General features: G+C 36.9%; 3 protein-coding genes across 64 annotated transcripts; 2 read left to right on the forward strand and 1 right to left on the reverse strand.

The window, feature by feature from the left end:
• Positions 1-544: 544 nt before the first annotated feature.
• LOC18445618 (peptidyl-tRNA hydrolase, mitochondrial) lies at positions 545-36,433 on the reverse strand. 25 transcript variants are annotated; one of them, XR_016045584.1, is made up of 9 exons: positions 36,090-36,427; positions 29,648-29,732; positions 24,617-24,684; positions 24,455-24,505; positions 24,226-24,299; positions 20,260-20,318; positions 20,096-20,172; positions 19,486-19,561; positions 545-1,208 (listed from the first exon to the last, which is right to left on the reverse strand). XR_016045584.1 is itself a non-coding variant. In XM_020674357.2 (9 exons), the coding sequence occupies exons 1-9, from the start codon at positions 36,246-36,248 to the stop codon at positions 1,156-1,158; spliced, it is 684 nt and encodes a 227-aa protein (XP_020530016.1). In that variant the 5' UTR covers positions 36,249-36,427; the 3' UTR covers positions 545-1,155. The 25 variants fall into 25 exon arrangements, 14 of the variants coding, with proteins under 14 accessions (XP_020530016.1, XP_088709492.1, XP_088709490.1 ...); XR_016045589.1 differs by having other exon boundaries at positions 19,486-19,543; positions 20,260-20,325; XR_016045596.1 differs by having other exon boundaries at positions 19,486-19,543; positions 20,260-20,325; positions 29,648-29,728; positions 36,090-36,345.
• Positions 36,434-60,540: 24,107 nt separating this feature from the next.
• LOC18445616 (phosphatidate cytidylyltransferase 4, chloroplastic) lies at positions 60,541-116,913 on the forward strand. 38 transcript variants are annotated; one of them, XR_016045602.1, is made up of 9 exons: positions 60,541-60,894; positions 72,290-72,609; positions 78,819-79,006; positions 85,429-85,553; positions 86,156-86,313; positions 90,555-90,688; positions 100,587-100,723; positions 108,801-108,916; positions 116,666-116,913. XR_016045602.1 is itself a non-coding variant. In XM_006855752.4 (7 exons), exons 1-7 carry the CDS (start codon positions 60,715-60,717, stop codon positions 116,755-116,757), a joined length of 1,155 nt encoding a protein of 384 aa, XP_006855814.2. In that variant the 5' UTR covers positions 60,541-60,714; the 3' UTR covers positions 116,758-116,913. The 38 variants fall into 38 exon arrangements, 7 of the variants coding, with proteins under 7 accessions (XP_006855814.2, XP_020530064.1, XP_011627567.1 ...); XR_016045604.1 differs by having other exon boundaries at positions 108,806-108,916; XR_016045603.1 differs by having other exon boundaries at positions 100,596-100,723.
• A 15,515-nt stretch (positions 116,914-132,428) lies between these two features.
• Positions 132,429-135,957, forward strand: LOC18445615 (uncharacterized). Its single transcript, XM_006855751.4, has one exon. The coding sequence runs from the start codon at positions 133,314-133,316 to the stop codon at positions 135,612-135,614; it is 2,301 nt and encodes a 766-aa protein (XP_006855813.2). The 5' UTR covers positions 132,429-133,313; the 3' UTR covers positions 135,615-135,957.
• The last annotated feature ends 8,222 nt before the right edge of the window (positions 135,958-144,179 follow it).

The raw sequence follows: 144,179 nt of genomic DNA on the forward strand, positions 1-144,179 counted from the left end.
AACGAGATTTCAATTATGAAATTTGATGCATTTTTAAGATTAGAGTGCTTAGGAGCAATGGACATTTTTGTAAATAGACATGTTATATAGTTGCTTCCCTCAAAATCGGGCTAGGAATGAAACAGGCAGCCCAGCCCGGCCCTAAAAAACTAGGGACAAAATGTGCCCAAGAGCCGGACCACCACAGCCCGAGGGTTTGGGCTGGGCCAGGGACACCCCGCTAGCTCCTCTTTTTCCCCCATTATTTTTTTTCTTTTTCTTCTAAAGGCCTATGAGGCCTCACCGGGCCCTGACAGAGCCAGGGCCATGCTTGGGACACGACTTCCTTGGCACAGTCCTGGCCAGGCTAGGATGGGCTTAGGCACGCTCTAAAACGACTAGGTCCGGGCTTAGGGCCAAGACTGGCAACAGACCACGAGTTATACAAACATACTGTACACAATAAAAGGGTGTCATATGACTATAGAATGCAGTATGAATTGTATAACAATTTGAAAAATCGATCAATATCTCATATTCAGTTTGGGGATCAATTGCGAGGATAGAGCCAAAGAGAGGGTTTCCAAGATTTATTGATCAAATATAACAGGACTGTTCCACAATTTATTGATCAAATATAACACGACCTGTAAATATCTAGAATTGTAAAACAAAAACTCCAAAGCTTGTAAAAACATGAAACAACTTAACAATTTGTTCAGCCAAAAGAAGACAGACAAGCCAAAAAGCGAACTGAAATGCTTCTCTTGCAAAAAATGTAAACCAATAGCCCATTTTGAGGTCTAAAGAAGTTCCACAAATAAATTGAAGTGAAAAAACAAAGAGGTTAAACATAAAAACAAAAAAAAACCAAACAATGTATTGACCTATCAAAGACATATTCGTATTTTAAGCATAGGGCTTCATGCTGTTCCCATGTCCAAGGTAGTCTTAGGTTTTTGACTATCTTCAGTGCACCAGACTCAAAGATGCACCTCCCAAGGCAGGACTGCTTCGCTTCAAGGAACGATTACCTCAATAATCTGCCTCAACAATAGCTATGATAACCTCATCACAAATAATACGATCACATCACAATGATGATCTCAACAGGTATGTGAGATTTAACTTCGTAATTTGGATTGATTGACAAATGTTGCACTTTTATCAAATCCTTCAAGCAAAAGTATCCTCACAGCTTCTAATCCATTCGCCAAAGTGAAGTCCAACTGTATCATGCAACAAGGTTCACAATCAAATTGCTTTATTGACGAGCATCTACCGTGGGATATATTGCATAGAATATAAAGCCGAGAGACATAAGCGCAAAGAAACTTGATGCACACATGCGTGCACACACACACACAAATACATACAGATATCGTGTTATTCTATCTCTTTCTTTCAGTATGTGTATATGCACGCATGTCTGTGTGCTTCTATTTCTTTCTTTCAATATGTGCATATGCATGCATGTCTGTCTTGATAGTTTAGATATGATCAATATAATATAATATATACTGGACACATTTTCGTTATGTTATGCATAATGTATTAAGGAAAAAGTTTATATAAATGAGGCTCTAAACAATCAAATTAGGACGCACCACAAAAATTTCACTAGAAGAGGTTCTTTTGATGCCCAAATATCCTTAAATTGATCATCTTGACCTCAAGATGCATGGACATTTGAAAAAAATGGATTTCAAGTTTTGGAAATAGCGCATCATGTAATGCATTTTTGGACCGTCAATTTTCAAGATTTTCAAGTTTTCATATATCTGCTCCATCTACACTATTTTTGAAGCTTTAAATTTTATAATTAGAAATGAAAATATATTTTAAGGCTATCACAAAGATTTCTGGTATTGAAACCACATTTCTCAACACTATTTGAAGGTGCGCTTTACTTTGATTGTTTAGAGCCTCGGCTCTATACAAACCGCACCCATGCATAAACAAGCTCAAGTCCAGAAGAGGCTGACATGTCTCAGTTTGAGTTTGATTTGTTTAAAATATGAGCTAGTGACCTCAGCTTGTCTTGGCTTGCAGAAATCTAAAAACATTGCTCAAGCTTGGCTCTTTATGAGTTAAGCCAAGCTGTCTCGCGAGCTGGCTTTTGGCTTATGACATCCACTGAACCACATGTGCACGTTTACGTGGTCTTTGACACCATGCACATCTGAAACTTAAAAACCCAACACACTTCCACTTACCCTCCTTTTAAATGTCACTACTCTAAGTCCTTAGTGTCTCATCCACCCCACTACATGATATAGAAACATCTCGCGTTTGAAACACCAATGTCAGGGTTGACCTCTCTCCCCCCCCTTGAAGCCACTGGCCCTCATTCTCTATTCCCTTCCCCTCCATGCCCTTCTTATCTTTATGCCACCAGTCCTATTTTCTTTTTCCTGCCTGTCCTAGCATCTCTTGCTTGGATTGCATATCTCTCTCCTATTCCATTGCCTCAAATGGTCCAATATATCCAAGTCCTTTTCCGGACTACTTTTCTCTTGCGCCTATCTTTTCCTCAGTCTTTTTCTCCCCTTTCTTCTTAGCTTACTATCCTTCCCGGTCTCTCAGCCACTCCCACCTTGTTGTGCACTCCTGCGTCTCTCTTTTTCCATTTCTTCCTCAAGTAGGGGAAAGCTTCGCCCTCTTCACCTAGTTCTCTCTCAATCCATAAAAAGGCACGAAGAAGAACAAAGAGGGGAAAAATCAAAAAAGAGATCTATAAAAAAAGAAGGAAAACACAAAAAAAAAAAAAAAGGTAAAAAACAAGGGACAAAAAAGAGAAAATTATAGTTACCCCCTCCCCCCCAAAACAAAAATCAACTTTGTAGAAATCCTACCCCCCCAGTACTTTTAGTATCACACCCTTAGACCCCCAATACTGTTTTATTTATGTATTTACCCCCTGAGTCAAAAAGCCAACAAAATTGAGACTAAAATGCCCTTTTTCTCTCTCTTCCACTATGTTTTGTAGTCACGTGCTATTAGGGCATCTCCTCTCTCCCTCCATGCCCGAACTTTCTCTCTCTCTACCGAAAAAACCCATTTCGCTCTCTCTCTCTCTCTGTGTGCCCAAACTTTGTCTATGTACTGAAACCCACTTTCCTTCTCTCTCTCTACCCGCCCTCTCTCGCACTCTCTCTCTACACACCCAACCAATTCGAGCCCATCTAAAGTGATCGAAGTCACGTAACCATCTGCGCATTCGATTCCATGCCAATTATCAATCCAACCTTCAGAGCGAAGAAAGTCAGTGGTCCATGTGTTGATATGGCCCCAATGGTCACCATGAATCCCTTTCTTGAATTCCAGTAAGGACTGGACAGAGTCATGGGATGAGGGTTGGGTAAACAGTGGAGAAATTAGAGAGAGAAAAAGCAAGGGAGCCGCATTCCCAATAGGGCAGAGAGAGAAACAAGAGAGACCTGAAACCTCAAATGGAAGAAGTGCTGCCCTGAGGAAGAGATAGAGGGCGAAAGGGGGAGCAATGGAGCTGCATTTGCATTGGGGTTGATGGGGAGAAAGGATGTAGTGAGAAAGAAACCCTAGACAGAGAGAGGAAAGTTGAAGAGAGAGAAACCCAAAAGAGAAAATGTATAGAAAAAGAAACCCTAGTTGTTGGAATGGGGAGTTAAAAAAGGGGAGGCATACCCAGAAAGGAAGTGGCATTTGGGCGCCGCAGGAGGCTAATGGAATGAGAGAGAGAAAGAGTTTGGGTTTTCTTATGGAGGAAAATAATAAGTGTAGAGCAGGACATAACGTAGGAGACCCATATGGATTAGAGAAAGTAAGAGGGGACGTGCTTTAGAGAGAGAGGAGAGAGATGGCGGGTAGTGAGAGAGGGAGGGCCGATAGAGAAAGAGGAGAGAGAATTAAAAAAGCTGACATATGTCAAATTTCCAGCCATGTAAAGAAAGAGAGAGGGCAGGTAGAGAGAACGAGGGTAAGGGCATTTTAATGCCAATTTTGTCGATTTTTTGACTGGGGGTAAATACAAAAAAAAAAATATTTGGGTCTAGGGTGTGATACAAAAAGTATTGGGGATAGGATGTCTACAAAGTTGATTTTGTTAGCTTTTTACTAAAATTAGTGTTTCAAAACAACCTATTTTACTGCTGGTCCATTTTGCTTCTTGTGGCCATTCTGAACCACCATGTGTTCGGAACACTTTTTCATGCACACATCACGTTTCACACTTAAGCACGAGGTGTCTATCATGTATTTTGTCACTCAAGTGGCATCTTTTGGACCACCTTTTCTTTGTATTCTTGACACCTCACACATAACCTTTTGGTATTTATGGCATCCTTGCCTCTCGCTCTAGTTTCTTCCTTTCTCCATCCTTTGGAGGTACGTTGGTCTTTTGAAGAGAACAGTCTCTCTCTCTCTTAATCGAACATACCATCTCTCTCTCTCTAGATTAACTTATTGTTATGCCCATTCCTCCAAAAGGTCCATGTCTAGGTACTTTATAAGGAACATATTTGTGGCTTGTTATGCTCTCCCTCTCTCTCTCTCTCTCTCTCTACTTATTGTTATGCCCATTCTTCCAAAAGGTCCCGTGTCCAGGTACTTTATGAGTATGGTATGAACGTATTTGTGGCTTGTTTGAGCATAACAGGTACAAGCTGCCCCTTTTAATGGTAGTGAATTTCTAGCATTTTGGGATACTATGTTTTCATATATCCAGAGAAATTATGTTTAGAGTTGTTATTTGTCATATCCAATAGAAGCTTATTCTACCGATTGGAAGACATTTTTTAGTGAGATAGATGATGTTCATAATCGATGTTTTATTGTAGTATACCGATTGGATGATTTATATTGTAGTAAGAGAGAGGATTTCCAATAGATGTTTGTGATCTTATACCAATTGGAAAGACATATCAAATTTGCAGACTATGGTTTTGTACGAGTCTCATAAGTGTGCAACTCAAGGATTCGGGATTAGTATTCCAATCCGACTGTATCCTGGGAGTGTACTTGCCGGGACCCATTTGCACCTCGGAATTTTATCGAGACAATGGTGTTTAATACTTCGAAAGAAGCGAGCTCCTTTCATGCCTCCAGATCCCCAGTTTTTTATCCCAGCAATTTGGGAGTTTGTATCCATCATGATGCTTCGTAAACCGCAGTGAAACCCCAATTAACTAACAATTTTGAAGTGTTAAACGAAAGTTCTTTTCTGGAGATGTCTATTGATAACTCACTAACAATAAGGACCAAGATTGCATAAGGCCAGATTCCAGATTTGCACTGTCACTTTATTTAACCTCCGAATACATGCTCTGATTCCTACGGGAAGCCGATTGGTTATAGGAATGTTTCGGTTTCCAGATTTAACCTCCAAAACATGCTTTGATTCCTACAGGAGTCCGACTTGTATTAAGAAGGTTCTAGTACTTTTCTGGTACTATCTTGGACTAGGGGAGGTGCTGCAGAATTTTTTCGAGTATTGAGATATTAAAGATTTATCAACTGTAAGTCAAGCAATCTATCAAGCGTAAGAAAGACTTATGGAGCGTCAGTCAGACTCATCAAGCGTAAGTAAGGCTTATGGAGCATCTGTCAAGCTCATCAAGCGTAAGTAAGGCTTATGGAGCGTCAATCAGACTTATCGAGCATCAATTAGACTTATCGAGTGTCAGTCAGACATATCGGGCATTAGTTAGACTTATCGGACTTCAGTCGAACTTATTAGGCATCAATCAAACTTATCGGGCGTCAATTACGATTATAGACTGCACATCAAGGATTACGAATTAAGCGTCAAGCGTGTCGATCGTGGGTCAAGCTATCGATTGTGCGTCAAGGATCATCAACTGTGAGTCAAGCTTATTGATTTTGCGTTAAGTTATCAACCGAAAGTCACATTATAAGTCACGTTATCGATTGTCAGTCAAACTATCAACTAGAAGTCAGATTATGGAGTAGAAGACAGACTCTATCAACTGTTAGTCAGGCTATCTATTGACTGGAAGTCAAATTATGGACTATAAGTCAGAATCTATCGATTGCAAGGCAAACTTTATCGACTATAAGTCAAATTATGGACTGGAAGACAAACTCTATCGGACATCAGTAAAGCTATCGACCGTTTGTGAAGCTATCGACCATCAATTAAGCTATTGACTGTCAATTAAGCTGACTTATGCTTGAGATGGAGTCATAGCAGAACTCCAAACCAACTTTACCGAGCACTTGGTAGAATATTAATAAAAAGCTTGAAAGGCACCAAGTCTGGAAGAAAGCTAGAGGGATGGGATTGAGCCCAAATGAATTTTTGCCACAGGGCGATGGGAACCCTACCTAGGATAAGGAGATCCTAAGTCCAAGGAAAAACAATTGCTTGTGTGATGTTTGATGGCTGTGGGTACTACAAAATATTATACTATGAAAATTTATAAAATTTATGCGCCATCTCTAGTTGTGTGATACTATTTACTGTAATGAATGGAGAGGTTGAGCTTCGCTCTTAATGATTCCATTTGCCTAGATGATGTAAGGCCTAGATGGGGGTGTCGCACTGCAGGACATCTTCCATGGATTAGCCTATATGAGTGTGAAAGTGGAGATCGCTTCCTATGGGAATTGGGCATTCCCTAGAGCACTCATGAAAACAAGATCGGCACAAGGCCATTAAATGCACAAGCCTTTTAGAAAACCACACGTTTTTTAAAGAGAATGTGCAGTATGTGGGAGGCTTATCAACAAAGGACATAGTTCAATGTATGTCCACTCGCTATGATAAGCGATCTACATGACACTATGTGAAGATTCAAGTCCAAAAGGCACCTTCACTTATGCATTCGCCTTTCCTGATTGTTTGGCGAGAGGTCATGTTGTTTTCAAACAGGTGGGCGCTTGTTAGCTTTGTACTAAAATTGGTGTTTCAAAACAACCTATTTTACTGCCAATCCATTTTGCTTCTTGTGATCTTCTTGTGGTCATGCTAGACCACCATGTTTTTGAAACACGTTTTCATGCACTCACCACGTTTCACGCTCAAGCATGAGCTATCCTTCATGTGTTTTGTCACTCAACATATGGCATCTTTTGGACCACCTTTTCCTTGTTTTCTTGATACCTCACACATGTAACCTTTTGGTATTTATAGCATCCTTGTCTCTCTCTAGTTTCTTCCTCTCTCCAGCCTTTGGAGGTACGTTGGTCTTTTGAAGAGAATTGTCTCTCTCTCATAATCGAACAAACCGTCTCTCGCTCTCTCGAGCTTTACGTATTGTTATACCTATTCCTCGAAAAGGTCCTATGTCCAGGTACTTTATGAGCATAGTACGAACACATTTGTGGCTTGTTTGAGCACACATGTACAAGCTCCCCCTTTTAATTGTAGTGAATTTCTAGTATTTTGTGATACTATGTTTTCATATATCCAGAGAAATTTTATTTAGAGCTGTTATTTGTCATATCCAATTGAAGTTTATTTTACCGATTGGAAGACATTTTAGTGAGAGAGAAGATGTTCCTAATCGATGTTTTATTGTAGTATACCGATTGGATGATTTATTTTGTAGTAAGAGAGAATTTCCAATGGATGTTTGTTATCTTATACCAATTGGAAAGACATCAAATTTGTATACTGTAGCTTTGTACGGGTCTCATGAGTGTGCAACTCAGAGACTCAAAATTTGTATTGCGATCTGGCTATATCTTGGGTGTGTGCTCACTGTGACTCGTTTGCACCTCAAAATTTTATCGCGACGGGGGAGTTTATACTTGGAAGAAAGCGAGCTCCTCTTGTACCTCCAGATCTCCTGTTTTTTATCCCGACAATTGGGAGTACATGTCCACCAAATTAACTAAAATATTTTGGGGGGGTATTTATAATTTTTCCAAAAAAAGACAATAACCTAAAGTTTAAAAAATAAAAGTAAAGAAAGAAGGAAAAATAGACGCTGGAAAAAAAAGGACTTCTCTAAATAATTGATAACATTTGGAACTCGTACTCTGCAGTTCTAACCCTATCTTTTGTCATCCCATGCATAGGAAATTTTGCATGGCCAAAGGTGTTAAGCTTTTCTCTACCCTTGACATTTCCTCCCAGCGTAGAATGGTGCTTTGAGGTCATGCAACAGAGGCGTGTCTCGACTCCCCAAAGTTCTAGTGTTACCCATGACATGCGCACTTCTTTGGACAACACTGTTAGTGGCTAATTCCTCTATAATTCTCCTCTTTTTATGTTCTTCTTCCCTCTTTGTTCTCCAAGGACATGCTCTCCACCCCCCCGAACCAAAACAGAGAAAAAAAAGTGTCATAATCCTTCACTCTCTGGCTTCTTTCTCAACCTTGATCTTACCAGTTCTGGAAGTCATCTCCCACCCATCTCCATCTCTTTTCACCAACCTACTCTCCTATTTTCCCTTCTCCATTTCATACTCCTTGGCCGCCCCATTTGCTACCTGTTTCTCATAAAGCCAGCACCTTGCACCTCAACCCCCTAAATACTTTCCCTTTCACTCTGATGGTTGTTGCTTTCTCTCCCCTTTCTCAAAGGGAGGTTCTGACGTTTTCAAGTATGTGAGCATCCAGCATATGGGCTGCCTTGGACCACGAATCATGGTATTTTAAAAGAATATAATACATAAATATAATGTCAACTCTCAAAAAACATAGTAATGATAATAAAACACCAAAAGAGCATTTGAGACCTTAAATGATCAAATTAAAAAACCAAAAATAAAAAATAAAAAATAAAAATAGCAAGCTATGGATCATCTATGACATTCATGGGAGGAATTAGACATTCGATATCAAGTACCCATGTGAATCTTGTAAGACTCATCCTTCCCAAGTCAAAAAGAAAAAATAAAACATAAAAACCCTAAAATTCTTATGCTTCCTCTCGCAAAAGGCCTCTCTACAAAAGATTAATCATAAAGGAGGCAGTTTGCTCGTTGTGACAAAAAGATCTCTGCAACCCATGATATTTCTTGTGTGCCATGTCTCTTATGTGATTTCAAGATAGCCAAAAAAACTTTAAATAAAGAATTTAAAGAAAGCATAGAATAAGAACAATAAAAGAGAAAACAAAATTATAATCTATTTTGTCTACAATTGTTCACAGTGTTACTTTCTGTGATTTCTCACGTCAAATATTTGCAACAAAAATATTCTATTCAATGCTACTCATATAAAAAATCCACTAAATAAAAGAAAAGAAAAACAATATTATTGAACATCATTTTATCAACATTAAATTAATGAGGAGTTGAGACAAAAAGAAAAAATGCATCCCGAGAATCCGAGAGCGACTAGATATTTTTTTCTTTTTTGATAATGTAAGCTGCTAGATTATTTTGAATCTTCCAAGGAGCAATTTTTCCATTTTCTTGTGTTTTTTTAGATGTTCTTGGTGTATCTCGTGAAACTCACAAACATTCAAGTTTTTGAAGTTTTAATAAATGGAAAACCCTAATTGTTGCAAGGGCATCACAAAGTTGCTTCACCTCATTTGAGAATTTGAAGAATTAAAAGATTAATTTCCTAAGCACTAATAATATTTCAATTTTTACTCCTTTAGACGTCCAAATTTTTAGTTCAATTTTCTGATCATATTTGTCATAATAATTATGTTGTCTATCCTTTCAATATTTCATTTTAAAATTTTTAGAAGAACCCCTCAGATTGATGTGCATGATCAAATGAGGCACAACACAAGGAAAAACGAAAGAGAAAATATGAGGAGCATGAAAATATTCGCAAGTCCTTGCTAGGGCTTGATGGTCTCTTTGAGTTTTAGCATAAACTCAACAGAAATCTCGAAATCTCTAACCCCAAAAACACAACCCCCAAATACCTATTTACATTCCCTTATCTAGAAATCTGAAGAATAATATATCCCCTGTCACAAATACAAAATTCCAAAACAGTCCTAATCAAAACAAAACTTCCAATCCTATTTGAAAAATTCTAAAATTCCAATAAAAAGTTCTTCAGTGAACTTTGGATTGCAAATTTGAGGCCCGAAACAATAAAATCAGGAACTCTGCATAGATTATGACTTGTAGATCTCAACGATAGCTACAAAAAAAGTATTAGAGAATGCCAAATGAACAGCTAAGGGTCAGTGTGAAAAATAATGACATTCTCCCACAATTGGTTAAAATCATTTTCAAGTTCTGAAATGGGGTTCAATGGGTCCAATTTGAGTTCATGGCCATCTACAATCATTTTCTTTATTGTTTCTAAAATTTTCAATGCTATCACAATTGTTAAACATGCCATCTCTTATTGAAAACATCTCAAGAAAAGGATCAAGGTATATTGACAGTATTGATATATATATCACACCCCCTTTCTTCAATGAATTTGTCCTTATTTGAATCTAACAGCTCATCAAAAACAACTACATCCAGGCACTCATCAAAGATTGGTCATGAACCCTGACATACCATTACTTGAACTTCCAAAGAATGTGATCAAAATGAAAGCTCTCCAAATAGGGCAGCTTACCTCCATACCAAAGTCCTCTAAAACTTCCATCTTTCTCTAGCTAGTAATGTTAGCTTCCTCGTTCGCATCATTGGCTGCTGATCCCACCATACAGAAGTGTATTCCTTTACCTTTATGGGCCATTTGGGACCTTGTATACAGAAATCCTGGGTTTTTCTCAATACCTGGTTTTGTTGATTCTTGCATATATAAAAGTTAGTTTTGAGCACAATGTTGTTTGGCTGGCTGCTAGAAGAACCCAGTATACATAAAAGTAGGTATTTTACCCTGTTTGGCACCGTGAAGATGAAAATCAAGTTTTGGTTGTTTGTTGTCAATGCAGTTTAGTCGTTGATTCTAAAAGATGATGATTTCATACTAATACATGGCCAATAAAAAATATTTGTTGGGAAGAAGTTATCAATAATGTAATAAATAAATTACATTCAAAAAAACAATAACGTAATAAATAAATTAAACGGTTCAGATCATATTTTCGGTATTTTTATAAGTCCAATTATTACTCTTTCTCTCGCTCTGTACATACACGACTTGTATTACATTATATTCGTAACATTGCATCTCATTAGATAACAAAAAAGGCTACGAAATTAGATAACGAAAAGTTAAATACAAATTCCCTCATAAGTCCAAATGTACACTTTGCATAGGTTCTCAACACTAGAACACAAATGATATTTAATGAAACTAAATTATTCCATAGGTTGTGCTATGCCATGCCCCCTGCGAAAACTTAATCCATGAGCTGCATGGGAGGCAAAACAATCTCGAACGACTTCCCTTCAACTTCATTAGCCTGTGCAAATGCAATTTGTAAAGGTTCAATAGTTGTCCCTTGCACCTGTATTTGAAATTTACCCAAAAATACTCATCTCAACGAGGCCCAGTTATTCTCCTAGTACCTTCGTCAAAATGGAAACCAGTTTTTGAAGGAGCTCTTTAACATTTCTATACTTATACTTCAAACATTTTACTTTGTTCTTTAGCATATCTATGCGAAATATGGGTCCATACTCCTCACACATGAAGCTCTATATTTCTTTCCAATTCTTCTTCCTCAAGTTTGTAGCACCCATTTCTACCATGCCATCGAACAAAGTTTTGTCATGTTCAGGATTCCGTTTGACATAGTTTATTGCTTTGCCATTTGGAAGAGTAACAAGAACAACATGACACTTGCTGAGACTACGAACATTTATTAGCATTCGACATGATGAAAGCATTAATATAGGCAACACAAAACTGTCTAAAATAGAAGTTTTGCTTAGAAAAACATCACAATAGATCAAAGTGCATACACATAGATACAAAAGTTCATGTAACAACACAATTTACATTATCCCCACATTGCCTAAACTAGAAAGAAGAAGATTGTTATAACAACGATGGCCTTCATGGCCCTCTTCCAAACAGAACCCCAATCGTCCATGTCCATGTTAGTATTTTGTGCCCCGAGATTAATATTAATATAGATATGTGTTGGGCGATCATCCTTGTGATATTTATGGAAGCGTTCATCTGCTTCCTGAAATGTTCATGTCAAACAATGGACAGCTCCAGGAGAAACCATCCACTTGACGGTTACACTCCTCCCAAGTTCTATAAATCCTTGGAACGTGTCCCACAAACACTACATAACAGCGGTGTTGTTGCATTGTCTAGCAGTTACAACCAAAAAATGATTCACATATATGTAAATCATCATATCCTCTTCTTGATTTTGCTAGTTAGATAATCCAATCAAAACATTAATGATTCACAATTAAACATAAATGATTTATGATATTTATACATAAATTGATTACTATCCATTAGCTGGGAGCATTCCTCAAACACTCCATGAGCATTCCTCAAAACAATGAACTACACTCCAATAATAGAAACAATGAACTACACTCCATGAGCATTCCTCAAAACAATGAACTACACTCCAATAATAGAAACAATGAACTACACTCCATAAGCATTCCTCAAACCAACAAAAAAATGAACTACACTCCATAAGCATTCCTCAAACACTCCATAAGCACTCCTCAAAAAAATGAACTACACTCTAATAATAAAAACATTGAGACATTGCCTCTAACAAACAAAGAGGAAATAGTTCACAAAATAACATGAGCATGGTAAAGTTCTACAAAGAGAAACAAACCCAACCATAAAATATTTTAGTTTCCCACAACAAACAATCAATTGAAATTAGTGTTGTAATCTGCAAACTTCAATTCGACTCAATCGTCCCTCTTCTGGAAAACTAAGACATTCTATGGTTGGGTTTGTTTGTCTTTGTAGAACTTTACTATGATCATGTTATTTTGTAAACTATTTCCTCTTTGTTTGTTAGAGGCAATGACTAAATCTTTCTATTATTGGAGTGTAGTTCATTTTTTTGAGGAATGATTACAAAATGCAGTTCATTTTTTTGTTTGATTGAGGAATGCTTATGGAGTGTAGTTCATTGTTTCTATTATTCGAGTGCAGTTCATTTTTTTGAGGAATGCTTATAGAGTGTTTGAAGAATGCTCTCAGCTAATGGATAGTAATCAATTTATGCATAAATATCATAAATCGTTTATGTTTAACAGTGAATCATTTATGTTTTGATTGGATTATCTAACTAGTAAAAGCAAGAAGAGGATATGATGATTTACATATATATGAATCATTTTTTGGTTGTAACTGCCAGACAATGTAACAACACCGCTATTATGTAGTGTTTGTGGGACACGTTCCAAGGATTTATAGAACTTGGGCGGTGTGTAACCGTCAAGTGGATGGTTTAGAGCTATCCATTGTTTGACACGAACATTTCAAGAAGCAGAGGAACGCTTCCATAAATATCACAAAGATGATCGCCCAACACATACCTATATTAATATTAATCTCGGGGCACAAAATACTATCATGAACATGGATGGTTGTGGTTTTGTTTGGAAGAGGCCCTCAAAGGCCATGATTGTTATGACAATCTTCTTCTTTCTAGTTAAGACAATATGAGGATAATGTAAATTGCATAGTTACATGAACTTGTGTATCTATATGTATGCACTTTGATCTATTGTGATGCATTTCTTAAGAAAACTTCTTTCAGACAATTTTGTGTTGCCTATATTAATGCTTTCATTATGCCGAATGCTAATAAATGTTCGTAGTCTCAGCGAGTTTCATGTATATAATTTTAAAAACCAAGATGGTCGTCGTTCATGTTACTCTTCCAAATGGCGAAGAAATAAACTATGTCAAATGGAATCCCAAACATCACAAAACTTTGTTCAAGGGTATGATAGAAATGTGTGCGACAAACTTGCAGAAGAAGGATTGGAAAGAAATATACAGCTTCATGTGTGAGGAGTATCGACCAGTATTTCGCATATATATGCTACAAGTCAGAGTCAAATGTTTTAAGTACAAGTATAGAAATGTTAAAGAGCTCCTTCAAAAAATTGGTTTCCATTTGATGAAGGTACTAAGAGAATAATTGGGCCTCATTGAGATGAGTATTTTCAGGTAAATTTCAAATACAGGTCCAATTTTTACTTTAAAAAACCCACATGCTGAGACAACTATTGAACCTTTACAAATTGTATTTGCACAGGCTAATGAAGTTGAAGGGAAGTTGTTCGACGTTGTTTTTGCCTCCTATGCAGCTAATGGATCAAGTTTTCGCAGGGGGCATGGCATAGCGCAGCCTAAAGAATAATTTAGTTTCATTAATATCATTTGTGTTTAGTGATCAAAACCTATGTGAACTGTACTTTTGGACATCTAAGGGAATTTGTATTTAACTTTTTCTTATCTTACTTCGTAAACTTTTTCGTTATCTGATGAGATGCAATGTTACGGATATAATGTAATACATGTCGTGTACATAAAGAAAGAGAGAGAGAGAGAGAGAGAGAGAGAGAGAGAGCGAGAGCGAGAGAAAGAATAATAATTCAACCTATAAAAATACTGAAAATATGATCCGAACTGCCAAATTTATTTCTTACATTATTGATAACTTATTCCCAAAAAATATTTTTTATTGGCCATGTATTAGTACGAAATCATCAACTTAAAGAATTAATGGCTAAATTGCATAACAACAAACAGCCAAAACCTGATTTTCATCTTCATAGCACCAAACAGGGTAAAATACCAGCTTTTATATATATTGGGTTCTTCAAGCAGCCAGCCATCAAAACCAGCTTTATATACACAAGAATCAACAAAACCAAGTATTGAGAAAAAAACACAGGATTTCTGTATACAAGGTCCCAAACAACCCATTATGGCCACGATTTAAAATCTTCCCCTCTTTGGCATCAATCTAAATTAAAAGCAATCAACTACATTTGAGCATTCCAAAAGTTATGTTCAAGGTTTTAAAAAACAGATTGGTGACCCAGAACAGCCACCCCTAAAGCCGGTTTGGAACGGTGGATCAGCGATTGGCATCAGAGAATTGACCAGATCAGCCGGTTTTGGACTCAAAATTTTTTCAAAAAATAGTAAAATTTCTTAAAAATCTAGCGTTTTAGGTTTCCCTAAAAAAAATAGTGGTATTTGCATCATGGTTTTCAATTGTTTTATAAAAGTTACGTAAATGCTGAGAACCTGTCTCATATGTGAGTGTTTCTTGTCCATTACATTCATTTTATCATCAAAATGAAGTTTTATAATGCAACTCATGGTAATAAAATGGATCCCTCTCACTCAAAATTTTAATTTTTGTATTGTTATAACCTCCAATGCCACTTGCACTTTAACTTATTGAGTTAATTATTTAATGTTTTATCTCTCAAGAGATTTCGTATTAAATTTCTCTCTAATGATCCGTCTAAAGAAATTAATCAAACCATCCTAAATTCATCAAGCACTACCAATCTAGATCGGCATTTTTCAAAATCTTAGATATATAACTATTTTCAAGTATTGTCAACTCCGTGGCAAGAAAAGACCAGTACTAGAATAGAAGGGGAGGTGAATTCCATCAGCCAAAAACTAACACGAATGGAAAAGTTAAACTCGACATTGAAAATGTAGATAATAGAGAGAAAAAATGGGAAATTCAAATTGATGTTTTAGCTACTAATTGGAGTTTTAAATTATCCAAAAGCAGAGTTTTGGTTTTTGAAAGAAGCTATATCGAATAGTTAGTAGAATAGGTTGTTAGAAGAGAGAGAGAGAGATGAACCCCAAATTTCTTTGAGCTTGATGAAAAAGTAGCAATAAAGCAATAGGTTGTTTGTGAAGAGAGAGAGAAAGATGAACGCCAAATTTCTTTGACCATGAGTAAAAAGCAGTAATAAACCATTAGTTTGTTAACGAAAAGAGATAGAGAGAGAGAGAGAGATGGACGCCAATTTTCTTTGAGTTCGAGGAAAAAGTAGCAATAAAGCCCATGGAGAACGAAGTGGTTCATGATTTGGGTGTTATAAGTTGTAAAAGGAAGGGAGTTGTATTATTCCACATCGTGGAGGATAGGAAGAGAATGGAGGAGTGGGCAATATAAAATGCTTCACGGGATGGGCGGCTGTTAAGCACATGGACTCGGGAAAAGGCTTAGAAAGAGAAGCGTGATGGGCCCTTTGCAAAAGAGTAAAGTAAAAGGAAAAATAAATATTATAAAATGAAATAAAGGTGGGGCCGCCGGTTCTGTCCCAGCAGAATTGGCCAATTCTTGACAGAACCGGCCGGTTTTATCGGAGAACCAGTTGGTTCATAAAGGGAACCAGACAGTTGTCAATATATAAGCGGAACTGAATCGATCCCAAAGATTCCTAATCCGGATCAGGAGATTCCGATCCATATCAACGATCTTTAAAACCTTGGTTATGTTGTTCAAAAAATTCAAAGAGGTAAATTTCACTCCTGCTTCTTTTGTTGGTTATCTAGTGAATCTATATGTCAGCAATATTGACACTCGAAGGGTTTTCATTCAAAGCACATGGTAGAAAGGATTTTTCATGAGATTTTGGTTACTCAGCCACATCACTAGCTTCTAAGATCCCTGCCTGAGCCAATCCCCACATGAAGAGTCCAATTTGGCTTGAACATCTCACATTTAAGTATCTCTGCTCTTCTCATTTCTAACATGCTTCTCTCACACCAAATTGACCACCACAACCAGTCAATGTCCAAAAACCCGCAAAACTTACATATGTCCTACCCACCCACTGGATTGGAACTTGCACAATGATAACAAATATAGGAGCCAAAAAAGCACAATGAAAGGAAATCACAAAAGAAGACAATGACAAGCAAGGATTTTTTTTCCCAACCTTGCCAGGAGGGCTCATTTGGACTCTTTCATTTTCAACAGAAACTCAATACAAATCTGAAAAGAAACTGAACATGAATCTGTCAACTCTCTCTCACTTGTTCCTTATCTATTCTACATACAAATACGAAACTCACAGATTGTGTACCAGTCTCCTTATAAACCATATGCTTCATCTATTTATTTTTCTTGAACTTCAAAAAAGCCATTATATATTTTAATTTTGCTTTCATGACCTTATTAAGATGAAATTTTCCAAAGGATTGACTAGAGAACTAAGGCATTCCAAGAATCATGGTGGTTTCTTTCTATTTATTTCCTTATTGTTGTACTTTAAAATTTAAAAATATTTCTAATTTTCATTGGATGCTTAACGCACTTAAATACATAGGCAAAGCACGTGAGTTCAACTAGTTAATACATTATCTATGCCATATACCCTCAGCAAATGAAGAACAGGTGTGCACACAAACACAGACATGCACGCACACAAGTAATGAAAAGATCAAAGAAACAAAAGCATATTTCAGCTAATCCTATAAGAGACATAATAGTTTATCAAAAAGTTGGGTAGGGATGTACTCAAAATTGCACCAGAAAGTTGTGCTCAAAATTTCATAATATTTACTAGTATACAGTGAAATGTGCGTCTGAATAAATGCATGTACGAGGACATTCATATACCCATATGCACATATGCATGCATGTGTAAACTCACACGTAATATCAGAAATAAATACTAGTACAAGCCATACACAAATGATAATTGTTGAAAGTCCTTTTATCTATGTCCTAAGAGCAAAGTGTCCTTTCATATTTTGTATGGCCAGTTTTGCCCTTTCATAATTTTTAATAATATATAAGTAGTTCAAGAGGGTGTGTGAGGGATTATTACTTAACCTGACGTCACTCTCTTCTCTCTCACACATCTCTCACATATATATCTCTCATGTCTCATATCTCTTTCTTCTCTCTTCTTTTTCTCTTTTCTCTTCTCTCCAATATTCTCTGACATTGTATCAAAGCATATCTGATCTTCTCATCTTCCCCTTTCCTTTCTCTTCTCTCCAAGGTTAATTATGTTGAAAATACTCCTGCTTTTAGAAGAGAGTTGTGTGGTTGATACAAATATCTGTTATCCTACTTCTGAAGAAGTCTCAAAGTCCTTGCCTTCTATGATTCCTATTTCTATTCTTGCTGATACTTCGCCTTAATGCCAATTGCCTAACTCCACTGAATCTAGTACATTTACACATTATGATGTCTCTCAGGAGCAGCCCATAGAAGTTTACACCAAAAGAAAAATGCAAGACATCGCCCACCGAGTCCGCCAGCCACCCAATCATCATCTCCGTCTACTAATCCACTTCCTTCTTATGATGCACCTATTATGATATGTAAAGATATTAGGTCTTGTACTCAACATCCGAATGCACATTTTCGTACGTTTACAAATTTGTCTCCATCAAACCAAAGTTTTGCTATAGCCCTTTCATCAATTTATGTTCCTAAGACCTATCAAGAAGCACTTTCTCATACCTGGTGGAAGAAAGCACTGAAGAGGAGATGGATGCACTGCATTCAAATGGCACATAGAACTCACTAATTTATCAACTGGAAAAAGGTTACTGGGTGTCCATGGGTTTATGCATTCAAATATCAACCTGATGGCAATATAGAAAGATTAAAAGGCAGATTGGTAGCCAAGGGGTACATACAAAAATTTCGCATTGACTACTATAAAACATTTGTCCCCGTTGTTAAACTTAATTCAGTTCAAGTGGTTCTATCTGTGGCTGGCAAGAAGGGATGGCCATTGTGGCAACTTGATGTCAAGAATACTTTTATCCATGGTGATTTACAAGAAGAGGCGTACATGAAGTAAGGTTTGTCGCTCAAGGGGAGTCAGATAAAGCGTGTAAGTCATGTATGGTCTGACCCAACTCCCATATGCATGGATTGAAAAATTCATTAAAATTGTTACAGCATATGGATTTTGGTGCAGATCATTCAGTGTTTATTTAAAAAAAAATAACTCCAAAATAATTGTTTTAGTTGTCTATGTTGATGATGATGTTGTTACTAGCAATGACCAACACGGAATCAGTCATTTGAAGAGACATTTAACACAATATGTTCAGATGAAAGATTTAGGTCAGCTAAGGTATTTTCTTGGAATTGAAGTAGCTCGATCAAAGCATGTCATTAGATTGTCTCAAAGAAAATATGTGATTAATTTGTTGGCAGAAACTGAATTGTTGGGTGCTAGACTAGTGGATTCGCCTATGGATTCAAATGCAAAAGTATTGCCTAATCAGGGGGAGTTGTTTGAGGATTTAGGAAGGTATAGAAGAATCATAGGCAGTCTGATTTATCTGACCATCGCGAGGCCTGATATTGCCTTTGCAATAAGCATTGTGAGTCAATTTATGCATACTCCGAGGATTCCTCACTGGGATGTTGTTTGTAGAATTTTAAGGTATCTGAAATGGGCCCCAGGTCGAGGTTTGACTTTAGAAGCCAAATAATCATTTAAAAATTGAAAGTTATTCAGATGTTGGTTGGATAGTTCACCATCTAACAAGTGGTCTACCACAAGTTATTGCACATTTAATAGTGGAAACATGGTAAATTGGAGAAGCAAAAAAATAAAATGCTATAGCTAGATCTAATGTAGAGATTGAATATAGAACAATTGCACACACTATATATAAATTAATATGACTGAAAACACTAATGAAAGAGATGGAGCTTACTGTTGTTGAACCTACGAAGATGTATTGCAGTCAGCAATCCAGGGTTCCATGAAAGGACCTAGCATATTGAAGTAGACTGTCATTTTATCCGAGAGAAAGTTGCTAGTTAGTAGGTGTCTACTCCATATATCAAATCAAATGGCAGACATCTTCCCCAAAGGCCTTCCTTGGTCGTAATATGTTCAAACAATTTGTTCCACGTTGTGTAGGGGCCACATTTATGTTCTAGCTTGAGGGGGAGTGTTAGAAGTCCTTTCATCTAAATTCTATGAACTAAGGGTCATTTAATATTTTGTATGTGAAGTTTTGCCCTTTCATATTTTTTAATAGTGTATAAGTAGTTTAAGAGGTGCCTGAGGGGTTAGTTTTTAACACCACATCACTCTCTTCTCTCTCATACGTCTCTCATATCTCTCTTCTTTTTCCCTTTTTTCTTTTCTCTTTTCTCTCTTTAGATTCTCTGACAATAATATTTGTTTATCGCTATACTAAATGCATTAGTATCTAAATGAAGAATTGAAGAATAAAGACAGCAAAGAAAGAAGAAAGAATGATCAATGTGTTTGTAACAGCCAAATGAAAAGTAAACCATTTTGAAAGGGGCATTTACCTCCTCGCGCTCATGCCTCGTGAATGGTCGAAGAACGAAGTTCACGGGATCCATTTTCCCGGGTGGCCGTCCAATGCCTTAAAAATAGTATCAAGATCGCATAAGATTGTGCTTTTCCAAAAAGCATCACCATCATCTTAAAGAATGTCATGCACGTCACTTACCTATTCGTAAACGTGGAAATTCCCTGCTACCTTTGAAGTGGTCAATTACACTCCTCATCCTGCGAGCTAAGAAAATTAGACAATGTTGGAGAGTTCCTTAAAATGCTTCTCTCTGATTCACTCAATACTTGAGTAGAATGTGGAGAATATACTCAAGGGGAAGTATAACATAGCCCACTAGATTATAGAAAATCATAGTCCATTAAGGAAATCACTGGCAAAAGCCAGCGATCAGCCTCAATGACAGTTGAAGGAGATAGTGATTCATTAAGTCACCACTGACATCTGGATACTTAATTTATCATTATATTCCTAGACAGCATACATCATACATCAATTTAAAGGCCAGCTCAACAAGAAAATAAAATCAACACCTCTATGTTAATATTGGTTGTTCTCCACCAATGAAAAGCATGCAGATTATTGATGACTCTATCTTCAGAAAAAAAAATAAAAAAATAAAACACGAATCCCTAATACTGCCCATTGTTTGACATAATCCGCACAAGGCATCAAAATATCATCCAAATGTCACCCAATCGAATCTCCTTTCAAGTAGAAAAATATCAAACAGCTATGTTCTGAAATCATACAGAACTACCTAAATTAAAATATTGATTTAGTGCGAAATATCAATTTTTGGTAAGGGTTACTATTGGGTCCACAGCTTGTTGAACCAGCCTCATCAAAGGACTGCCTTTTAAGTAATGGTTCAAATTGAACCAGCCTCATCCAAGGGCTAAAAATCAACTTCGTTTTTTATCTTTGATTTTTATGTAAAAATGATATTAATCTGAAATTTTGGTTTTAGATTCATTTTTTTACATAGAATAAAATAAAAATATTGTCAATAAAGAACATTATTCAAAATAAATTTAGGGTTACTTTGGCCTTTTTTATCTAAAATATATTTTTTAATGCTTTATTTAGTTCTCTTTAGAGAAATAAACCTCCACCCCAAAATTCAGATGGTATCGTATTTAAATAAAAATAAAAAAATCAAATATGAAATTAATTTATGGCTATGGGAAATCTCAATGGTTGGAAGGGTGCACAAGCACCCTTCCACCAGTCCACATGATGTGGAGGGGATACTTCTTCTTTTTGTAATATATACTTAGGCCCATGGCATGCCATGCAGCTGAAACTGTAGCACTTGTTGCCATGTGCCAGAGAAGTAGCATGCGAAGACCTGACCGAAATCTCAAAATTAGTTAGTCTCATCTGTAGCTTTCTACTGCTTATTTAAATTGAGAAAATTCTTGTCCCACTGGAGAACTTATGGAATTTCCTACAATATCGTTGGATGTGGCTAAAATTTCTGAAGTTTTGTGCTGATAAGATACACGTGTTTTAAGGCTTCCTAAGGCATTTCGAGTGTTTTGGCCTGAAGATGAACTTGAAAACATTCTGTGTCTACGAAAGCATTATTGAACGATAAGAAAAATAACAAATTTGGTATTACCTACGGATGCAGAAATAAGTCTTTTGATATTATCTCGTTTAGAGTAGGCGCATAAAGGAACATTTTCATTTGCATATTGGTTGTAGTTTGGCTTAAATTGTTGTTTACAAACCAATATTTAAGTACATTTTTGTTCGCAAACCAATTTTTAAGTCTTGCACAATATATTGTTTGACAGTGGCAAGTCAGCAGCGAAATCTGCCGTTCCTAACCTTTTTAGTAGTCCTAGTCATGAGGTCATTGTGGCCCTCCATTGATTGGCTGTGCACGGTAAAGGGAACAGATTAAATATAATTTTATTTACTCCCTTGGTGGAAACAGGACACTTATTTAATTTCAATTATTTGTTTACTAGACTTAAAAGGTAGCTGTGTCCTTTTATTATTTCTCATAGAAAGGGTATTTGAGTTTCATTTATGTTACATATGTATAAAACAAGGAAAGGGCGACATCCAGCATCTTTCATCCAGCATCTTTGGTAACTACTTCATTTGAGAAAAGTTTGACAAAACCCCCCCTTTGTCCCTTTTGATTGAAGGCTATTTTGAAGGCTTGGTAACTCCGAACCATAGTTGCTGGAACCTCGTAGGAAAGATCACGGACCCGCTTCAGAACCTCGATCCCACGATTCCAGCAATAGATCTTGGATGGAACGTGGATCCCTATATTGTCATCCTTGTCCCCGTAGGTTTGAACCGCAGTTCTCAAGTGTATGATGCAGTGCATATGATGTTTTCTCTATTAGGCACTGATTCATATGCACTGATTCAGGTTTGTGCCCAATGGTATTCTGAACCCACGAATCATTCTCGATCCCTTAAAACATAATATTGTGATTCCTTCCTCATGGAATCGCGCTTCCTTGTGAAAAGGATCGTGCTTCCTTGATATAGGATCGTACGGACGACGATCCCAACCATAAGGAGCTTCTAACAATCCATGTTTTTGCAAATCTGAGCCATCTCTCGCTCCTAGGAGGACCCCTCCCTTCCAAGGAACCTTTAACCCTTTTCTGTTTCTCCTTCCCGTCCTTTTCTTTTTCTCTGCAGTCTCCTTCTCCCTTCTCTTATTCTTTTTATTTTTCTCCCTTCTTCTCCCTTCTTCTTTTTCCCCTTGCTCTCTTCTTGTGCCTTGCCTTGACACCACGCCCCACCAACCCCCAACCCCCCCCTTTCTTCTTCCACCCCTAAATAAGATTACCACTTGTTCCCATTCATAATCCATAGAGACCCTAAAAGGAAACATCTGCCCACCATAAAACCAAAAGATAATTTGAATTCCCAAAAAGTAATTCCATCTATAAACTTGAACCCCAGTTTCTAATGGATTTCAACCAGTTCTAGATTCAAAGTCTAAGCTTCTAAACAGTAAGGCACGTTCCTAGATTGCATGATCAACTAACTAAAAGTTGTTTATTTGGTCATGTTAGAAGATTACCTTCTGAAACTCTAGATTCGTTTAGTGTTGTTCAAATTTAAGAAAGCAGATTCGGCCAAGTACCTAAAGAAATACAAAATCCATTAATTAATAATTACATATATACATGAGGTTTAAACTCAAAATTAAATTGCAAAAAGTCAAAAACTATGGAAGATTGAAATCAAAACTTGAAATTGGCTCGATTCCACGAGCTATGGTTGCCCGATACACCTCTTATAACACTACATCAAGTCTCAAAAACTATCAGCTTCTATAATTTTCAATTTTGCAAGAGACCAAAAGTACAAATATTTTCCAATCTTGAAAAATATCACAAAATTTTTTTTTTTTTTTATATGTTTTCCTCTCTCAAAAGCTATACACAAGCCACCCCCCCCTTCCTTTTTTCCCTCTCTTTCCCTTTCTTTTTAGGGGGGGAAATGACTATGTTGCCCTTGCCCAAGAGAATTTTTCCACCCTTGGGCAAGACGAACACTAGGTGGCAAGATGCCAAGAGGGCACCTAGACGGGTGCGTTTTTACATGACCGAATATGGTGCCCATGTAGGACGTTTCGGTTCACTGGCCAGCTGATCATATGTTACATCACTAAGCTACCCTAATTCTTAATTCTTAAACAAAGTATGGTTCACGGTAAGTGCTTGCATACTTCCCCTTTTCTCCTGGACCTTCCAAAGTCAACAACAGACAGTGGGGGTGCTGTTCCTTCATTTAAAGTGCATCAAATTTTTCAACAGGTGTTGAGCAGTGAAACATAACCCTCACATTGTCCCTTGTTAACATCTGATAGTTGAGGGATCGACGAGAAAATATACGAAACGATTGCATACACCTTGGGCAATCAAACATGTTCAACAACTGACCAACCCAGACTACTTATTGAAAGAAATCTAAAACTTGCCACATAAGCACAGTGTCGAAAAGCATATCATCCAAAATGAGCTAAAATAAAGGACAAAACACAATTTCTTTCATGGAAAGATGTGAAGAATGGCTAGGAAATACTTCAGAAATTTTAAAATGGTTCAGTTCTAAAGAAAGGACAAGTCAAGAAATACATACCCATTATGTCCACCATGTCCGCCTTTTGGGAGCATACGCAATTTTGCAAAAGGCAAATCTAAATCATCGAATATCTACAAAAAAACAAAAGGTATGCATTTGACAATAAGAAGAAAAATCTAGGGGTGCTGCTAAATGCAATCCAAAATGACAATGGAAATTAAGGTATGAAGATTAGAAAAAGAAGACAAAAGGAGAAGAAACCATTCTGAAAAGGCAAACACCTTACCACAAGCACTTGATTAAGAGGTATGTTGAAATACGAAACGATGGATCCAACCTTAAAATAAAACATCAGAAAAGTTAATTCAAACAACTAGTTTCCAGAATAAAGAGTAGGCATATGTGATCACATGACAACCAACAGCACCCAATGAAACAGGATACTTACAGATTCACCACTTGCATTCATAAACGTTTGTGGTTTAGCAAGCAATACAGGAACACCCCCAATGGAACCTATCAATATCCAACATGGAGAATTTCAAATATAGAGAACATGAGAAAACCATAGCATAAGATGCACTCTCTCATAAAAGTAAATTGTCGTGCAAAAGATCACCTTTAACCTTCCTTGTTAATTGGTGCTATTAAATATCACAGACACTAAGATCACAAAGAAAACAAATAATTAGCAAGTGATTCATCAGTTAACACTTTATAAAATTGGTGTGCACAGGGATAGAGGACGAATTCATACAACCAAGTCTCAATAGAGCACAAGAACATCCACCCTTTTTCTTTCACAACATTTTTCCCAAAAAAAAACAAAAAACAAAAAACAAAAAAAACATAAGAGAGTAAACAACAACAGAAAAAAGAAGAAAACGTGAGTCGTTATCTCAGATAAGACGGGACAAATCAAGAGTTACACAATACACATCCTCCTCATTTCCATCGCAAAGGATGTGAAAGGAGGAGATGAGCTTATCCTCACAAACCTCAACTATAGATCTGCTACATGTAGCCTCCCTGTATTCCCATTTAATCACATTAGGCACTCATCCTTAGTGTCTAGGGGAAACTAAGAATTAATTGAGGTAATTGATACCTGGCCAAGGTTGCATCAAACAGCCCCAGGAAATGACTGAAATACATCAAGATCTACCCATATGAGCCTCAAAGTATAATGGAGCTTAAATCTACCAAGTCACCTGGTTTTGGTCTCACCTACATCAAATGGGCAAATATTATTACAATCCACTCAAAGAGATCCACCTCCTCGAACCAAGGATCATTGCAAAAGAATCATCCTCCATATGCTCTTCTTAAACAGTCAAAGGGAAATTTCTCTCGTTTGAAAACCTGATCATCATTACTTTTGACTTAATTATCCTATTCCACAACAAATAAACTTAAAATAACCTTGCAAACTAATGCAAATGACTATTGGCCTTGTACCTGACAAGTGCAAACTATGCCTTACAAACTCATATAACTATTGAAACGAATCACTTCAAAATTTGCATGCACATTAATTATCAACTTGGGAGAAAAATGGGACCTGTTGCAGAGTAAATAATGGGTGACGTTAGTTCCAGAGCCATCGTTACTGGAAGCGCCCCTAGAGGGCATGGTTCTGACTCCAGGATCCAGATCCCAAGCTTTGAAACCGGGATCTTAACCGAAACTTGCTTATTTTTAGGGAGTACGTGCCTATTCCACAGAATCTCGATTCCTTATTCATAGGGACTTGGATCCCCCCCCCAATCATGGTGCTTGATCCCTCCATTTGTGGATCTTGATTCAGGGATCTCACTCCCAACATTTGTGGATCTCTATCCTTATTAGGATCTCAATCCCTATATTTGTAGATCTCCATCCTTATAATGTATTGATCCCAAACATCAAGAATTAAATTACTTAGATTGCTACAAGAGTTGTAAAATATATAAACAATATCAAGAATCAAAATAACTAAAGAGTTTAACACAAGGGAAAGATGGAATCCGTTAATTGCACAATTGGATCTCGTTTTCATGAGCGTTGGGACAGCGATCCTTTATATTTATGAATCGAGGACCCCAATTTATACGGATTGTGGTCCCTGGGTATCTGGGATCGAAATCCCATGAGAAGTGGGAAAGACGGCCCTTGAAAAATGGGATCCAGATCCCATGAGCGTTCGGAGAGAGATCGTTAATATATGGGATCCAGCTCCTGGCTAAATACTCTCTACGGAGCTCGATCTAAAAGTGTCGGAGCTTCAAACACCATTCTATCCAACGTGCCCACTCCCAACCCCGAAGCCGTTCTAGCTTCGGCTCCCTGTAACTATGTCCAAAACTAGATAAATTCAAGAATTGTTTTTAACGGGGTATGAGCCATATGATACACAATTCAATTATCCACCAACTTATGGAGAAAATTTGGCAAAACACCATGCCAAATTGGCATAATAAGCATGAAATCAATCACTTCACTAAGTAATATATAAAGTCCTCGAAACCATGGGAAAAATTTGGAAACTTTGGTTGTTTTTCATGGTAACTTGCCTATTCTATAATAAAACAAGAGCTAACCCAAATTTAACCCCTTGTGGCCTATAAATACCCCATACTTGGGGCTTTTTAGAGAGACTATTGAGGTGAGTGTACTAAGGGAGAGCTCTAGAGATAAAACTAAGTGAAGAGAGAGAAGCCCAAGCTTCAACCCTTGGCTCATAAGCTAAGGTGTCGAGTTTGAAGAAGTAAGCGAAAGTGAAGAAATTCTCGAGCAGACTAAAAGGTCCTTGAGATCAGAGCAAGAATCAAGTAAAAGCCCCACAATACACATAAGATGAGTGAAATCATATAATTTGCAAGGTCATGCTTTTTTGTGTCTTTCTACTTCGGTTTTCCTTAATTTTGTAATTTTCTGAGGTGCCCAACAGAGGTGAATCGCTGACCACAAAAAGACTGATTGTAAATCAACGGGCTGCTCATAAAAAGCCAAACGAGTCTCCAAGTCACAGTTAGGATTAAGTAGTGAAAAAAAATATGGTGGCTTTTGATCTTAGTGAGGGTATAGCCCTTGATAGAGAAGAACGGATAATAGAAGAACAGGATTCATATAGCCGACCCCAAATAATTTAGATAAGGCATGAATGATGATGATGATAATGTTTAAGTGCTTTCACTTTGCAATCAAATTTTTTTTATTTTGGAATTGGATTCTAGTAAACTCGTATGTTTGTTACTCAATGGAGGAGTGGTAACTTGCCTTGAGGTTTAATTGATCATTGCCTTAATGCTTAATGTTTGAATGGTTGCCCTCAAACCTCGTCACTTTTTTACATTTTTTATTTTGTCCCTGAAAATTACCTCAATTTTTTAGAATATTTTATTGTTTTTAAGATATTTTTCCATTTTCTACATTTTTAAAATTTGTATGCTTTCTACAGTTTTAGATTAAAAATTGACCAATCCGACTGGGCATCCAATTTTATTATTATAATACAAAATAAAGACTGGGACACTAAAAGTCATCAAATAAAAGGTTATTATGGAATGATTGAAATTCCTTTCATTTCATTCAAGCAAAAAACTGCATGCCATATCCAGAAACGATGCCTAGAGGATAGAAACTAAAAGGTTCTTGTTTTTTTTTTTTGATAGAAGTTAACATTAAATAAAACAAAATACATGAGTTTTGTCAATACTGTGAGGCCACCAAGCATGTCCTCAACAGCATCGTGGTCCCTGGGCGGAGGACCAGCAGAGACTTACACTACAAAGAGTTACACGACAGCAGAGGGGGGCTTATACATATGCCCAATTACAAAAGCGGACAAAAGGATAGTTTAGAGTTTTGGCCCTATTCGCGCACTATAACAAAAGTAGAGAAAAAGGACAACAGAATAAAGGTTAGGGCTTATAATGATACCCTTTTACACAGGTTATCTAAAGATAAACGGTCTGTTAGATATGTTGCCAGGCCGCTTCTTTAGCAAGTGCATCTGCGGTTGCGTTTGCGGTTCTTCGAGTGTGCCTCCAAGCGACTTTCAAGTCCCTATATAAGTGATCGATCTCATCAAATATATGGCCCAAATACCAAGGTGGGTCTCTTTTACCAAAACCCCACCATAGGATGTTTTTGGTGTCTCCTTCAATCTGTAAGATTCTACCCCCAAGAATGGTTAAAAAGCTTGATTCTAGTTAGCTTAGCCAAGGCTTCTGTTGTTTGCAAGTCTTTAGTTCATATGTATTCTGAGTAGGTGAGGACTCCTCCATGATTTTTAAACACTCCCCCGATGTCTGCCGAACCAGGGTTTCCAATGGAGAATCCATCAAAGTTAAGCTTTATATGGCTATCTGAGGGAGGAATCCATAGAGGGGTATTTATGCTCCTGTGATGACTAAGATAAAGAAGTTAATCCCAATCTCGAATAAAGAAGGAGGCAAAGATACCCACGAATTGTTTATGGTGGAAGGCCCAGAAAATAACAGAGGATGTTATTTTTTGGAACAGGGTCTGGATAGTGTTCTTATCATCAGAAAGAAACCTTCCAAAAGATGGGTTCCACGTCTTACTGCTGCCAAAAAAAAAATAACTTTCATGGAATACAACGACATGATCAAGAAAAGAGATATGAAACAAAATGAAGGTTTTTTTAATAATTTCACTTATATATTTCTCTTCAAAAAAGAAATTTGAGTACTTACATACCCAGTCCCCCAAAAAAATAAAATAAGCACAATAATTAGATTAAAAATACACTCATGGGGGTAAAACAACACAAAAGCTTCCTTCCTCAAAAACACCCAAGTCAAAAGTAAATTTCTTTCCTCAAAGAATAATAAACTCAACAACATTAGCCTCGGCTGCAAGAACCAAAGAGTCCACGAATGAACCTCCAATCTCAAGGAACAGGGTTATTTGACCAAGCATCATATTGTAGGATGAAGTGAATCACACAAACCGAGGTTTGTTTCTCAATTGTAATTAATAATCAACATTTTTAAGAAGCATTTATGAGTGTTTGACTAGTGGAAGAGGCGGCTACCAAAGCAGCCTCTTCCACCAACTCCAGATGTTGTGGGTTCTATGGGATAGCATGGAAGCCACGGCTTCCCCAAAACAGCATATTTTAATGTTGTTTTGGAAGAGGCTGGAAGTAGTAGCTTCCAAAATAGCACCGCACTTCCCTCGTTTTCAACAGCTTCCAAAACAACATCGCACTTCCCCCATAACAAACTAGGTAAGTGCTACAATTATGGACATTGTGGCTCTTGGAAGCGGCTTCCACAAAATAAACACATCATTAGAGACCAATAGATTTTCCACTACTAACGACTTTGTGGAACTATATGTTTGAATAACATGATAATTACAATCAAAGTCAGGGCTCTCAGTAGATGTGCTTAGTCAATTAATGTTTCGTTTTCATTTTTCCAACTATTTGCAATAAAGCATTTCAGCAATAATACAAAAGTACACAAACCTTTCCCAACAAGTGCCTTAAAGCGAATGCTGCTCACTAATATTCCTTCTTCTTGCGCTATAGTATCTATCATCTCGAAACCTACCTGCACAAAACAATGAAAATAGTCTAGCATATCATAAAAGATCATACCCCATTGAGCACATAAAAATTGTTTAAGTTGCTGGATTTAGTAAATAACAAATAATCTAACATCAGAATTTGGAACATCTAAGGCCAATAAATTGAATAACTCATTACGAACAGAAGAGTGTTGATAAAAGATAGAGACAATATTCAGTAGATCTCACTTTGATAGCCAACATATCATAAAATGGATAAGAAGATAGAAAAGGAAACACAATCTGAAAGTGAGTATGCAACAAACCATTAGTCAACCACTTAAACAAGCTGCTCTATCTACCTATTTGTGGCAGCCATGCCTAAACATAAGCAGCTTGTGCATGCATTTTCCTCTTTCTTCATCAGGGGGACTGGTTCACTCCATTAGTCCTCCTAGGGTTGTGATCCACCATCATTGACGAAACTCAGAGACCTCCCTTTGGTTGCACCCTACACACCAACAATTTTCACAACCTGCTGGCCCCTTTCTATCCACCTCCCGGTATGCAGTCACCACATCAATAGGCCCTCACTCCATATCGAACCATCAACACATGGCCAACCCTGCATAATTGGAATAATGTCTTAATTTTATATTTAATAATTTTAAAGTCCACTTGATAAAATTTAGGATAGAGGGTCATTCGCAAATGTACCGTGGTTTCCTTCGGAATTGTAGAATTTCCCATTGATAAATCACAAGTTTACACCCATTGAAAAAAGGGCTTTTATGCTCACATGACATGGACATTGCCTCCAAGCCAAGAGGCCAAATCCATTTCCTCCAAGTCTCATAATATGTCATCATCATCATCTAAGCTTTATCCCAATTATTTGGGGTCGGGTACATATATCCTATTCCCCCATTCTTCTCTATCAAGGGCCATACCCTCAATAAGACCAAAAGCATAGGTTCAGGATTCATTATAAGATGTGGCAAGTCTCATAATGCTTTGCGAACACGCCTTCGTCAGGAACTGCAACCATATCCTCTTTAGCCTAGTAGCAGCTGTTTAATTCTTTCCCCATACATCATATGTGTACATCTATGTGTTTGTCATTTGAGTTATTTGCTACACTCTTAAAAAATGATATCAAGGCCCAGTTGTCAAATGAAATGCAAAGAAGTCCACCAGCTATGTCCAACAATGTCAAATCATTGATAAGACATTATCTACACCGCATACATGGTGGCTATAGCTTACTTGCCACATCATCATACCTATGTCTAGTCTCCTACACCAGAAACATGATTCTGCGTTTTGGAAGCCTAGCCTTATCCAAGCTTTTCTCTAATTCAGAATCGGTACTCCTCCAAACACAAGCATATAGACTAACAGTCAAGGAACACATACCACAGAGGCATTCCCAAACCTAACGAACCTTCTAAGAATGGCTGCTCTTGCACCTGCTTCTACTTTCTGCAACTTAGAGCTGACTGCCACCAATACGTGTTACTTCCACCTAGGTCAGGTAACACAACCCAGTTTCGTACTATACAAAGTAACACTTCCTCCAAAGAGAACAAAATGACCAGAAAGGACTTCACAGATTTAGGTATCAAGAAGATTGTGCAATTAAGAACCCTCAACTCCCTCGGCTGTTAGTCTTATAAATAGCTTGCAGTTCTTAATTTTTAGGATACATCTACATACCCTCTTGACTGTTCGCCAAGAAGCGAATACCCACCTGATTTATTGCATCAATGGCTTGAGCATATTGAGTACGTTTCACAACTTTGACTCGTGTGTTTCACAACTTTGACCTTTTACTACTAAGAATTTCCATGGGTGCAGCAGCATTATCTTAATCCATTTTAGGAAAAACTTCTTTGAGCAAGCATAGTAGTATAAAAAAATTTCTCTAGAGATCTTTATACACAAAACAAAATTTCAAAGTGAGATTTCATGCAAGACTTAATGTTATGAATCATATCTCTATCATGGCTACAAATAGAATTTGAGATGCCACTTTTAAATTACTTGTGAAGTTTGAGAGAGAGAGAGACGGGCTTCAAGGGATGTGTAGAGAGAGAGACAAAAAGGGGTGTGTAGAGAAAAGTTAGAGAGATAAAGATAAGAGAGGCCAATGAGCCTAGAGAGAAATTGTAGAGAGAGCGAGTTGTACGAAAGAGAGAGTGTGTAACAGCCCACCGAGGCCAAAGATTTTCAGAATAAAAAGTTCTCTTTCCGCCCCAATTTCGTTGTGTGTGCGCATCACATCGTGTCATCAACAACCAACGCTTCCGCACATACTTTCAACTTGGTATCGGAGTCAGCGTCTTAAGATTCAGGACTCAATGATTAGAGGTCAGTTCTTCTTTCCAATCTTCAATTTATTTTTTTGTAGTTGATTTTTATTTTTTTGTAGTTGATTTTTATTGCTAAAAACAAAAGAAAAACGAAGAAGAGAATAAAAAAGAGAGAGAAAAAATATTTCCATGTCGATATCAAGTGCCATTGTTATCGAAGTTTTGACCACAAGGAATTATGAAGATTGGAAAGTGTGATTGAGAAGCTATTTGATAGAACAAGATATATGGCATCTAGTCAATGGGACTAAACGTAGACCAACTGTTCATGTTAGACTTGTGTCATGGAATAAACAGAATGGCAAGGCTCTACATGCAATTCAAATCTCATTTGGGTTATATATGTTCTCCCATATGAGGAATGTAGAAACATAAAAAGAAGGCTAGGATCGGTTAGTAACTATGCACGAACAAGCAAGCGGTGCTAGGAAGGCATTCTTGGAAATAGAATTACGGGCACATAAGCAAGATAATGGTACCATCACAGAATTTTCTCTTAAAGCAAAGTACCCTTGTCTTTTTTGGGTAAATAAAAGCGAAAGATCATTATGATCACTTGGAAGGAATTGGTGTTAAAATGGAGAATGATGACGAAGTTGCCATCATCTCTGAAAATCTAAGGACCAATTTGATTCCATGAGGGTGATAATTCAAAAATCCACACATGGCAGAAGATCTAAGTCTATTGCTTCAAGAGGAAGCACTACTTAAAAGGGAGAAATTGGAGTCAAGCAATTATCCAGTGTATCAAAAAGCACTAGACGGGTCCTAGGTGGCATGGGGGGTCTAGGCCTCCTAGGCAGGCGTCCAGAAACTGGGCGGCTGCCTAGTTGAAAAAAAATAAAAATCCCATTGTCCCAATATACGATTCCAACAATCCAACTTGAAAAAAAAACAAAACAAAATAGAAGTCGAGAAGAGAATTTTGATAATCCATATTGTTAAAACTAAAATCTGTAAAACCATATAAAAGTCAACACCCAACACAACTGAAATATACAGAAATTTAGAAAATATACAATCTAACAAAAGTCAACATAACAGTCAATGAACTTAAGTCACTCAACACTAGACTATACAGTCTAATAAAAGTCAACAGTCAAAAGACTCAACACAACAGTCAACAAACTCAACACTCAGCACCAAGAGGCAAGAGTCTTCAATCATCATCATCATCATCAGAAGGAATATCAATAGCGCAAGCCTCATCATATGCATCAGAGTCGAGGTCATCATCATCAGAGTCATCTCCCTCTTCAATACAACGATTATCGTCATCTGTTTTTTTTGAATCTACCTCTTCTTCCTCCTCTTCTTTTACCTTCCTCTTACTGGTATGTGTCGTCTGTACAGACGAGGCCCTAGGAGTCTTGGCTACTGTACCCTTCTTTTTGTGCTTCCCTGAACTCAAATATTGTATAATTTCCTCCTTGATAGCCTCAGGAACATTTTTATATAGGGCAACATCCCCCGTAATACCGGCAAGGTGTATTTTAAACCGGTAAAAACCCCCATTAATATCCTTTCCACAATAATTTCATTTAATACGATTTTTATCATTTTGATTTCGGATATAACCATACTTCCAACCCGGATCACCACTTCGATAACTAGAAGCTGGAGAAGACACTTCTATCGAACAAGGCTTATTTTCATCCTTTTTTGGTTCTTCAAAATGCAAAAGATGTCTAATCTCATCTCGAACTACTTCAAAAACCTTTGTAATAGAAGCAACATTACCTTTAACTGGTAACCAGCAAGGTGTTTTTTGAATCGGCTAATACCCCCATTGGTATCTTTTTCAGAAAAATTACACCTTATACAATTTTTATCATTTGGTTTTGGGTTATATCCATACTTCCAACGCGTATCGCTATTTTTAGTAGCAGCAGAATAGAACTATGACAAGGATTTTGTTCTTGTTTTTATTTTACATAACTTAAAAATTGTTTAATCTCCTCTTTAACAGCTTCAGGAACATTTTTACAAGAGGCAACATCCCCCTTAATACCGGTAAGATGTTTCTTAAACCGGTTTATGCCTCCTTTTGTCTCTTTTTCACAAAAATTACATCCAACGACTAACACAATTTTTATCATTTGGATTCCAGTTGTATCCATATTTCCAACCCAGATCTCCACTCCGACTAACTCCTGAAGAAGACATCTCAAAATAAAGCAAGCAATCTAAAAAATGTGCTTACTTTGGTTGCTTGAAGTCCAAAACTTGGAGAAACACTTCGATGATTTGATGATTGATCCAATGAAATGTAGTTTTTTGGAGTTTTTTTTAGTCTAAAGGGGCTTCTAGTGGGTTTAGGGTTCAAATGAACCTAAAAGCCATCATTCTTAACCTTTAAATATTTCAAAATAACAAAACAAAAAAAAAAAAAATCATTTTTTCCACCTCTGGGTGGGGCGCAGGCCCTAGGCGGACGCCCAAGGCTAGGCGCTAGGCGGCCGCCCAAGGACAGACAGCCCAGTTTTACCGCCTAGGCCTGGGCGAAGCGCCCAAGCCTTCTTAACAGCCTAGGGCGGTTCATTTTTTAAATCAATGCAATTATCCCAAGAAGCTACGACATCGAAATGAAAGGTTGTTTACAAATTCCGATGGGAGGTCTCGTGGTAAGATATCGTGGTTCGAGAAGGCCTCAGAATAGCACATGGAATATTATGTGCAACATACCATTGCTGTGAAATTCGTATCACATCATATATTGAGTGCTTCAGTTTATATCTTTTGTCCGATAGGCCTCTATATGCCCCTTTCATTGTTTGTATAAATATGTTCCTTTAGTTCTCCATTCAAGAAAAAAAAAATCCATGTAAAAAGAACATGGAAGTATTACCCCAAAATTATCCAAAAGGGGGTAATATTAGTTATGGAGGAAGTACATTTCTCCATTGTCAAATCCCTCCTTTAATGTGCCATTCTCTTAGCAACCAATGTACCCAAACCCAATTGAACTCAAGCAAGTCTAAAAGAGTTTCCGGTCGACACCCCACCTCTAACCCATGGAGTATCTTCACTATAATGTGATGAATATAATGGGTATATGATGAATATAATGGGTATATGCTGAAAAGGATGTAGGGAAAAATTTTCAAAACTAATGGTATCACAAACTCCAAAAACATTAATAGAAATAACAAACATTATAGCCAATGTCAAATCCCCATTACTTTGTGAACTTTGAAACTCGATATAATGGCAACTATGCCATTATATAATTGTTGCTATATTCAATAAATGGCTTTTGTTTATATACAACGGGTGTTTGGTTCATGTCACCCATTCCAAAACAATTCAATGGAGGAATATCATGCTTTTTCAAGCACTGCTCTAAACAATGAATACAGTAATAGCATGCATATTTGGCCACAGTGTTATCATCCCAATAGCTCAGAGAAAAAAAAAGCAATGAACATTTCGATTTTCAAAACCTAGGGCCTGATTCTCTTTTACATATGGCTGAAAGACTAGAAGTCGATTTAATCGAAAGAAGGCTCTTCCGCTCTAGCAAAACTAAGAGACCCAGCTAATGAAGACACAAAATAACCATAGGTATGAAGAGCCATGATCATTTCCGACAACAAGAATAACCAAAAAGAGAAAAGAAAAGAAAATCCAACAAAGAAAAACAAGATCGAAATCCAACAAAATCAGTGATCCAAGAAGCATAGAAGCATATTATAGTTGATTTAAGCAATAGAACCCCCTGTCATTCTATTAAATTCACATAAAGTCAATAACCCGAAAAGCATAAAGAAAACTGATGTTTTTCCAATCAATAGAGCTTTCTGAACTTCTCTCAATATCACATAAATATGGTGGGCGAGAAAAATCATACTCATTCACCTTCAATATCACATAAATATGGTGGGCAAGAAAAGTCATGCTCATTCACCATAGGAAGAAGTAAAACAAAGATACCCAACAAAGAAAAGCAGATGAAATAAAACAACGAAAAACCAATGCAATAAAACAACGAATCTAAGAAGAAGAAAAGAACAATGAATCAAAGCTTACACTGTGTCTGGTACCTTCATACTTCTTGCCAGGATTGCCTAGACCTACAAGGAGCCATGGCTTTGGTTTGGGCTCAACAGGTGGGCATGCCGAGACGAGGAGAGGGCGACAGGACGGACCAGGCATTTTTCTGGGGAGAAAAAGCCTTGCAGACAACATTTCTTCACCGAGATAACACGGAGAATAGCGAAGAAGTAAGAAATCCTCAATGAAGTTTTTGCTCAAATTTCGCCACTTTTATATTCTAGTCGCATTTCCATGTTTATTAAAATCCAGCATTAATAAAAGGGTGCGGTTTGTATTGAGCCGGCGCTCTAAATTATATTTTCATCTTTATTTCCAAAATCCAAAGCTTCAAAAATAGTGTAAAACGAGTAGATCAATGAAAATTTGAAAATTTTGAAAATTGATCGTTTAAAATGCCTTATAAAATGCACTATTTTCAAAACTTTAAATTTATTTTTATTTCATGTCAATGCATCTTGATGTCGAGATTATCAATTTGATGAAATTTGAGCAGCAAAACAACCTCTTCTAGTGAAAATTTTGAAATAGGCTCTAATTTGATTGTTTAGAGCCTAGGCTCCATATAAACTTTTCCCTTAAAAAAATTTCAAGTAGTTATCAAATGGGAAACAATTCTTTGACCAACAATTCTTTGATGTAGTCAAGTGTGAGAATATTTTTGCATAAAGTAGTTACCAAATGGTGTGAAAAGATGCATTAAGACCAATTATTATGAAAATATTCTCACAGTCAACTGCTAGGACAGAATTTTTTATAGTCCAGAAACTCAATACAAAAATACAAAAATATATCTCATAAACTTCAAAATATGATTATAATTCTATTTATAACTTGCATTTTGAGATAATTTCATTTATATAATTTGGACAGAATTAGTGATAAAAAATATGATAACTTATAGTCTCATTGATAGCATTGCCCATGACAGAGCATAATGGAGGAACAAGATTTGTGCAGTCGATTAAATAGTTGGGATAAGGCCGAATGATGATGATGAGAATGATGAATCTCAATTATATTATTCATCTTTAATATTTGCATTTATGGTTACTTATTATTTTCTTTTTCCTTTGTTGTATTTGTAATTATATTATTCACTGATATAAATGGAATTAGTTTTATTTACAATAATAAATATATTCTTACATATAAGTAAATAGTATTCCAAAAAATTGGAAAAACAAAAAATATAAAAAAGCAAAATAAAGAAGGAAATATCTTTTATCTTTTTTTATTTTCAATTTTATTATTTTCTAAAATAGCTTAAATTATTTTTAATTATATTCGCAAATATATTATTTACTTGTAAGTAAATATTACTATGAAAATTTATATAAAATAATTTGTATTATTGGTTACTTATATTTATTTTTCTTGTTTTGATTAGTAATTTGTATTTTTTGGCTAGTACATATATTATTTATTCATGTAACTATAGTCATAAAATTTAGAAAAAATAAACTCTAAAAAGGAAAATAAAGAGGAAAATATTAGGTTTTCTTTCAAGTAATTGTAATTTTCAAATCATGTCCCAAAAACTTCAAGTAATGATTATAATTATATTTATGACTTTTTAATGTAAGCATCATTCTCATTAAATATGAGAATTAACAAGAAAATTGTATGCTAATAAATTGCTTTGAGGTATTATGTCACTTATTAAACAAATCTTATTACTAAAATTTGAATAATTTGTTTTTAGGTATTATATCACTCATTAAACAAATCTTATTAATAAAATTTGTTTACATTATTAATATAAATTCTATATATATTATCAAGTATTCTTATATTTGTCTAATCCCTTAGGAAATTTATATAATAAAATATTAGAATAATTATTATTTTTATTATAACATGCAATTGTACAAAATTATTTTAATATGAGTATAACCTATTCATAATATTTGATCATTGTTCTAGTTATTTTTTGTTGTTATATTTTTATATGAGTATGACCTATTAATATCATTGTTCTAGGATTTTGAAAACCTAAAACTTATTTTTGAAAATTAATTTTTGGAATAAAAAATAAAAAAATAAATTTTAGCATTCCTATACATTTTTGGACTTCAAAAATACTAGCTTGAGCTTACCAGCCGAGGAGTTTAGCTTGAGCTCGAACACGAGCACACCTTTTTATGTGTAAGAGAGAGATGGAGTTTGGGTTTTAGAGAGAGATGGAGTTTTAGACAGAGAGAGAGATGGAGTTTGAGTTTTAGGGAGAGAGATGGAGTTTGAGTTTTAGGGAGAGAGATGGAGTTTGAGAGAAAGACGATGTTGTGAGAGAGAGATGGAGTTTGGGTTTTAGAAAGAGATGGAGTTTTAGAGAGAGATGATGTGAGAGAGAGATATAGTCATTTCATATGTTGTTGAAGTCAATAATACATAGTCAAAAAGGTTTAAGGGGTTGGAAGATAGAAAAGATGGAGTATTTCTTCTTACAAGTAATATTTTCAATTCTTGGGTTTGATGAGATACAGAAGTTAAAAATAAAGGATAATAAAATATTTTCCCTAGTTTTAATATGGAAACTTTTGTACAAGCCTCTTTAGTTATAAAATTCAAAGCGTTAAAAACTGTGTAGAACAATCGGATCTATGAAAACTTGAAAATCTTGAAAATTGATACTCTAAATATGCGTTACAAAATGCGTTATTTCCAAAAGTTGAAATCTATTTTTTTTCATGTCCATGCATCTTGATGTTGAGATGATCAATTTGATGAAATTTGGGCATCAAAAAACCTCTTCTAGTGAAAGTTTTGAGGTAGGCTCTAATTTGATTGTTTAGAGCCTAAGCTCTATATAAACTTTTTCCTTAATAAAACTTCAACATTAAAATACAATTTTGGGAAATTATATATATATATTAGATTATTAGAAATAAACTGTAATGATTCAAAACCTCATTCATACCCCTTTGCATCACTTTTTATATTTGTGACTAAAATACCCTTCAAAGAAGTATTATGAGGCATCATGGTCCTTAAGTATCGTGATGCTTCATGTGACCATCACGGTTCTTTAAGTGTCGTGATGCTTCAAGTAACCATGTGATAGTCCATAAACCCATCATGTTTATTTACATGCAATGATGCTTGAAGTGACCATCTCAGTTCTTTACGTGTTGTGATGCTTCAAGTGACCATCACGATTATCGTGACGCTTCAAGCGACTATTCTGGTTCTTTAAGATTTTTGGTTCTCGTGCAAAATGTTTTCTGGAAAACGTTTTCACATGAAAAAATTATTTCATGTGGTCAAGTGTGGAAATATTTTTACATCAAGTAGTTACCAAACGGTGTGAAAATATGCATTAAGACCAATTATTATGACAATATTCCCACACTTGACTGCATGAGATAATTTTTTCATGTTAAAAATGTTTTCTAGAAAATATTTTCATGTAAACCAAATGTGACTAGTGTGGTGATCCTTTCAGTTATCATCATGGTTCTTAAAGTGTCGTGATGCTTCAAGTGACCATGTGATTGTTCAGAAACTCATCGCTGGAATGATGCAATGAGTTAGAACCCGCTATGACCATCACTGTTTTGGGTGACTTTGATGCCTTCACAGATGTAAGACTACCCTGAAGGGTAGTTTCATAAAAAAGACGCAAATAATAGAGAAAAAGGGTATGAATAAGGTTAGAAAAAAATTTGATGTTTATTTCTAATAATCTAAAACAATGCATGTTTTTTATAATTTCCCTAAATTTTTTAAGAAGGCATATTCAATTATAGAAAGTTTGTAGATAGAGAGAGATTTTGATTATTAGATAATAATAATAATTTTTAGATTTTTGATATATTATTTTTCATATTCTCAATTATATTATTTTCTAACCTACTAAAAAAGTATTATCAATCATATAAGTATATATGCTTCTAAAAATAAAATAAAAAATACAAAAATAAATACCATAAACATCAAAATATGATTATAATTATATTTATAACTTGCATTTTGAGATAATTCTATTTATATAATTTGAACAGAATTAGTGATAATAAATATAGTAACTTATGGTCTCATTGATAGCATCGCCTATAACAGAGCAGAATGGAGGAACAAGATTTGTGCAGCCGATTAAATAGTTGGGATAAGGCCGAATAATGATGATGATAATGATGAATCTCAAGTATATTATTTATCTCTAATATTTGCATTTCCTTTTTATATATATAGTTATATTATTCACTGATATAAATGGAATTAGTTTTATTTACAATAATAAAATATATTCTTACATAAAAGTAAATAGTATTCCAGAAAATTGAAAAAACCAAAAATATAAAAAAGCAAAATAAAGAAGGAATTATCTTTCATCTTTTCTTATTTTCAATTTTCTTATTTTCTGAAATAGTTTAAATTATTTTTAATTATATTAGTAAATATATTATTTACTTATAAGTAAATATTACTATGAAAATTATATAAAATAATTTGTATTATTGGTTACTTATATTTATTTTCCTCCTTTTGATTAGAAATTTGTATTTTTTGGCTAGTACATATATTATTTACAAATGTAACTATATTCATAAAAATTTAGAAAAAATAAAATCTAAAAAGGAAAATAAAAAGTAAAATATTAGTTCTTCTTTCAAGTAATTGTAATTTTCAAATCATGTTCCAAAAACTTCAAGTAAGGACTATAATTATATTTATGACTTTTCAATGTAAGCATAATTCTCATTAAATGTGAAAATTAACAAGAAAATTGTTTGCTAATAAATTGTTTTGACGTATTATGTCACTTATTCAACAAATATTATTAATAAAATTTGAATAATTTGTTTTTAGGTATTATATCACTTATTAAAAAAAATATTATTGATAAAATTTGTTTATATATTATCAAGTATTAATGAATTGGTATAATCCCTTAGCAAATTTATATAATAAAATATTAGAATACTTATTATTTTTATTATAACATGTAATTGTATAAAATTATTTTTATATGAGTACAACCTAATCATAATATTTGATCATTGTTCTAGTTATTTTTTGTTGTTCTATTTTATATGAGTATGACCTATTCATATCATTGTTCTAGGATTTTGAAAATCTAAAACTTATTTTTAAAAATTAATTTTTGGAATAAAAAAATAAAAAATTAAATTTTAGCATCCCTAAAAATTTGTAGACTTCAAAAATATTAAATTTACTTTAAAATTAATTTTTTGATTTTTATAATCTAAAAATTATATTTCCTGGTTCGGATCTCGTATTTTGCTAAATTTGGATTTTGCAAATCTTAAAATTTTTATTAGGGAAAATTAACTATACACCTAAAGAGTATCGGAATTAAAAAATCCAAAATTTGCTCTGAAATTAAAATTTTAGCCTTTTAGAATTAAAAAATAGCATTTCCTTGCTACGGGTCCTGTATTTTTGTTAAATTCAGATATTCAAAATCTAAAAAATTTCATGAAGGAACAGATAATAAAAAAATACCTCGACTATCCTCTCTTCTGCAGAGTATCTTGTAATTTTATTATGTATAGATTTTCAAGACCTGAAATATGGGCAGTTTTGAGACCCAAAAAACATGAGTATAGATGTAATTAGGTACATTGTGGCTAAATTTTAAAGAACATTAATATGATGTATTTCTCTTTATAACATGTGCTCCATATCGTTTTATTAATTTTCTTATATTAAAAATATGTGTCATAAGACACTAAAATGGTTGAACCAATAATGGACACCGCTAAGGGTGGTAATGGGCCGAGCGGCCCAACTCTAACAAATTAGGCCCTGGGCCACAAAATGTGGCCGGGGGGCCGGGCCGGGCCAAGGCCACAAAATGTGGCCAGGGGACCGAGCCAGGGAAGGGCCACAAAATGTGGCCGAGGGATCGGGCCGGGCCAGGGCCACAAAATGTGATCGAGGGACTGGGTCGGGCTAGGGCCACGACATGGGTGGGATATCTCCGACCCCTTTCAGCTTGGACCAACCCTCATTTTTTCTTTATTTATCTTTAGTTCATTTCCTTTTAATCTAACCCGGACCGGACTAGCCTGACTCTGATAGAGCTAGGATTGGGCTTGGGCGAGAGCCTACTCGGCTCTATCAAAGCCAAGTTGGGCTTGGGCCAGCCTTCTGGGGGCTACGGCCATGTTATGGTGAATTTTGGCCTACGTAAGTGTAGTGATCTGATACCACTTGTTGTGCACAGAAGCTCTAAACCTGACGGGTTAATTTTTTATAAATAAAGTATGAGAAATAAAATAAGAAATACATACCACAAGAACACAAATATTTAGGTGGTTCACCCTAAAAGAAGTGCATCCATGGGCACCGCAAACAAAAATTCATTGTACCAATGAAAGTTACATCAAATATTTTGAAATAAACCTCGACAACACAGTCAAGCAAACCCTTTTAAACCACTATCCCTTCATTCTCTTTACTTCTGGCAACCATTACGGATAAACTTTTTCTCTAATTAAAAAGGGAACAACCCAAAATCTCCATGGGAATCGCTTCCCTATAAGAAACCAACATCTCACTAAGTAAGAGTTTTCAAGAGGCATCATCAATGTTTATCTTCAAAAGAAGCTCTTTTCTCTCTAAAAGGAGAAGAAACCAACATCTTACTCTGCAGGAGTCTTCAGGATGCATCATCAATGTTTCTCTTTATAGGAAGCTCTATTCTCTATAAAAGGACAAAGAAATTAACCTTGCACTCTACAGGAGTCTTTAGGAGGCATTATCAATGTTTCTCTTCATATGAAGCTCTCTTATCTCTAAGAGGAAATTGCATCCACCAACCTCTCACTTTGCAGGAGTCTTTAGGAGGCATCATCAATGTTTCTCTTCATAGGAAGCTCTGTTCTTTGTAAGAGGATAAAGAAACCAACCTCTCACTTTGCAGGAGTCCTCATGTCACACCCCAAGAATTTACAATACTATTATTCTTGAGATGTGACGGACAAAACATATATACATCTATTAATAAAACAAATTTACAGTGGCAAGGTCTTACATAGTAAATAAAGAAAGCTAGCACAACAACGGTATCTTCCAAGGTTGAACTTGACTAGCACTCAAAATGAATCCGTAGTTATCCTAAAAAAATGTTTACCATAGTTTGATGAGTTTGGCTACTCAGTAAGTGATCATCATAATCCTAAAAATAATCATGATTGAAAGATATCAATATTTTCCAAAATGAGATCTATTAACAGAAATGCATCAACAGTTTCACTTTCAATAAATGCATAATTTAGTATAATCCGAGTAATTGAAATGCTTATAACACTTTTAACGGCAGTACATAATTCAAAGGATTTCACAAAATACCCTACTGGCGTCCCTAGTAGGTCACCTATATACCCCATCAGCGTCCTGATGGGTCCACTTAATCCCTATCGGCGTCCCAGATAGGTCCACTTAATCCCTGCAGGTCCACTTATACCTCACCGGCGTACCGGATGAGTCCACTTAATCCCTACCGGCGTCCCAGATAGGTCCACTTATACCTCACCGGCGAACCGGATGAGTCCACTTGCATACTTAAATTATTTCTAAATCTCTTTAAACATTCGAAAGCAGCAATATCATGTACTCAACATATCACTGAAACCATTAATATGAATTTCACTTAAACCATTAATAACAGTCACTCTCTATAATATTTAAAAAATAACCAATCAAATATTTTGGGCTCAAATTTAGAAAGGTAGCAATTTGTAAAGGCATTCTAGCATAATTGCCAATCTAATATGTATAGAAAAACTCTTATAAAAATTCAAGAATACGGAATTATCACAATTTATGGAATATCAATTCACAAATAAACATTTCACAACAATACTATAATCAATTGCAAAAATGTCAATTTTTAAATAATAAGGCAGTCATTTGCACATGAATTTTACAATGTCTAAATATTCAAAACAGTAGAAAGAGATATCACAATTTTACTAAAAGCAGAAATATCACATTTATTTCTAACAATAGACAAGAAAAATAAATAAATTTATTTTTCTAATTTACAGCATTCAAAATTTCTAACATAGATAAAATATCACAATTTTTATTAAAAAGATTATTTTTCAAGATAATGAGGTCACGTGCGCATAAAATTTATCGCGCCTAAAATTCATGATAATAAGCAGAAATAATTATTTCATTTTATTTTTAAAAAGAATGGATTATTTTTCTAGACAATGAGATCGCTTACACACAAAACTGATAAAATAAAGATCCTGGACGAAAATATCACTATTTATTAAAAATAGACTATTTTTCAGAAAGACGATGTCACTTACCCACAATTATTTTAGAGGGAGCTTCCGATAAAAAAATTCGGTTCGAGAGAGAAGTTCACTGTGTTTCGACCAGAGAGAGAGATCTCAAAATTTTGTTTTAGGGTGGGAGTGCTCACATCCCCTATTTAAATTCTTATAACGTATTATTATATTATTTTATTACGCTCTACCTCATACCTGAGGTGTCGCGTTAAAAGTCTGCTTTTATCGTACGAAAACCACGTCCGCTAAAGGACGTTGCCAGCTGCAAGCAGCAGGAGGCAAAAGCAAGCAAAGCAAAAGTTAAACCAAAGTAAAAGTTTTGAAAATAGTGATGGTCCCCAAGGACCATCATACTCAATCAGACCATCACATATTAAAAGCATCATTTCCCCCTTTTTTTTTTTTTTTTTTTTTGAAATTTTAGGATTGTTACATTCTTCCCTCCTTAAAGAAATTTAGTCCTCTAAATTTGTGTACCTGATTACTGAAAAAGATAAGGGTATTTTTCTCTGATTTCGTCTTCTCGTTCCCAAGTCGACTATTCTCTTGAATGGTACTGCCATAATACACGGACCCTTCTATCCAGTAACAAAATTGGCTGCTCAATGAAGGATAGGTCCTTCCTGATCGGTAAAGGTTCATATTTTAAGATATGGGACGGGTCGGGCTGATATTTTCGTAGTGAAGATACATGAAAGACATTATGGACATTTGGCAATTCGGGTGGTAAGGCAAGTCTATAAGCGACACTTCCGATTCTTTCCAGGATTTCAAATGGTCCGATGTAACGTGGGCTCAACTTTTCTTTCTTGCCGAATCTCATAATGCCCTTTATTGATGAGATTTTTAGGAAAACTCGATCACTTTCGTCAAATTCAAGATCTCTCCTTCGGTTATCGGCATAACTCTTTTGCCGACACTGAGCTGTCCTGAGCTTTTCACGAATTAATGCTATCTTATCGGTGGTTATCTGGACAATTTCGGGCCCCAAAAGCTTTCTTTCATCAACCTCGTCCCAACTTATGGGTGACCTGCATTTTCTTCCATACAGGGCTTCATATGGTGCCATCTGAATACTGGCTTGGAAGCTATTATTATAAGCAAACTCAATCAGAGGTAAATGGTCATCCCAGCTTCCTGTAAGGTCAATAACACAGGCCCTCAGCATATCTTCCAAGGTTTGGATGGTCTTCTCCGATTGTCCATCAGTTTGGGGGTGAAAGGCAGTACTAAAGGCGAGTCTCGTCCCCATGGTTGACTGTAGCCTAGCCCAAAATTTAGAAGTAAACCGAGTATCCCTGTCCGATACAATACTGACAGGAACTCCATGCAACCGCACTATTTCCTTAATGTACAGCTGAGAGAGTCGATCCAAAGTGTACGTCGTGCGAATCGGTAGAAAGTGGGCAGCTTTGGTTAACCGGTCCACAATGACCCAAATGTTATCATGTCCTGAATTTGTTCTAGGCAAGCCAGAGACAAAATCCATAGAGATGTGCTCCCATTTCCATTATGGCACCGGTAAAGGCTGCAACAACCCAGCGGGCCTTTGATGTTCAGCTTTTACTTGCTGGCATGTTAGGCATTTAGACACAGATAGTCCTACCTATTTTTTCATATTATTCCACCAAAAGGTTTTCTTCAGGTCCTGATACATTTTAATACTTCCGGGATGTATCGTATAACGAGAATGATGTGCTTCTTCTAAGATAGCTTTCTTTACACTCTCATCATTCGGGACACAAACCAGACTTTTGAATCTTAGCAAATCCTCACTACATATAGAGAATTCATCTCTCTTTCCTTGCTTCACCTCTTCTATAATTGTTATAAGCTGAGGGTCTTTCTTTTGTGCCAATCGAATCTGTAGGATTAGTTGGGGTTCCGCCTTAATATTGGCAATCATACTTACCACACCATTAATGGACGGAGTTGGATGCCAATCCACTATTTCTTCTAACAATCGCATTTCTTGGATCATTAGATGAGCTAAGACTCCCGTAGATTTTCTACTTAGAGCGTCGGCCACAACGTTAGCTTTTCCTGAATGATAATGGATTGTACAATCATAATCTTTTAAAAAATCGATCCATCTTATCTGCCGCATATTTAAATCCTTCTGAGAGAAAAGGTATTTCAAACTCTTATGATCCGTGTATATTACAAATTGCTCACCATATAGATAATGCCTCCATATTTTCAAAGCGAATACTATTGCAGCTAGCTCCAAATCATGAGTTGGATATTTTTTCTCATATTCTTTCACATGTCTGGATGCATATGCCACTACTTTCCCATATTGCATTAATACACAACCCAAACCTTTATGTGAAGCATCACTATAAATCACAAATCCCCCACTCCCCTCAGGAATAGTTAAAATAGGTGCTGAAGTTAATCGAACTTTTAGTTCTTGAAAACTCTCCTCACATTCACTTGTCCACTCAAATTTGTCATTTTTCTGTGTCAATCGAGTCAATGGGATTGCGATTCTAGAAAATCCTTCTACAAATTTTCTGTAATATCCTGCCAATCCTAAAAAGCTTCGAACTTCAGTCACATTACTTGGTTGTTTCCAATTAACAATGGCTTCAACCTTTGAAGGATCAACTGATAGACCTTCCTTTGATATGACATGTCCTAAAAATGTCACTTGTTCAAGCAAAAATTCACATTTACTAAGTTTGACATACAATTTCTTCTCTCTTAATATTTGTAATACCATTCTTTGGCATACAATTTCTTCTCTCTTAATATTTGCAATACCATTCTTACATGCTGCTCATGCTCCTTCTGATTCTTGGAATAAATTAAAATATCATCGATGAATACCACAATAAATTTATCCAAAAAGGGCTTAAAGATCCGATTCATCAAATCCATAAATGCAGCTGGTGTATTGGTTAATCCAAAAGGCATGACTAAAAATTCATAATGGCCATTCCCTGTTCTGAAAGCTGTCTTGAGTACATCTTCACTTTTAATCTTAAGCTGATGGTATCCAGATCTAAGATCAATTTTTTAAAACACTTGTGATCCTTGTAATTGATCAAATAAATCATCAATTCTAGGTAATGGATACTTATTTTTCATTGTCACTTAGTTCAACTGTCTATAATCAATACACAATCTCATATTCCCATCTGTCTTTTTGACAAACAGTACTGGAGCACCCCAAGGTGACACACTGGGCCTGATAAAACCTTTATCTAATAATTATTCCAATTGTTGTTTCAGTTCTTTAAGTTCTGCAGGAGCCATTCTGTAAGGTGCCTTAGAAATTGGTGCTACCCCTAGCAATAATTCAATGGAGAATTCAATTTCCCTGTCAGGCGGTAATGCTGGCAATTCTTCAGGAAAAACGTCGGGAAATTCTCGGATAACCGGAGTAGTATCCAAATTTATTTCTTCCTTCCTATCTTCTTTGATATAGGCAAGAAAGCCTTGACACCCTTTTCGAAGGAGGCGATTAGCTCGAATACAAGAGATTAAATATGATGGGGAGTCTTCTTTGACACCATTGAAGTAAAATATTGGTTGATTCGGAATACTAAAGGTAACAATTTTCTTATAACAATCAATACTTGCATGGTATGCAGAGAGCCAATCCATGCCTAAGATTACATCAAAATCTTGAATTTTCAGGAGTATTAAATCAACCAACAGTTCCTTTTCTTCTATCTTTATTACACATGATTTGTACATTATATTGGTGTTATTTGAATCTCCCATCGGTGTGGCTACCTCTAGAATGTATTCTAATTGTTCTGGTTCTACCTTTAAGTGACATGCAAAGTGTTGTGACACAAATGAATGAGTAGATCCAAGATCAATCAAAACATGAGCTACTTTTTGGAAGATAGTAAGAGTACCTTGGATCACTGATTTTGAGGCCTGAGCGTCTTGCTCGGTAATCGCAAATACTCTTCCCTTCATCTGAGGCTTCGGAGCTATCTCTCCCTGCTTTGGAAGCTGTTGTGTCTGTAAGCTAGGACATTGTTTAATCTGGTGTCCCAATTTTTCACATTTAAAACAGGCTCAGGTATTCCAATAACAAGGGCTTGATCCATGATTTTTCCCACATCTTCTACATGGTTCTATTGGGTTTTGAAATGGCGAGGGCCTTGGCTTCTTGTTTGGCCTTTCAAACTGTTGTCGATTAGATGATGTAGGTCTAACATGACCGTTCTGATTTTTTGTCTTTTGGTAATCTTCAAAATCTTTTTCGACAATTTGGGCACGATCCACTATTTCAGCATAAGTTCTTAATTTCAAGACTGATATTCTACTTCTAATAGCTGGCCTGAGACCCCTTTCAAATTTCTTCACCTTTCTTGCCTCATTATTAATCATATGCGGTGCAAACCTGGCCAATTCAGTAAACTTGGCCTCGTACTGTGCTACTGTCTTATTTCCTTGAATTAATTCTAGAAATTCCATTTCTTTTTTGTCTCGAATAAAATCTGGGAAATACTTTTCATTAAATGCCTCTAGAAATACTTCCCAAGTCAAGTTTTTATTTTCTTTGACCAATACTCCTTTTGCCATTCGCCACCAGTGTTGTGCCTCACCTTCTAACATAAAAACTGCCAAGGCCACCTTCCTATCATCAGGACATTCCATAACCTCGAATATTTTTTCCAGTTGCATAATCCATCCCTCGGCTTCCAGTGGGTTTACAGCACCCTTAAAAGAAGGTGGGTTTAATTTCTTAAATTGTTTGATATTGCTCCCACCATTTCCTGTAACTGACTGCCTGGGTGGATTGTTGTTTTCCATCTGATGTTGCATTAGAGCAACCACATTTTCCAAGGCTTTGTGAATTCCTTCCATATTGGCTTCAGCTATTCTGGATCCTGACTTTATCTCGATCTGTACACACAATAAATGTGATTTTAAGTACATTCTTTTTAAATTTCCTAAGGATCTTAAACCTATTGCTCTGATACCATAATTGTCACACCCCAAGAATTTACAATACTATTATTTCTGAGATGTGACGGACAAAACATATATACATCTATTGATAGGACAAATTTACAGTGGCGAGGTCTTACATAGTAAATAAAGAAAGCTAGCACAACAACGGTATCTTCCAAGGTTGATCTTGACTAGCACTCAAAATGAATCCGTAGTTATCCTGAAAAAATGTTTACCATAGTTTGATGAGTTTGGCTACTCAGTAAGTGATCATCATAATCCTAAAAATAATCATGATTGAAAGATATCAATATTTTCCAAAATGAGATCTATTAACAGAAATGCATCAACAGTTTCACTTTCAATAAATGCATAATTAAGTATAATCCGAGTAATTGAAATGCTTATAACACTTTTAACGGCAGTACATAATTCAAAGGATTTCACAAAATACCCTACTGGCGTCCCTAGTAGGTCACCTATATACCCCATGAGCGTCCTGATGGGTCCACTTAATCCCTATCGGCGTCCCAGATAGGTCCACTTAATCCCTGCCGGTCCACTTATACCTCACCGACGTACCGGATGAGTCCACTTAATCCCTACCGGCGTCCCAGATAGGTCCACTTATACCTCACCGGCGAACCGGATGAGTCCACTTGCATACTTAAATTATTTCTAAATCTCTTTAAACATTCGAAAGCAGCAATATCATGTACTCAACATATCACTGAAACCATTCATATGAATTTCACTTAAACCATTAATAACAGTCACTCTCTATAATATTTCAAAAGTAACCAATCAAATATTTTGGGCTCAAATTTAGAAAGGTAGCAGTTTGTAAAGGCATTCTAGCATAATTGCCAATTTAATATGTACAGAAAAACTCTTATAAAAATTCAAGAATACGGAATTATCGCAATTTATGGAATATCAATTCACAAATAAACATTTCACAACAATACTATAATCAATTGCAAAAATGTCAATTTTTAAATAATAAGGCAGTCATTTGCACATGAATTTTACAATGTCTAAATATTCAAAACAGTAGAAAGAGATATCACAATTTTACTAAAAGCAGAAATATCACATTTATTTCTAACAATAGACAAGAAAAATAAATAAATTTATTTTTCTAATTTACAGCATTCAAAATTTCTAACATAGATAAAATATCACAATTTTTATTAAAAAGATTATTTTTCAAGATAATGAGGTCACGTGCGCATAAAATTTATCGCGCCTAAAATTCATGTTAATAAGCAGAAATAATTATTTCATTTTATTTTAAAAAGAATGGATTATTTTTCGAGACAATGAGGTCACTTACACACAAAACTGATAAAATAAAGATCCTAGACGGAAATATCACTATTTATTAAAAGTAGACTATTTTTCAGAAAGACGATGTCACTTACCCACAATTATTTTAGAGGGAGCTTCCGATAAAAAAATTCGGTTCGAGAGAGAAGTTCACTGTGTTTCGACCAGAGAGAGAGATCTCAAAATTTTGTTTTAGGGTGGGAGTGCTCACATCCCCTATTTAATTTCTTATAACGTATTATTATATTATTTTATTGCACTCTACCTCATACCTGAGGTGTCGCGTTAAAAGTCTGCTTTTATCATACGAAAACCACGTCCGCTAAAGGACGTTGCCAGCTGCAAGCAGCAGGAGGCAAAAACAGGCAAAGCAAAAGTTAAACCAAAGTAAAAGTTTTGAAAATAGTGATGGTCCCCAAGGACCATCATACTCAATCAGACCATCACCTATTAAAAGCATCATTTCCCCGTTTTTTTTTTTTTTTTTTTTTTTTGAAATTTTAGGATTGTTACATTTCAAGAGGCATCATCAATGTTTGTCTTCAACTGAAGCTCTCTTCTGTCTAAGAGGAAGAGGAAATTGTGATGAAGCTCTCTTCTCTCTAAGAGGAAGAGGAAATTGTGATGAAGCTCTCTTCTCTCTAAGAGGAAGAGGAAATTGTGATGAAGCTCTCTTCTTTCTAAGAGGAAATTATATCTTATGCATAGAAGGAACCACAATTCCCTTATAATGACTTAAATATGACACAAATTCTCTGCACTTTCATCCCATATATATAAAATTAGGAGTGCATAGTATATAGGAAACTTCCTATAGATTCTACACATATCTCAAATGACCATGAGATATATCCATCTAAGAGTCCTAATATTTTTGGATTTCTATTTCATTTAGGAAACTTATCAAATATATATGGTACAACCCTTCTTAAATAAATACACAATATGGTACAACCCTTCTCATATATATTGATTACATATACACCTTTTATATTAACCTGATAGATAATATATACTTTTCTTTCACACTCTTCCTCAAACTCAAGATGCTATGAGAGAGAGCAGCTAAAGTTTAAACACTAGTTGAGTAGTTGGATCTTTAGGTTCATAGCGTGACTAGTAGAAGCAGTGGTTGACATGCTCAGATTGATTTATCAACAAGCACAAAGGAACAACAGAAGAGGGTCGGCTTAAGCAATGGAGAAACAGGCTCAAGTAATGGCGAATCAACAAGCCTAAAAAACCGAAGGCTCAACTAGAATAGATACAATACGAATAACAATAGATCAACAAGTCTCAGGATCAGATGGCCTCAGGAACAGATAGCCATATTAGAGGAGGCTCGAGTAATAGCAGACTAGCAGGCTTTCGAAACATATGAGATCGAGTAACGGAAAACTCGATCATATAGAAAAGATCAGAACACTCCACTAGAGAACACAAATGGACCACAGATGGTGGATGCCGAAGATCTCAAGCATAGATGACAAAGATTTGCAGGCGGCAATTTTCTTTTTTTTTTACAAATTTCAGAGGGTCAATGCAATATCAAATCAGAGTGGCCGGGTGAAATTTCAGATGGATCTGGACCTTGATCAAGATCTAGAGGCAAAACCAGAATGAGGGGTGGTTTTCAGATGGAGCGGATTGTCTGTTTTTAGAGGCTACTTTTCAGAGGCGGATTTTAGAGACAGATGGTTTTAAGAGAGATACGGGTTGATTTCCTAGAATGCAAAGTTGGGTTTCTTTGATAATAGCTAAGATCTAATCAATAAGAAAAAGGGGTGTCTATGGATTTTAATTTCTACGGCTTTTACTTTCTCTCTACAAATGGTTTCCCCGTCAGAGGTTTCAGATGGTTGATTTCAGGGGCGGCAGATCTAGATGTGGTTGTTTTTTCAGGGCGGCAGCCGAACGACTATTTTTTAGAGGTGGCAGAGGAGCTTTTAGACTCACAAACTGGCAACATATCATGCTGGATGGGAAGCAACGGGATGACAAAAGTTTTGCGGATGATAGATGCCGTGATGGTGGTAAGAATGCTAGAAGTCAAGGGCGTAGACCAAGGGACTACTAGTGGTGGATCTAAGCTCGGTTCTGCCCACTACTATTGAAATCAATGCTGGAAATCAGGGGCGCAGACCAAGAGACTGCTGGTAGTGGATCCAAGCTCGGTCCTGCGTGTTGTCGAAATCAATGGCACGAAACAAAAGGGATTCAAGTGCAAACAAAGAGATATCGTTGATGCAAACTTCAACAAAGTGCAAACAACAAGAAGTGAAAATATAGTTATTTTGATGCAAGGTGAAAAAAAATAGAACCAGTTCAAAACATGGAGAGAGAAAAAAAACGTGACAAAACAGTAACATGCAAGAGTTATTTTTATGCAAGGTAAAAAAATAAAAAAAAAGTTGGAATCGGTTCAAAAGGTGGAGAGAGATAAAAAAGTGACCATACAACAACAGGTAGTAGGCAAAAGCGTCTTGGGTTTGGAACGTGACCAAACAGCAGCAGAAGCAAGTACCAACGTCTTGGATTTGGAATGTGACCAAACAACAACAGTAGCAGGCAGCAGCAATGAGCATCGCTTGCGGTTGCCTAGGCCCATGCTCTGGAATATGCAGGCAAGGCACTTATCGGGTAGCTCCGATCATATAGGAATGGACACCGAAGAGATGAATATGGCTCTAATATCATGTGAAGATGAAGAATCTCGGGTTTTTCATAAGTGACTCAATGTCCATTAATCGATATGAATATGCAAGTTGTCTACAAATACAGATGACAGCAATATAAATAAATCATAGATACCCATACTATATTTAGACTTACCATAAAATACAATAAATGGTACCCGCCCTTCTCATATATACCGATTACATATACACCATCTATATTATAGGAAAGTAGATTAAAAGAAATATATATATACATATATATATATATATATATATATATATATATATATATATATATATATATATATATATAAAGAGAGAGAGAGAGAGAGAGAGAAAGAGAAATACATCAGAAAGATAGTGAGAGAGCTAGGCAAAATTTTTAAAAAATTAAACGAGAGATATTTCATGAGAGAAATAGTAGAAACGTAAATTAAGAAGTGTGAGAAATGATATATGGGAATATATTATTAAGGAAATTTAAATTCCACATCAATTAGATTGCCAATTAAATAGGCTACTAGATAAGAAATAGATAGAGATATGATATAGGGAGAAGTACATACAAACAACGATAGAGATAGGAGATTTAAAGATAAATGTGAGAGATATTTTAACAAGAGAAAGTAAAAAAGTAAATTAAAAAGAAAGAGATGATATAAAGAAAAGGAGATAGAGAGGGAGAGAGAAAATTAAAGTAGAGAAAAATATGTGAGAGATTTTAGGAGAAATAGGAAAGTTAGTTAGAAAGAGAGATACTTAAGAGGAGTGAAAAGAGAGATTTTAAGGAGGTGGGAATACATGAGATAGAAATGCTCTAAAGAGCAATATTTGCGATAGAGAGATTTGAGGAAAGATACAGTTTAAAATATAAGATAAATTAGAAAGTCAAAACAAAAGTAAATTCAAAGGAGATAATTTTGAAAAACCACTTATTTGAAAATTTGTAAATTAGAAAGAAACAATTTTCAAAAAGTGCCTATTTTTAAAAGGGTGCCATTTGTATAGAGCCTAGGCTCTAAACAATCAAATTAGAGCCTACCTTCAAATAGTGTCGAGAAATGTGGTTTTAATATTGGAAATCTTTGTAAATAGCCTTAAAATATATTTTCATATTTATTTATAAAGTTTAAAGCTTCAAAACTTGTATAGATCGATAGATCTATGAAAACTTGAAATTCTTGAAAATTGACGGTCCAAAAACATGTTACAAAATACACTATTTTCAAAACTTGAAATCCATTTTTTCTCATGTCCATGCATCTTGATGTCTAGATGATCGATTTGAAGATATTTGGGCATCAAAACAACCTCTTCTAGTGAAATTTTTTAGATAACCTCAAATTTGATTGTTTAGAACCTAGGCTCTATATAAACTTCTCCCTTTTGAAAATGTGTGTATTCTAAAAATGTAGAATATTATCTCTCTTTTTGCATTCTCTATTCTTACTCATTCTATCTCCATCCTCTTTGTCTCTCTATCCCTCTGTGCAAAACCTATGGGGAACCATAATATTGTGAGGAAGAAAATGTTAGATTATAAATTACTAGACCTAATTTCAAAGAGCGCACGCTCCAATAATTTTTTTGATGATTTTCAATTTTAAATTTATAAAAAAATTTCTTTTTATAGCTTGGTTTAATCAATATTTTTCTTGGTGTATGGTTTATTTGATCCCGCTTTCTTATTTTTCAACCAGTAATCTTCATGGGACACATGATAAATATTTTATCTGATGTTGTATCATAACACATGCTGTATGATATTTATGAAAAAGAAAGCATGGTAACAACTTATGTTTCTTATTATTACATGTGTTATTAATGACATATATTTGTAATTACAAATGTATTTGTGATTACCTGTAAAATAGAAGATTAGATACATGCATAATTATGTGCAACTCAAACCTCAATTATATAAATAATACTACAAAAAATTTACCAACTAAAAATAAATAAACAAATAAAATATTTATTTTTTTATTTTTACTTTTCGGGTGAACTTTTGAGTGGCTTCTACAAATTGTAACCCAAATTGGAAAAGTAAAGAAAACATTTCTTTCTTTTTTTGTAAAGAAGTGTCAAAGAAACTTAAAATTACCCAAACCTAATCTTTTAATTTTTAATCAACTATATAATATATTTTTGTAAACAATCACACTTCTAACACAATATACAAAAAAAAAAAAAAAAATCAAATAAATATCTTTATTGTTCTTTGAATTTTAAAATTTATAGTTTCAGGTACTTACACATAATCACTGTAAAAGCACTTACATGTTTATAGATAAAATGCATAGAAATAAAATACACAAAAAAAAACATTATGAAAGGGCTTTTTAGATAGGGCTGGTTGAAAAAAAGGACAGAACTGAAGAAAATGAGGAGAACAAAACCCACCATTGTTTTGAACCCTTTACAACATATCCCTAAAGAAGTACTTCATCTCAAAAAAGTAAACCTACTCAATTTTATACCCGTGGTGCCCCTTAACGATCTTAATCCCTAAATTGCCCCGCAATGGCCCTAATCCTCCATGAAAGTTTCTTAAACCTAATCGTCAATAAAGATGTTGCTGATTGTTTGAAATGTGGTGGCCGTGAAAGAATAAAGAAGGAATATCGACAGACATCTGGCAATGGGCCCATAAGGTATCTAAGATGAGCAATGCAGGCCTAATGTTGGATTTGGTGCTATCCAAAATCACCCACATAAGTAAATGCCATATTTTGTGGAATTGAGATTGATATTTGATAAGTTTCCTAAATGAAATATGGGATTGATATTTGATAAGTTTATTAAATGAAATAGAAATAAAAAAAGATAAGGACTTTTGGATGAATATATCTCTGATTTTTTTATATATATGTAGAATCTATAGGAAGTTTTCTATTTAGTATGGACTCATAATCTTATATATATAGTACAAAAGTGCAGAGAATTTGTGTATCTTATTTGGGTCACTATATAGGAATGGTGGTTCCTCTGGAGAGAGAGAGAGCTAGAGCCTCCTGTGTATGTGTATGAGATGAATTTTCTCTTAGAGAGAAGAGAGCTTCTTATGAAGAGAAACACTGATGATGCTTCCTATGCGATGCAATTTCCTGAGAAAATAGCTTCCTATGAAGAGAAACATTGATGATGCCTCCTGAAGACTCTTGCAGAGTGAAAAATTGATTTCTTGTAGGGAAGCGGTACCATGGAGATTTTGGGTTGTTCCCTTTTTAGTTATAGAGAAAGTCAGTTTCTCATTGCTCTCGCATTTTTATCTGGTATTGTTGGTAATGGTTGCTAGAAGTAAAGAGAATGAATGGAGAGTGGTTTAAAAGCGTTTGCTCGACTGTAGTGTCCAAAATCTTTGATGTAACTTTCATTGGTATAGTAGATTTCTATTTGCAGTGCTCGTAGATATAGCCCTTCTGGGGTGAACCATGTAAATATTTGCGTTCTTGTGGTGTGTGTTTCTTGTTTTATTTCTCATACTTTATTTGTCAAAAATTAAGTCGTCGGGTTTAGAACTTCTGCGCACAACAAGTGGCATCAGAGCACTACACCTAGATAGGCCAAAATTCGCCTTAACATGGTCGTAGCCCTCAGAAGGCGGCCCAAGCCCAACCTGGCCTTGACCGGGCCAAGTAGTCTCTGGCCCAAGCCCAAGCCCAATCCTAGCTCTATCAGAGCCGGGCTAGTCCGGTCCGGGTTAGATTAAAAGGAAAGGAACTATAGAAAAATACAAAAAAATGAGGGTTGGTCTAGGTCGAAAGGGGCCGGAGATATCCCCCCATGTCGTGCCCCTGGCCCGGCCTAGTCCCCAGCCCACATTTTGTGGCCCTGGCCAGGCCTGGTCCCCCGCCCACATTTTGTGGCCCAGGCCCTAGTTTTTTTGAGCTGGGGTGACTGGACTGGGTTGGGCCATAGGGCCCATTGCCACCCCTAGCAGTGTCTATTATTGGTTCAACCATTTTAGCGTCTTATGACATATTTTTTTAATATAAGAAAATTAATATAAAGATATGGATCACATATTATAAAGAAAAATACGTCATATTAATGTTATTTAAAATTTAGCCACAATGTACCTAATTACTTCTATACTCAGTTTTTTTGGGTCCCAAAACTGTCCATATTTCAGATCTTGAAAATCTATAAATAATAAAGTTACAAGATCCTCTGCAGGAGACAGGATAATAAAGTTACAAGATCCTCTGTAGGAGAGAGGATAGTCGAGGTATTTTTTATTATATGTTCCTTTATAAAAAAATTTAGATTTTCAATATTTGAATTTAACAAAAATATAGGACCCTTAGCAGGGAAATGCTATTTTAGAATTCTAAAAACCTAAAAATTTAATTTCATAGTAAATTTTGGATTTTTTAATTCCGATACTCTTTAGGTGCATAATTATTTTCCCTAATAAAAATTTTAAGATTTTCAAGATCCAAATTTAGCAAAATACAAGATCCGCACCAAGGAATATAATTTTTTAGATTATAAAAATCCAAAAATTAATTTAAAGTAAATTTAATATTTTTGAAGTCTAAAAATGTTTAGGGATGCTAAAATTTAATTTTTTATTTTTATTCCAAAAATTAAATTTCAAAAATAAGTTTTAGATTTTCAAAATCCTATAACAATGATATGAACAGTTCATACTCATATAAAAATATAACAACAAAATATAACTAGAACAATGATCAAATATTATGAATAGGTTATACTCATATAAAAATAATTTTGTACAATTATATGTTATAAGAAAAATAATAATTATTCTAATATTTTATTATATAAATTTGCTAAGGAATTAGACACATATAAGAATACTTGATAATATATATAGATTTTATATTAATACTGTAAACAAATTTTATTAATAAGATTTGTTTAATGAGTGATATAATACCTAAAAACAAATTATTCAAATTTTAGTAATAATATTTGTTTAATAAGTGACATAATACCTCAAAACAATTTATTAGCAAACAATTTTCTTGTTAATTCTCATATTTAATGAGAATTATGCTTACATTAAAAAGTCATAAATATAATTATATTCATTACTTGAAGTTTTTGGGACATGATTTGAAAATTACAATTACTCAAAAGAAAACCTAATATTTTATTATTTATTTTCCTTTTTAGATTTTATTTTTTCTAAATTTTTATGATTATAGTTACATGAATAAATAATATATGTACTAGCCAAAAAATACAAATTACTAATCAAAACAAGGAAAATAAATATAAGTAACCAATAATACAAATTATTTTATATAAATTTTCATAGTAATATTTACTTATAAGTAAAAAATATATTTACTAATATAATTAAAAATAATTTAAACTATTTTAAAAAATAATAAAATTGAAAATAAAAAAAGATAAAAGATATTTCCTTCTTCATTTTGCTTTTTTATATTTTTTGTTTTTTCTATTTTCTGGAATACTATTTACTTATATGTAAGAATATATTTATTATTGTAAATAAAACTAATTCCATTTATATTAGTGAATAATATAATTACAAATACAACAAAGGAAAAAGAAAATAATAAGTAACCGTAAATGCAAATATTAGAGATGAATAATATAATTGAGATTCATCATTCTCATCATCATCATTCGGCCTTATCCCAACGATTTAATCGGCTGCACAAATCTTGTTCCTCCATTATGCTCTGTCATGGGCGATCCTATCAATGAGACCATAAATTATCATATTTCTTGTCACTAATTCTGTCCAAATTATATAAATGAAATTATCTCAAAATGCAAGTTATAAATAGAATTATAATCATATTTTGAAGTTTATGAGATATATTTTTGTATTTTATTTTTAGAAGCATATTTACTTATATGATTGATAATAATTTTTAGTAGGTTAGAAAATAATATCATTGAGAATATGAAAAATAGTATATCGTAAATATAAGAATAATTATTATTATTGAATAATCAAAATCTCTCTCTTCTTACAAACTTTCTATAATTGAATATGCCTTTTTAAAAAAATCAAAGAAATTATAAAAAATATGCATTGTTTTAGATTATTAGAAATAAACATCAATTTTATTTATAACCTTATTCATACCTCTTTTCTCTATTATTTGCGTCGTTTTGATGAAAATACCCTTCAGGGTAGTCTTACATCTGTGAAGGCATCACAGTCACCAAGAACACTGATAGTCATAACGGGTTCTAATGTCACTTTAAGAACCGTGATGGGTTTCTGGACTATCACATGGTCACTTGAAGCATCACGAAACTTAAAGAACCGTGATGATAACTGAAAGCATCACCACTCTAGTCACATTTGGTTCGCATGAAAATGTTGTTTGGAAAACATTTTTAACATGAAAAAATTCTGTCATGCGGTCAAGTGTGAGAATATTTTCATAATAATTGGTCTTAATGCATATTGTCACACTATTTGATAACTACTTGATGTAAAAATATTCCCACACTTGACTACATGAAAGAATTTTTTCCCACACGAGAACCAAAAATCTTAAAGAATCATAATGGCCACTTGAAGTGTCACGATGATCGTGGAAGCATTGCAACACGTAAAGAACTGTGATGGTCACTGGAAGCATCACTGCATGTAAATAACCATGATGGGTTTATGGACTATCACATGGTTACTTGAAGCATAACGACACTTAAAGAACCGTGATGGTCATGTGAAGCATCACGACACATGAAGAACCGTGATGCCTCCTAATACATCTTTGAAGGGTATTTTAGTCACAAAAATCTAAAAAGTGATGCAAAGGGGTATGGATGAGGTTTTGAATAATTGGAAATATATATATATATATATATAATTTCCCAAAATTATATTTTCATATTGAAATTTTATTAAGGGAAAAGTTTATATAGCGCCTAGGCTCTAAACAATCAAATTAGAGCCTACTTCAAAACTTTAACAAAAAGAGGTTGTTTTGATGTCCAAATTTCATCAAATTGATCATCTCGACATCAAGATGCATGACATAAAAAAAAAAAAAGATTTCTAAGTTTTTGAAATAGTATATTTTGTAACGCATTTATTATGTTAATTTTCAAGATTTTTAAGTTTTCATTGATCATCGTTCTACACTAGTTTTGAAGTTTGAATTTTGTAACTAAAGATAAAATATAATTTAAGGCTATCACAAACTTTCAAGTATATTTTTAATACTTTTTGACACTATTAGAAGGTAGTAGGCTCTAATTTGATTTGATTATTTAGTGCGCCGGCACTATACAAACCGCACCCTTTTATTAATACTGGATTTTAATACTCGTGGAAATGCGACAAGAATGTAAAAGTGGCGAAATTTGAGCAAAAACTTCATTCAGGATTTGAAGATGCTCTAACTTCTTAGCTCTTCTCCGTGTTATCTCGGTGAAGCAATGTTGTCTGCAAGGCTTTTTCGTTTTCCTTCTCAACACTTTCTCCCCCGAAAAATGCCTGGTCCGTCCTGTCGCCCTCTCCTCGTCTCTGCATGCTCACCTGTTGAGCCCAAACCAAAGCCATGGCTCCTTGTAGGTCTAGGCAATCCTGGCAAGAAGTATGAAGGTACCAGACACAGTGTAAGCTTTGATTCATTGTTCTTTTCTTCTTCTTAGATTCGTTGTTTTATTGCATTGGTTTTTCGTTATTTTATTTCATCTGCTTTTCTTTGTTGGGTATCTTTGTTTTACTTCTTCCTATGGTGAATGAGCATGACTTTTCTTGCCCACCATATTTATGTGATATTGAAGGTGAATGAGTATGATTTTTCTCGCCCACCATATTTATGTGATATTGAGAGAAGTTCATAAAGCTCTATTGATTGGAAAAACATCAGTTTTCTCTATGCTTTTCGGGTTATTGACTTTATGTGAATTTAATAGAATGACAGGGGGTTCTATTGCTTAAATCAACTATAATATGCTTCTATGCTTCTTGGATCACTGGTTTTGTTGGATTTCGATCTTGTTTTTTCTTTGTTGGATTTTCTTTTCTTTTCTCTTTTTGGTTATTCTTGTTGTTGGAAATGATCATGGCTCTTCATACCTATGGTTATTTTGTGTCTTCATTAGCTGGGTCTCTTAGTTTTGCTAGAGCGGAACAGCCTTCTTTCGATTAAATCAACTTCTAGTCTTTCAGCCATATGTAAAAGAGAATCAGGCCCTAGGTTTTGAAAATCGAAATGTTTATTGCTTTTTTTTTCTCTGAGCTATCGGGATGATAACATTGTGGCCAAATATGCATGCTGTTACTGTATTCATTGTTTAGAGCAGTGCTTGAAAAAGCATGATATTCCTCCATTGAATTGTTTTGGAAGGGGTGAGGTGAATCAAACACCCGTTGTATATAAACAAAAGCCATTTATTGAATATAGCAACAATTATATAATGGCATAGTTGCCATTATATCGAGTTTCAAAGTTCACAAAGTAATGTGGATGTGACATTGGCTATAATGTTCGTTATTTCTATTAATGTTTTTGGAGTTTGTGATACCATTAGTTTTGAAAATTTTCCCCTACATCCTTTTCAGCATATACCCATTATATTCATCACATTATAGTGAAGATACTCCATGGGCTAGAGGAGGGGTGTCGACCAGAAACTCTGTTAGACTTGCTTGAGTTCAATTGGGTTTGGGTACATTGGTTGCTAAGAGAATGGCACATTAAAGGAGGGATTTGACTATGGAGACATATACTTTCCCCATAACTAATATTACCCCCTTTTGGATAGGTTTGGGGTAATACTTGCATGTTCTTTTTGCATGGATTCTTATTTTTCTTGAATGGAGAACTAAAGGAACATATTTATTCAAACAATGAAAGGGGCATATAGAGGCCTATGAGACAAAAGATATAAACTGAAGTAGTCAATATATGATGTGATACGAATTTCACAACAATGGTATGTTGCACATAATATTCCATGTGCTATTCTGAGGCCTTCTTGAACCACGATATCTTACCACAAGACCTCCCATCGGAATTTGTAAACAAGATTTCATTCCGATGTCCTAGCTTCTTGGGATAATTGCATTGATTTAAAAAATGAACCGCCCTAGGCGGTCCAGAAGGCTTGGGTGCTTTGCCCAGGCCTAGGTGGTAAAACTGGGCGGTCCATCCTTGGGCGACCGCCTAGCGCCTGCCTTGGGCGTCCGCCCCTCCCAGAGGCGGAAAAAATGATTTTTTTTTTTATTTTGTTATTTTGAAATATCTAAAGGTTAAGAATGATGGATTTGGGTTCATTTGAACCCTAAACCCACAAGAAGCCCCTTTAGACTAAAAAAAACTCTATAAAACTACATTTCATTGAATCGATCATCGAAGTGTTTCTCAAAGTTTTGGAGTTCAAGCAACCAAAGTAAGCGCATTTTTTAGATTGCTTGCTTTATTTTGAGATGTCTTCTTCAGGAGTTAGTCGGAGTGGAGATTTGGGTTGGAAATATGGATACAACTCGAATCCAAATGACAAAAATTGCGTTAGTCGTTTGATGTAATTTTTGTGAAAAAGAGACAAAAAGAGGCCTAAACCGGTTTAAGAAACATCTTACCGGTATTAAGGGGGATGTTGCCTTTTGTAAAAATGTTCCTGAAGCTATCAAAGAGGAGATTAAACAATTTTTAAGTTATGTAAAATAAAAACAAGAACAAAATCCTTGTCATAGATCTATTCTGCTGCTACTAAAAATAGTGATACGCGTTGCTGCTACTAGAAATAGTGATACGCGTTGGAAGTATGGATATACCCAAAACCAAATGATAGAAATTGTATAAGGTGTAATTTTTCTTAAAAAGATACCAATGGGGGTATTAGCCGATTCAAAAAACACCTTGCTGGTTACCAGTTAAAGGTAATGTTGCTTCTATTACAAAGGTTTTTGAAGCAGTTCGAGATGAGATTAGACATCTTTTGAATTTCGAAGAACCAAAAAAGGATGAAAATAAGCCTTGTTCTATAGAAGTGCTTTCTCTAGCTTCTAGTTATCGGAGTGGTGATCCGCGTTGGAAGTATGGTTATATCCGGAATCAAAATGATAAAAATCGTATTAAATGAAATTATTGTGGAAAGGATATTAATGGTGGCATTTACCGGTTTAAAATACACCTTGCCGGTATTACGGGGGATGTTGCCCCGTATAAAAATGTTTCTGAGGCTACAAAGGAGGAAATTATACAATATTTGAGTTCAGGGAAGCACAAAAAGAACGGTACAGTAGCCAAGACTCCTAGGGCCTCATCTGTACAGACTACACATACCAGTAAGAGGAAGGTAAAAGAAGAGGAGGAAGAGGCAGATTCCGAAAAAATAGATGAGGATGAACGTTATATTGAAGAGGGAGATGTCTCTGATGATGATGACCTTGCCTTTGATGCATATGATGAGGCTTGCGCTATTGATATTCCTTCTGATGATGATGATGATGATGATGATTGAAGACTCTTGCCTCTTGGTGCTGAATGTTGAGTGTTGAGTTTGTTCGCTGTTGTGTTGAGTCTGTTGACTGTTGACTTTTGTTTCCACAGAAGATGATGGAGGGAAGTGAACTTCCACCACCATTTGCCAAGCAAAGCAAGGTTCATGATTTTGCGATTTTTGATAACCAAACCACCAAAGTTTTTGGGGGTGCTGACTTTGTCCAAGGCAACTAGGTGGAATTTATTACTTTCTTTTTTTTTTAAAAGTGTGGAATTTATGACTTTTTGTTGTCCCAGACAAGAGAAAGTCTCGCATAAGTTCCACCAACCGGTGAAGGTCAGAGGTAGGAATTTGGAAGAGAGACATGTGATAAATGGGATTGATGGCTAGGGTCGATTTGATGAGGCCAGTTCTTCCTCCAAAGGAAAGAAACCAACCCTTCTCGCTTGCAAATTTCTAATTGAACTTCTCGATTAAATTGTCCCAGATGTGTTTTTTGGGTTTGCATAAGCAAAAGGGAAGGCCAAGGTAGGAGGAAGGGAGGCTTTTTGTGGAACGACTTAGATGTTGAGCAAGTGAGTATAATTCTCCATTATCTACTAGAATACCCACCATTTTGCTTCTAGATAAGTTGACTTTTATACCAATAAGAAGATAGAAGCTTCTAAGGAAAAGCCATAAACTATCAAGTTGGTGGGGTTGGGCCTCACAAACAATGAGGGTATCATCTGCGTAAAGAAGATGGAAGAGAGTCGGGCCATTCTTAGATGTCCTACTTCCCGTAAGAGGCAAGTCATAGAGTCTGGTGAGAAAAGTTCTCCTATTAAAGTGAAGAGGAAAAGCAAGAGAGGATCTCCTTGCCTTAGGGCCTCGGGTAGAAGAGAAAAAACCAACCGAAGTGCCATTTTGGAGGATGGAAAAGGAGGGGTCGAAGACACAAGCTTTGATCTAATTCCTCCATCTTGAGCCAAAGTCCATTCGATATTGAATGAGGTCAAGGATAATTCAGTCTACCCGATCATAACCTTCTCCCAATCCAGTTTGATAATAAGTTCCTTTTGGCCAAAAAGAGATCTGGAACGGATAGCTTAATGAGCCGTTAGGGCACGCACCATCCAGAATCCGTCTACTGGCAACAAAGGCAGATTGGGTAGGAGAGACTACGGAGCTGAGTACCTTCTGGAGGCGAGTGTACAAGAAAAACAAATTTTGATCTTTGATAGTTTGAAAATTGAAACAATTAATTGCAAATCCACAGTACACAGCCTCGTAAATCACTACTGTGAAAGCAAGCATCACATAAAATTAAATTATGAATCCCAAAAAAATCAATTTGAATATCATTGTCATCGTCCCAGCCTTGTTCCCACTATTTGGGTTTGGCGCAAAAACAAATTCCATTATTGCAACCCAAAGTTTCCAAAAGTGAAAACATGGAGAGAGTCAAGGATAGAACTCCAACTACCTCTTTGGCGCCTAAACAAGCTCCGGTAAAAGTGAAAGCCCACCTTCGCCCATCAGACATATGAACATGAACTCTTGATCTATTAACAACAAGACGCAGTTTCCGCTTCATAGGCCTCGCATATACAATATTTTCTAAGAGACGATGATGTTGGTGAGCACGAAGGGATGTAAGGGGACATGCAGCAATCCCTTCCAATAGAACATGCCATTATCACTGAAACAATGTCAATAGTTTGAATTGTGAGTTAATTGAAACCGCAACATCCTATCGCCCTCTCTCGTAAAATAACCTGATTTCGTCGTCCACGTAACATTTGCAAAGATTCAGATTATCTCAGATCGGATATAGAAAAGGAGTTTTGGAAATGGACGGAAAATGGGAATAATGAGAGAGGAAGAGAGAATTGCAGAGCGAGCGAAAGGGTGAACCGGTGAAATGAGAGGCGAACCGGTAAAATGCGAGCCCAAAATTGCGATTTAGCAGAGAGTGAAAACCTCATTGAGGGAATGAAAGAGGGAGAAAACAGGGTTGAATGAGGGCCCCGATAATAACATGAAATGTGAAATATCCATGGCAGTCGTGCTCCCGTCGATCCGGCCGGCATGGGAGAGGTTTCGTGGTCCGAGTGAGCCGGTTGCATTAGATGTGTTCAATTATGGGCCAAAAAAACTTTTAGAAATGGAAAAACGTTTTTATAAAGTTACGACTTACGACATAAGACCAAAATTGATCCCGAACGCTTAACCGTACGTCGGCCGAGAAGCGTTCAATCGGCCTAACCACTAAACCATTCAAAAAAGTGTAAAAAAAAATATAAAAAAAAAATCTAATAAAATATAAAGAGTATATTTAAATGTTGTGGTTTGTATAGAGCCTATGCTCTAAGCAATCAAATTAGAGCCTACCTTCAAATAGTTTAAAAAATTGTAGTTTTAATATTGAAAATCTTTTTGATAGCCTTAAGATATATTTTATATTTATTTATAAAGGTTAAAGCTTCAAAAATAGTTTAGATTGACATATCTATGAAAACTTGAAAATCTTAAAAATTGACGGTCCATAATTGTGTTACAAAATACACTATTTCCAAAACTTGAAATCCATTTTTTTTCTCATGTTCATGCATCTTGATGTCGAGATGGTCAATTTGAAGATATTTGGGCATAACAAAAAACTCTTCTAGTGAAGGTTTTGGGGTAAGCTCAAATTTGATTGTTTAGAGCCTCGGCTCTATATAAACTTTTCCCATATTTAAATAACTATTAAACAATTGAAAATGAATTTTAAAAATCCATTTATACCCAGGTATATTCTAAAATTTTCTTAAAAAAAATTAGAAAAATATAAAAATAAGTATTAATGACCAAAATAATTTTCAATGTTTGCCATAGTGATAAAAAGCATTAAAAATACATTACAAACAAAATCCATTAATTTTAGGATTTTATATATTTTCTTAATTTATTTTTAAATACCGGGTACGGTCACCAAAACCAGCCAAAACCGAAACTGATCAGTGGCCAGTTGCAATCACACCAACACCAACTGCAATCACACCAGAACCAACACTCACATAAATATGGTGGGCAAGAAAAAGTCATGCTCATTCACCATAGGAAGAAGCAAAACAAAGATACCCAACAAAGAAAAACGGATGAAATAAAACAACGAAGAATAAAACAACAAATCTAAGGAAAGACGAATGAATCAAAGCTTACATTGTGTTTGGGACCTTCATACTTATTGTCAGGATTGCCTAGACCTACAAGGAGTCATGGCTTTGGTTTGAGCTCAACAGGTGAGCATGCAGAGACGAGGAGAGGGCGACCAGGCATTTTTATGAGGAGAGAGAAGGTAAACGAAAAAGCCTTGCAGACTACATTGCTTCACCGAGATAGCACGGAGAAGAGCGAAGAAGGTAGAGCATCTTCAAATCCTAAATGAAGCTTTTGCCCAAATTGCGCCACTTTTATATGCTAGTCGCATTTCCACGTGTATTAAAATCCAGCATTAATAACAGGGTGCGGTTTGTATGGAGCCGGCTCTCTAAATAATCAAATCAAATTAGAGCCTACTACCTTCAAATATTGTCCAAAAGTATTAAAAATATGCTAGAAAGTTTGTGATAGTCTTAAATAGTGGTTAGGCCGGTTGAACACTTCTCGGCCGACGTACGGTTAAGCGTTCGGGATCGATTTTTGTCCTATGTCGTAAGTCGTAACTCTATCAAAACGTTTTTCCATTTCGAAAGTTTTTTTGGCCCATAGCCGAAGACATCTGATGCAACCGGCTCACCGGGACCACGAAACCTCTCCCATGCCAGTCGGATCGACTGGAGCACGGCTGCCATGGATATTTCACATTTCATGTTATTATCGGGGCGCTCAATCATCTCTGTTTTTCTCCCTCTTTCATTCCCTCAGTGAGGTTTTCACTCTCTCCTAAATCGCAACTTTGGGCTCGCATTTCACTGGTTCGCCTCTCATTTCACCGGTTCGCCCTTTCACTCGCTCTGCAATTCTCTCTTCCTCTCTCATTATTCCCATTTTCTGTCCATTTCGAAAACTCCTTTTCTATATCCGATCTGAGATAATCTGAAGCTTTGCAAATGTTACGTGGATGACGAAATCAGGTTATTTTACGAGAGAGGGCGATAGGATGTTGCGGTTTCAATTAACTCACAATTCAAACTATTGACATTGTTTCAGTGATAATGGCATGTTCTATTGGAAGGGATTGCTGCAATTCCCCTTACATCCCTTCGTGCTCACCAACATCATCGTCTGTTAGAAAATATTGTATATGCGAGGCCTATGAAGCGGAAACTGCGTCTTGTTGTCAATAGATCAAGAGTTCATGTTCATATGTCTGATGGGCGAAGGTGGGCTTTCACTTTTACCGGAGCTTGTTTAGGAGCCAAAGAGGTAGTTGGAGTTCTATCCTTGACTCTCTCCATGTTTTCACTTTTGGAAACTTTGGGTTGCAATAATGGAATTTGTTTTTGCGCCAAACCCAAATAGTGGGAACAAGGCTGGGACGATGACAATGATATTCAAATTGATTTTTTTGGGATTCATAATTTAATTTTATGTGATGCTTGCTTTCACAGTAGTGATTTACGAGGCTCCTCCAGTATATATGCGTGTACTGTGGATTTGCAATTAATTGTTTCAATTTTCAAACTATCCAAGATCAAAATTTGTTTTTCTTGTACACTCGCCTCCAGAAGGTACTCAGCTCCGTAGTCTCTCCTACCCAATCTGCCTTTGTTGCCAATAGACGGATTCTGAATGGTGTGTGCCCTTACGGCTCATGAAGCTATCCGTTCTAGATCTCTTCTTGGTCAAAAGGAACTTATTATCAAACTGGATTGGGAGAAGGTTATGATCGGGTAGACTGAATTATCCTTGACCTCATTCAATATCGAATGGACTTTGGCTCAAGATGGAGGAATTGGATCAAAGCTTGTGCCTTTGACCCCTCCCTTTCCATCCTCCAAAATGGCACTTCAGTTGGTTGTTTCTCTTCTGCGAGAGGCCCTAAGGCAGGGAGATCCTCTCTTGCTTTTCCTCTTCACTTTAATAGGAGAACTTTTCTCACTAGACTCTATGACTTGCTTCTTACGGGAAGTAGGGCATCTCAGGATGGCCCGACTCTCTTCCATCTTCTTTACGCAGATGATACCCTCATTGTTTGTGAGGCCCAACCCCACCAACTTGATAGTTTATGGCTTTTCCTTAGAAGCTTCTCTCTCCTGATTTGTATAAATGTCAACTTATCTAGAAGCAAAATGGTGGGTATTCTAGTAGATAATGGAGAATTATACTCACTTGCTCAACATCTAGGTCGTTCCACAAAAAGCCTTCCCTTTTGCTTATGCAAACCTAGAAAACACCTCTGGGACAATTTAATCGAGAACTTCAATTGGAAATTTGCCAGCTGGAAGGGTCGGTTTCTTTCCTTCGGAGGAAGAATTGGCCTCATCAAATCGACCCTAGCCATCAATCCCATTTATCACATGTCTCTCTTCCAAATTCCTACCTCTGACGTTCACCGATTGGTGGAACTTATGCGGGACTTTCTCTTGTTGGGGACCACAGAAAGTCATAAATTCCACACTTTTCAAAAAAAAAGAAAGTAGTAAATTCCACCTAGTGGCCTTGGACAAAGTTTGCACCCCCAAAAACTTTGGTGGTTTGGTTATCAAAAATCGCAAAATCATGAACCTTGCTTTGCTTGGCAAATGGTGGTGGATGTTCACTTCCCTCCATCATCTTCTGTGGAAACATGTTATCCAGGCTAAGTATGGACTCGGAGACGATGGATGGTTATCTAGATCTCCCTTCCATTGAACCTCGGGTGCTTGGAAATGCATCACATTTAGTAAAATTGCGTACCTTAGTTGTATAAGGTTTAGATTAGGGAACGGTCAGAAAATCAAGTTTTGGATGGACGCGTGGTATGGAGATCAACCCCTCAGGCTAGTTTTCCCTTCTTTGTTCCACCATCCAGCACCTAACTCTGCTGTCGCTGACTATGTTGAGTTTAGAGGGTGAACTGTTTTTTGCATCCCCATTTTCAGGAGAAGACTCACTGACCAGGAATCCCTCTTCTTGAACTCCAACTCCCTCCTCCTTATGGTTGCTCCTATTTTCAGCCCCCTTTGTTGTCAAGACTCTTTATTGTCAAGACTCTATCATCTGGACCCCCAACCCCACAGGTATCTCCTCTTTCTACTCTTCCTTTCTTCCAAACTTGTCCCTTGAACCCCTCCTCAATAAATCTTGGTCCATGCCGGTGCCACATAAAATTCAAGCCTTCATTTGGGTCCTCTTGCAAGGAAAAACCCTAACTCTAAACCAACTGCAGCGCCGAGGGCTTTCCTTGCCCAATTGCTGCATTATGTGCCTTCAAGACGAGGAGACCATCTCACACCTTTTCATCCACTGTGAGGTCTCTCTTGGTCTCTGGTCCTCTATTGTCAAGCTTTTCGGCCTTCAGTGGTTCACACCCCCTCAATACAAAAGCCCTTCATCACCTCTCTATCCTCACCTTTTACGAAACGAGGAAAACGACTTTGGCAACTGTCTGTTGCTGCCCTCCTCTGGAGTATCTGGTTAGAGAGGAATTCCAAAACCTTTAGAGACACTTCGAGGTGTCGTCGCTCTATTTTTTATTCAATAACAGCTTTGAATTCCCTCTGGGCTAAGCTCATCCTTGGTTTTGCCACCATCCCCATTTCCCACTTTCTAGCCAACTGGGATGTCCTTTGAATCTCTCTTCTCCTGCTATCAGAGTTACAACCCAGTGGACCCCCCCCCTCCCTGCTGGGTTATCTTAAAACACAAATGGTTCCTCTCTAGGAAACCCTGGTCCTTCTGGTATAGGAGGCACCTTGGCAACCTCTAATGGTGTATTCCTTTCCTTCTCGAAACACATTGAGGTTTCCGACTCAACCACCACTGAGTTCTTACCACTCCTAGAAGGTCTCAAGAAAGTATTGCATGCAGGGCTGACTTTCCAGGTGCTCATTGTAGAATCTGACTCCAGCAACTCGATTATTTGGGCTTCACACTAGCACCAACTGCCATGGCATCTCTCCGCCATCTTTGAACATATTGACTTCCTTTGCAGCTCTATCCCATTGATCATATTCATGAACATTCCATGAGCATCCAACTCAGAAGTAGACATGTTGGCCAAGGAAGGTGCTGCCAAGCCACAGGTGCGCCCCTATTGCTTTGAAATCTTGCTCCCCCACCCCCCACCCCCACCCCCACCTCCACCCCCCTCCATTTCTCCCCTTCTCCCCTTCTCCCCTCCCATATTTCACGGGAGATGAATTTAAAACATCGAAAAAACATAAATTTTTTTTTTACAAATATATAGTATTATTTTTTACGGGACAATTCGTTTCCCCAATCAACAGCCTATGCCTTCCTCTCCCCCTCCTCCTAATTTTTTCTTGCTTGTAAACTCTTCTCACTCCCTCTATCCCTTCCCTCTTCTCATTTCCCTTTACTTATCACCTCTCTTCCCTCTCTCCCCTATTTCTCCCAAACTTAAGCAAGTATCTCTCCACCCTCCCCTCCATCCCTTTACTCCCCCTCTGAGTCTTTTTGCAGGATTCTGATGAGACACTCAGCTTTTGAGGTGATACTTTTACTGTAAGACACTAAGACTCTTCATGACGCTTCAGCCTTTGGCGAGTTTACGGCTCCGACAACCACCTCTTCACAGATACAGCTGCTACTGCCTTTCCCTTGCCTCTTGGCCCCTCTTGTATTTCTCGGCTTTAAATTCTTTCTCCTTTCTCTCCAGTGTCTTGTAATTTGAGCACCCAACTACTGGGATGCCTTCTATAATGCTTTACTATAATCTATACTTAATATTTATTTATAAAGGTTAATATTTATAAAGTTAACCTTTCTCAAATTTTTTTTGTATTTCTCTTTTCTTTTACCAGACTGGAAAGATGGTAAATTTTCTGTAACCTATCTGTTCATTGATTGTTTTGCCAAAGATACGGCATTATAAGATTCCTTCCATACCTTTGTTTAGTTTTATTTATTTTTATTTTTAAATTGGGTCGCTGAACTTATATTTCTATTTTTAGTACTTGTAGTGTCAACCTTCTTGATCCTCATCTTACAAATATAAAATAATAACACATCATAGTAAATTTTAGGCTGAGATTGGAGCACCACACCCTAATTTTGCTAATGCACCAAGAGTCTCTACAATTTATGCTGTACAATTGAAATGGAAGGAGAGAGTGCTTTTTTTGTTTGGGGTGGTGGATGGGGGAGTTTCTTAGATTTTACCCCAAAAAAAAGAAGGAAAAAATTGCTAGGAATGCAGTACCATCCCTCCCAAACAGAGCATTGATATGCATTGGAAAAGCTAAGCAGTAGCTTTGATTGGAAAGGAATTGATAAAATAGAATCTTCAAGGTTCTCATCATTCATGAGAGAGAATGCTGTAATTGATTTGATTTCCTTACAAAATTTGTTTGTTTAGCAGTTTTATGCTGAATAAGGGCACCAAATGTATTGTTGAGTGAAATGTTTCAGATTTATTGTCATGTAGGGTGCTGAAATCTACAGTCTCCCAGGAAAAGTGGATCGGTTTAATGAGCACCATGATTTGGCTTCTGAGCTGCCGCATCAAGGAAGCCAGTTTAAGAATCGAGTCACTTTTGGACTTGGAATGGGTGCTTTAATGGGTGGAATTGTATTATCAGGAGGATGGGTTTTCACATTGACTTTTTCGGCTGCAGTATTTGTTGGTGCCAGGGAGTACTTTGAGCTGGTTCGGAGTCAAGGTATGACTGCAGGGATCACACCGCCTCCTAGATATGTCTCACGGATTTGCTCCGTTGTTTGTGCGCTCATGCCAATAATGACTATGTAAGCAGTCTTTCTGAGTCTTTCTCCATTTTGTCCATATTGTCTCATGTAATTTAAGAGGATGGATTGTTAAATGGTGAACTGTGTCCATCTAACTTGATGGGGTGCTCTTAGAGAAAGCCTGTTGGTTGAACTGGTCTAGTATCAATATGAGTGATTGTTTGCTTGATTTATATCGTATATTGAGTGTTGAACTAATGTACTTGAATAACTAATGCTTTTATACTTCCTTTGCTGATGGATGTTGCATAGTTTGACTGCTTATATCTTGGGCCAATTCGTATGATTCACGCGGCTACTGACTTGTGGTAGGTCCCTTAATCTAGTTGACTCAGTGCTGCCCAAGTCAAAATTGCTGTCTTATGCATGGGTATTACTCAGTATTTTGTACGTAATTCACTGCAAAGTCACCAATTCAGTGAGTGAACTTGACTTGATCAACTGATTCTGTAGATTCTCTTGAGACATGGCCATAACTTACCCTTTTCATTGTTAAAGGGGAATCAGCTAAATTAATTGTCGAATAAAGTTGACTTAGGTGTGTCTCAAGCAACTGATGGAGTTTGGAACCATGAGGGAGAGTCTCATATTCATTTATTGCTTTTATCTTTTCTCATTTTTGTTTTTTCTTATAGCGTTCCTTCATGATGCCGATCCAAAGCTGGCACTGACTGTAAAAATATTTTGGACTCTGTTTTGAGTTGCTGTTTTTTCTCTCTTTTTTCTTGTCACCGAGCCAATGTTCATAACTGTGAATAACAGTTCTGAATATAACAGTGGGTTAGTATTCCATTTGCATAACCTCTCATCAGCTACTTGATTTCTGACTGGTCTGAGCAGGTTCAAGCACATAAACAGTTTATGATGTTTTGGGCTACTTTCCTTCGATGCAATTCACTTGGATTCATGTTGAAACTGCTTGATGTGAGATGTGGATTGATTTGGACTTGTTGTTGGAGTGTCAACATAGTTACTACTGTTCATAGATCTCATTATTATCTATTCTGATATTCTAGTCCCATCATTTCTGGTTACTGATATTGGAAATTTGCAATTATTGGTCCATGACCATCGTAGTTTTCTTGGATGTCAACCATTATTGGGAAAAGGTCCAATTTGCATTATGACCCATCATATTTCCATGTATATACTAGCTTCTGGGATCATTTTCTTGTATTTTTGCAAATCTTATAGTGTCCTATGTCGATACCATCCTTTTGTTCACTATGATGCTACCATCTTTAAGTGAATTGTGCCTTTTGATTTATTCATTTTCCATTTCATAATTATGAAAGAAGCCATCTTGGTCTTTTCTTCTTCATCAGTAATGTAGAGGTTTTCGATATGGATTAGATGTTAATGAGCGATTTGAATCAGAATCTTTGCCATTCCTACACAACATTGTATTTTATTTTACAATTTGTACTGCTTTATTTGTTCCCCAATTTCCCCATCTCTTTGTGTTTGAATCATAGTTGTTGGGTTTGGGAGTGGGACTGGGAGCAGAATCAGGATCGGGACTGGGGGTTGTGAAATGCTAGAAGATCCCTATAGTTGGGAGCATTATCCGTGCAATTCATATGTTAGGGATCGAGATCCAAGCTTTTTGGGGATCTTGATCTTGACCTTTTGGGATCTAGGATTATATGTGCTCTTTAAAGTAGTTATCTCTTTATTTATTGCCCGCAAGCAATACGACCATATTAAAACTATTGTTGTATTGCTAATTGGCTATAAGTAAAGAAAATCATTAGTTTGGTTGTTGTCTTATTCTTTAATGTTGGGATCGAGATCCCTAACTGTGGGAATAGAAATTGAGATCCCTTTTTGGGAGCACGGGAGCGAGATCCCAGAGCGGGATTGCCACCTATTTGAAAGATCCTGGTAACTATGGTCTGAATGCTCATCTTACATCGCGAAGATAATTATAATATGTATACTAAGTGATGCAATTTTGCATTATTACTACTTTTGGTTCAAGTTCCAGAAAAGTATCTTCTCTCACAAAAGTATTGGACCAAAATAATTCTAGTATTGCATTGAGTATCTCTATTGTGGTGTATCATATATTAAGCTTGATGCCATTGTGAATCTAGAATTTTTGTAGTCTTATCCATAATTTTTTTTAAGATTCCTTTTTTAATAAATTGAGAGCTACTACCCTATAGGTTCTTTTTTGTGCTCTGGGGATGAATTTTTTTTTGATTGGGAAGTTCCCTTAGGAAAGGATTGCTGCTGTCACATTTTGTCATTGTACTTTGTACTATTTTATCCATTGTACTGAACTGCCAAATTGGCTACCTCTACTTCCACCACAGTATTTAGACAGACAGAGTCTTACACAGTTTTTTCTAAGAAGTAAGAGAAAAGGACACCCAAAAAAGTTGAAAGGAGAAAATTATTGGAAGTGACTTCATTGCAGCCGCTTCAAAAGAAAAAGGCTAGATGTCCCTATACTTTCTCTATTATCTGGTTACTTCTCCATTGGTGAAAGGAAATTTTTGCTATATAAGACGGTGTGCTTTCCATTACAGACCAAAAAAAAAAAAAGGTGAGCCTACTTCCTTTATGATGTCTTCCTGTCTCATGGAAGACATATCCCTTGGTGATCTACTTAATAGCATTGATGGAACCCTCCTCCACCCCACCACCCCCTTTTTCCCCGTGGTCTTTTATTCTCCATTTATTTCATATGCAATCTGCAAATTCCTTTCAACTTCTGTTTCATCTGCAATAACGATATTTCTTTGAAAAGAACTTTATTTTCATATTTTTTTTCTTAATGTATCAGCTCATTGTCACTATGGTAAAGTTATGAGCATTGATTATGATGAACTGGATTAAACCACCCTCGTAGAAATTGCAAACTCTTCCAGTAGTTGTAGTTGTGGAGAAGTGGCCTTGTATCAATTAGATGTTAAGACTACCTTTTCATATGGGAACCTGCAACTAGAGATGTACATGCTTGTTCCTCCTAGATGCAAGCTCAATGATCAATCTAGTCTTTTTTGTAGGGCTACCAACAGGCTGGCATCCTAGCCTCAGCCTGGCCCAAATTTCTGTAGAATAGGCCCAGGCACTGAATTTTTCGGTCTGGGCTCGAGCCCGAATTGCTCTCTAGAGGCTCTAGCCAGTCCTGAAGGCTTATCACCCAAAAAATTGATTATATACAGTATCTCTACCCTTAAATTGTGCATCCATCTCTTTCTATAGCCCTTCCACCATTTGTGAGATTAACAAACATCAGCACTGGGCCATAGATGGTCCTCTGGTGTAGCATACTACATAGATGAGAAAGTAGAGAGACAGCGAGCGGGTAATAATGGCGATTCTTTTCTTTTCTTTATAAGACAAACAAAATCCTCCTTTGATAAGAGACAAAGGAAACCCATTATCAAAAATGCCCAATCTCCATTTACATAAAATCGTAAGAAAAATACCAAAAAAAAAGAGTGATCGGTAACCACAGTAACCTTGTTATAAAAATCTAAGTAACTGAGCAGAAAAGAAAGAGAGGAAGAGTTGCTTGGTTTTTGAACTTTCCAAATCGGAGATGTCACTGAATTCTTAGTCACATATTCTTCCTTCTTGATTTAGTGCTACAACACCCATTTGAAGAACTTAACCCTGAGCTTCAAATGCTCTAAGCCCCATCAACAGAACGAGAAGGGCTCCTTCCCCTTCCAGCAATGCCATATTGATCCCCATCACATGGAGCCCTAACCCAAGCTTTGTCACTCTTTGCATTCCCAATCTTAATTTTCACCTTTGTGGGCAGCCACACACCAGGCCTCAAACTCTTGGAGAGAGAGAGAGAGAGAGAGATTCAAATGGTTAAGTTTTACTGGTTTTTAGTGGGCTAGTGGATGAGAGGGGGGAGGATATGAGGAGCAGTGGAGAAGAAAGAGGAGGAGATGGTTAGGAGTTTTGGAGATGGGGTGGGTTGCTGGTTTTTAGTGGGCTAGTGGATGAGAGGGGGGGAGGGTATAAGGAGCAGTGGAGAAGAAAGAGGAGGAGATGGTTAGGAGTTTTGGAGAGAGAGAGAGAGAGAGAGAGAGAGAGAGTTTCAAATGAGTAGGTTAGGGTTTCGAATGGAGGTAATTTGGTGGGTGTTTTCTTTATTATTTCCAGTTGTAATTTTTTAGGGTCTATTATAAGTCCATAGGTTATATAGACTATAACCTTTAACCTTAATAAGGTTATAGTCTATGGATTATAGATTTTTTGAGGGTCTATTATAAGTCTATAGTCTATAGACTATAACCCTTAACTTTAATAGGGTAATAGTCTATCGATAATAGATTTTTATGCTTGAACTGTAGCATATGGACTATAAAGTTATAGCCCATAGGCAGATAGGCTATATTATCCATATTTATTGTGTTGGAAATTGTTTGGGTGAAATGGGGGCAGAAAATGATACTATTTGTAAAAATAGAATCCCGAACTCTTTTTGTTTTCAGGCATGCAGAAGCGCTATCTCAAGACGATATTTGTCCCCCTTCGATATAGTATTTGACGTGCATAAGAAGGCAATTCGTCATTGGGATACAGGAAAACAAAAAGGTCTATTACAATGTTTCTAAGCTCTTTACACCCGAGCTTGGAACCCACACATGAGACACCAGAATCTTGATAGTTTGGAGAGAGAAAGAGACAAAATCGAGTAGAGAGAGAGAGTTAGCCCACTGGTTGCTTCCTGGAATTGCAAAGAATTGTTGAGAGGCTAAAAAATTGTTTTAAGTGTCCAAAATTGTATGGGTAGGAGGGCCCTTGTTATAGAGCACCAAGAGGCTGCCCATTTAGTGTTGTGGTGGTTATACATGCATCACCCAACAACTACAAGTTACATGTGGTTACATGCACCCCAACAGCTACAAGTTACATGAGTTACATGCACTTGATAGCTGCTTTTACATGCCTCCATCTCATCAACTGCTAGATAACCGTTGGATGTCCCACACGCATCAACGACTAGATGACCGTTGGATCCCCCTACGAGCTGGGCTCACAAAAAGATAACAAGCCACTAGCCCGACCTGCACACGTGCTCAGGCGAGGGGCGCGTCATGCGTCGATGTGAGCATGCGAAGTGCACCATCAAGTGCCCTTGCCCTCGCCCTCACACAAGCAGGGGCGCGTCATGCGTCGATGTGAGCATGCGAAGTGCACCATCAAGTGCCCTTGCCCTCGCCCTCACACAAGCACATGCACATGCACGTGTGCGTCGCACGCGTCGTGTGCTCCGCACATGTGCCTTCTCTCTTTTGTACTTAGAGTATATTGCATGGGAATGCGTGCTCTTAAATATAGCTCAACAAACTCTCTCCTCTTCAATGTGGGACTCAGACCCACATCTTTCTCTTTCTACAAAGTAATTTAGGAAAGAACAATAAAACCAAAGTTGTTTTGAAGTACACTTAAGCATTTTTCAAACCAAAAATACTAACATATTGACCATAGAAATTCGACCTGGGCCAAGGGTGACCTGGCCCAGTTTGTGGGCCCTAAATTCAAGCATGAACCAGCTGTAGGCCTTGGATTCGAGCCGTAATAGGCACAGGCAAAAATCTGCAGCCAACCCAGCCCGATTGTCAGCCTACTTGTTTTTGGACTCGAGAATTTTTTATTGGGGTCATGTAGGCATTTACAGCGTGGTTGTAAAGTTTGGTGGAGAGTATACCAGGTTTGACTCTAAAATGTGTGCCTTGGGCTTTTTGACTCTGGTCCTGAGTTATTTTTGGCACTGTTGTCCACACCTGCGACTTCCTCTTTCTCCTTGTCTTACTTCCTTATGGTGACTGCATAATCATCTAGAAGCAATAGGAGGTTGACGGCTTTGATAGCCACTAGCTTGGTTTTCCATGCATAGCTTCTTTCTTTCGTTCTTTATTATTATTTTTTAATTTTTTATTTTTGTCTGAGCACCTTAGGTTTGTTATATGATTATTTCTCTCTTTTAATCCAGTGTTATGAAGTTCTATTACTTGCTACTATGTTTGTTTGCAATTAGCAATGTATGCATGTTTACCTTTGAGTAGAAGAAGTACATGTAGGTGAATAGCCAAAATTGTTCATATTTGAACTTGCTTTCGTTGACAACTGCACAGATATCTCTTATTAACATTAGATAAATGCTTTCCGTGCGTGTATTCGATGAATTTGGTCAAGGAGCTTGTGAGCTAACTTCCTTTTTGTCCAATGTCTAGGTTTGGTCGCATGGGCCCCTCCGTGACATCATTTGCCTTTGTGGTAGCCATTGCACTGATTTTGCAGAGGGGAAATCCTCGATTTGCACAGCTGAGTAGTGCCATATTTGGGTTATTTTATTGTGGCTACCTTCCTTGTTTTTGGGTTAAACTGAGATGTGGGTTGGCGGTTCCGGCCTTATATACCAGTATGTCATTTAGCCTTCTGAGATGCTTCTTTGAACAATTCAATCCATGAAAGTAAATTAGTTCATACTGATGCGTTTATTTCAAGTCATAACATATATGCTTGTCTCACTATGTAATTTAATGTATATATGATAGAAAGGCTAGATAATGGGTGAATGGATTTTTTATATTGCAAATAGCTTTCTAAATATGAATAGTTTTCTTTCTAATTCTGAATACTTTTCTCCCTTTGTGGCTGGTTCTTTGTTGGGTGAATGTCTTAAATTGTTTGACCTAGTTGAACTTGTTCCATGTATTTTAATTTCCTTTCAATGCTGTTTATTTGCCTGTAGTTGTCATAAATTACTCATGTAACTAGATAAATAAGATAAATTTGTTATTCACTCATGAACAAGACCTGCAGTATTTGAGAGTGAGGCTTGAGAAAACTTGTTTAAATATATGGAAGCCTGATCTTCGTTTATTCTCTTTCACAAAACTGTATCACTGAAATGTAGTGGGTATGCAAAATATATTTCAGTTGCTATAGGAAACTAGTTCAAGCTATTGAAAACTATAAGCTGGAACTCTCTGAAACTAGTGTGATAATGATACATGCATTTTTTATTGTTTGTTGTTCCAAAGTTTCTGCTGTGGTTTCAGATCAATCTACTCGCAAATGGTTCTCTGATTTGTTTTATGGGCTCAAATGGGCACACATTTGTGGTCTCTTCCCATTGTTTGTAACTGTAGAAATTGTAATGGTGGTACAGTGTTCATCTATTAATGCAGTATATTAAGCACTTAATGTTTTTTACCTTATGAAAGAAAGCATGTGCCCCCTTTTGTTTTTGTAAGTTAGAATCAATTGGTAGTAACAAAATTATGAGGGGCAAACACCCTTGATGTATATGCTATTCATTAATAGTAGAGTAGTACAGAATAGGATGCTTATAATGGGGTTGACTTTTTTAACAAAAAATTACATACAGTAAAATGTTCTGTCATGGCCAAGAGCTATGTGCAAGAAGAAATAAATGAGATTCTCTTTGGAATTTTTCCCATCATTGAACTGCTAGTAGGAATCACACCAAGTATGTTTAGTAGGTGCCAGGTATTGTTGAAACTCGGATCCCTCAAATTGTTGCTACAATCTCCAAGCCTTTAGAGCCAATATCTGTGAGCAAATTGTAATCTGTCTGACCTGAAGAATGGTTAAGGGAATCTGTCTGGGAGCTAAACTTCTCCTTCTCGAAGAACATTACACTACAACCAGTGTTTCAAAAAGCGATAGGCGGTACCTAGGCGGTCGTGGGGGTGCCCAGAACCTGGGTGGCCCAGTAATTTTTTTTTTGTTTGGGTTTTCTCTCTCTAAAATAGGCTCTAATGGGTTTTAGGTTTCAAATGAACCTAAAATCCACAATTTTGCACCTTTAGTATTAAAAAATGACCCAAAAATACCCCTCAACGAGGGGCATTTCTGCCCTTGGGCGGTCGCCTAGGCGGGCGCCCAGGGATATCTGTTTTTTTTTAGCGCCGAGGCCTGGGCGATGTGCCTAGACCCCCAGAACCGGCGGACACCCAGGCGCTGGGCAGTCGGCTTTTTGAAACACTGACTACAACTGGTTGCCATACGTGTGTGTAGAAGAGCTGCTGGTGACATACATTCTCCTTGTAGTTCTGTTTTGTGCCAAAGAGGGAAGCAGTGGCTGAACTTACTTTATACAGGGGACCTCATGGAAGAAACTGATAAAAATGATGGAATTCTGATTATCAAAAGGGAAAAAAAGAAAAAAAGGAAATGAAGTAAACCCATGGAAGAGACTTGGATTACAATGTGCATCTTCTTTGTGAGCAAGAGGAGAAGAGGTGGACTTATTTTCAAATGAGTACATCTGGATTGTTTAAGTAAATATGCTTGCTAAAGTCAGTGTATTTTTTACCTATTACATATTTGGGCTGGTATGGATGGAAGAATGTGAAATGGTGGTTGTGTTCCTAGCAGGTTGTTGAAGTCTTAGAGCTGCAACAATGCAATTCCACTCTTAGGATGCGAAGAGTGGTGGAATTTATATTATTATTGTTAATAAGCATCAAATCACAAGAAGATGAAGAAAAGAGAAGAAAGGAAGAAGTGAGACGAGAAAGAGGAGAAACATGAGAGAGGAAGAGAGAGTGACATGATAAACAGAGAAAGAACAGGAGGTGTACGGGGCAGTTCTAATTCTGTTTAGGTTAGATCTAAACCACTCATAAAATAGATGTTGGGATACATATTACAAAAATGACTTTGTAAGTAATTTAATGAAACCTAATGACCTAAAGTCTATGAAAAGGACAAAGATACTCCATACTTCTGTGAGCACAAATAACCACCAAATAATTTAATCTTTAACAGTCCCCCTCAAGCTGGAGCATAGATATCACCTATGCCCAGCTTGGAACAAATCTGCTGAGTTTGGTTATGACCGAGAGCCTTGGTGTATATATCAACCAATTGAACCCTTGACTTCACATGTGGAGTTGATGTATGTTTACTTGTCACTTTCTCCCAAGTAAATTGGTATTTTGCCTCGATATCATTTGTCCTCTCATGAAAATTGGATAGCTAGCAATATGTATGGCTGTCTGATTGTCGCAGAGCCTCTTCATCGGCTCGGTAATTGAGATTCACATTTCTTGTGTCAAGATTTTCACCCACATTAGTTTGTATACTTTGTGAGCCATTGCTCTATACTCAGCCCCTACACTATATCGTGCTACCGCACTCTGTTTCTTGCTGTCCCAGGTCACCGGAATTCCTCCAACGAAGGTATTGTAGCTTGTAGTATATCCTGTGTCTAATTGAGACCCTGCCCAGTTCAACATCAAAAATAGTTGTCAATGCAAAAATGGCTATTCCTCCTGTAGATGAGTCCTTGACTTGGAGGCTCCTTCAGATATCTCAAAATACTCCTTATTGCTTCCTAATGTGGTGTTATGGGAGGATGCTTAAATTGACTCACTATACTTGCAACAAAAGCGATATCTGGTCGGGTGATTGTCAGGTAGATAAGTCTACCCACAAGCCTTCAGTATCTGTCAGGGTCTCCAAAAAACTATCCATGCTCCTTTGATAGTTTAGAACTTGGATCTATAGGTATCAACTTGCTTAACATCCATCATCGTTATTTCTATCAGTAAATCTGTTACATATTTCCTTTGAGACATACTAATGCCATACGAGACCGGGCTACCTCAATTCTAAGATAGTACCTCAGTTGTCTCAAATCTTTTTTTTGAATATACTATCCTAGATACCCTTCAATTCATTAATTCCTTCTTGATCACTCCCCGTAATGATGATGTCATCAACTAATCCACCAAGACAATAACTCCAATTCATTGTTTCTGGATAAATACGGAATGATTTACATGACTCCGTTGAAACCCATATGCTATAACAATTTTGTTGAACTTCTCAAACAATGCACTTGGGGACTGCTTCAGTCCATAAATTGCTTTCTTGAACTTACATACTTTGTCTGACTCCCCTTGAGCAACAATACCTTGGTCGTTGCTCCATAGACACCTCTTCTTGTAAATCACCATGAAGCAAGGCATTCTTAACATCAAATTTCCACAATAGCCTCCCCTTATTTTCTACTACAGTTGTGAGCACTCAAACTTAATTAAGCTTGGCCACTGGAGCAAATGTCTCCGTTAAATCAATACCAAAGGTTTGTGTAAATTCCTTTACCTCTAGCCTAGCTCTTAATCTCTCCACAGATCCATCTGGTCGATATTTAATTGTATACACCAATGACATCCAACTGGTCTCTTTTTTGCTGGCAGAGCAGTAAGTTCCCACGTGCCATTTGATTGAAGTGCATCCATTTCCTCATCCATTGTTCTTCTTGTTGCCTCGGCCTCTACCACGACCTCTCATGACCATGTCCTCTATTTCCACCAGCATGGCCTCTACCATCATCTCTACCCATGGAGGAAGTCAAGGCTGATCTATCACTAGTACTGAGAGCTGATAGAGAATAAATATAGTAACCTGTTGAAGAAGGCAATGCATATTGTTGAGAGAAGTTCACTGCTAGCTAAGATCTGCACACGAACAGAATGATACTCATAACTAAGGCTGGACAAGAATTTTGCAACTCTAAATTCTTCCCTACTTTAGGAGCGCTATATCATTTGATTGGGGTTGATACATGTTTAACTCTTCCAACATACCCTGAAGAGTATTGTGGTTGTCACTAAGACTCATGTCACCTTGTTATAAAAGAAACATGTTCTCATGAATTGATAAATTTGTCGGAAGAGTATATCTCATGTACAACCTCCCACATTTCCTTGGCAGTATAAAAAGTCATAACATTAACACTCACATGAGGTTTCATATTGTTCATAACCAGGCCATAATTTGATAATTTTCCTTAAGCCACTCTTCATACCCATTATCTGACTCTTTTGGTCCCATCTTCGGTCAAAAACTTCATCTTACCCCTTGCACTTAGAAATACCTCTATAGGTTGGGCCCATAAGAGGTAATTAGGCCCATTTAATTTCACAATAGTTGTTGGAATTCGTATCATGTCACTAATGGTAGAAATTCCAGGCTCACTTTCTTCAACCATAAGGGCGGAAATCACAGGAAAAATGGTATGCGAGGACATATCAGGCCGAGCACTATTAGAAGCCCTAAAATACTAAATTGAACTTTATATATCAAATGAATCACATAAAACAGCAGTTTGCAAGGCAAAGAACTACACAAACAACAATCTTTCAATCACCTATGGAAAGAATACTTAACGCTCAGATATTGATGAACAAATATCTCTCAGCTACAATGTGATTCAGCCCACACACTTTGAGACATTTCAACAACTATTCCTCTTGGCTTTCCACATCCAAGAGAGGAAACTTCAGTAACACAAACATTTACACACCTGTAGGCCACCATCATAGTTCTGCTCACCAAATAAAAGGAAAACCTAGGTACCCCTTGATGAGATCAGCATCGACATTAGACTTTCCCCTTCACCCCCCCTCCCCACCCCTTCCCCCCCCCTTTTTTTTTAAAAATTCAAGGGTTCAAGGAAAGGGGAAGATGAAAAGGTCAGATCTACTGCGGTACCATATGTTAATACATATCAAATAACAAGAAGTTGAAGAAAAGAGAAGAAGAAGAAGTGAGACGAGAAAGAGGAGAAACACGTGGACAGAGAAAGAGAGAGTGGTGTGATAGAGAGAGAAAGAAAGTGAGGTGCCCTTAGGTTACATCTAAACCACACACCTCTTAATCTTTCATTTATAATTGATGATGTGATACATATTAGAAAAATTCCCTTGTAAGTAATTTAATGAAACCTAATGACCTAAAGTTTTTGATTACCCAAAAAAGAAAATGGCCTAAAGTTTATAAAAAGGACAAAGATACCCCATACTACAGTTAGCATTAATAACCACGAAATAATTTAGTTGTTAACAATTATTATAGAGAATGTTGTGTAATGCATGGATACTGGCAGTTTTATAACTCGCGTACTACCTTTTTATAATGCATTCTTATCCATTTGTAATTGCTCTTTATAATGTAATCAGAATGGCCTATTGTGGGTCACATTTTTTTTGAGCAGCGTGCAATTCCAATTAGCTTAGCCATTGAGAAGTCAAAAGAATCGCGAACAAAAATATTTTTGGGTCATCTTTTTTTTTTTTTAGTTTTTCCTTAGGGTAGTTTTAGTGGTAGGAATCGAACTCAAGACATACTGTTCCAATCGTGAACCACTAATCACTCAAGCCCAAGCATGATTCCTAATAGAGCTAAGATAAGAAAACATTAATTGGCTGAAACCCTGGCAGATGGGTCATGATATCTCAAGAAATATTTTTGATATTTTACTTTTTATTCAGAAGACCTTAGATGGAGATTCTACCTTTTTTTGTGCCTTGTTCATATTTAGTTGCTTTGGCCTTTTGATTAATTTTGTGCTTCTATCCAATAGATGGAACCTATTTTCCTCATAATATTATGTAATTGTTGTTACATCCTTAGGTACATGCATATGGATCATGGCCCCACACCCTACGGTCTTCGAGCGGGCCCAGGCCTGGCGCTCTGTGGGTCCAGTGGGGACGGCAGGGAGCGGGGTCGCGACAATATGGCTTTGCACTTATAAGTGCATCCATTAATTAGCATTTGATTATATCTTTGGATGTATATCAGTCCATCTATTAGAGCTTTAAAAGAATGGACCTTGCTATTGATTTTGGAGCACTAAGAAATATTTGATACTTTTGTTAAGTTTATGTATATAATTAATTTGTTTTTGTTAACTATGTATGTTAGTTTTCATATGCAAATTTGTTTGTAAAATTTCCTTTTGTTTTTTTGTCATTGTGCACTTTACTGAAATTTTGTTCTTAACCAGTTTATGATTGGCAGAAATAGGTGCTGCATGGCCCATTCTTCTTGGGGGCCAGGCCCATTGGACTGTTGGTCTTGTTGCAACCTTGATTTCTATCAGCGGTGTGATTGCAGCAGATACATGTGCGTATCTTGGAGGAAAGGTAAGTGTTTTTGCTTTCTTTTAAGGGTTCGTCTTCATTTGTATGCACTTAGTGAAATTGTGTGTGTGTGTGGTTACTGACTTGTTCTCCTTATTTTTGGGAGTGTTGGGGACATTTGTTTGGCCTTAAATTTTGCACAGGCTCTCTATTCAACTTGGGAACAAGCTCATGAAATAATATTAGGGAAATCCCTTGGAAAATGGTTTTTTAATGAGAGAGAAAATACAACAAACATGGCCCTTCATCTGAGGAGAGAGAAAGTTCTAGCTTCAAGCCTTATTGGGGTTTGTTTGACCCCAAATTTTGTAAAAGGCCTTATCACCACATAAAAATTAAAATAAAACAATTGATTTTGAATTCTTAAAGGACTAGATCTGGCCGCCCATAATTTAGATGGCCTTCACAAAGTTTAGAAAAACTATTTTCTAAGGTTTTCTTCAATTTTTTATAGCTGCTTGTCGGGTTGAAGAAAGTGTATGCGCAAAATTTGGGGTCTAGCAAATGCTCTTAACCTCCTAAAAATGCCATTGCTATCATTGACATTTTGTCACAAATTTGAATTTTTTAGGTTATTGATAGCTTTTACATAGATTGTATAACAGACTTGGATTTCTATCATTGGCATTGATTTTGGGAACTTGAGACTTACTGAAGATTATCAGGCTCGTGACACATTAGCTTGTCATGATCATGAAAAAGCACCTTGGCTCCTTGCAAGACCATTATTATACACGAAAAATGTTTTACGGCATGTTTATTTGTGAGTTTCTTTCTTATATCAAATGAAGAGTTTGTAATGAGTTGCAGAAGTTATTCAGCTAAAGCTCTTTTGACTTTCTGAAAGAGCCTATGTTAAATGCCCTGTTATACGAGTTGTGTTCTATTTGTGGTGTACCATCATTTATTATCACGTACTACTTTTGCATTTGTTAAGTCATGTCAATTTCGTTTTTTTTGGTGGGTAAATATGATTATTGGATCTTTCTATGATGATTCAAGAAAACTAATTGTGGAAGTCCCTTGTTAAAATTCTATTTTATTTATTTTTTTTCTGATTTTGGTCTCTTAATATTGTATTGTAAAGTGTCTATTCTAGTAAAGTCCATGAGTTTTGTGTAACTTCCAAGTTTCTGAACTGTCATGTTGATGGAAGGATTTATAGTGAACAAACGATATGCCCTTATGAATGGCAAGTATTTCTGCATATAGAAATGTGAAGCTGGAATCTAGCTAGATATCATTCTCCTAGAACTTGACATCTAAGTGAGTGGCTTGTCTAATTACTGAATCAAGGTTCGAAATTTTGGCCACCTACGCCTAGGTAGCCAGGAGACCTCACCTCATCGGATTCACCTTGGTGGGGTGCTTGGGCATTGAGGTGCCTAGACGATCAAGAGCCTGCCTAGTTGCCTGCACCTGCTTAGGTGCCTAGGTGGGCCTCAAGCACCTTGGCGTGTGGGTGGAGAAAGGCCCTCCACTGAGGGCAGTTTAAGTAATTTTCTCACCTTTTTAAGTGGGGAAAGGGTTTTGGGTGCATTCCACCCCCAATATGTGGGGAGGTGGTCATTCAAAGCAGGCATGTATTTTAATGCCGCTAACTTGAGTAGCTTCCAGATTGTGTGGGAAGCAGTGGGTTAGTTTGGGTTGAAGGATCCATCTGCTTATGAGCTTAAAGGGCCAATACTTAGGAAAGAAGTGGAGCTAACTAATAACTATTTGAAGACCCATAGGGATGCGTGGGGTGTATATAGTTGCACAACCATGACGGATGATTGGAGTGATAAGAGAAACAAAAGCATCATGAATTTGATGGTGAATTGTCCATTAGGGACAATGTTCTTCAGGTCTATTGATACTTTTGAGAAGTATCATAATGCAGAATTCATTTTTAATTTAGTTGACCAGTGCACATAAGAGATAGGGAAGGATAATGTGGTCCAAGTTGTGACTGATATGTATTCAGTCACACTGCATACGTCACACTGCATAGACCTCATGCTTGAGGCCGTTGGAGGCAACCATCAAAAAGGCAAGGAAACTCACACTTTTTTTATACAGTCACACCCATGTATACACTATAGTACTATACTATGTTTACGGTTATTATAGTTCCTTAGTTATTTGTTTTACTTATATGAGTATTTTGAATGCATTGATTCATTGAGGGTAATTTACTTAACTTAGGGAATTCTATATTAGTCAGGTCCTAGCCATGACGAGGAAGTTTACTGAGAATAGAGACTTGGTGAGGCCTGGGGTTCCTGGATTTGCCACCTCCTACTTGTCCTTGCAATCTTAATATTAGCATAAGGAAAAGTTGAGGTCCATACAATCTTAATATTAGCAGAAGGAAAAGTTGAGGTCCCTGCAAACATAAGAAACTCGATATAAGTTTTAAATAAAGATATTAGATGTTAGTTTTATTGACAACCTAGTCCTAAGAAATAATGTATACGATGTCAATCCGAAAAAAACAATCATATATAACTTCATGTAAGAATTAAGATATAACATAATTATTAATTTATCAAATTAAGTAAAACAAACATGATCGAATATCAAAACATGACAAATTGTACAAGAAAAGAATTAATGTTCATAAAAGAATTCGATATAAGCCCAATTTCATCGTCCAAATGAGGAAAAGATCAATTAATCACAAAAAAAGTCAATCTTCCAACTACAAACATGTAAATATATCATAAAAGAAAAATAAAGTAAAAAAAAAAAACAAATGATTCACAACATAATACAACATAGCAAAAACAAATCAAACCCTTATTCAAATATGATAATGCTTTAAAAATATCAAAATTAAATTGATGTCAGCACAAACCTCGTCCATTAGGTCGTTGAAAGTCTGCAAAATCGACTTCTAGAATCTCCATAAACACCCACGAACTATTGCCTTTGTTTTGGGAAGAAATCAAAAAAATCGAAAATTTGTCAATCTTTTGATAAATCACTGATTCGAGGTTTTTAGGGAGGTTTAATCTCTCTATTAGCCACGGATTAGGCTTTGGGGGTTTGGTTTACCCCCCAAAACCCTTTTCCCCCCCTTTTTAGGGGGGGGAGTTTCTAAATTTGACCTTTGCTGAGGGCATTTTCCGGCCTTAGCAACCTGCATCGAGGAAGCTCTTAAGCGGCCACCTTGACTGGAGCGCCTAGGTGGCACCTTCCCTGCCTAGACGCAAGCCGCTTAGGTGCCCCGCCTAAAGTTTCGCCTTGGCGTTTTAGCAATTTGGCTGCCTAGGCAACTGGGCGGCCGAATTTTCGAACATTGGTCGAAACAAAGCCGCCATGAATATGACCTCTTCATGATGTAGGCATTCCTCTAGTTGAAAGCCGGATGCTGGTGATCTTAGCATGCTCTTATGTTCCTCATCCCATAATGCTCAAGCCAATAGATTTTCCAGTTTATTGATTGTCTGGAAAAGATGGTTGTGTACAAGAAGTGGGGCGAAGGGCATGCCTTTCAGAGCCCCGTTCTTTCCTTAGAATGTCCCTTTTATTTGGAAATCAAAATGCTTTGGATATCTCATCAACATATGCTTAGGGAGATTGATCTCAAAGCACCCTTGATCATCTTCCTAGTGTTAGAGAGCTTAAGCCTGCTCAATATCATGATCTGCGATGCAGGTCATGCTCGATTCTTAAGGTAACCCCCTTAAGGACTACTAGTTTGAGACTCGAGGTCCTATGCTAGGATGCTCCTGAAGCACGTGTAAGTGAGACGCCGTGACTGGACTAAAACTTGTGCAGAGTTTCCTGGTCTTGTATTCTTTAGACTTCTCTCATCAGCCCATCCACCTAGCTACTCTCTACTCTGGGAGGGATGATGCGAGGGTTACAAAGTCTGTTATATGGCACCTCAATGGGGTAACCTGTAGCGTTCTTAAGAAGACTTGTGCAGCTCATACTCATGTAGGATTAAATGTTCGTATATGCACTACATAGAAGGTGCTTGGAGCGGACAGTTCTCACTATTGACGGTGGCTTTGGATGTCTTCATGGTCATTCTCAGTCTAGATTTTTTTTCTCATTTGTTAAGGACTCGTTTGTTCACACATAGAGTGGTGCAACCATGGATCCTTTCCCTGGTCAAGGGTTTGAGGCCCAGGGCCTTTGTTTGGTGGTCTTGGTGTTTAGGTTACACAACAGCTAAGGAGTGAATACCACCAATAACTTGCATAAAAGGAGACCCTAAGGAATTCCAGTAGTTTGTAGTTAGATTGCAAAAGAAAGCGAGCAAATGGACGATTAGGGAGAGAATGAATGTCCATTCTGCATTCACATCAGGTGTCAAAGAGCCCTTGAGACATTTTGGTATATGCATTTATGTCCCCAAAAAAGGCAAAATGCAAATAATGTAATAAAAATATGCAATGCAGAAATGAGTTATGCCCTCACATGCGTATAACTCTACAAAAACCTTGGGGAAGATATGAGTTTCTAGTTCTCGAAAGTGGGCGTTGTCTTTACTGTTTTCCCTTTTAATTGGAATGCTAATTGTACCTCTTTCCTTGTATGTTTGGTGATGAATTTAAATGATTTATTATTTTTCAATGGAATCACTTGTTGATGTTATTTTAGAACATGTTAACAAAAAGCTTCTAAATCATTTTATAACAGTGTTTACATTAGATAGGCTAGACAAATGGCATAGTAGGTTTGATAAATTGCTTTACATGCACTAGGAAATATTTTGTCAAATAATTATCATGTCATTATTATTTATGAAATAACTATCATTTTATTTTTATAATAATATCAATATCATTATTATTTTCTGCCTTGTTTTCGGGTGCGCAGGTTTCCTGAAACAGACGTGCTTAAGTATATTATTTCTTACGTCTAAATAATGAAATCAACACTTCTATTACTATTACTTGTTTGTAATTCATATTATTTGCATGAAAAAGCAGGTTATTCTTGTTGGTCACCTTTTAATAATTGCAGGTTGCATTGAAGAAGCATTCATTTTGTCTTTTTCATGTGCAGATGTTTGGTCGGACTCCACTCACTAACATTAGTCCAAAGAAGACATTAGAGGGAGCTTTTGCTGGCCTAAGTGGCTGTGTTGCCACGACGATCATCCTTTCTAGGATTCTGTGTTGGCCAACATCTCTACTAAGGTACTTCAAAATAATTCATTGGTTTTTGTAGCTTACAGTTATGGACATGTAGTGAAGGAAATCAAGGAATCTTAGTGGGTCTCAGCTGAAATATTTGTTCCTACTGAGCAGCATATTTTTCTTATTGTTTTATAATAATGTGAACTTTTATTTGTATACTCACAGCTGTTCACTTTTAATTCTATTAGTCCATCAATTACAAAAGGAAAAATTTATGTTAGATATGTCAAGTTTAGTAATCAGAGGAGTAGAGACGAGGAAGTGGTTAAAATAGATAGCCAAGAGATTCCAAAAAGAGCATGCTTTCGATATCTTGGATCGATAATCCTAGAGAATGGAGAGATTGAGGAAGATGGTGCACGTAGAATTGGAGTTGGGTGGGAGAAGTGGAGATGTACATAGTTTTATGTGATCGTCGCATACCAATGAAGTTGAAGGGCAAGTTCTATAGGTTAGTTGTGAGATTATTTTTGTTTTTTGGGACAGAATGTTGGGCAGTCAAGAAGCAACATACCCATAGGATGAGGGTAGCTAAGATGAGGATATTGAGATAGATGAGTGGCAAGACAAGGGATAGAATTCGAAATGAATACATTTAGAATAACTTAGGTGTGGTACCAATAGGCGATGAGATGATAGAAAGTAGACTTAGGTGGGCTAGCCATGTGCAGCGTAGACCCAGTACAATACCTGTTAGGAGGTGCAAGTTATACCAAGTGGAAGGCTCAAAAAGGGCAAGGGATAGGCTTAGAAGGACATGGTTGGAAGTAGTAAAAAAATATATGGGGATTTATGGCCTCACTAAGGGTACGACCCTTGAGAGAGAAGAATGGCGGACTAGGATTCGTGTAGCCAACCCCAAATAGTTAGGGAAAAAAGGATTTGATGATGATGATGATATGTCAACATGAGGTTTTGGCTAAAGTTTGTGTAGAGATCTCTGCTAGACACATGATGCTATAGTTGGGTTGAAGGACTGCCTAGATGTAGAAGTAAGCACAAAATAAACAGGATCCGGCCCATGATCATGTGTGTAATAGGATAGAAGCAAAATAGGTGAGTATGAACCACAAATATAAGTGCAGCAAATAAATCCAAATCAAGCTCAAGAGCACATGATTTAGATGATTTATCCAGGAGTTACAACGAACTGAAGTCCACTATTTTGATGAGATTCAGGATTTTGGGTCATAAATAGTCATCTTTCTAAACACTACCAACACTCAACTGTATTTCTTTCTAAACTTGCTCTCTAGATCAACAACATTCGCCTTTCCTTTTCATTGTCGTTGTTAAACAACTACTAGAAAGAGCTGCAATGAGCAATGGGAGTCTCTCACTTTAAAAAGGAGCCACCCAAAATTCCCATGGAAAATTGCCTCTGTGGGAGAGCGGCCTCTCTCTGTAGCAGGTGCATTGTTAAAGTGAGCGACGCATAGAGGTGGTGGTCCTGCTCTGAAGCCTCGATGAGGCGGTTCTAGAGCAGGGCACCGATGTGGGAGTAGGAATCCCATTACATGGGATCGACCAGTGAGGGTAGGAACTTATATCTATCTATATGGGATCACATTCGCCTTCTATTAAATGCTATTTCATTGATCCATCTCACTTTCATCTATGCTTCCTATCTTGCTTTCATGAAAGTCCTCTCTCTCCCTCTCGCATAAAAATAGTTTTTATATTAATCAGGTATTCATCACATCAATGCAAGTCCTCACTCTCTCTTACTAAAATGGTCACATATTAATCAGATGTACCCTACTCCAGAAACTCTTTTTCATGTGTTCTTCCTTTTCTTTATCTCCAAACTATGGGAAAACAAGCTTTTTGACCCAGCTTTTGGAAAAGATGTGGAGAGATTGGGGAGAGCCTCCTGGATACCTGCTTTGCCGATCTGAGTGAAAGCAGTGCCATGCATATTGCCCCTCACTCTTTAGTCTCTTTGTTTTCTCTCCTAAGATATCCCTCTTCCTTTTTTTAGTTTGGTTCTATGGAGCATTAGGGCTTCATGGGACATCACATAGTGTCCAAAGAAGAGGGTAGATTTGTAGATGCTTACTAGATATGATTATATTAATACTGCCAGGATGGTGAACCTGGCTTGGAACCTGTTGATTATGGACTCCCATTGATGTTAGCATATTGAAATAATTGTCAGAGTTGCCTCTCTCTTAGATGTTAGCTCGAACCTTGAGTGCTCTAGCATTTGGAGAGGCATATGTTTCACCATCCTGATTGCCCTTCATCTTTCTAGATGGGGTTTTGGAAGATGGTAACTTAATGTCCTCAGAAAGATGGGCTGTTGACTCCCATTTGCCTGTAGTGGTTTCTTGCCCTAGCTGGCAAAACATGCAATGATTCGAGTTGGTAGTTGGTCCAATCAAAAGAGCATCCTCCAAGTTTTTGATCCTGTTCTTCAAAAGATTTTGGAGAACCTAAGCAGAATTTCTTTGCTTTGACTCCCCATCCCAGATAAACAATTTTTCTTGTCTTTTTTGTTTTTTTTTTAATGTGAACTAAGTTTCGTTGATGTATGCAAACTTTTACAGACTTTCTAAGAACTCTCTAAACTGTACACTTCAATTTAAGAAAAAAAAACTGCACAATATCTGATATTCTTTACGGCGGTCTATGGCTCAGCCTCTTCTTCCCTCAGGAGCAGGCTTTGGTCTGAACAGGGACATGTAGTCTCCCTCCCACATCCCATTTGGTGCTTGGGAGGGGACTTCAATGTCACCCATTGATCCCATGAGAGAAATTCCTCAAACTCGATTTCTCCGGAAATGCGGGATTTCTCAGACTTCATCAGTCGGACGGAGATCTTAGACATTCCCCTTCAGGGTAGTAGTTTCACTTGGTCCAATCACGCTTCCAACCCCACTCTCTCAAAATTAGATAGGTTCCTCCTGTCCTTGGAGTGGGAGGACCATTTTCCTAGATCCTCATTTTTAGCCCTTCCAAAACCCACCTCAGACCATTGCCCCATTTTGCTTGACACAACTGCCATTCTGAGAGGTCCCAAGCCCTTCAGATATGAACTCCACCTTCTTCTTGAAATGGACTTTCCTACTCTCCTTCATACCTGGTGGAACTCCCCTATTGCTCAAGTCTCGGGCAGGGCAGGGTATATCCTCCAGACCAAACTTCAAATCCTTAAAACCTTGATCAAAACTTGGAGTTGATCCATCCCCGACAATTTTTCCTTACTCAAGTCCTCCCTGTTGAATACCATCCAAGAGATTGATCGGCTCAAGGAGACTAGGCAACTGGAACCCTTTGAGATAGACCTCCGTTCTAAGTCTAAACTTGAGTACCATTCAACTCTCAAAAAAGAAGAGATCTACGGGTTCCAGAGATCTAGAATCACATGGTGAAAGCAGGTTATCAGAATACTGCCTTTTTCCATCGCATTGCAAATTGTCGCAGGAGAGACAATTCAATTTCGATGATTAAGGTTAATAACAGACACCTCACTCAACCTGCTGAGATAAAGCAGGCAATTTTAGAGTTCTTCCAGACTCTTTACTTTGCCCCATCTAGCCTTAGACCGAGAATGTCTTCCCTTGATTTTCTTACCCTCCCAGACGAAAAAGCTGTTTGGCTCAAGCAACAGTTCACAAAGGAAGAAATATTTTTGGCTCTCAATGCTCTAGCCAAAGACAAGGCACCAGGTCCCAATGGATTCTCGATTGCTCCCTTCAAGGAGTCCTGGGACACCTTTTGTCTTGAATTCCTTAAATTCTTCGAGGTATTCTTCTACAGGGGTACTCTGCACAAAGCCATTAATGCAACCTTCATAGCTCTAGTTCCTAAGAAAGAAGGTGCTGAGGAAATCAAAGATTTCTACCCCATTAGTCTCCTGAATTCCTCGTACAAGATCTTGGCTAAAGTCCGAGCCTCCAAACTCCAACAGGTCTGCCCCTCAGTTATTTCTTCAAATCAATCTGCCTTTCTCAAAGATAGACAGATTCTTGATGGGGCCCTAGTAGCTAACGAGTGTATCCCCTCGAGGCACCTGGCTAAGAAACCGGGCCTTGTTTTCAAAATTGATTGCGAAAGGCTTATGACCATGTGGACTGGTCAATTCTTGAAGAGACGATGGCTAGAATGGGATTCTGAAATAAATGGAGAATGTGGATGTGAGGTTGCTATTCACATCCATATTTCTCTATTCTTATCAACGGAACCCCTTTTTTTCCCCTTCTTCTTGGGGTCTCCGCCAAAGAGACCCTTTTTCCCCTTTCCTCTTTGTTATCTCGGCAGAGGTCTTCAGTCGCTCAATCTCCCAGCTCTACGAAACTGGTTTGTTGTCGGGCTTCAGGAGTAGTCCACAGGGACCAACAGTGTCTCATCTGCAGTATGCAGATGGCACCTTGGTGTTTGTCGATGCCTCCTGCAACGAAGTTGAAACCCTCAAACTCTTCCTTAGGTGCTTCCAAACAGCGACTAGGTTCAAAGTCAATTTCGATAAATAAAAAATGATGGGTGTAGCCCTTACATCAGCAGAGGTCAGGTCCTTCATTCCGGGGTGGGAATGTAAAGTGGAAGACTTACCGACTTCTTATCTAGGCCTACCTTTGGGATTGGATAAACCCAAGAAAAGACAATGGTCCTATGTCCTAGACAAAGTAGATAGGGTCTGGCTGGGTGTAAGGGTAGATTTCTATCTTTGGCAGGAAGAAAGACTTTGATCAATGCTACCATTGCCAACTCCCCGGTCTACCTCATGTCCCTATTCCACATGCCAACCCAGGTTGCCAATCGACTTGATCAGATCATGCGTAATTCTCTCTGGCCGGGCCAGGCGGATAAGACAAAGTTTCATCTTGTAGCATGGGACAACATATGCCTACCCAAACAGCAGGGAGGACTTGGCATTTGTATCCTTCGAAAACATAACCATGCACTCCTAGGGAAATGGTGGTGGTGTCTAGCCACCCAGCCGAACTCCCTTTGGGCCCATGTTCTACAGAAAAAGTATCACATCCCAAATGGTGCTTGGCTGCCCTCTAGAAGTCACTGGCAAAATGCTTCAAGGGCCTGAAGATCTTTTGTCTCGGCCCTTTCCCAGTTCAGAAAGTTCATTAAATATCATCCTAGTGAGGGCTCTAGAGTGAGATTCTGGTCCGACTTGTGGCTAGGAACCTCCCCTTTGAAAGAGGTGTTCCGTACCCTCTACTCTCTGGCTCAAAACAAAGATTCTTCAATTGCAGAGGAGATGGTCCTAACATGGGGTCAGAGAGTATGGAACCCTTCCTTCCGTAGGAATCTTACTGATGAAATCTTACTGATGAGGAGTTTGACCATTTTCAGTTTCTCTCAACCTCTCTTCACTCCCACTTCCTATCGCCTCAAGGAAGTGATGCTATCTTCTGGACGTTTTCTTCATCTGGCATTTTTTCGGTAGCTTCTTTCTACAAAGGATTAACCCTACCTCCTACTCTTCCGGCTAACCCAACAGCTATCAAATCCAAAGTTTAGGCCACCATTGCTCCTCCAAAAGTCCAAACTTTCAACTGGCTAGCATGCTCCCATAGAGCTCTCACCGTGGACCAACTTCAAAGGAGAGGAATCCGGCTTTCCAATAGATGTGCTCTATGCTTATGCGAGGAGGAGTCGAACCAACATTTGTTTATTCTCTGTGACTTTATTTTCGACCTTTGGGGTAAAGCATTGCAACTTTTTGGCATACAATGGGTTACCCCCCTGCGATCAAGGCCTTGATCTCTTACGATCTTGACTCTTGTTGGTCTAAGGTAGGAAGATTGTTATGGAAGGCAACAGTTGCAGCAACCATATGGTCCATTTGGTTGGAAAGGAACCTTAGAATCTTCCAAGGCATTAAACTACGCACTACTGCTCTCTTCCACAAGATTATCTCTTTGGTTACTTTTTGGGCCTCCAATCACAAGGTTTTCTCAAGTATCCCAAGGAATTTTTTCCTCACCCAATGGACCAATCTTCTTCACCACCAACCTAGAGTGGTGAAAAGAACTCAAACCTGGCAACCACCGCCCCAAGGAAGCATCAAACTGAATTTCGATGGGTGTCTTTCGAGACCACCAAGTATTGTCCTTTTAACCTTCTCAGAGTACATTTGTATAAAGGACTCTAATCATGCCGAAGCTCTTGCCCTACTAACTGGTTTAAAACTCTTTGATTCTTCCTTGGTCCCTATTTTGCTAGTAGAAGGGGACTCCTATAATGTTATCTCCTGGGCAAGGAGAAAGAGCTCTCCACCGTGGTACTTAGCCTCTTTGTTTGATGAAATTGATCATATATACAGGGATATGGACGTCTCCTGGAGGCATATTTGGAGGGCGTCCGACGACATCGCAGATATATTGGCGAAAGAGGGTGCTAGAAGCCAGGGCCAAGGAATAGCGCTACCCGGGTCCGACTCCTTTTTTGCTCAGGACCAGGGTCTCTCTCGACTTAATATGGCTCGTTTTTTTGGTTTTTTCCACTCGATGTATTTTTGCAAAAGCTTATTGTAAATTGTTGTAATTGGGTGGCCTTTTAAGCCCTTTTTGTATATGGAAGGCCAGCACAATTTTTATCGAGTCACCTCTTCTCTAAGGTGATCTCGAACCTCATTGTAACTTTTCCTCAGCAATACAATGTTAACATTTATCAAAAAAAATATATCTAATATTCTTTGAAAGAATGAATATAAAATCTAGTTGTTCCTTCCTAAGTGAGGGAATTGGCCAGCTGATTGGATCCCACCACACGAGATAACAAAGTAGAAATTCCTTGTATGTTGTCAAAAGTTTTGAGAAAAATATTGTTGATGCGCCATTGGAGATGGCTTTCTTGGGGACCACTGGATAGTGTTTGCAGGTTCCCCTTCACTCTGAATTGGTCCGCAATCTGGAAGGTATTGTCTCAATCCATTGGTGTTGTTTAGACAAGACTGGCTGTTCCAAAATGGAAAGTTATGAACCGAAGACATTCCGGTCTGGGAACCTCTTGGATCAAAATGCCCACTGAACCAATGGACCTGCCATTCCACTGGTTTAGAACCAAAATTGCCATTCCTGACACAAAACGTAAAATACCAAAAAAGTCCTAATTTGTTTTTTGTCTTCTCCACCATTTTAACCCATTCTAATGGGGTTTTTCATCATTTTGAAAATAATAAGGGGCATTTTGGTAAATGAAAGCATTATGGAGGATTTAAGGTTTAAAATAACACTTTTTTAGGGAGAGAAATTTGATGATTTTCTCTCTCTTATCTCTAAACAAAAACTTATAATCGGCCAACTTCTTGCTACTTTTTTGAGCATTTTCTGGCCACTCAATCCAAAGTTTTCAGCCCCTAATCCCTATGTCCATTTCGTTTGTTCTTTGTTTTATTATTTTACTTTAAATTTTTTTAAAAAATTGAATAAATTTTTTAAAAAAATTGAATAAATTTTTTAAAAAAATTGAATAAATTTTTTAAAAAAATTGAATAAATTTTTTAAAAAAATTGAATAAATTTTTTTTTTTTTGGGCTTTTATTGTCAGTGGTTTTTTTGTGCATTTTTTGCATCTCTACGTATGGAGATTGTTCATTTTTGGAGATCATGCATTTTCGGTTTTTGTTTTAATTTGATATGAATTTTTTTCTTTATTTATTTTATTGACTGTTTAATTAATAAATGAGTAACTCTATGGAAATAGTGAACCATGGAAAATTGATTTTTATAGTTAAGAGTTTATGACAGTGCTTTTCTTTTTTGTATTTTTAGCAGTGATTTTGGTTCAAATTGTTGAGTGAGTGTGGCCATTAAAGGCTTTATGAGTGCTTGTAAAATGAAATGATATAGTAGAACATGAACTCAGTGGGAGTATGGTCCCTTGTGCTAGGTCAGTCTGATTGGGGAAAACCCATGTTTCTTGGGCTTTGAGAATCGTATCGATGAGGGTTATATGGGTTATCCCTTGATGCGGTCGGAGTATGCTGAGGGACTGTGTGACCCTTGTGTGTGATAAAGGCCTTAAGGGACAGGGTCAAATCCTCATCATTTGTTCCATCACACGGCATGCCCATCGGTAGTCGTTTTCGAGAAAGCGTACCTTCTTTCAGGGTGAAGCGTGTGCATGTGCGAGAGATACCCTCTGTGCATCATCGAGCCATGGATTGCATCAAGGTCAGGATGACCTTGGCGTTTCCTCTCCGGGGGGGACTTGAAATCCATTTATTGGGACTGCGACCCCTTGCCTATTGGCTAGACTTTGGTGACCCACTAATGATCCCCTGCATAGACTGTAGGTCATGGGCAATGCTAGGTCGGTTTGAGAAAGCATGTGTGGTTCGTAGTTCGCAGTTGGACATGAAGTGCCCCAATTGATATGTATTCTTAGAGCATATGGATCCTTTTCCCATCAAGATTTATTGATTTTATTTATATTTTATTATATTTGATTTTTAGAATTGTTATTTGAAATTTTCTAATCTTTGGGTATTTTATTTCTCAAATTTGGATTTATAAAAATAGAAATATTGATTTTATAATGATTTAAATATTCAAATAATAATTTTGTATTTCCAAAAATATAAAATAAATATGCATGGGAGGCCCAATAGGTCTTTTGGGCCCACCATTGCATGATGGGTGGGGTCCATTATGGGCCACCATGGGTGGCATGTCCCACTTATGACATCTTTCCTATTTGGTGTTCAAGCTTTGAAGCTTGAGAGAAGGTTTTGTGTTGTTTTGGAAAGTTTTGAACCCTTGAGGAATATTTGATTAATATTTTGGAATGTATGAGAAGGCTATGCTTGAAATAAGAAAGAGTAATATTATGATATATTAGTTTTTTATTTTAATTAATTGATGGGAAAAGGATTTAGGAAGTGGGGGGTAATGGTCTAGCACCTTCGATAAGTTCTTGATGGCCCATTTAAAGAATGGAGAGCTCAGATCTCTCACCCCACAAGTCACCTAAGATCAATGGTTCATATTCAATCTCATATGAGTGACAAACCAAGGAAAACCCTATTCCTATTCAAGCACTATAAGAAATGATTGATCCTTACCCAAATCTCTACACCATATCTCTTATACCAAACTTTCTATCTCTCTCTCATCCATCTAGGGGGCATACCCCAATCTAGAAAGTCTCTCTCTCTCATCTTGGAAACTTCTCTTTCTCTCTTAAGAAAGCCTAAGGGGCGCTCCACTCTCTCCACCTCTTGGATCTCTCTCTCCCACATTGTGAAAAAGGGCTAAGGGTTTAGGCTATGGAGTTCTTCTCTCTCCCATCTCTCAACTATGGATTTATGGCTAAGGGTTTTAGGGTGTAGCAAAAAGAGAATCTATCTCTCTCAAACTAGGTTGCTAAGGGAATTCACCTAGGGTTTGAGTTTGTGATCAAAGGGGTTCATATTCCATTGGTGTGGCTTGTCCAAACTTGCTTTTCCGGTTGAGCTTGAAGGTTGACCATTAGATCCCACGCCATCGGAAGGTGGTGACTCGGTGTGGGATGTAAGAAGCCAAGTTAAGATAATCTTCGACACCCTCTTTTGTTTCTTCCATATTTATTTATTATATCTTTTATTTTCAAGCATAGGTTGTGTCTTTTCTTTTGTTAATGAAGAGTGTGGTTCTGAATGGCTTCAAGTTCTTGAGATCCAATTGTATTGTATTCTTTTATTTTATTTGAAGTTGTTATATCGTAAAAGGACTTCTTGTGAGTGATCTAGACCATGAAGGAAAGAAAAGAATTGAAAAAGAAAAAAATTATTATATACTCCGGCTAGATCACATGTGCCCTTCTCTAAAAAATCATATTGATATTGATTTAAATTATGAATTATGAAATATTTTTTGGATTTTTCTCTCTTTTTCAATTTTTGTTCCCATCCCCCCCACTCCCCAAACAAAAAAGGATAATAATTTTTTACCAGTCTGATCAGTGAGCCCATCTGGTTAAGTTGGTTGGACTGGACTTGTACCTTCACGAGCTCGGCCACCTCTCCGCTCTTAACAACATTGCAGTCCTATTGAATATTTGAAGAGCTTGAGCTGTTGTTCACCATACCAGGTAATATTATTTTGATAAATGACTCCTTTTCTTTTAGATAGACTCGGAATTTGTTGCTTATGAGGCATAACCTTATGGAGTGATCCAAAATCTATTTAGTTTCTCTGTGTTTCATTGAAAATATCTGTCTGCTGTGAGAGTGTCCTTTGTAGCCCCATAGCAATCAACTAATAGGTAAGGGGTCTCATTGGTTTCCAATTGTTAGCAGTGATTCAAAAAGCGGACCGCCCAACACCTAAGCGGTCTAGAAGGCTTGGGCGCATCACTCAGGCCTAGGCGGCTGTAACAATCCTTAAAAAAAAAAAAAAAAACTTTTAATAAGTGATGGTCCATACGTGCATGATGGTCCTTAGGGACCATCACTACTTTCAAAAGCTTTTGGTTTAAGTTTTTGCTGCCTTGCCACGTCTTTTAGTGGACGTGGGCTTTAAACGTTCAGGTGTAATATAATTGTTACACCTCATGTATGAGGTGTAACTTAATAAGATAATATAATAAGGTATCTTAAGAATTTAAATAGGAGAGGCGAGGACTCCCACCCTAGAAAATTTTTGAGATCTTTCTCTCTCTAGTTAAAATGCAGTGAGCTCTTTCTCTCTTTAGCCGAATTTTTATCGGAAGCTCCCTCTCAAATATTTTAGGTAAGTGACTTCATTATCTTGAAAAATAATCCGTTCTTTTTAAAAATGAAATGAAATAATTACTTCTGCTTATTATCATGAATTTTAGGCGCGATAAATTTTATGCGCAAGCGACCTCATTATTTTGAAAAATAATCTTTTAATAAAAGTGTGATATTTTATCTATGTTATAAATTTTAAATGCTGTAAATTCTTAGAAATAAATTTATTTATTTTTCTTGTCTATTGTTAGAAAATTTTAGATACTGTAAAATTATTAAAAATAAATGTGATATTCCTGCATTTAGTAAAATTGTGAGATTTCTTTCTACTGTTTTTGAATATTTTAGACATTGTAAAATTCATGTGCAAATGACTACCTTATTATCTGAAAACTGATATTTTTGCATTTGATTATAGCATTGTCTGTGAAATGTTTATTTGCGAATTGACATCCCATAAATTGTGATAGTTCTGTATTCTTGAATTTTTGTAAGAGTTTTTCTATATATATTAGATTGGCAATTATGCTAGAATGTCTTTACGAACTGCTACCTTTCTAAATTTGAGCCCAAAATATTTGATTGGTTATTTTTGAAATGTTATTGAAAGTGACTGTTATTAATGGTTTCAGTGAAATTCATATTAATAATTTCAGTGATATGTTGAGTACACGATATTGCTGCTTTCGAATGTTTAAAGAGATTTAGAAATACTTTAAGTATGCAAGTGGACTCATCCAGTTCGCCGATGAGGTATAAGTGGACCTATCCGGTACGCCGGTAGGGATTAAGTGGACTCATCCGGTATGTCGGTGAGGTATAAGTGGACCTACAGGGATTAAGTGGACCTATCTGGGACGCCTATAGGGATGAAGTGGACCCATCAGGACGCTGATGGGGTATATAGGTGACCTACTTGGGATGCCTGTAGGGTATTTTGTGAAATCCTTTTACTTATGCACTGCCGTTAAAATGTTTTATGCATTTCAATTATTCGGATTATACTTAATTATGCATTTTTGAAAGTGAAATTGTTAATGCGTTTCTGTTAATAGATCTCCTTTTTGAAAATATCGATATCTTTCAACCATGATTATTTTTAGGATTATGATGATCACTTACTGAGTAGCCAAACTCATCAAATTATGGTAAACATTTTTTCAGCATAACTGTGGTTTCATTTTGACTGGTCATCAGGATCAACTCTGGCATATATTGTAGTTGTGCTTAAACTTTTTTTTGTTACTTTGTAAGAATTCGCCACTATAAATTGTCCTATCAAGAGATGTATATATGTTTTGACTTTCACATCTCAGGAATATCAGTATTGTAAATTCTTGGGGCGTGACAATTATGGTATCAAAGCAGTAGGTTTAAGATTCTTAGGAAATTTAAAAAGAATGTACTTAAAATCACATTTATTGTGTGTACGGACTGGGACGAACAAGATTCAGAATAGCTGAAGCTAATATGGAAGGAATTCACAAAGCCTTGGAAAATATGGTTGCTCTAATGCAATATCAGATGGAAAACAACAATTCACTAAAGGCAGTCAGTTACGGAAAATGGTGGGAGTAATATTGAACAATTTAAGAAATTGAACCCACCTTCTTTTAAGGGTGCTGTAAACCCACTGGAAGCTGAGGGATGGATTATGCAATTAGAGAAAATATTCGAGGTAATGAAATGTCCTGATGATAGGAAGGTGGCCTTGGCAGTTTTTATGTTAGAAGGTGAAGCACAACATTGGTGGCAAATGGCAAAAGGAGTATTGGTCAAAGAAAATAAACTCTTGAGTTGGGAACTATTTCTAGAGGCATTTAATGAAAAGTATTTTCCAGATTTTATTCGAGACCAAAAAGAAATGGAATTTTTGGAATTAATCCAAGGAAACCAGACAGTAGCACAGTACGAGGGCAAGTTTACTGAATTGGCCAGGTTTGCACCACATATGATTAACAATGAGGCAAGAAAGGTGAAAAAATTTGAAAGGGGTCTCAGACCAGCTATTAGAAGCAGAATATCAGTTTTAAAATTGAGAACTTAGGCTGAAGTAGTGGATCGAGCCCAAATTGTCGAAAAAGATTTCGAAGATTACCAAAAGATGAAAAATCAGAAAAGTCAGGTTAGACCCACACCATCCAATCGACAACAGTTTGAAAGGGCAAACAAGAAGCCAAGGCTCTTGCCACTTCAAAGCCCAATAGAACCATGTAAAAAATGTGGGAAAAATTATGGATCGAGCCCTTGTTATTGGAATACTGGAGCTTGTTTAAATGTAGAAAATTGGAGCACTAGATTAGAGAATGTCCTGGCTTACAGATGCAACAACTTCCAAAGCAGGGAGAGATAGCTCAAAAGCCTCAGATGAAAGAAAGAGTATTTGTGATCACTCAGCAAGACCTTCAGGCCTCAAACTCAATGATCCAAGGTACTCTTATTATCTTCCAAAAAGTAGCTCATGTTATGATTGATCCTGGATCTGCTCATTCATTTGTGTCACCACACTTTGGATGCCACTTAAAGGTAGTACTAGAACAATTAGAATACAGTCTAGAGGTAGCCACACTGATGGGAAATTCAAGTGACACCAACATAGTATACAAATCTTGTGTAATGAAGATTGAAGAACAAGAACTGTTGGTTGATTTAATACTCCTAGAAATTCAAGATTTTGATGTAATAATCTTAGGCATGGATTAGCTTTTTGCATATGATGCAAGTATTGATTTTTACAAGAAAATGGTTACTTGTAGTATTCTGAATCAACCGGTATTTTACTTCAAGGGTACAAAGAAGACTCCCCATCATATTTAATCTCCTGTATTTGAGCTAATTGTCTCATTCGAAAACGGTGTCAAGGCTTTCTTGCCTATTTTAAAGAAGATAGGAAGGAAGAGATAAATTTGGATACCACTCCGGTTATCTGAGAATTTCCCAACATTTTCTCTGAAGAATTGCCAAGATTACCGCTTGACAGGGACATTGAATTCTCTATTGAATTATTGCCAGGGTAGCCTCAATTTCTAAGGCACCTGCAGAACTTAAGGAACGTAAACAACAATTGGAAGAATTATTAGATAAAGGTTTTATTAGGCCCAGTGTGTGACCTTGGGGTGCTCCGGTATTGTTTGTTAAAAAGAAAGATGGGACCATGAGATTGTGTATCGATTATAGACAGTTGAACCAAGTGACAGTGAAAAATAAGTATCCATTACCTAAAATTGATGATTTATTTGATCAATTACAAGGATCACAAGTGTTTTAAAAAATTGATCTTAGATCTGGATACCATCAGCTTAAGATTAAAAGTGAAGATGTTCCCAAGACAGCTTTCAGAACATGGTATGGCCATTATGAATTTTTAGTCATGCCTTTTAGATTAACCAATGCACCGGCTGCATTTATAGATTTGATGAATCGGGTCTTTAAGCCCTTTTTGGATAAATTTATTGTGGTATTCATAGATGATATTTTAATTTATTCCAAGAGTTAGAAGGAACATGAGCAACATGTAAGAATGGTATTGCAAATATTAACAGAAAAGAAATTGTATGCCAAACTTAGTAAATGTGAATTTTGGCTTGAACAAGTGACATATTTAGGACATGTCATATCAAAAGAAGGTCTATCAGTTGATCCTTCAAAGGTTGAAGCGGTTGTTAATTGGAAACAATCAAGTAATGTGCTTGAAGTTCGAAGCTTTTTGGGATTGGCAGATATTAGAGAAAATTTGTAGAAGGATTTTCTCGAATCGCAACCCCATTAACTCGATTGATATAGAAAAATGTCAAATTTGAGTGGACAGGTGAATGTGAGGAGAGTTTTCAAGAACTAAAAGTTCGATTAACTTCGGCACTTATTTTAACAATTCCTGAGGGGAGTGGGGGATTTGTGATTTATAGTGATGCTTTACATAAAGGCCTGGGCTGTGTATTAATGTAATATGGGAAGGTAGTGGCATATGCATCCAGACAGTTGAAAAAATATGAGAAAAAATATCCAATTCATGACTTGGAGTTGGCTGCAATAGTATTCACTTTGAAAATGTGGAGGCATTATCTATATGGTGAGCAATTCGAAATATACACGGATCATAAGAGCTTGAAATGCCTCTTCTCTCAAAAGGATTTAAATATGCGGCAGATAAGATGGATGGATTTCTTAAAAGATTATGATTGTACAATCTATTATCATTCAGGAAAAGCTAACTTTGTGGTCGACGCTCTATGTAGAAAATCTACGGGAGTCTTAGCTCATCTAATGATCCAAGAAATGTGATTGTTAGAGGAAATAGTGGATTGACATCCGGTTCCATCCATTAATTGTGTGGTAAGTATAATTGCCAACATTAAGGCAGAACCCAACTAATCCAACAGATTCGAATGGCACAAAAGAAAGACCCTCAGCTTATAACAATTGTAGAAGAGGTGAAGCTGAGAAAGAGAGAAGAATTCTCTATATGTAGTGAGGATTTGCTAAGATTCAAAGGTCGGGTTTGTGTCCCGAATGATGAGAGTGTGAAGAAAGCTATCTTCGAAGAGGCACATCACTCTCGTTATATGATCCATCGTAATTGGATTGTCATACAGAGTTAAGTCCTATTCCTAGTGAGTCTAGATAGTCAGTACCAAACACTAAAATAAAAATGAAATAAAATATAAAGAGGATATTCTGAAGTTGTATCTAGGAGTGCTAGCCAAGTCTTGTCAAAGCCCTTGTTGAAGGGTTATTGTTGTGCAATCAGAGGGAGCAAAGGAAGTTTTAGCAGCCCCATAAGGGAGCGATCTTTTGTCTAGCCCAGTGTTAAAAAAAAAGGATCGGTGACCCGGATCGTCCTCCGCAAAACCTGTTGCGGATCAATGGATCGGCGTGTCGGATCGAAGAATCGGCAAGTTTCGTCCCAAATTTTTTTCAAATAATCACTATAAATCTCTAAAAATGGTGTTCTTTTAGTTTCTAAAAGAAATTAGGAGTGACGCATTATGTACTCTCATTACTTTGTAAAATAGGCGAATACTAGGACGATGTTTTCCTGTCTGGATGTCTGTTAACCATTTATTCATATTCTGTTAACCATTCATTCATCACATTTTTACAAGTATCCTAGTCAAGAATAATTTAATTATGTATCAAAAACATGCATTTTATTGCATTAAAAAAATTGGCAATAAATTTGAAAAATGCCAGGTTTTTTTTCATGATAATTACACATTCATGGCAAAGTTTTTTTTTTCATGATAATTACACATTCATGACATAGAATTTAATATAATTACAAGAAAGTCGAAAAAATATGTATTCTTATACTGAGAGAAACAAGAACATATATTTGTCAAAGTTCTTAATTTTTATTCAGCAAATTATTTTAATTATAAATTATGTATCATGAACATACATACATTTTATTGATCAAGAAAAGTGCATTAAAAAATTTGACGATAAAAATGAAAAATACAAGTTTTTTTCCCATGAGATTATAAATTCATGGCATAGAATTGAATATAATTACAAGAAAATCGAAAAAACTTGTATTCTTATACTGTGTGTATCAAGAACGTATATTTGTCAAAACTCCTAATTTAAAGCACATAGCATTTAAAAAAAAAATCATATTAAAAAAAAAAAATGAAAAATCATGATACTGCTGGATCTGAGAATTGAATCAATCAGGATCAAAACTCATACTTCAATTGGATTTAAATTGAGTTATAATAATTGGAAACCAAGGTTTTTGGGATCGTGTGAAGAACACTATTTCTTGAAAAATCAACAACCAAACCTTTCTTAATCTAAATAATAAGCATTATGATAATATGAAGAACACCATTATCTTCAAAACCCCTATTATATCATTCAAAAGAGTGTCAAAAATCTCCTTAAATCAACAAATTGGCGGAAAAAAAGGAACCCGTGAACTGTTCTTCCAAAAATGGTGCCAGAAAATTGATTCATTGAAAAATCGAGCAACAATAGTTGCTTAATCACACAAAAAAGCTACAAGATCTTCTCAAGAACACAATTTTGAACAAAACCGCTCCTATATCAATCAAAATTTTTGCGAATATTGCCTGAAATCGCAAGAAGGGCGGAAATGTTTTTGTCGTCAACTGTTTTCCAAAAATCTTGCCTGAAAATTGATTTCGTATAATAAAAATGTTGCATATAATCGTTTATAATGCAAAAAAAAGCCTGTAAATGCTCAATAATGTATTGATAAAGCCTGTAAAATGCTCAATAATTCATCCAAAAGGTTGAAACCTGATTTTTTAATCTTTCACTGTTCGTTTGGGGAAACTTGGTGATTTACTGTGTAGAATCAGTGATTCATGATGTCAGTAAAGGCGATTCACGGTGGAGAATTGTCGAATCTCGTTTTTTATGCAAATCTAGGACAGTTCCACCGATACCCAATCCGGATTGAGCGAATCCATATCGGATTGGCATTTTTTGAACACTGGTCTAGCCTATGTTGCACAAGCCAGTGGTAGCGAAGTCTTAGTAAAGCTTTCCTTTAGTAGTTAATTGTTGGGATGCACTCACAAACTTGTGTTATGCAGGTAAAGCTAAGCTATTGTTTGAGAGTGCAAAAGTAAGAAACTCTTCGAAACTTGTGCTTTTGGATTGCGGTCAGACGGCTTGTGTAACGGAGGCTTCAACTAAGGAGTTAGTCACAGTACACATCACTCTCTTCACATAGGTGACTAGTGTTTCCCTCCCCTTCAACAATACCTTGGGCAAGGAAGAATATCACCATGGAGCCATTTGGAGAATAATGTATCCTCAACACGTATAGGCTTTATTTTATATTGGTAAATCAAGGAGACATTTCTTGAGGGTCATGTCTTTAACATTGTTGACCTAATGGTTATTTGGTAGATCAATGCCCTCTTCCTCCATCCAATGATAAGAGAAAGTAGATTCAGTTTGAGTCTACTTTTTTTTATATATATATTGATAATAGTAGGACCATCGCTGCTAATGGGGGTTTCCTAAGAAGTTCCTTTTTTCTTTTTTCGTCTGTCAAGTTTGTTATCTATAAAAGGGTTTTGTTGCTCAGAATTCGGAAAATGTTGGTTAGAGTTGGGAAGCAGTGTCATCTACTGAAGTGGATTTTTGTCAATATTTGAATCCCTCCAGAGGAAGTCACAAAAACTGAAAATGTGGATAAATGATCACATATACTTCCTTGGTGTAGTGGGTTAATCATTTGTAGATGGTCTTCTCTGAGTGATGTAGTTACCTCACAATTTTTGGAATGTTTTTGTGTGTTTTCATTATAAATAATGGATATATTTTTTTGTTAAGGTACTCTTGGATTTACGTTTACCACTTTGTATCTATCCTTTCGATCAATACAAATTTTAACCGTTATAAAAAAAAAATAATGGATATATTTTTTTTGTTTTGAAATGATTTTCATGTGATGTAATTTAGTCCCCTTTGCGTATATAGTGCAGCAGCTTTCGGGGTTCTGAATTTCATAGGGTCTCTATTTGGGGATCTTATTGAGTCCATGATCAAGCGCGATGCTGGTGTTAAGGACTCCGGATCCCTTATACCTGGTCATGGTAAACATTCTTTGGACCTCCTCTTCTCTATTATTTGTCTTATGGAAACCATGCAGTTGATGTTCCAAGTAGTTTATCTATGGCTGATGTTTCTTAATTTTCTCAACTATTGAATCTCAAATGATCATGTCCTGTAACCTTTAATTGTACAAATGGTCAATTGTTTAAAGTTTAGTTGTCAAATAAGTAGCAGATGCATCACAAGACTGTCAAATTCTCTGTTTTTGTTTCAAATAAATTGTATAATCCTGACTACAATACTGAGACATTAGAGTATCTGCATTTTTAAGTTTTTGTGAAGATAGGCAACAATAGTTCCTGGATTAGTGCATCAAGAATGTGTAAATGATGAATTTCACTTTGGGAGATGATTTAGTTGCTATCCTTTGTAGTTATCCGCTGGATTGTGACCAAAAACGTGGGTAGCAATGCATAACATGAACTCTGTCTGGCCATCTTCACTATGGGTTGGATTAGTTAAAAACGAAGAAACCAAGTCTGCTCCCTTTCGCTTAGCTATCAGAAGTGAAAACTCGATGAGTGGAAATTTTTAGTTTAGTTTTGTAATCTATTTTGCATGGTAATGTGTTTCTCTTTTTCATAAATGATGTTAATGCTTATTTTAAATGACTACAAGAGATAACTAACTACAACAGGAGTGAAATTTATCACTTATCTAAACAGTTTGAGACCACGTTCCTTGGTGGTCTAGGGCCCAGAAAGGTGTCTTAGGGTCACAAAAACCTACGATCATGGGCATCGGGACCGAGCTGGCTCATTCCAAATAAGGTTTTGGGTTATCCCTTGTCAAGGTTGATGATGTTCTTGTGGGTTGCCGGGAGGATGATAGACTCCGGTGTGGGGTCGGCAGCTGGTGAGGGCAAGGGGCCCAAAACCTCTACGGTACCACCCCATGGTGTGGGCATGTGATAACGCAGTTTAGGAAGCCGCCTCTTCACGGATGACTTAAGGAGGACATGCACATGGGCAAAAGAGAGGTCCCCCTGACCTTGCATTATGGTGCACGTGCCCAAGAGCGGCTTGATTTGTCCTTAGTAGAGCATCTGTAATCCACACTGGAACTCTCTCAATCCCGCTACGAATGACAGACTTTGATGGACCAAGTATGAGCTCCTATATATACGACTTTGGGTGATGGGTTCTATTGGGTCGGTTTGAGAACGTGATCCATGGGTTGGGTTAGTCCACTGTGGAGTGCCTTGGATCAATTTTTTAGCTCTAGGTGCCTACTCTCTTTAGTGATGTTTAAGTAAGTCCAAATCTCTTCATTTTATAAAGAAAGTCGAAAAATGATTTTTTGATGTTTTTGGACTTGGTAAGAAATATTTTTACGAAGAAGAATTAGAGGAAGTTAACAAATTAATAAAGGACGAAGAAGGATGGGACATGTGTAGCCAAGGCACATGTGAGGGCTAAATGGTCAATGGGTCTCACATGGGCCAAATAAGCCCACAACAGGGTCCATGGGCCATATAAGCCCACAACATGGCCCATTTGGGGCCCACGGTCTGATGAATTCATCAATGGGCCCCCTTCCTCTCTCTCTCCCATTGTCATTTCCGCAATAGTGTGAAATATTGGATTTGGATGGGAATTTGGTAAAAGGGTGAACTTTCCCATTTTTTGACATTTGTTGAACATATGATGGGCATTTGGGTAATTAGTTCCATGGTAGGGACAAATGCCACAAGGTCCTTTGAACATATGTAAGTGAGCTCATGATGCCTTGGGAGTTGGGACACATGTCACCAAGGATGAGGGAATCATGGGATATTATTTCTGTTCTCTTTAGGTTAAAGGTGAGAGTGGGGAAAATAGTGAGAAACGCTAAAGGAGTGGCATGCTCCACCTCTATATGTCTCTCTCTCTCTACTAAAGTGTCATGTTCTCTCTCTAACTAATCCTATGGTTGAAAATTTGAAGTTGAATAAAATTATATTTTCAATAAAGTGATTTATTGGGGGTTGTTCTCACATAGGAGATGACCTTATACTCAAGCCTTTGCTGAGAAGAGCTGAGAAGAAGTGAGGAGCGCCGCCTCTGCTGAGCGGCAACTCGTGGGGGTGGGCATGCCCCTCCCACTGCTGTACGAAAGCTATGACCACCTTCTCAAACTCCCTTTGCCCCCCTCTTCCTCTCTCACTCTAGTGGTTCCACAACATTCTCTCACCCCTCCATCTTCCTCCACACCCATTCCGCCACCACCATCGATTCATCCTCGCTTACCTATCCGCCCTCCTAGTTTGGACCCTATTGTCATATCAATCCCAATTGAATAGATGGTGGAGCAAAAACGTATAGGGGACAACGTGTAGGTGCCTTCCATCCCCGTCGTGACGACATCAACAGTATTGAAAAATGGGGACAACGTATCTTTGAGGAACCAGATCTTGGACGCAAGAAAATACAGATGGGACCGTCCTCTTTTCCTTCCCGACAAAAAACAATGCCCTTCGAGGCTTGTATTGCCCTCCTCCCCTCTCCTTTAAGAGTGCCACTTTGGCCCTTAATGGCTGGTCTCAGGACGTCAGGGCCTTCAAGAAACAGAGGATTTGGCTCAAGTCAGCCCAACTTCCTCTACATGCATGGTGCCCTAATACTTTCAAATTCATTGGCAACGCCTGTGGCTTTCATCTCTGTTTATTGGAAGTCCTCTGAATCCTCCCCTTGGGGACTATTCAGATACTCATTGAAGTTATTGATCCTCAACTTATTCCCCATGAGCTTTGGTTGTAAGTCGAGGGGCATTTCTTACGTTCCTCAACTCTTGGGCTGCTGCCTCCCCCCTCTTTAACCGGCATGTCTCCACGACGGAACAGGGTAGGGCACCCCTAGCAGACCACAATCCCTGGATTACGGTTTCCAAACATCATGAGCACCACCCCAATTGTAGCTGCAAAAGAGCCCCCCCAACTTTCAACCTCATTATGCCACATCCCCTCTAACATGTGGATAGGCACCGCCCTCTCTAATAGCTGCTCCCTTCTTGCCCATTCTCCCTCTTCCACTTCTCCCTCCCATGTGACTCATACCTCCTCTCCTCGCCACGTCGCTCTCTCTCCCCCTCTTATTCGCCCCATTTCTTCTCCTCCCCATACATCCCTGCCACTTCATGTGCGTCCCCCTCCTGTAATTCAAATGCCATGATGCCCTAGACTATCCCCGCCCCTTCCCCTCCCGGTGCAACAAGTGCACCTATGCTAGCCATTTGTTACACTCTATCTTACCCCAGGATCGTCAACCCTTTTATCCTTCCTCTCCTTTGCCTCCTCTGCCTCCCTCGCAGCCCCATCTTCCACTTCCCTCTTCCTCTCTCCCCTCTATCTCCCCTTGACTTTGCACCCTTTCTTGCTTTGTCCCTTTTGGAAGAGGAAGCCAGTTGCTGCTCCACCGGCTACCCCTCTTTTTTGGCTATCGTGCCCCATCCCTCGTCGACCTATCTTCACTAGAGCCTTCTCCCTCCCCCCTTTTCCCCCCCCCCCCCCCCCCCTCTTTACAGTGGTTGGGATGTCGACCTCCCCTCCCTTCTGCTTGGTGATGCTTCTCCTTCGTTGGCCCTTTCCACACCAACTAGGCTATCGAATGACATGGGACTCTCCCCAAGACTGCTGGTGCAGACAACCTCCTCTTTTGGCTCCGCCAAGCCTCGTTAAGTACCCTATCCTCTTGCCCCCCTCCCTCCTCTTACCATTATCCCTGCCTCGCTCAGCCCCGCATCCCACTTTCTCGTTCTTTTACTTCATCTCTGCTTGCTCCCTCCTTCCCACTCATTCCTTTTTCTCCCAACTTCTATCCTTCTCCTCCATCTCCCCTCTAATCCTACCCCTTCTACCCCATGGCCCTTCCACCATACTTACCCTCTCTCTCAGCCCTCTCTTTCGGATGCCCTTTCAACCCAGCCCCTCCACCCCCACTTACCACCCAATCATCCTCCTTATCCCTCTCCCCTTTCCCTGAACCTCCTCACCTCGCGGGGCCTCTCCCTCTCTTCCCCAACCCTCTCACTCTTGGTATCCCCACCCCGCCTCCACCCCCCAACCTTTCCCTCCATATCCCATCAACCCTGTCACTCTTGGCCTACCCCAGATTCTACGACCCTATCCTCTTGCTGCCGTCCCTTGGCCCCCCTCATCTTACCCTACCTCCCATAGCCCCACCACCATTGCCTCCTTCACTGACATGCTTCCTTCGCCCCCAACCCTCCCACTTCATTCTCTCAGGATCCTGTGCCCCCCCCCCCCCCTCCACTCGCCCCACTGGCGTGGCTTCCACCTTTTCCTCACCTGGTGAGAAACCCTTGATACCTCCTCTACGGCATCTTTAGCATCCAACTCCTCATCCCGCACATCTCCCACCTCTACAGACTCCAGCTTTGTGGACAACATGGACACTGCTTAAGGCAACATCCGAGGAGTCCTTAAGGTGATGGGCTTTCACTATGATGACCCCGAAGGTTCTTTCCACGTTTTCTACAAGGCAAACGCCTAGACGAGACTCAACGTAAACGAGAAGTCACAAAGCTTGCATTGGAGTCAACTACGATCGTCCAACTTCTGCTCCTCCTCAGTTGGTTCCACTGTCGCCCTCGTCCCTTCCATTGGGCCCCTCCTCAGATGCTCCCATAGGTGTGTCTCCCTTCCCAACCTCCCCCCATGATTATTCTCTCATGGAATGGAAGGAGCCTCTAGCACTTTAACAAGTGCAATGTGTTCGTGACCTCAGCCTCAAACTCTGCCCTTTCATCTTGGCCCTCACTAAAACCAAATTGCCCTTTCCCTCTCATCAACTCAGTCATTAAATGTGGGGCCCAAGACCCTACCAATGGGAAGCGTTGCCTGTGGCAGGGGGCTCGGGTGGTATTTGGGTGATTTGGGACCCTACTGCCCACACCCTCGACTCCTCCCACATCGCCCTTTACTCGGTTACTGTGGCCATGACTAGAACTTCTTATCGCCTTCTGTGGAGATTCAAGGTAGTCCACTGCCCCAACCCTGAAGGTGCCAGAAACCTCCTATGGGAAGAACTCGACTTAGTGGCCTTCCTTCCCCACTCCATTTGGTGCCTGGATGGTGACAATGTTGCCCACCGGTCCTTTGTGCACAACTCTACTTCTAGCATTACTCGAGGGATGATCGCTTTCTCAGACTTCATATCCAGAAACAACTTCATACCCTGATTACTTAGTTTAACTACTACTCACCCCCTCTCTATGTAAACTTGTCGTTTCCTCTTTAACATCGAGCGGGATATAGCTTTCCCATGCTTTAGCCTTTCCCAAACCCACCTCTGACCACTGCCCCATCCTTTTGGACACCCTACTTGCTACTAGAGGACCCAAATCTCTTCGTTTTGAATTGTCTTTACTAGAGGAACCTCATCTCAACTCTCTTATTCTTTTCTGGTGGAACTCTCTCTCCCTTGGTTGTTGGAAGGGCTGGGTTTAGATTCCATGATAACTTCAACGTGTCAAGCTCTCTCTTAAAGAATGGAGTCGCCGTCTCCTAAGTAACTTCCACTCTCGGCCTCAATCCTCCAGTTAATCCATAGCCTCGACCTCACTGAGGAAGCTAGACCCTGGTCCCCTTCCGAGCTTTTCCAGAGATCCCAATTGAAACCTGACTACCAAGTGATTCTCAAAAAGAATAATTTTTTTGGTATCAAAGGTCTAAGGTGAAGTGGCTCCATATTGGGAACCTCAGTATTGCCTTCTTCCATAAAATTGCAATTGTAGGATACAGGACAACACCATCTCCCACATCAAGGTCGGAGATTGTATCTTCGATCAACCCCCTGAGGTTGAAGGAGCCATTATCGAATATTTTAAACATCTCTTCTTTGCGTTTTCTGGCCCCAGTCCTCTCTTTTCGCACTCTCCATCCTGACTAGGCCTCTTGGTTGGAACACCCTTTCTTTGAAGAGGAAATTCTTGCGAATAGTAATTCCCTTAGCCAAGACCGAGCCATGAACCTTGATGGATTCCCAGTGGTCCCTTTCAAAGTCTTCTGGAATTCTTTCCGGAACAACGTCATTTCCCCTTCTTCACTAAGTTCTATTGTAGAGGCATCATCCATAGGGCAATGCCTTGTGCCCAAGATTGAAGGAACTGAGGAGCTCAGGGAGGTTCTATCCCAAGTCATTTCCCTCACTCGAACGGCCTTCGTTAAAGAACGCCAAATTCTTGACTGAGTGTGAGGGAAGTTGCTAGGAAAAGTTGGGTGGGGGGTAAAGTGCTTAAAAAAGTCTATTTCGGGGGGGTGGGGGGTTTGCAATTTTCCCTTGTTTTTATATATATGTTTTTGGGGTTCTTTCTCTAGGAAAGCATAATACCCAACGCCTACCAAGCCAAGCAGCTGTGAATTCCACTCGCACCCCAAAACCCCTCTTTCTACTTCCTCTGAACTCCGAAACTCCCCTTTCAGTTATTGCATAGCTTAATCCCAAGAAGTGCTCTTGGGATCTCTAATTTATCAAGAATTTCACAAGCCTTCGTACATTTATATGGAGATCCTTCTCCTCTGAAAATGGGTAGGCCTGAGATTTATTGATTCTATGAAAATGGTGGATGAAACACAAAAAAAACCTCCAGTTCTCTATAAAATCCTTTTTGCCCAATATCCTCATGACAAGAGGAAGAACGAGATGCCAAGAAGCTTGGGCCTGAAACAAAGTGTTGAAAGAATTCACAGGCACCATTAAAACTTCAGGCTATTCGACATGAGGAACATTGCCTCTTCATGATGCTCTCTGAAAATATGAGAAAAATGCAATAGTGCCCTTATGACCCTCACATCCAAAGAAAGGGAATGCTTCCCTGGGTTCATGTAGGCTTGATTTGGTCTTGGGTTGACTATCTCTGCTGAGCATTAGTCAAGTTGTATTGGGATTTGTCAAGGGCCCTATGGTGGATGCCAACAAATCCACCAGAACACCCCAATTTTATATATATATATATATATATATATATATATATATATATATATATATATATATATATATATATAACCACATAGTACTCTTGTTTTTACTAGTTTAGCCCTGGACCATTGGTTCAGGTTTAGCAGGGGACCTGCTCTCCAAAGGTTCTTGCTTCTCGCTCTGAATGAACAGAGAAAAGCGCCCCCCCCTCTGAGATCTCTGGTCCTTAGCCATGGAGATTCCTTCAAGCTCATGACTTCCTTCGTATCCCCAGCATGCCCTTTTTGGTCTGCCATCGTTGCCTATGATCTTTGCCTTCATTTTGTGCTCCGTCTCCCAATGCATGCATCCTTGAATTCTCATAACAAATCTCAGCCATGGGAGAGGGCTCTGATTCGTCCCCACTGTGGGGATGTTATTTGCATTTCCATCAAATGTGTTGCTGTATCTTTTGCAAATGTGAGCATTTATTCACATTTTTGTATGTAATTTGTATGTTGAGTATGGATGACATCTCATATATCAAGAGAGAGATTGAACCATTTCCACCTAGGTATGCTTGTCATTCTCCTCTACCCCAATACGGGACGCTCTGGCAACTACTGTTCTGATACAAGTTTGTTTTCTTCCATTTTCCCACTCCAATGTACATTGCATTTTTATTAAATGATATGCCTTGCGTGGATCTTATTCTTAGGCAAGTTCAGGGCGTTACATAAAATGAGAGTCCAATCCATTGATTTATTTTTCATTTGCAAAGAGTGCCCCAAGCCCGAAATTTGAGACATTCTCTATTGCATTGCTGTTGCACAGGCGGGCTACTTGACAGAGTGGATAGCTACATTTTCACTGGGGCACTTGTTTACTCCTTTGTCAAGACTGGTTTGCCATTATTTGGTGTATGAATCTATTTAATTAGTAAATGCAGAAATTTTGCTTCCGTTCTCTTGGGATGCTCTCTTTCTATTTTGTTGAATTCATTGTTTCCTTCTTTTAATTTCATGTAACATGTGAAACAGTGTAAAAAATAATTGAGGCATTTGCTTTTGCATAGTTTTGTGTATTTCAGCTGCCCCTCCATGAATATGACTTTTGATTATGTGTTGAACTTTGTCAAATGTTGTTGGGGCGTTTATGCGCCTGGATGGCATTTACTTGCAGCATGAAAGATTAAAAATGAACCTGTCAATCCATGTAGTTCCGTTTCATGCATGGCCAAATCAGTATTTTGCATCAGCATTTTCTTAACCTCTCTCTCTCTCTCTCTCTCGGTTATTAGACTCTCGTAGCTACCTCATGGGGCCTTCATGCTATAGTCATCTCCATTGCTGATGCCTACCTACAATAAATTAAATTTAGTTATACATTGTGTATTATGAGACCATTTATTTTTGGGACAAGAAGGTCACGGCCATTCAAGAGTCATTGGATATAGTTCAAGAGATAAAAGTTTGTCACAACATTCGAGGAATTTATTTTAGATTTGTGTCCAAACAAGAAGCGTGAGGACCTTAAACTTTCCCTTAACCCGTCTCATGCTCAGATAAAAGGGATGAGTTGTGTTAGGTAAACAGCTAATGTAAAACTTTGTCAAAACTTATCATAAATCTTGAACTTATAAAAATGGGTGAAATTAATAAGTATTCAAAAACTAAGGGGTGGAATTTTAAAAAATAGGAAAATAGACTTATTTAGAGATAAATTAATTAAAGAAGAAAAATGGAGCTCTCAATATAAGGTCAATATTATGTAGAATGAGATAGCTAATTGTATTAAGAAAGTGGAAAACTTGGTAGTAGAGTGATGATGTTCAGAAGGCTATTAGTAAAAAACAATCATGTTCTAAAACTTTGCAATGTAATAGAATGATCATAATTTAAAAGAATATAAAAATACTAACAAAAACGTTAAAAAAGTATTAAGGCTAAATTTAAGGCATATGATAATTTATATAGTAAACTGGGAACAAGAAAAAAAGAAAAAGATGTCTTTAAAATTAACAAAAATGAAAAAGAAAAAACGTATGGATCTAGACCATATTAGATACATTAAGAGAGATGATCAAAGGGTCTTGATAAAGGTTAACGAAATGTGGAGAGTTTATTTTGTAAATGACGAATAGCAGTAGAATAAACCATTGGCATAAATGAGGGCAGAGGTCATAAATACATTCATAGGATTAAGATACTATAAGTGAAAGAAGATTTGAAAAGGATGAAGATAAGAAACGCATTAGGTCCATATGGTATCCTGATAGAGGTTTAGAGGTGCATGGGGGATATTGGCATTGACCGGCTGACCAAGCCATTCAACAAGGTGTTGAGAACAAATAACATGCAAGACGATTGGAGGAAAAGTATTGTGGCACCTATTTACAAAAACAAAAGAGACCTATAAAATTGTGTGAACTATCAAGGGATCACCAAGAAGCTTTGGGAGACAGTAATTGAGCAACATGTAAGGTATGAAACGAGTGTATCAGAAAACCAATTCAATTTTATGTCATGGAGGTTAACAATTGAGGCTATTTTTCTATTTGAACAATTGATTGAGAAGAAGAGAAAAGACAACCTCCACATGGTTTTTATTGATCTAAATAAAGCTTATGATAAAGTTCTTCGAGATTTGATTTGGTGGGTGTTGGAGAAAAAATGAGTTTTCCCACATTACATCAACTTGGTGAAAGATATGTACAATGGTGCGCTAACTAGTGTACGAACAACTAGTCGATAGACAAGTAAGTTTTTAGGGACAGTAGGTCTACATCAGGGGTCAACATTGAGCCCATACCTTGTTCTTCATTATTGACAACTTAAATAGGCACTTACAATATGAGGTACCGTGGTAAATGTTGTTCGCAGATGATATATTTTTTATTGATGAGACCTGAAACAACATCAATATAAAGTTAAAACTTTAGAGGGATACTCTAAAATCTAAAGATTTTAATTTTTTTTGAACTATACAGAATGCAAGTTTAGTCATAATAGGAGTAGAAACCAAGAAGTAGTTAAAATTGACTGCCAAGAAATACCAAAAAGATGACATCTTCAATATCTTGGGTCAATAATTTAAGGAAATGGAAAGATTGAGGAAGATATCGTACATAGAATTTGAAATGAATATATTCAGAAAAATTTAGATGTGGCACCAATAGACGATACAAAGTGGTTTATCCCCAAGCCACTTTCTATGCCAGAAAGATATAGTATATCCTCTACCGAGCTCCCATCTAACACTCATCGTCACTATTTGCTTAGTGGAGAAGATTACTCTCCACATGTAGGATGAGTTTGAAGACCCTCTATCCCATACTTCGTCATTAAAATTCTGCACCATGACCGATCTCTGAGTAGAAGACTTCGCCACCACCATTTCAAAAGAAAGGTGCAATATTAACTAATGATATCCTCCTAATCCCAAGACCACCCTCAACTTTTGGGGTACACATCTTATCACATCTTAGTAGATGGAATTCCCTTTTATCATTAGAAGACTCCCATAAAAAATTACGCATCATTACCTCAATTCTTTTTGCAAAGATACGAAGCATATGCAAAATAGACATTTGATAAATAGAGATATTAGAATGCAAAAATTAATAATGGGTAATCCTACTTCCTAAAGATAACTATTTAAAAACCGTAATCCTACCTCCTAAAGACAACTATTTAGGTTTCTAAAGGTCAAGCTTGCATCGCACTCTTTCAATAATTTTATCCCATGAAATAGAAATAGACTATCCAAAGTAGATCTAAGTAAAGGTCCCAATGATGTATCCCATACATTCTGCCAATGTCTTCATCAAATTATTTTCACAGCCTACGCCAATCAATGAGGTCTTCCCAAAATTCACTTTTAATCCAATGGCTACCTCACAACACATGATAAACCGATAAATTTTAGATATCTGCGCTCGTTCAGCCTTATAAAATATCAAAATGTCATCTGCATATTGTAGCTGGCAAACCCCATGCCCATTTGGAGACACTTAAAAACCTTGGAAATAGCCCCTTTTTTCAACCTTTCGCAGATTAACACTAAAGCTTTCCGCATAGACAGAGAACATGAATCCCAAAAGAGCGTTCTCTTGCCTCAAACCTTTTGATGCGGAGAAAAAAATTTTAGGGCTCCCATTAATCAAAACGGAGAAATGAGCAAAAGAAAGGTACTCCAAATCCATTTCGCCTCAAAACCCATTCTGCACATGATCTCTATGAGGAACTTCCATTCCACCATGTCACAACCTTTCTCCATATCCAACTTAACAACAACTCCTAGTTCATCACTGATGGATCTAGAGTGGATACATTCCTGGGAAATTAAAACACAATAATCATATCCTTTATGAAAGCTGTTTGCGGCCCTGATACCTGAAGATAAAGCACCACCTTAGGCCGTTCTACAAGCAGTTTTGCCACAATTTTATAAGGCTAGTGAGTAGACTAATAGGTCGAATATCGTTGACAAAGGCAATCAAAGACTTTTTTGGAATCAAAGAAATATGAGCGGCATTGATCCCTTTAAAAAAGATTGCCCTTTACAAAATCTCCACAACCATCTTCTATAACTCGTCACATACCTGGCTCCAGAACCTCTAAGACAATGCGCAATTTAATTTAGGTTTGTGACTAAGGCTGTAATGCAGTTTATGGTCAGCTGACTGGGACCATGTGTAATGCATTTTAGTTTCATGCGACTAGGACTTTAAATATACTTTGGGACTACCCAAACTAAGTTTGAGTGAGTGTTCAACCAAGCTTGAGGTAAGGGATCGTGCCTTCTAAATCAAATATTCAGGAACCCTCGGTGAGGAAGAGCCTCTCCCTTTTGGGATTCGTTCTACCCGACTCTCAAATGAAATACAGCCCGACTCTCAAATGAAATACAGTAGGCGACCCGTGTCATGTCTTCAATTAAACAGCTTCTTCTCTAATGTCTGACGCAAGAGAAAGAAGGCAATCTTCATCAACTCACTTCGATTTTGAGGAAATTTTTTGAAAAACAACTCATGATAATGGTGCAAGGCATTTTAATGGAAAATCCAAGGTTTAAAAAAATGGATCAGTGACCCAGATCGGTCACCTCAAAAATCGTGTTGGATCAAATAATTAGTTGATTTCGGCCTATTTTTCTTTCAAAAAGACACTATAATTTCTCAAAAAAATAGTTTTTTAGGTTTCTAAAACAAATAGTGGATATTGTATTATGCATTTTCATTATTATATCAAAAATATATAAATTATGAGAACCTGTCTCATGTTGAGTGTTTGTTGTCTATTAAATTTATTTTATAATCAAAATAACGTTTAAGATGTAATTTGATATTAAAATGAATCTCTCTAACTCAATTTATTATTGTATTAATTTATGAGGTTTGATTTTTGAAATAAGCTATATAGAACAAATTTAATAAAAGAAGTTAGTAGAGAAAGAGAGAATTTTAGTGGAATTATTAATTTGTACTCTTAGTAGAGAAAGATAATTACAGTGGAATTATTAATGGACCAAACTATGTAGAGAGAGATGTTATTAGAGAGAGACCTCAAGATTAGAGAGAGAGAGAGAGTTATATAGTGGCTCGGTGAGTTATATAATGCATGCAATGGGGCCCGGTGTAAGAAATAAGAAGCAAAAAAAAAAGAAAAAATCCCATGTCGGGGATTTCACAAAGTCAAAAGCTTTATAAAATATTTAAATATACACTTGAATGTACACATTAGTCGCACGTGCAAATTGTTTAGCTATCATTTCTCTTGATTGGGAGGCATACGTAGGGTGATATTAGTTGCGCGACTTCTAAAAAAAGATAGGAAGTACACGTGGAGTGATGTTAGTAATTGCGCGACTTCTAAAAAAAGAGAGGATATCTTGTCCTTGTTCTTTTTTTAAAAAAAAAATCGAACTAAGTTAATTTCTAAAAAAATAGGGCAACCGTTTTAGACCGGTTCTATTTTGACAGGATCGGCTGGTTCTGTCAAGAAGCCGGGTTTTGTCAAAGAGTCGGATGGTTCAAGGGGGGAATTTGTTGATTCTCGATATATGTTGGGAACCAGATCAGCTGAAATGATTTTTTATTCGGATCAAACGATTTTGATCCGGATCAACGGTTTTTAAAACCTTAGAAAAATCATAACCCATTTATTTTGTTCAAAGTTCTTTCCGGTCGAGAGCATTCTTGCGAGAAATGTCTCCTCATGGAAAAGCGCTTTCATATCTTTGTTTTCTTGGGAAATTCCATCCGCAAAATGGCTATGAAAGCCATGGTGCATTTCACTGGAATGCGGTGGTCCACCTGGAAAGTTCTTTCTTGGAGCGAAACATTCATTTGATACAAACATATCTATAAAATGCCCCTCAAACATCTTTACCAACGAACCAATTCCATTTACTTCCAAAATATAAACATCTACACCGCCAATTTGTTAGGAAAAGAGGCTCCATATTTAAATAAGAAAAGATACCCGGCACCCGCTGGAGCACAATGTCAATTTACTCTCTCAGGTAAAACCTAAACTAGGAGCCTTTTTAGGATTTCAAATTTCGGGGACCCAACTTCTTGAAAAAACTATTGGACAGTCAAGCCCGCATATGTGGAATGTGAGCCTATTAATAAATTTATATTTGAAATGGATTTTTTGACTTAATTTTTAAGGACATGTAATCTCTAACATAGAGATCATTAATATGAAAAATAAGTAAATTTTAAAAATTAAAAATAATAATTCTAGTAAAAATAACATTTGGACCATTAGTTTACATTGTTTTTAGATAGAACACCTGCTTGCATCCATCTTTAATGTTTTATTCTTTTTGTACCGCATATGGAGTCATGCGGTCCAACCCACATCCCACATGAAACAATTTTCAAAAATTTAATGTCCAAATATTAAACAAGGATCGTCGAATTTTTAGACAGTTACATCTAAGTGCTTAAAACCTCAAGTTTCTATATATAATTATTTGGTTACTCTTAACTAAATTCTAAAAGTTTATAGGGATAATTACGTAAATATTCGTTTTATTTTCTATTATTACAAACTATTGAAAATTTTTGGTTATTACACATATATACATTTTTCGCATTTTGTAACACTTTTTTTTATAAAAAGATCAAACTGCCTAATTTCGGTTTTTCAAAAACCAAAATGAGCCTAATTTCGGTTTTTCAAAAACCGAAATGAGCCTAAGTTCGGTTTTTGAAAAACGGAAATTGGGCCGACCCCTTAACTGTTTTGACCTTCGCTTCTCTCTCACCACAAACTTTTCGGGCTCCTCTCTCTTCTATGTGCATTTGACATTCAGTTAGAAGTTACAACAAACAAGACCTTAAGCAGTGCAACCTTTTCAAGTTACTTAAATCTTTTCAATCTTTTTGGAGTATTTAAAAGTTGTTGTTTGTTACAATCCATCACTCTATACGCCCTTCTATGAGCAAAATTGAATACATAGTATGAAGGTGGTATCAGAAAGGAAGAAAACATTGCATGTTAGCAACTGTCCTCAACCCTTCTCAGTAGTATACATACACATGTGAATTTCTCCAGCGTCAATTATGAGGGTGAACTCCGATATTCTTTCAAAAATTTTGTGATGTCTACTTATCTCGGTGTTTTTTTTTTATTTTTGACAAATGTTCTTTACTTTATTAAAGAAACTTACTCAAAAAAAATTACATCAGAAAAACTCATGTTGACAATGCTCAAAGCTACATATGGTTCCCAACTTAGAAGGACAAACATTGAAACCAAGGCAGAACTCCGACTCAGTAAACCCATCCATAAAAATCCTGGCCCTGAAACTTCTAGGTGAATACGAGCACAAACATTCAAACAACACACAAGTTCGTGATGCCTTACTGGAATCAGTTTTTGAAAAACCGAAAACATTAGAATTTAGGTTTTTCAAAAACCAAAAAATATAAGATTATCTGTTTTTTAAGAACCGAATATCGTGTTTAATTCAAACAAAAATACTTGAAGTTACTGAAATGTAGAATACAAGTTTTCGATTTCTGAAAAACTAAAAACATTTGAATTTCGCTTTTCAAAAACCAAAAATATATGATTTCGTGTTTAATTCAAACAAAAATACTTGAAGTTGTTGGAATGTAGAATACAATTTTTCGGTTTTTGAAAAACTGAAAACATTAGAATTTTGATTTTTCAAAAAGCAAAATTTAAAAAAATTTCAGTTTTTGAAAAATCTAAAATGGGTAGTTTTGTCTTTAAAAAAAAGTTACAAAGTGAAAAAATGGACATATGTGTAACAACGAAAATTTTCGGTATTTTGATAATAACGAAAATTAAAACAGATATTTACATAATTTTCCCTAAAATTTATGATTGTGGTGTTTGAGATTACGGCTTGCAAAATTTTAAACAAAAAAATGAAGATTTACACCCCCTATTATGTGCGCCATAAACAAAGGAATGGACGATTATCAAGCCTCTTCTAAATGACCCTCAGGTGAGCTAACTTGCCCCCAATTCCTTGGATTTTTGTGAAATTTCCTTGTTTGAGAGTAAGGGTGGCAACGGACCCGACCAGGGACTTCATGCGTAGACCTGACCTCGGGTCCAGGTATGGGTTCAAATATTGGACCCGAAAGGTTCAGTCTGGGTCAGTCGGATCCGACCCGAATAATATGGTATATGTGGGTATTCATAAATGTTGTCAACATATTTGTTTATTAGGACTTTCTAGTTATTTCATCATTAAAGAGTGTGGGTAAATGTGGATATTCATAAATATTGTGCAATACTGTAAATGTTGTCAATGATATAGGTATATGATGGTAATAAAAAAAAACTCATACTCTCATAGGGTGGTAATGGACCCGACCAGACCCAAGACCCGACAGATAGATCCGATCTCAGATCCGGATATGAGTCCAATTTTTAAACCTGAAAGGTCTAAATCCACCCGGCCCCTATTTGAGAGAGAGGAGAGTGGGTTTCGAAGGGGAAGTGAACATGGCACGGTCCTTTTTTTTTTTGGATAACAAAAATTTTTAAACATAGCATTTGCAAAATAAAAAGGTAAATGGAAAAAAAAGGAAAAAAAATTGAGAAAAATAATGGAGCAAAGGCTGGGTTGCTTTCCACTTCATGGGAGGGGGGAGGAGTAATCACATGGGCTTCCAAATAAACAAACGCGGCCCCTGACAAGTCCAAATCATGTCTTTCCTAAACAATTTCCTACCAACCCAGGCTATGTCCCCTTCTTCTTCAGAATAACAAAAATATATATAAAAGGGAAAAGACTTTCTTTTATCAAATAATAACATTCTTGTGTACCTAAAATACCCTTGGACTTCTCATTACCCTCTATCTTTCCTTCTTTGTTTTGCTGCTCACATTGAAGATGGAATGTCTTTTGCCCCTCGGGCTTTAGCTATGTGGTACGTGTGTATCACTCCAGTTGTGTCGGGTCAAGGGTTCGAATCTTTCAAATTTTTAGAAAGTTCAATTTTATTTTATTTTTATTAAAAAAACTACTTAACTTCACTTAAAATTTCACCTCTTGCCTTCCTTAACCTAAAATCTCACCTCTTGCCTTCCTTAATAGTATGAAAAAAGTTTATATAAAGTCTCAACCTTATATTGTGCAGGTAAGGTGCAATTAAAAACCCCACTAGTGAGGGTTGTTCATATGCTGGAAAAACCTCAAATCGATCATCTCGATCTTGAGATTCATAAATATGAAAACGAAGGGGATTTCTAGTCCTAAAAATAATTCATCTTCGAACACAATATCCGGACCGTCTATTTTCAAGACTTTCGAGTGTTTATAGATATGCTTGGTCGTCACTATTTTTGAAATTTTATATTTCATAATTGGGGGAAACAATAGATTTTTATATCATTGCAAGGCTTTGTGACACCAAAATTGCATTTTTCGCATCGTTTTGAGGCACACCTTACTTCAATAGTATAAGGTCCACACCTTATACAAATTGTGAAAGTTGGATCCTCCTAGGATGATGTATTTAACCAAAATAGAAACATAATTAGCAAGAGTATAAACCAAACATGAGAAATAAAGCATAAAACACATGCACATACCACAAAAACATAAAAATTTACACGGTTCACCTCAAAATGGCTACATTCATGGGCATGACAAACCAAAATTAACTATATTACTAAGAGTTATACGACATATTTTGAGACATAGAATTACCTTTCTAACTCTCAAAAAAACTTTGTCGAAAAACGTATTTATACATGCTCTCCCGATTGCCATCACCTACAGATCTCACATCTCTATTCTACAACTAAATTATTGTCAATGAAGAGAACCTTGAGAACAAACATAATTTTCTCTCACTAAAAAAGGATACCACCTAAAATCTTAATAACAGTCATTTATATGCAAAAATTCAACCTCCTACTCTATAGGGACAGCATTGCAAGATTTCTCTATCTAGGAAATTCAATTCTATCTATGTGGAGGCATCATTTCTCTATGCAGGAAACCATGTCTCTATCTTTAGAAAAAGTCATATATTGCCTATGATGACCCCAAATAAGGAACACACATGCAAATAATTGTCACACCAAATGGGAAACTTTCAATAGATGTCACGTACACTTCAAAACTTAAAGAGATATAACGAATAGTCTTAATCTTGTTGGAGCGTTATTTTTCACCCAAACTTAACCCTATTCATTGTTTCTAGCACTTTGATATTTATATTTTGTTAGGGCTAGCAATGGGCTGGATGCCCCAACCCTAAAAAATATGGGTTTAGGCCACATAGCTCAAGGAAAGGGTTGGGTCGGACCTAGGCCAGGTCTGCACAAGGCTAGCCCAGTTTAGCTCGGTCAACCCCTTTTTTTTTTTACTCGGCTTTTATTTGCTTTTATTGTATTTAGCCCGGCCCTAATAGTGTTAGGCCTAGGGGCTACAACTGGGCTAGGGCCAAGGGCAATGGCCCAAGCCCCGCCCGTTACCACCCTTATTTTTGTGGGACACTCGCACAAGTAATCTTACCATGGGTTTGTGACCTAGACTAAAGGGTATAAATGTCATTTAAAAGTGTTAAGGGTACAGTGGTCATTTGGTGGTGCTCGAGAGTATAATAGTCATTCTTATATTGTTTGTGGGCCTTATTTCATGGGTTGCATGCAATCGGATGGACCGCTCTTACTTTTTGTTTTAGCCCAGTATTATTTTTTACCCTTTTCTATCCTTAAAAAAATTTGTTTATGATTTTTTTTTTCCACCCGAAATTGGGGCTTGTAATAACTGCCAACATCGACAGTATTATTTATATAAAGGGAAGGAGCTGGCTTGTTTTTTTTACTTTGTAGATTTGTATATATTTATTTGAAGTTTGTAGATTTGTATACATTTATTTGAAGCCACCAGGTCACACAAGCCAGGCTTGTTTGGTATTGATTGTGGCAGGTAAACAAATAAAATTTTCATATGTAGGAACTAGAAAAATACATAATAATAGAGAGATTTCTGAAGTTTTTTTTTAGGATAAGGCTTAATATGTATATATTTATGAATGTATACAAAGAGACTATTTTGGTTCAAGCGGGGTAAAGATCTTAAATTTTCCCTTAACCCCACCCGTCTCATGAGTTGTATTAAGTAGGCAGCTAATGTAAAATTTTATCAAAACTTTCCATAAATCTTGAACCTATGTTATCTGTTTGTATCGGGGCATTCCTGTCAGTGATGCGCTATATTAGAACCCATATATATTGAGAAATTATTGATAATATGACTATTGATAGACCAAAATGGCGGACTAAGGTTTGTGTAACCGGCCATAAATAGTTGGAAAAAAACTTTAATAATGATGATGATAATACAAAGGGAGTATTTCCTTTTGGTATAAGGAGGTTACAATTATCATTGTCTATCAGATTTTAAATTGGATGAATGTAAGAGTACCATTGATTAGACTCAAAATTCAAAAAAAAAATTCTATTATATATATAGATGAGGTTTCTATGAGTCAACTAACTCATACGTACATGTGCGGCCTCCCACTAAAATCCACCTTAAAGATGGATTTTGATCCAAAATTTTAAGGATTCATTATCTAGGTTAAGCTGATTATGAATATGAAAAAACAAAACTTTTTAAACTTTCAAATGTACTTTTTTTTTTGGGGGGGATTTTTTGGTATTGTCGATATGTTATTTGATCCAGTGTGCTAAACACAAGGGTCAGTGACTCTTGCACCCATTGATGTAGAAACGTTTCTTATATATACACATAGGAAAAGCATATAAAGAGACCATTTACATTTGAAAATTTGTTTCATTCGACAGGGGCAGCATTTCTACATTCCCTGAGGCATAAATTGTCCATCTTAAAGATGGATGTAAATAGGTGATCCATTCAAAAACAATTGAAACTAACGGTCCATATGTTTTATTAATAGAATTATTATTTCTAATTCTCTAATTTTATTTATTTATTCATATTCATGATCTCCATATTATAGATTACATGTCCTTAAAAATTAAGTCCAAAAATCCATCTTAAAAATAGATTTTTAAGAGGTGATTCATTTTTATATAGACTCATGGAAACCATGTCCTTTACTTTTAGTACAAAGAAGTCATAATCGCTCTTGTTCGTCATATTTAAATCAGGTGGCTTTAAATGCATCGTTGACTAGACTCAAATTAAAAAAGAAAAATCAAGTTTTATAGTATATCTAAAACCATCCAATTTGACATCTAATGGTTAAAGAATGATTGTTACGTCCTTGTAATAATGATAAATGATCATATAGTATACAATCCCATATAAATAAACATAGGACCTGATTTCTATACGGTCAAGCCCGCATATGTAAAAATATGGGCCCATTAATAAATCTATTTTTGAGATGATTTTTTCGACTTAAATTTTAAAGACATGTAATCTTTAACATGGAAATCATGAATATGAAAAAATAAGTAAATTTTAAAAATTAAAAATAATAATTCTAGTAAGAAAATATTTGGACCTTTAGTTTCAATTAGATGGAACACCTTCTTGCATCCATCTTAAGATTGATGCTTTACATTTTTGGACCGCATATGCAGTCATTCGGTTCTCCTCTATAAGACAAATTTTCATAAGCATAATATAATTCCATTTGTAGAAACATAATAAAAATTTTCCTTTTATTGATATTGAGTGAGGGTATTTTTTCATTATTGAAAATGTTGGATCGGTTTAGATAAAAATCCTTAAAAGAATTTGATGCAATATCAACATATTTTAAAATTAGTGGAGTAAATTTATCAGTGTTTCTAATGTGACTACAAGTTTACAACAATATGACCTAACTAATAGGTTTGTCTACCATGAGACTATTTATCTTTATTACAAGAAAGCTTCAATTATCTTTAGTTAATAGATTTTAAATTGGATTAGATTGGGTAGTTTCACAAAGTTTGAAAAGGTAAATTGAACTTCGAATTTATTACAACAAATTTAAAATATGACGAACAAAAATTATTGTGATCTTTTTATATAAAAAATAAATTATTTATTTTGTATACGTTAGACACCCTCTTGAGACAAAGCAGGGCACTTTAATAAATTACCCTGCCATTATTTTGCCCAAGAAATCATCGTGCATATCATATATACCCTTGAAAAGTTGAACCTACGAGGACTAGAAATACCACCACCTCTCCGAGTGAAAACCTGTTTCCCATACTGAGGTCGTCACAATAATTATTGACTAATATTACCAAAAAACATAGAAAAAACAGTAGAATAAAAAAGCAATATTTATGAAAGGAGTAAGCCGTCCATTTAACCAATCAAAACCCACATACTTATTTAAGTAAAGAAAATATTTTGATTGGGCTACAGCCCTATCACAATAAGGTAAGCCTTACCTCAAAGCTCACAATAGTTGTTTTGGCGGCAAATATTTTTCAAGTCAACTATCTCGGTCTTGAACAATATGGTTGTGAAAAATAAAGATTTCAAACTCTAAAAATAATATATAGTTTAACATATTATCTTGACCATGTAGTTCACTTTAAAAATAAGTGTTTATGATTCTTGCAAATTTTTACTGTTTTTTTTTAGCTTCAAATTTTATGTTGGTGTTGAAAATTGATTTTAAAGTGATTTTTCCCAAAGTACTTTTTGGATGAGTATTTTCATATTTTATTTTATATATTTTTAAAGAAAAGTAAATAAAAATATATAAAAAAGCTATTTATTTTTAGTACAAGGAGATCACAACCATTCATGTAAATCTAATTTCTAATCAAATGGTTATAAGTGCACTTGTGACTAAAATCAAAACTAAATAAAATTTTTTTGAACTTAGTGATACACTCCAAGCCATCCAACTAGACATCTAATGACTAGGATTAATTGTGACCTCTTTGTACTAAACATAAATTGTCTTATAGTATACAATCCCAGATCATGAAGGTTTGATAAGGCTACACCCTATCAAAGTAAATAAAGCCTCACTTCATAACTCATTCATAAATACGCGTCGGGAAACTTGAGCATTATAATTGTAAAAAAAAAATGGGATTTCAAGATCTGAAAAATAGTATATATTGTAACAAATTATCTAGATCATCCATTTTGCCCTAAAAATAACTGTTTACAAATTTGCAAGATTTGTACCATTTTAAAATCTTAAATCTTATTGTTGGTGTTGGAAATTAGATTTAAAGCCTTCGTGGAGATTTCTTTCGCCAAAAGTCAAGTTCATAAAAGAATTTGAGATGAAGTTCTATTTTATTTTTTTTCATAAAACCTAGGCCTTATAGAAACCTCATCCATAAAATCCTTACATAAACTTCATCCTCAAAATAAACCCCAATTGAAGGTGGGCCACCGGTTCACTCACCTGATCCAATGTCATTTAGGCTTCCGGTTAAGGAATATTTTGGGTACTTGGGTTCATTTTTCACTAGAATTAAAGGGCACTATAGTCATTTACACTAGTAGCTGAAAAATGAAGCTATTATGGCCTTCCTGTGAGGGCACTAAATAAAAGCAAAGGGTATTTGTATCATTGGCGCCAGGAGGAAAGTATGTAAAGCTATTTATGTCAATTCAATAATTACTTATTTGCTCATGCTAAAATATTTTATGCTTCCGTGGGAATATGTTGTCCATTTATTCTCACGGGTGAAACCCAATATAGAAGTAATTTTAAGAATACCAAATTGTAGGGATGCGATATCTTTAACCCATATAATAACTTCAATAAAAAAAAAAGAGAAGAATTTTATTGCAATCATAAATTGTAAACTTAAGTTGCACTTTAAAAATCTATAGGAAAATGCTATTTTGATTTTGAAAAACTCTCTAATTGATGATCTCGCATCGAAATATATGAAAATGACAAAAAAAAAAAGAGATTATGAGTCTAAAAAATAGTGCATTTTGCAACGAGACTGTCTATTTTCAAGATTTTAAAATGTGTTTATAGATTTATTTTATTTGAATTATTTGATAAGTTCAAAATTTTATAATTAGAGAAAAAAATAGATTATTTTGAGGGAGTAGATATATGATATGCTCATGCGAGAGATATATCTTTTGAGGAGTGCTTTGGATATACTATGCCTAGAGCATATAATATAAACCTACTTTATGCGATATGTAATTTTCTCAATGGGAAGTTATAAAAACCACCTAATAATCACTAGATGATTATTTTTAAAAGAAATTTTGATTTGATTTTGTTAACACCTAAGTCAGGTCTCATTCTTTAAAAATGCGACAGACTATTTAATCATGAAACATTAATTTTTTATTTTTTTAATATTCATGCAAAAAAAATTCATTTATGGAATCTAGTTTTCATGCTGTATGCTTACATGTGCATCTTTCACCGTTCAACTAAGTTGGACAGTAGAGATCGTACTGATATGATGCAATCTGCGCCATATAGCTGCCCTCAGGCAGCCTTGCCCGCATAACATAGTTGTAACTTTTTTTATGAACAATTATTTCATGCAGGTTGGACCGCATTTGGACAATATACAATCTATAGGTATAAATGGTCTATCTAAAAACAATTGCTACCAATGGTCCAAATATTGTTTCAATGTAATTATTATTTTTAATTTTTAAAATTTATTTATTTTTTCATATTTATAATCTCCATATTAAAGATTATATATTCTTTAAAACTTAAGATCAAATTATATTTAAAAATATATTTATCGCTAAGCCTGCATTTGTACACGTGCCGGCTTAGCCACATGCTAATGGCGTCCTTTCCTTATTGAGGTTAATTTATGAGTTAGAAGTCTAAACACTTAAGTTTACTTCTTTCACCACAGAGAACAAATGGACAGCATACTCCCACGAGAATACGAAATCTTTTGGCATGATTTAAAGCCTAAATTTCAAATTTCAATAAATGAAAATAAACAAAAAGGAGTATATATTTTCTACAAAATAATAATAGGAGATATTTTTGGTAATTTAGGTAATTATTGTTTATTATTACGGTCCTGTTTTGGGGGTCTGGGTCCGGCGAGAACAGCTCTGGTAGGGTGACAGACCACCCGAGAGATAAATACGGATAGAGAGAGAAAACAGTGGACTACACTCACTCTAGAGAGAGAAAGAGGGGTGTTCTGGGCAGAGATTTCTAGAGAGAGAAAGAGGGGTGTTCTGGGCAGAGATTTCTAGAGAGAGAAAGAGGGGTGTTCTGGGCAGAGACTTCTAGAGAGAGAAAGAGGGGTGTTCTGGGCAGAGATTTCTAGAGAGAGAGAGGGAGGAGAGAGAGAGAGCAGGGCAGTGAGAGAATCCATTTAAAAGAGGGGAAGTGGTAGAGAGAGAGAGAGGGAGGGGTGAGATTTTAGAGAGAGAGTGAAATTTTGAGAGAGAGAGAGTGAAATTTTGAGAGAGAGAGAGAGGGAGATGGGGGAACGCTTTATTGCCTTTTTTATGTTGCACGCATCCATGGCAGAGCAGGGAAGGGTACATGGTACACAAGGTCGAAGCAGATGCAGAGGTTAGGAGTTGAACGCAGAAGGGCAAGAGGGAACCAGTAGAGAGAGAGAGTGGAAGAAGAAGACGGTGGAGAGAGAGCGGCTCCGTCGGAGTTGGAGATTCAAGAGAGCGAGAGAGAGGGCGTGCTAGGTTTTCCCTATTTTGGGAGAAGGAAGAGAGAGGTGGGTGGGTAGAGAGAGGAAAAGAGAGAAACAAAGGGCTCTGTGTTGATTGAGGAGGGTGTGTTGCAGGTGTCTAGAGAGAGAGGGTTATCTCTTATCAGGTGCATGCACCCAACAAGTGTTGCTCCTTCTCTGGTCCGATATACCAGGAGACCCCTTCGATCTCGGCCTTCAATGGCCGCCCCTGTTTACACAAAACCATTGTTTTCTCTCTCTACCCCATCTCACTCTCTCTCTCCTCTCTGAATACCACTGCACCCATTTCCTGAAAATAGCTTCCCTCTTCTTATCCTCACCCTTTCTCTCTCTATAAAAGCTGGTTCTAAATGAAGGGGATGCCCTATAATTTGCAGTCTCAAGGGGTTCAAATCCAGGTTACTAAAGATTGGAGGAAGCCGGTTGCCATTGTTTGCAGTAATAGCAGTTCGGAGCCGACCTCTGTACTCGATTTGCGCAGGAGCCCTAGCCCTACCTCAACCTCAACCCTGTCTTCTTCACTGGGTGGTGGCTCTGTTACACCAGACCCAGTTCCGAACTCTGAGGCTTCAGGCTCTAAGAGAGAGGAATGGGTCTCAGAGTTTCAGGCCATGGAGCTCCCACCCTCTTCTTCCTCTGCTGCTAATACTCATAGCAGCCATAGCAATAGCAATACAAAGCCTTGCTTGAACATGGAGGACTGGGAAGCCATGTTAATGGAGTCTGCTTCCTCTCCTGCTCACCCCATTATCAACTCAGGAGATACAGGACCCGGTTCCTCTCTCATGAAGTGGATTATGGGGGAGATAGAGGAGCCCAAACTGACCCACTTTGATGAGCCCATGGAAACGGGGTTCGGCGACCAGGTCCTTGCATCTGGGTTCTCTTTCCCGGAACCAATCAACCCTTCTTTGCCTGCTGTTTCCTTTCCGAGGCCCTCGAATTCACCAATCCTGTCTCCTTCCTCTCCTGTCAAAAACCAGAATCCGAACCCACCTCCAAATCGTCCTCCTCCGCCCTTCCTCTCTCCCCCCTCTCCTGCAAAAAACATACCTCCTCCCTCTCCTGCTCCTCCTTTTCTCTCACCTCCTTTACCTGTGAAGAACAACGCACCAACCTCTTTCCCTCTGCAACAAAGCCCACCTTCTTGTTTTTCTCTCCAGAATGCCTACCTCCCTGCTTCTACCGCTTCGGCAAATCTGGTAGTCCCCAACCCGCTCTTTTATCAGCAGCAGTTTCAGCAGCTCCATTTACAACAAATGGAGCTTCCACCGCAAAAGATGGAGATGGTTGAGGAGAAGCTTCAACTCCCTCCCCACCTGCAATCTCAGCTCTTCATGAACCAGGGTTCGGGTCCAAACTCGCCCATGGGGTTTCAGAACTCCACCACAATGCCCCGCCAAAGCCCCCCGTTTTTCCATCCATTGCAGAGTGAGATGGCACTCGTCATGAATGGCAAGCAGAGAGGGGCATGTATGCGAGGCATGGGTGGAGATAGAGAGGAATCACCGCAACAACTGCAACAGCATCAGCTGGCTTTGGTGGACCAGCTCTTGAAAGCAGCGGAGCTTGTGGAGGCTGGCAATGCCGGCCCTGCTAGGGCGATATTGGCGCGGCTCAATCACCAGCTTTCACCCCTAGGAAACCCCCTCCACAGGGCCGCTTTCTACTTCAAGCAAGCTCTATTATCTCTCCTCTGCAACCCCCAACCTCCTCACCAACTCTCTCGCTCCTCATCAACTCCATCTTCATCATCTTCATTTTGTTCTGCAAATCCCTTTGAAATTGTCCACAAGATCGGTGCCTTCAAGGCATTCTCTGAGATCTTCCCTTTCTCACAGTTCTCGAACTTCACATGCAACCAGGCCCTCTTGGAATCGCTGGATGATGCGTCCTTCTCCAACCCAATTCACATTATCGACTTTGAGATCGGGTTCGGGGGGCAGTGGTCCTCCTTTATGCAGGAACTTGCTGTCAAATTGGGCAGTGCACCCCCAATCCTGCTGAAGATCACTGCGGTCGTGCCTTCTGCCCACGACCCCATCGAGATGAGTCTGGTGAGAGAAAACCTTTATCACTTTGCTCGTGACTCAAATATACATTTTGAGTTTGGGACTGTGCATTTTGAGTCGTTGGATCCCACTGCGTTTGTTGGCGGTGCTGTTGTCAATTTCCCTATCGGAGCGCACCGTAGTTTTCCAGGTGCTGACTTTCTCTCTCTGCTCCGACTAGTCAAGGCAATTCACCCTAAGATCGTGGTCTCAACTGAGCTTCCTTGTGATCGAATTGATGCGTCATTCTTTCAGCACTTCCTCTTGTCGCTTGAGAGCTTCTCTATCTTCCTTGATTCTTTGGAATCAGCATGTTTGGACCCTGGTGTTCTTGCGAAGATTGAGAGGTTCTTTGTTCAGCCAAAGATCGAGAGTGTTGTGTTGAGTCGTCATCGCATTGAGAAGCTTCCTCCGTGGCGCACCTTGTTCGCGTCGGCCGGGTTTGCGCCCATTACGCTCAGCAATTTCACAGAGAGCCAGGCTCAAGAGATAATGAAGAGGGTGCAAGTTGAAGGGTTCCATGTTGAGAAGCGACATTCAATGCTGGTTCTGTGCTGGCAAAACAAAGAACTCCTATCCGCCTCGGCATGGAGGTGCTGAATTCTCTCTAACACTTTCACTCTCTCTCTAATTATGAAAAGCCTCCTATATATGTTATCTATCTCTATGTCTACATCCATGTAGTCGAGGTAGTTCAACAGTGGCCGCATTGCTGAAAAACTAAAGTAGAAGAGAATAAGTTATGTCAGTGAATGTTGGTTCTGATTCTCAATTCTTGCTACTGGGGGCTATTTCTTCTTTATGGGTCTTTTTGGTGATGTATTCAAGTGTAGAACAATTGAAATACAGCAAGCTATGATACAGTTTCTATGAACAAGGTTATTAATGTTATAGTTAATTCTATGAACAAGGTTATTAATGTTATAGTTAATTCTAGTTTCAATGTGACTCGTATTGTTGTTAGCATATCATCATCATCTGAGCTTTATCCTAACTATTATTACGAGACTGTGGTAACTATTATTGCGAGCGTATATGGTGGTTTTAATAAAATTTACTGCAATTTGAGTGGCATTTGATTTTGAATTTTTGAGAAGCAACCTAAGCTGTAATTCCTGTGCCTCTGTTGTTATTTTTCTTTATCAGGCAAGCATATTACTTATGGTTTAGGTTATTGCTTTCTCTTATGTTCATTTGGGGTCTCATTAAATCTCTCTTATTTGTGGTTATTGCTCTCTTATGTTCATTTGGGGTCTCATTAAATATCTCTTATTTGTTCTCTGTTTTGGTTGATGACTGAGGTGAAACATCATAAAGTTCTGTTATTTGCTTTTTGGCTAGATGAAGTTTATGGTCTTTTTTATCCCATGCGTTTCCTCTCTTATTTTTTTGATGAGGCTAGTTTTGAGAATGATGAATATTAATATGCCTATTGGTTCAAAATTAGTGACCATCCTAGGGATGGTCCTCCCTAGTTCTCACCAAAATTTGCTGCTCTAAACCCTCAAGGTATGTTTCACCTGTTGCATCCCTAGTTCTCACCAAAATTTGCTGCTCTAAACCCTAAAGGTTTGTTTCACCTGTTGGCTTGTGGTCTTTGTGGCACAAAACTTCAGAATGAGCATATTGAGACCAACATTGCTACAATGTTTTACATGAGAAAAGAAACAAATGTTTTCTCAAGGAGCTTGTATGTACCTCACCTTGTAACTTGATCTTTGTGTTATTATCATTTGAAGGGCAAGCTTTCTATACTTCTCTTAATGTATGCTACTAGTTATGTACTTCCTCTTAGATAGCAGTCAAATCTGAATGAATGGTGAGATGGATCCAATTACAATGTTACGCCTCTATATTGTTTTATTTTAAATTTTTTTCTACAAAACATCTTGACACCAAATTTTGGGTATCCACTCTTCTCTTAAACTCGCACTTGTAAAAAAAGGAAAATATAAAACTTTTAAGGGTATTTTGGTTATTTTATTTTATTGAAAATAATTTTTATATTTGTTTTAAGTGCTCTTTATTGAGATGATGACATGTGTCAAATTTAATATTAATATAATTTGTAGAGTAAAAACTAAATTTTTTTTTTTATGAGATGTCAGATCTAGATCAAACAGTCAATGACGTGTTTGATTTAAATTGGACCGTTAGATGGGAGAGTATATAACTTCTATACATTAGGGAAAGTACAAAAACATTTCCCTTTTCCGAAAATTAAACGTCTTGGTATTTAAGTAACGATTCTTTAAACGAGTAGTTCTTGATTCTTTCAAGGGTAAGGTTTTTTATGGTGAGCTTTGTATAAGCTGCTCTTTGAAGTAAGAGGCACTCAGCCTGGAGATGTAATTCTGGGAGATCTTATGATAGTTTGAAAACCTTTTTTCATGAAATTTAAAATTTCTATGGTGGGCATAGATCGAGCTTATACTTGAAAATCTTTAAAAATAGACAGCTCAAAAAACTTCTCGATACATTATTTCGAGAACTTGAAAAATTGTTTTTACGTATATGCATACATCTCGATGTCAAGATGATTAATTGGACACTTTTCAACGACAAAATGCTCTCTTCTTAAAGATTGAGATATGTTTCACTCTCTTCTTTCTTTTTCTTGTTTTTTCTTTTTTTGAGCGTACCTTACTTTAGTACAAGGTTGATACTTTATTTAAACTTTTTCCTTCTTATAAAGGGTTCAAGTATGGAAAATTGTTTCAAGTATGGAAAATTGTTTCATACGGGTTGAACCGTATGCCTGTCCAAAAAGTGTAAAGCATTCATCTTAAAGATGGATGCAAGTATGTGTTCCATCTAAAAAATGGCTTAAAGATGGATGCAAGTTTGCGTTCCATCTAAAAAATGGAAACTAGCGATCCGAATGTTTTTTTACTAGAATTATTATTTTTAGTTTTTAAATTTTATTTATTTTTTTATATTTATTATCTCCATGTTAAAGATTACATGTTTTTAAAAATTAAGTCCAAAAATCCATCTAAAAAATGTTAGAGATTACATGTCTTTAAAATTAAGTCCAAAAATCTATCTCAAAAATAAATTTATGTGCAGGCTTGGCTGCATAGAAACCGGGCCCTTCGAGTATACCTATTGTCTTTTGATTAAGTTTTTATACCCGCTAAGAATTGTCTTTAATCTCGACCATTCACATTACTTAGCGGCTGCATTGTGTATCGTACGTTACTTTTGGAGTTTATACTATCCCTAAGCTAATCAACGCTTGAAACTATATTGCTTTGCATTGTTGGTGGGGCTGCCATCCAATCATATTCAAAAGAACAGAAGAAATTGAGGTGCATAACCTAATTTTGGGTATTTAAAAGCTTTCTTTCGAATTTCTATTTTATTTTTATGCCTATTTTTTTTATCATACTTTAAATTTTCAATATCCAAATTTAACTTACTTATCAAATTTTGAACTTCAAAGTCTGGAGCATGTTTGGGAACAAATTTGGACCTAGAAGGTCCGACAGAGGCTTAACAAGGCTTTTGATCCTACAGTTAAACTTGACTTTCATGATCTGAAGTGGGGTAATTTTGTTAAAAATAAAAAGTTTCTTCTATCCAATGGATAGACATGTAAGTTTCCCCTATCCATTTGTGTTTTTGTGTATAGATTGGATCCTAGGCATATGCAAACTCGATCCATTAACGAATATAAGTGACACCCAAATGTCTGGACCGCTTATCCCAAGAATCTCTAAGTAAATAGATAATGCATTTATAATTTACCGATTTGGTTCAGCTGCTCAGGCTTAAATGGTTAGCGTTTGACGATTTGCATGCCTTAGGGTCAATTTTTACTTATATATATATATATATATATATATATATTGAAAAGTTTGTTTCGACACTGAAAAACCCTCCAATTGATCATTTTGACCTTGAGATAAATAGTTGTGAATAAAAGAATTTCAAATCTTAAAAATAGTATATCTATCTTGTGATACATCATCTGGACTGTCCATTTCCTATATTTGTGTGATCTACATCATATTTGGAGCTTTCAATTTCATAATTATGGATGGAAATATATTTTCATGCCATCTTAAGGTTTTTAGTATTGAAACTACATCTTCCAATAGAGTTTGAAGTGTGCCTTTGGTTGTTTAAGGTTGGCGCCTTATATAAACCACACGTATGCATCAAACATTTTTATTTCAATATAAATGGTACTCGATTTACAAAAAGAAAAAGTTTATATATAGTCGAGGCTCTAAACAATCAAATTAGAGCCCACCTCAAAAATTTCTCTAGAGAGGTTATTTTGATGCTCAAATATCTTCAAATTGATCATCTCGACATTAAGGTATATGGACATAAGATACAAATGGATTTCAAGTTTTGGAAATAGTGTATAGTGTAACGTATTTTTTGACCGTCAATTTTCAAAGGTTTTGAAGCTTTGGTCAAAGCATATTGTTTTGTGCGTCTATCATGGAGATGGATATTGGATCAAATTTAATAGTCTCAACATGAATTTAAAAAAGAGGCAATTGGAAATTTTAAACTGGAAATTTACGCTAATATCTCTCTCATTTTGTGGTATAAAAAATATATATATATAAGGTTTCAACCTTAAAATGTAGAATTACAGATGCACCTCAAAAAACTATCGGAAAAGTTGTTTTAATGTTGAAAAACCCTCTAATTGATCATCTTGACATTTAGATGTATGAATATGAACAACAAAAAGTTCTCAGTTCCAGAAATAGTGCATCTTGCAACACATTATCTAAACCGTCAATTTTTAAGATTTTCATATGTTTATAGATCTACTTGATTTTAACCATTTTTAGAGTTTAAAATATTCTAGTTAGATATGAAAATAGATTTTAAGATAACCCTAAGAACTTTTTACAACAAAATTACAAGTTATGATAAAATTCACCCTAAAAAAAATGTTCTCAAATAAATGCATAGTTCACCGGTCCCTTTAGTTTCCTTGGTATCCTTTTGTCTACTTTTTAATGTTATCTTCTGGGTTATTTTGGTACTTCAACTACGCCTTGTGCGAACGCTGAGTTCGGTTTAGTCCCCAACATTGCATGCACTCTCTCCATAGACCTTTTTGATATTGTATACAATGAGACTGTATATCTTTCATACAAGCCGGTCGCAATTATTTATAACCATTCGGTGTAAAATTAGGTAGTTTGGGTGTGTTATAAAGATTGAGAATTTTTTTTTTGAAGTTTGAGTATGGTCTATGGAATAAGTGCAGATATCTTATTTCACATTCAATAGTCAAGATTAATTGTGACTACCTTGTACCAAAAATAAATGGTCTCATTGTATACTTTTTCGACCTCTTTTGGGTTCTTTTGTTTGAAGACATCCCAAAACTTAATTTTGTTTTCTTATCAGTTGAGTTAAGTTTGTAATTGTCCACGGAAAATCTCCCAATTTATAGTTGCATGGTTTGGCCTACCCCATCCCTTATTATCTTGGGTGAGGTTCGTAGAAGGTGTCAACCTTATACTATTGAAGTAAGGTGCACTTGAAACTATGCTGAAAATGATGATATGAAAATTTATTGTTGCCCCCAATGATAAAATTTAAAGTTTCGGAAATGCTAACGATCAAGCAAAATTATAACACTTAAAAATCTTGAAAATGGACGGTCCAGATAATATGTTAAGAGATGAATTATTTTTAAGATGAGAAATCCCCTTGTTTTTCATAAAATGTTTTCTTTGCCCCTCTCTCTCTCTCTCTCTCTCTCTCTCTATATATATATATATATATATATATATATATATATATATATATATATATAAACACTACGCAATGTTTATAGGTGAAAATGAACAGTGATTTCGCCAATCACCATCACCGTCCAAAGTTCATCTCGCGGTCACAATTGTCGGTAGTGTTTTATTTTTTATTTTTTTTACAAATCGGAATGACCTGAAATTTGGAGCGTGTATTCATAAAAAATAGGGGAATCTTCGAAAAACATATAAAAAAAAATCTTACATGAAAAAAATTGACAAAAATACCCCTGAAACTTTTCTAAGGTATTTTTGGTCAATTGTTTTTTTCGCAGATAATTTTTTTATATTTTTACTAGATGCACCTCAGTAAGATGTATATACTCTCCAAATTTCAGGTCATTCTGATTTATAGAAAAAATAAAAAATAAAACACTATCAAACAATCGTGACTGTGTGATGAAACTTGGACGGTGATGAAGGTAGGCAAATCACTATTCATTTTCACCTATAGGCGTTAGAAAATTTTTTCCACATATATATATATATATATATATATATATATATGAGCAATGATTTAATGCAACGGTTGTATCATAGTATAATGCAACGAGACTTCTAAAAAAGTATGTTTGTGGTATTTGTATGACCCCAAAATTTTCACACACTCTCTTCATCTTAATAATCAATCCCCCCCCCCCCCAAAAAAAAAGTTATATTTGAACCCTAGATATGGTCAAAATGAGTCCCCTCCAAAAACGAATCTAGACCATTCATTTGTGAATTTCAAGATCTTAGCCGTTATAAACTAAAAATCATTTTTTTATTTAACATTTCTCATCTAATGATAATAAAGCCATCCAAAAAATTTGGAAATAAAAAAATCCTTCTAAGCCCTAGATCTAAGCTTCTCACCAAAATGGACGGCCTATGTTAATTGGGCTAAAAAAATACTTTCTAAGTTGTGTTTTCAATTTTTTCTTTTTCTGTGATTGTTCATTAGAATGAAAAGAGTGTATTTTTCAAAATTGGATCAAACAAATGGCCATAAGATGGTTTTTTTAACGTTGTTGCATCATATTACTATACAACGGTTGCTTGATATTATTGTTCTATATATTTCTTCTCCTTCAGTAGTATAAAAGGCTTGGTATTGATTTTCTATTGCATTAAGACCAAAATATGGGATTGGGATATCCTTTTCTCTTAATGTAGATCTAAGCCAATCAAAAAATCTTATATTTTGTTTATTTTTCTTTATAAACTTATTAAATTTTTTGTGAAAAGCATCTAGCAACTTTTGAGGAAATTCTGCTATATACCAATCATGAATTTCTTTATTCTCATCAGACAAATAGTCCTCCTTCAGTGCTTTTATATCTATTTTAAAAGCTTATATTTAAAATAGATATCTTTTGAAATATCTTTCAAAAATTTCTTATCTTTTGAAATATCTTTTGAAATTTCTTTCAAAAATTTCAAAGAGAAAATGGAAATAGTTCTATCATCAGAAAAGTCCTCAGTATCTTCTCCTATAACTCCAAACCAATTAATAAAAACGCAAGCCCAAGAAATAGTATTATCTCATAAGCCAATATCAATAACAAATACCTCAGGAGGAGAAAAATCCAGATTTACGGAGACCACTTCTATAGCTGAAATAATAATAGAAGATATTCATCTAGATAAGAATTCAGATGAAATAGCAAATATGTATCTGAATAATCATTTACACCCCTCTAATAATAATAAAACCCGAGAATGGTATGAAACTATCCTTCTAGAAACCGGATCAATAACATTGGTTCATTTATATAAAAAGAATACAAATATAATTGCCTACTCCAAGTTCCATATCCGAAAAATAATATCATTCAAAGACTGGGGCATGGATCGAATAAAAACAAGGAAATTGCAGGCTGAAGGATTTAATAATAGATACTATAGATATACTGAATACGTTGATGTCTAACATAAAGTCTTCTCCTTCCAGAATCATATAACTCCCATACATGGTTCCTCCAAATAAAGATGCCAGTAATAGAAGATTTCCCAAATCGGTTCAAGAATTGGTTCCAAATATGGGGATCGGGAACCGAAATACTACCACAAAAAATACAGACCTCTCAAAGAAAATTTGTTGAATTCATCAATAATAACACCCAAATAGATCTTCATATGCATTTTATGGCATTTTACCAAATACCATGGATCGTGAATGGTCCTATAATATATCAGATAATTATATAAATGATTGGAAATATGTACCCAAATTAAGAAAACAAGTATACATAAAATGGTGGGATGTATACGAGAATAAGGCCATTGAACCAGATAATATAAAGATGAAGAAGATTCATATTCCAACACCAGAGGCAAAAGTCAACAATATTGCTGACTATATAAATAAAATACGACAACAAAATCCAATAGCCACCAAGGAAGAATTGAAGAAAAAACTGCTACAATTATTTGATGAAGAGGAAGAAGCTATGTCCACATCAACACAGAATGAAGAAGATTACGCTCAAGAAAACGAAGATTGTGGACTTTCACAACCACGACCCGATTTTTCCTAAGCCCAAATAAAGAATAGCCGACAAATAAAGATAGATGCTGCCACCAAATAAAGACAATAAAGATAGATGCTGACGACACCAATATCTCCAAATATTGACAAAATACACTATTACTCGATACTGTCGACAACTTTTAGTCCCCTCAAGTCACTATTGCAAGATGCTGCTCAAGATACTGTTCACCTTTTCGTCACTTCAAGCCACGTTGCAACCTTTACTGTGCTGCTTTTTGTCTCCTCGAGTTACTATGCCACCGACGAATCTTTTGAGTTGGCATCCGTAATTATGAAGCCAAGCTAATAATTTTTCAGGTCTGCGGCTTATAAAAGGTGAAAGACGGGTAGAAGCAGGGACATCTGAGTGCTCTCCCCCAATAACCTTCTCTGATCTCCCTCTGCTCTCCAAAGCCCTCTCGTCTCTCTTTTCTTACTATTCACAACTCTGCTCTTCACAGCTCTGCTCCTCACAGCTCTGCTCTTCACAGCTCTGCTCTTCATAGCCCTGCTCCTCATAGCTCTGCTCCTCACAGCTCTACTCTTCACAGCCCTGCTCTTCATGGCTCTGCTCCTCACAGCTCTGCTTCTCACAGCTCTGCTCCTTAAAGCTCTTCAAAGCTCTCTGCTCCTATTATGTCCGCGAAGCTCTTTGTTTTCTCTCTAAACTTTATAAAGCTCTTAGCTCTCTCTGCTCCTCAAAATTCTTCTCGCTCTTAGCTACCCAGCTACTCGCGGTGTTCTCAGACATACTTCCATCCACCTCTCAGCCACTCTATAGCCTCAGTTATTTCTAGTAACCTCAAATCATCTCCTTGTTCAACTATCATTAATTCCTTCTATAACCCTGCTGTCACTCTG

The sequence above is a fragment of the Amborella trichopoda genome, chromosome 12, assembly GCF_054954075.1.
Source record: "Amborella trichopoda isolate Santa Cruz 75 chromosome 12, AtrichopodaSantaCruz75HAP2 v2.0, whole genome shotgun sequence".
NCBI lineage: Eukaryota > Viridiplantae > Streptophyta > Magnoliopsida > Amborellales > Amborellaceae > Amborella > Amborella trichopoda.

Excerpts from the sequence above, each read along its gene's own strand:
- LOC18445618 (XM_020674357.2), bottom strand. The coding sequence starts at position 36,248 with ATGTTGTCTGCAAGGCTTTTTCTCCCCAGAAAAATGCCTGGTCCGTCC. Across the intron at positions 29,733-36,089 it reads ATGAAGGTACCAGACACAGT|GTAGGTTTCGAGATGATAGA; the intron begins GTAAGCTTTGAT and ends TGTTTTGTGCAG. Across the intron at positions 19,544-20,095 it reads CGAGGCATGAGCGCGAGGAG|GTCCTTTCATGGAACCCTGG; the intron begins GTAAATGCCCCT and ends TCAATATGCTAG.
- LOC18445616 (XM_006855752.4), top strand. The coding sequence starts at position 60,715 with ATGTTGTCTGCAAGGCTTTTTCGTTTTCCTTCTCAACACTTTCTCCCC. Across the intron at positions 72,610-78,818 it reads CTCATGCCAATAATGACTAT|GTTTGGTCGCATGGGCCCCT; the intron begins GTAAGCAGTCTT and ends TCCAATGTCTAG. Across the intron at positions 85,554-90,554 it reads GTGCGTATCTTGGAGGAAAG|ATGTTTGGTCGGACTCCACT; the intron begins GTAAGTGTTTTT and ends TTTCATGTGCAG.
- LOC18445615 (XM_006855751.4), top strand. The coding sequence starts at position 133,314 with ATGAAGGGGATGCCCTATAATTTGCAGTCTCAAGGGGTTCAAATCCAG.